At 51.1% G+C, this 101,586-nt stretch overlaps 2 protein-coding genes across 10 annotated transcripts; one reads left to right on the top strand and one right to left on the bottom strand.

The window, feature by feature from the left end:
- Positions 1-13,914: 13,914 nt before the first annotated feature.
- On the bottom strand, positions 13,915-81,218 carry TLN2 (talin 2). Of its 9 annotated transcripts, none has more exons than XM_087877962.1 (57): positions 80,874-81,218; positions 57,823-57,990; positions 57,067-57,164; positions 56,538-56,667; positions 55,297-55,449; positions 54,685-54,827; positions 54,116-54,243; positions 53,134-53,197; positions 50,794-50,898; positions 48,722-48,877; positions 48,529-48,630; positions 47,897-47,973; positions 47,309-47,489; positions 47,083-47,196; positions 46,365-46,473; positions 45,840-46,048; positions 45,555-45,653; positions 45,279-45,446; positions 44,760-45,054; positions 44,322-44,488; positions 44,046-44,174; positions 43,488-43,601; positions 42,884-42,997; positions 42,651-42,785; positions 42,396-42,524; positions 41,693-41,795; positions 39,879-40,087; positions 39,188-39,307; positions 38,628-38,825; positions 37,714-37,853; positions 37,505-37,598; positions 37,106-37,195; positions 36,762-36,884; positions 36,155-36,298; positions 35,499-35,660; positions 33,669-33,809; positions 33,350-33,531; positions 32,994-33,126; positions 32,593-32,694; positions 32,153-32,323; positions 30,528-30,674; positions 29,920-30,021; positions 29,473-29,592; positions 28,691-28,837; positions 28,421-28,587; positions 27,273-27,456; positions 26,605-26,730; positions 25,852-25,968; positions 25,278-25,463; positions 24,008-24,115; positions 23,721-23,826; positions 22,404-22,528; positions 20,942-21,067; positions 15,712-15,774; positions 15,308-15,490; positions 15,025-15,150; positions 13,915-14,691 (listed from the first exon to the last, which is right to left on the bottom strand). In XM_087877962.1, exons 2-57 carry the CDS (start codon positions 57,956-57,958, stop codon positions 14,563-14,565), a joined length of 7,629 nt encoding a protein of 2,542 aa, XP_087734088.1. In that variant the 5' UTR covers positions 57,959-57,990; positions 80,874-81,218; the 3' UTR covers positions 13,915-14,562. The 9 variants fall into 9 exon arrangements, with proteins under 9 accessions (XP_087734088.1, XP_087734091.1, XP_087734087.1 ...); XM_087877965.1 differs by having other exon boundaries at positions 20,942-21,064; positions 80,874-81,016; XM_087877961.1 differs by lacking the exon at positions 80,874-81,218 and adding an exon at positions 80,358-80,482.
- Positions 81,219-87,501: 6,283 nt separating this feature from the next.
- Positions 87,502-89,189, top strand: LOC117661069 (C2 calcium-dependent domain-containing protein 4C-like). Its single transcript, XM_034409578.3, has 2 exons — positions 87,502-87,590; positions 87,781-89,189. The coding sequence occupies exon 2, from the start codon at positions 87,804-87,806 to the stop codon at positions 89,079-89,081; it is 1,278 nt and encodes a 425-aa protein (XP_034265469.2). The 5' UTR covers positions 87,502-87,590; positions 87,781-87,803; the 3' UTR covers positions 89,082-89,189.
- The last annotated feature ends 12,397 nt before the right edge of the window (positions 89,190-101,586 follow it).

Raw genomic sequence — 101,586 nt, 5'->3', positions numbered from 1 at the left:
GTCATCCTTGTCTTTTATTTTGAGAGTCAGTCTGTCCATCTCAGCACAGTATAACATTTTCCCTTCTAAACCTTCCCTTCTGCGGAGCAACTAACCTCCCGAAAGAGGAGATTCAGACTATGCTGGCTGGGGGTCCCAAGGGAGAGAACCAAGGGAGAGGTTTGCAGGGGCTGCTGCCTGGGCGTCCCTGAGCAACGGCTGCAAGAGGGGTGGGGGTGGGGGGAGACTAACATCAGGGAGCCACAGACACCTTTGCAGCTGTCTGACCTTCTTCTGCCTGCACTGCTTTTGACCCATCCTTGTCAAAAAACGAAGCGCATCACCTGCAATTTTTGCTATGCACATCTGGATGAGGAGTGCTTCATTGCTTTGGTATCTGGCAGGTCCGTTTCTAAACTCTGCCAAGATTTCACAGACGGGAAGCAAGTGGAACCCTCTGCTCCCTGACAAACATTCTCCTGTCACTGCTCAGAAGAGAACCTGAAGTGGCTTCTGAGCCTGGAGCATCCCTGTCTTCCTTTCCTAAACCAGGAGACGAGGGACCTGAGCATGAAACCGTGAAGGAGTCGGGTTAATGGAGCCTCCGAGAGGCCTGGAGGACAGCAGGTTGCCTCACCTGGCCTAGTTTCATGAAGGCTGTGCAAAACGATGCCCATCATTGCTCCTGGGGGCCAAGCATGCCATAAACCAGTCCTACCCTGGAACTTTTGGCTTTTGTTTCTCCCAGGTTTCCATCCCAGTAACCTCCTCGCATGGCATTATGAGAACGCAAGAAAGATCCTTCTCTCTTCCTGCTACATGAATGCAGAAACTTCTCCCATTCTGAGCTCGGCAGAGACATTTTGAGAACTTTGCCCTGATAATTGTGGAGTTGACTTTTGGCCACTAATAGAACATTCGTCACCTTGGGAATGTATTCTTCCCAAAGAGTGTTTTACTTGTGATGGAAAGAATGGGGTGTGCATTTCAGGTTTCTAAATCTGACTTTCTGAGTAATGAATGGTCCTCGGAGCTCTTGCCGCCATCTCTCCTCATTGAGGTTCTAACAATGGCCGTCAAAAGAGCAACCGTGTGGCTGGCCAAGCAGGCATGGCATCCGGGAGCTTAATTGTTGCCCGTCCAAATGTTTAACACCAACACCATCTCTCCCACCCCTCACCCTGGGGGACCTGCAAAGGAAAGCTGGCAGTGGGAGGACATCTCTTCAGCGCTGCCAGATAACAGACCTCGGCAGTTGGAAGCTAGACAGCAGGTCCATTTCATCACCATCTATTTTAGCCTCCATTGACCCTCTAGGACAATGAGCAGAGTAAACAATGGCTCTTCCACAATAGCTTTGGTCTGGCATGACTCAGAGCCTGGTGGTTTCACAAGGGTGACGCCAGCTTCAGTTAACTTTCCTTCATGTCAGGCTGCAGGTCGCTGAAGAAGCAGGAATCCAGAAGGAAGAGGATGGGTAACTCGGATTTCATTTTTTTCTGGAGGCCCAGACAAAATCAGTTGCCTGCTGGGACTTGAACTGTGTGAGCGGATCAAGGTGTCATGAAGAATCAAGTTACATTCTTGGGTGTGTCAGTCTGTAAGCGCAACGACCGGTTATGATGAGGAGAGGTCAGGCAGAGTCCAGCCGTTGCTCAAGCAAAGATTCAAGTCTGGTCTGGAAGGGCATGAAAAAGACGGGGGTCGCACCTCCTTCCCTGAATCCTGAACAAGAAGCACAGAATGAAACAGATCTAAGAGGTGCCAGTTAGAATCAGGCTATTTTCTCTCTTCTGAGGAATGAGTTCCCTGTGTCCTGAGGGATATCCTTGAAAATGGATTTCTCCCAAAATGGAAGAGCTGGAAGAACCCTTGGAAGAAAATGGAAAGAGCCCTTGAGGGCAACATGGTTGAAGTTTTGGCTGAAACACGGGTTTCAGTCCACTGAGCTACCTGGCTTTAATCCAGGACCACAATGGAGCCCTGAGTGGGAGGACAGGTTGTAATTAAAATAATCCTTTCATTAATAAAGTTTCCTGTCCACAAGGCCAGAATATTTGTGCTGGTTTCAGAAATGATGTCTTCCTTTTAGGGCAAAGCTGTGTGCAAGAGAAGGTGGCCACTTCTACCTCAATCGGTGTGTTTGGGAGTCATCCGTCGAGGCCATCATGCTCGCCTTCAAGCGAGAGAGTTGGCATCTCACTATCTTGAGGATGTGTTGAGTCACACAAATGCGTACAAGCAGCCTTGACACTCTTGCATTCTGCCACCTGCACAGCGGGCATCCAAGAAGGAGCATCTACTCAACTGAAACCAGAACTGCAGGGACAAAATAAAGCAGCAAATGGAGAGGATCAACTTTGGAGAACCACCCAAGTTGATGGAAGACACTTCTGCTTCAAGAAGCAGCTTGAAGGTTGACAGACAAGTTTTCATTCAAAAACAGGCTGTCCCCAGCATTTCTGCCCCAGAGGAGAAGCAGGGAGGATGGAAGGCTGGTGAGGCATTCAACGCCAAGTGTCTTCTGCCTCCTTTGCTCAAACAGCCCAAAGAACCTGGAACTGAAAGAGGGAGTCTGGGCAGGTTCTTCTATCCATATCCAGGGCAATAGTTGCTTGCCAGTTGGGAGTTAAAAATCTAACCCACCATCTATATTTGAGCTACCTCCTTGTTGCCTTTAAAGAAGAGACGTAGCCAAAGATGAAGAATTGGCCCAAGCGATGAAATTAAAGTGAGGAGAGCCAGTAAGTGGCCTTTTCTTCCCCTCCTGATAAAAAATATGCATTAAGGACCAGTCACTCTTTTTAAAAGAAGCTGAGGGTCAAATGGTGGTGTGAGAGATGCAGACGAACCGTGTCTGTTGCCAAGGAATCCTTTGCTAAGGAATATACAACATTTCACGTCAGCGGTCCAGCTGTTGGCTTCTTGTGTTATTTTCATAATTCTGTTATTCCTAGCAGACAGAGAGCATTTTTGAGCGATAAAAAACCAGCTGCTTGGGAACAACCAAGGACAATGTCAAGGACACCCGTGAAAAACGCCCATGAAGAAAATGATGAGTACAAAGAAAAAGGGACGGTGGCTGGCAGGAGAAAAATGTTAAATATGACTGGCTGTGACCAAAATGTTCAAAATATCCTGAATGCATAATTAACCTTGGAATTCTTTCAACGAAGTCGTGGCGATGCCTTTAAAAGGAGATCGGGCGCATTCAGGAAGGTGGGGGCTCTTGAGGCGTGTTGGACCCCATCCAGCCTCTGAGTTGGGGGCAGCTCCCTCCATCCTCGGAGGCAGAAGGGGGTCACCTGGCCCTGAGGTCTCCCAGGCTCATCTTCACGAGGAGGGTTGGGGTTGCCAGAAAGGAACCCCCGGAAGGTTTGGGGATCACCAGGGCTCTTGGTCAAGATACGCCTTGCCTGACCCAACAGGGCTACGCTTGCGTTCCTCACTTCAAACAGACAAATAAGACACCCACACAAAACACCAGAGCACCACAACCGGCAGGCTCTGTGATTGGCGGCCACATCCGCTCCAAGGCCTTGAAGGCTTTTCAGGTCTTCTGCTCTTCAAACCCCGGTTGCCAAATCCGCCACCATCCAATGCAGCCTTTCCCCCATCTGTGACGGGGGTTCGGCCCTTCAGGGTGAGCAGCCGGGTTGACTCACCGGAAAGCAGGGCAAAAAGGGCGGCCTAATCACTTCCTCCCATGAACTTTCGGGCCTCTGCTGACTTGCAGTCGGTCCTGCCATGCTGGAGATGGCTGGAAATCACCTTTTTCGCAAAGCTTGGCTTCATTGCCTAAGATATCCAGCAGATCAGGAACCCTTCAGGGGTGGCCTGGAGATCTTCAGAGCATTTCTCAACCTCAGCTCCCAGAATTCCCCAGCGAGCCATGCTGGGCAAAATTGCTGTGGTTGAAAAACACTGGAGGTCTGCACTTCAGCCGATGGTTTAAGCAGTGGATGAAGACTTCCTCTCCCTCTAAGAGCATCACAATCATAAACAGCAGGCGGAGGAATTACTTCCTCTACAGATCCAGGTGCTCAGCCTCCCTTGTACACAGAGGCTCCATTGGGCTGTCATTCCTCGAAGAAGCGGCCATCCCTTCCCACAAATTCCAACCAGGCTTAGAAGGGAATTTCCCCTGGAACAGCCAACCTGCCCGGCTCCTTTTCTGGCCTCCTTAACAGAACCAGGCTAAGCAAGCCCTGTTCCCCACAATAAGAGACACGTGGAGCAGTCAGGATCTACTCTCTGGGGTCCTCAGATTTTGTCTGGAGCACGCAGGGCATCGAGTTGTCCTCCTGGGGCCAGGACTCTCTTGGGAAGGCCAAGTGGCATCAGCCGAGCACAGAGAGGCAGCAAACCCTCCTCTCAAGCTGGCTGGTGGGCATTCTCCCCAAGGGCTAACCCGATCCTTTAATCCTCTCCTCTCCTCACCTGCCCCGGGAACACAGCACCCAGTGCAGTGCTTGTAAGGCCTCCCCTCATCTACCAGCCTCAGCAGTCAGTGGCACTGCCCGGTCAGTTTCCCTGAGTGCCCTCCAGAAGTGGGTCTCCTCCTGAGCACCGGTCTCTGACCATCAGTGCCACAAAGCAGGGAGTCGTCTGCAGGAAAGGGATTGTGGTTTCTAGGAATCCCCCCTTGAGGGATCCAGCTCCCCCAAGTGACAGCAAAATAGTCCCACGGCTAATGGAGCAGGCTCCCCACAGGTCCTGGGGCTGCATCTGGTGCAGAGAGACCCAACTGGGGTCCTTGGGATGTGCCGGACAGCCCCAGCCGTAACATGATTCAGGTGACATCACCTGAGAGCACAGTGAGAAGGGAGGGGCACTGATTGGTGGGCTCTGCTGCTGCTCTCGTCCTAGTCCTGTTTCCAGGGACCCTCCCTCTCGTCAACAAAGAGCCAATATAAATAGGTGGCCGGGTCAACAGCTGTTTCTGGACTGAGGCCAAAACGTCCTTTGGGAGATTAATTTATGGCAGCAGGCCGGGGGGGGCTCTGGGGGGGGTGGCAGCCAAAAAGAAGGGCAGGAGAATGACTTGGGAAGCTTTTCAGCCACGGAATGAGCGCTTGAGGAAGGACACCAAGTTGAAGAATGTGAGGAGGCGCCAATAGCCACTTTTATGGCTCATAAAATGTACTGAAAAGCAAAAGATCCTCTGAGCTGCAGGTCCCGTCATGGGTTGCCAAAATGCTTCCCCCCACCCCACCAAGGAACCCCCCTGCACCTCTTGAAGCCTTCTAGCAAAACTTGTGACTTTTCTGGAGTTTGTGCTGCTGTAGAGTAAGGAGTCTCCTCCTCCAACATCCACACGTGGATGTGGACTGCTGCAGTTTGGACGTCCATCCCACAGTCAGTTGGTCTCCAGCCAAAATGGGCAGAGCCGCCCACCTTTCCCCAGCATGCTTGGGATGCCAGCGTCTTGGCACATGCCGCCAGCAGCGGCAACATCAGTGGGCTGGCTGAGAAACTGGGAACTTGCGAAGGCAGCTTTAGCTTCAGGGCTGAGAAGGAATTAAGGGGCTCTGCTGGCTGGGCGGGGCACCTGGGGGAGTTGGAGGTGCATCAGGGGCTTGGTGGTCGCCATGGCAGGAGTGGTGAAGCACGGGAGGGTGGATCGAAAGAAGGCAGGTGCTCCCATGGAGATCTGGTGGGCAATGAACCCTTTCTCATCCTCGGGGCACTTGGGATCCTCCAGTCAGGGCCAAGATCCAGTCCTCCGATTATAAAACATTTGTGTTTTTCTTTATCAAACCGTCCTGGTTCCTTGGTCCAGCCCAACAAAGCAGGGATGCAGCTTCTCCTTGGAGCCTCTTGCAGCTGCCACCTCCAGGCCCTTCCTCTCTTCTGCTGCTGCTTCTCCTGTCTGGAGCATCTTCCTGCTGCCTATCAAAGGCCAAGTTGCTTCCAAGGCTCCTCGCAGGAGTGAGAAGGACCTGTAGCATCTCAGCCCCCGTGGCAGCAGCTACCGTTTACGGAAGTCTCCTTCAACCTCAGCAACTGTCAGATGTGTGGACTTCAATTCCCAAAATTCCCCAACCCATCACGCAGCTCTTGGTGCAGAATATTTTCAGTTGCATTTGGAATCTGTTATATGGCTCCCAGAAAGTTTCCTGAGAATGAGACTTTCCAAAACCATCAGGTATGCTTGAAAGAGTTCCCAAAACAAAGGTGGGATCAAAGGCAGCAGGTTTTATCTTGGGTGAGCAGAACGGGGCACACGCAGACAAGAGGGGAGCCCGCCTGATTGGTCCGTCAGTGCTTGCGTCCCAGCCCCCCCAGCTGCGCTAAGACAGCCTGGCCCCCGCCAGATCTGCTGGGCTGTCACCCTTGGTTCACACAGCTCACTAAGCCATCACGTTGCTCTCTTGCTTCCGTTCGGACTACGCACGCTAGCCATTTGCCAATGCTAGAATATGGCACGTGTGAACCTAGTCAGTTATGGCCGACTCAATAAACCCAGGCTTAAGGTGATTTGTAGGAGTATCATGCCCTACCCTCTGCGTGGATGGGAGTTGTAATCTATCCCCTTGGTGGTGCCAGTTGGGGAAGCCTCCATTGAGCTTGATCCTCTCGTCCACTCAAGACGGAGCAGGAGGTGAGGGATAGCCCTCTACCCAGGCTGAAAGGATGGGCTGGGGATCAAGTATCCCCAGTGGTATCCTCCCTGTGGAGGGAGGTGGGGAGAGCAAGACCTCCAAGAGCCCAGCTGAGCTGCACTGGGAACCAGAGGAGATGCAGAAGACAGAGATGCTCTTCAACAGAACGGAGCCCTTTTTGGCTCCACGGGCTTTTGGTCAAAGCCTGGCCATCCCTGCATTTCCCAAAAGGTGAAAGTCATCCAAGGAGCCACCTTGTCTTCTCCAGGGCTAGACAGAACTTTGTAAGCACACCTCAAGGTTTCCTCCTTGGATGGAAACTGAATTGCACTTAGGCATCTACTCTGGGGTTGAGGGCGCCCTCTGCTGGAGCAAAAGGATAGTGCCCAAGGTCCCCAAACCCTCAGCTTGGGGTGCCAACACACCTGTTTGGGCAAACACCCAGAAGGCAGGCTGTTCTGGCAACTTCCTGTGCTCAGGCCTCACTGGGCTCACAAAGGGACCCTCCCCACGTGTTCCAGCCACCCTGAGGTCAATAGGAGCCACACACTCTTGCACTCGGCATGCTCCCTAGCCACGCCAGGGTCCCCGTGTGCCTTTGCACCCTCGGTCCTTAGTGCACAACCATGGTTATGAGGCAGCCATTTCAAGGCAGGCCTGCTTTGCTAGACAAGGTTTAACCACGTACGTTTGACCAAACACCAAGCACTCAAAACTGGGATATGGGATGGTGAGGCTGGGACCCAACAGGTAAGATCCGAGATAAGCTGGCCGTGGACACGCCTCGTTGCTTCTCTTCCCCACCTGGGACTCACCGTTAGGAGGAGGAACTTCCTAATTCACTTCCTGACAGTGAGGACAATTGACTAGTGGAACAACTTGCCTCTAGAAGTTGTGGGTGCTTCATCCCTGGAGGTTTTTAAAGAAGAGACTGGACAGTCACTTGTGTGAAATGGTCTAGGGTCTCCTGCTTGAGCAGGGGGTTGGACTAGAAGACCTCCAAGGTCCCTTCCAGCTCGTTTCTGATTGACTTCAGGGCTCTCCGCCCAGGGCTCTGGGGGGGCTATGGGTGAGCAGACTCTCACCTCCTCTTCACCCCCTGGGCACATTCTACACTTTCCACAACTCCTAAACAAATATTCCCGTTTGCCTTTTATAGCTAAGGCTGCCCCACCAGGCTGTTCCCGTCCTCAGGCTGCTTGCGGAGGCCGGATTCAGCAGCAGCTCTGCAGAGGGAAGCAGGAGCCGAAAGCCAACCTACAGCCACAATTTAGCCTGGGGTGCTGCACAAACCCACTTGTGCAACCAAGTTAAGGCTCCACTTGCAATGCCAACCCAGAACATGGGTTGTTTTGGGTAAGTCCTTGTTGCATTAACTGTGGGAGGCAGGTCACTGAATGCAGCCGTGGGAAGTTGGACAGGTTCTATCCAATTCACACATCACGCTAAGCCAGGATTTGTTTTCTGAAGGGGAGGTTGAAGAAGCCTCCTCACACACCACGTGAAGCAATTATCCTTGGTTGATAAGCCTTCATGCCAGAAGCCACACCAAGGGCTAACGTAAAATGAAATCAAATCATTGACCTTCCTTTTTCCATCCACGGAAAGAACCTCATGGAGGACAAGGGAGCGGCTTCAACCACGTGGCCATCTACCAAGTCTTACGACAAGGGCTCAGAGGACCCCCTGGCCCATGTGGCAGGAAGAGCTCGGGGGTGCTTAGGCTTCCCCAGACCTCTCTCTGGGACTGCAGGAACGGGTTGGGTGGGGGGCCGCCTCCTGCTTCCTCCCTTCTCCCTCTGGCCTTTGATGCCCACCTGAGAACCAAAGATCCCAACAGATGTTCTCCAGCTGGTCAAAGCGGATCAAGCCAAGCCCGGATTCCTTTCCCCATCATCACCTTGCCCTGCCTTTCCGTTGATCAAAACGTGCAAAAATACAACCCCAAGGCGAAACCACGGAATCGCGTTCATTAAGCCAAGTTGCCTTATGTAACAGCTGCCCATGAGATCATCTGTGACTCCCTCCCCACCCCCTTCCCAGGAGAAAAACCCTGCAATTAACTGGATGACATCACCCTACCTGCAGCCACCTCCTTAGATGGACATCGCTGGGCACTGAGGCCTCAGCAGCAGGCAGGGGGCGGGGGGGGAGGTGGGAGAAGGGCAAAAGCAGGAAGTGGGGCTTTTTCAGCTAACAGAGGCTTCCTTAAGCTTCTGTCCTTTCCTTGACTGGCCTCTATTTTGGGGGCAATTATTGTCCCCCAAGCTTGGAATAAACCTGCAGATTGTTCCAGGCTTCAGGCAGTTCCATGCAGGAGGAAACAAAGGACAGAAGGGGCTTTAATTCCCTCCCGGTGCCCCATGGTTCAAGTTTAAGCCTTTCCCTTTCTTTTAGACCGAAGGTTGCCAGAGGAAGGAAGGATTCGGCAGGCAGCAAAAGAGGGTCCCTCTTTGTAATGGGGGGAGCACTGAGAAAGGAAAGGTCTCCCCTGCAGCTGGAAACCTAAATACTCTAAGAGTTTCTCTTCCAGCTATGCTCCCGAGTGTTGCAATGAGCCCTGGGGGTGGGGGTGAGGAGGGGGCTGTATTGGTATTGGAGTTTCTCACGCGAACGGCTGTGGGTGACTCTGGTGCTGGGTGTCTGCGAAGGAGGCAGGCGGACACAGTTCCGAATTTTGGGGTTTGGGAAGAAAGGCTGGCACCCCCCTTTGCTGGGAGCGAGGAGATCAGATCCTCCCGCTCTGGGGACTTCCATGTTTTGACAAGGGCGATGGTGAATCACGTCATCCCTGGAAAATGTGCTCAGGCCTGCCGCCTTCTGCATTTCCCAGGGCTTCCGTCAGCCGTTTGCTCCCTCGCTGGTGGGGTTCCTGGGATGGAGGGGCTCCACGGTCTCCCCACTGCCCCTTTACCGTAGGGAAGGGCTGGGTTTAATTCTGCACCGTCTTTGCACCAGAGGGGTCTGCATCTGGCACTCCCCCCCTCGGATCCCCCTTTGGGGCTGTGAGTGATGAAGCAGGACCCTGAGGCTGAGCCCCGTTGTACCAGGGGATCTCCTTCTCCTCCCTCCCTCCTGGATCTTCTCTGGGGAGGCAGGGAAGAGGCGAGGGAAGCTCTAGGGGTCATAGTGGGCCCCACAGCTATCTGAATCTTTCCCCAGGGCAGCAGTCCAGCTCCTCCAGCCTCCTCCGGTGACTGACGCACACCAGGCTCGACCACCAGTTTTGAGGCAATTCATCACCAGAAGAGGCCATAAACCCTGTGCAGGATGAAGTAGCTGCTAAAGCTACAAACTGGGCCGGAAGGAAGGAAGGAAGGAAGGAAGGAAGGAAGGAAGGAAGGAAGGAAGGAAGGAAGGGACTTCATGTAGCTGCCTGGCCTTCCTCCCTCCCTCCCCATGTTAAGAAACAGCCCTGCCCCAGCTTTTCTGAAACCCCCACCTTCCCTTCCATCTTCGAACGGGAGAGCTGCCCCTTTAAACAGCAGCTCTCTTGAGAAGATTGAAAACAGGACATCTGCCGTGTGCCCCTCTGGAATGTGGGCCTGAGGCAAAGAGCTCCCCATCCAAAGAGATGCACACGCGGGAGCAAAATACCCTAATATGGAGCTGATCACGCTGCCCCCCTCCCCCCTCTCTACCCCCTGGCAGTCTCTGCTCTGTGTCTTGGCGACTGGGGGGGCATTTTGTACCCCTGGCCAAGCTGCCTTTACATTCAGTAAACACAACCCCCTCCCAAGAGAGGCACCCAGGCGGAGGGGGGCAGTTCCTGGGAGTGGCAGTCAGAAAGGGCAAACTCGGCATCGCAAACTCCATGGCCACAGATGCCCGAGCCCAGGAGAGCTTGAGGAGGGGGCTCCGAGGCATTCCCCTTCCCATCTTTTAAGAGAGAAGCCTTATTTGGAAACTGAACTGTGAGATCCTGGCCCCCCAACCACCATCCTGGCTCAGGCTGCTTTTCAAGGGGCTTATCCAAGCTTTTAGGAAGGAAGCAGATCCTGCCCCCTTTCTGCTCCTGGGGGGAGCCGAGCCCTGGAGAGGGATGCGCCCCACACCCTGGCCGTGAGGGGGGCTTCCGAGCTGGCCTGTGAGATGCTGGAGCAGAAGGACCCTGGCTGGCTCCAGAAAGCCATAATTCACTTTTATCACAAGGGACGATAGATTTCCATTTTAAAAAGGAACCCAGGGGAAACCAAGCCTTTTCTGGCCCTCTTGTGCGCTCTCTGAGGGAAGGCCGTGATTTATGCGCCTGACGTGAGAGCATTTCGTACTCTCCATTCCAGAGGACAAAGTGGAGCACTTTGAGGGCAGGGAAGGGGGGCAGTCAGAACCTTTCCCTCCCCTGAAGATGCGAGTGGGGTCAAGCCCCTTGCCTGGGGCAGCCCTCCCAAGCTTGCCCTTTCTCCCCACCTGGTTAGAGTACATCTCCCATCATCCCCACCCAGCATTTGCTTCAGGAAGGCGTTGGTTGCACTAACTAACCCCTAATGCTAAACCTGGTGCCATGTGGAAGGGATGAGTCTGTTTGCAGCTCTAAGCCAGGGTTTCTCAACCTGGGTAATTTAAGAGGTGGACTCCAATTCCCAGAATTCCCCAGCCAGCTATGTTGGCTGGTGAATTCTGGGAGTTGGAGTCCACCTGTCTGAAAGTGGCCTGGGTGGAGAAACACTGTTCTAAGCTGTAATGGCTGGTTCACCAACAGGTAAGCCAAACCCAAAGCAGCCAGGCCCTGCGCACTCCATCCAGGGCTCTTTGCCTTGGGGAGAACCAGCTGCTGACCAACAGTTCCCCCACCACCACCATACCCGCAGTGCCCCACCCTTCAGCCTGGCTGCATGAGCAGACGCCTTCTTGATCTGGCTCTTGCGAGGCTTCCAGGATGAAGACCAAGCAGCACGATGGACAGCTGCCTTCTGCCAGCACAAAAACAGTGCGATCCTGCCAATGGTCAGCCCTAAGACCCAAAAGACTTTGGCACCAAAACTGGGAAGCGAGGCAGGAAAAACTCTTGTGAATGCACCAGTGGGGAGATAAAACGGCGAGTGCCAAAGACCGCCCCCCCTTTTCAAACCAGCCCAACCTGGAGCACCACAGATGGTGACAACTCAGCTCAGGAATGTCCCTCGGCCAGCCACAAAAACGCCGAGCATTTCTGAATTCCTGAGCTTGGAAGACTGGCCGGCAACCGAGGCTGCTTACTAAGTTTTCCTGCGCTGGGCAGTTGCCTCGCCAAATATGCTGGGAATGCGCAGTCTCACTTTCAGCGTGTTCCTTTTTCCTCCTCAGAAGGGGCTTGAAAGAACAGATCAGATGGGCAACGCAGAATTTGGACCGTTCCCCAACAAGTTCCCATTGTCCCTCCTCGAGAGCTTCTGCACCGGAGACCAATTCCTTGTGTGTCCAGTCACACTTGGCCAATAAAAATATATTCTATTCTACTCTACTTACCCCACTTGGTTTTCTTTCCTCTTCCTCTGAGGAGTTTTAGACTGGAAGCTCTTCGGGGCAAAGATTTGGCCTCTTGGGTGCATCAATGCCTCTGTGCATAAAGAAACACAGGGCTCATTGGTGACTCCACACCGCCTGCCGCAGCTCTCACACTGCATGCTGGATTTACGTTCCTCCTAATAAAAGATCTGGGAATTGGCTTAGAAACATCCTAACCTCCTAGCTCTTCAAGGGCAGCCCAAATTGGGACACGCTGTAGTAGCCAAAAGGGGGAACCGCTTGGACACAAAAGAGCCTCTGACCAGGATCAGGGATGACTGGTTCCCTCAGCACCATTACACAAATGAAGACAAATGCAACAGGTTTCAAGGTTCTCCACAAGGTGGACCCTGTTCTTCTCCTGTGTAAGGCGAGTGTCTTGACCCAAGGATGCTCAACTGAAGTGGCTGCACAACGTTTTAGAAAACAATCCCAAAGCAGATGCAACAGACGGAATTGTTGGTGGGTTCATGAGGAAGGAGCGACTTGGTTCAAAATTTTATTTAGGGTAAATACAAAACAGCTTTGTGGGCCTGATAAAGAGCGTACATACAGTGTAACATCAAGAGAGTGCGTCATTTTGGGCAGTGGCCATCTTCCTTTGGGTGGGCATGGCTTTTTCTGGGGGGGAGCCCCTCTCCCAGAAGCCTGGGGCCACGAAAGGAGCCTCAGCTGCATTCAGATGTTCCAGGGCCACACAGCGACGCAATCTGTAATAGCTCCCAGGGTTGGTTGACGGGAAGGATCATGGGCAAGTCCTCCGTCCCTCTTGCTTCCAATGGGGACATTTTCACACTCCAACATGGCTGACCAGGTGTCTTCAGAAAGCCGACAGCCGAGCACCAAGGGTGGGATTTTAGTGGACCAGAGCAGAGGGGCTTGGCCTGAAGAAGAACTTTGCTACTTTGGGCTGGCTGGTGACACATTTCATGGAGATCGGACCTTCTAGCCACACTGACCATAAAAAGGCTGGAGGACACAGTCCACAAGCAGATTTTGCCCCAACTTCTACGGCTTGGCATGAAGATGCCACCCACCTGAAACATCCCAGGCTGAGAGTCTCCAGCACCCAGCCTGAGCATTTTGCCCAGCCCTTCGGCCAGATTAAGGCTGGAAAGATATGGCCTACATCCCACGGAGTGCTTTCCCAAGGACTGGAGCTGAGCGGCTGGTTTCCGGGTGAGCAACGATGCTTAAGAAAGCTTCAAGGTATTCAGGAAGGTTTGAGAAAGTTGCCCCCCCTCCCACCCCCAGCAGACAAATTGCAACCCCCGTTCTGGAAATTTCTGCCACCCAACAGTTTGGTTGAATTGAGACAGCTCAGCCAGAACGTATGAAGGGATTTCCCTGGTTTCAGTCCTGCTGCGGTTTGGAATAAGAAACACAAAGGATAATTTTACCTTAGCTAAGATTTTATGTCACATTAAAGGAAAACTAATGGCAGCATCTTTGAAACTGCGGCTTCTCTCTCACATGGAGTTTTTTTGTCTAAAAGGCTTCCGTTTAGAGGGTGGTCCACTGATCGTCTGTTGGAAAAATACAGTCTGGCTTTATTGTTCAGATGTGAAATATGTAGACATGGTCTTTGCAATTCCCAATACCAGCGTCTGTCTCCCTTAGCAAAACTTGGGGGGAAAAAATAAAAAGAAAATAAAAAGACCAGTATGCATGTTACTAGTCCTCAGGGGTTCATCCAGTTTGAATTCACAACCCAAGAGCAGCTTTAACGGACACAATGTGGTGCCATCCCAGGTCTAAATCCGCCTCTTGGGCCTGTCCTTGTTCGCAGCAGTGAAATATGGACCAGGTCAGACATTCCACAAAACAGAGTCTCCACAAAAGCAAGAGAGAAAAACGGTTGTGTTTAATGCTGGAAAGTTGTTTGGTGCCCTCTGCTCCAGAGGAAAACGGGTGAACGGGCATCGCTCCGAAAGCAGGATTATTCTAATTCTGGGTGGGGGTACAGGAGGGGCTGCTGCTGCCCACAATGTGCTGAATCGAGTACTTTTAGTGCAAAAGGTCCTCCGTTTGTGAAACCGTCTCGTAACACTGGCAGAGACCCCCCCCGTCCCCAACTCCAAGGGGGCGGCTTTTCTCCGGGTCAAAGGCTTCCCCAGCCTGCTTTCCCACATGAGACCAAAGTCCTTAACGCAGGCCAGAGAGGATAATAAATAGATCGAAACTTCAGGATATGTTATAATACTGACTTGATCTGCCCGGTGGCGAGAGGCAAGAACTTTTTCTCCTGAGATACAAGAAATAAAGGCCGGGAATGGGGGTGGGGGCACAGGGGTACCCTAACACTGTACCACGGGGTGGGCTTGCCAAGAGGCTGCGGCTGAAGCGTTGGCTCTTCTCACACAGCCCAGATGTTGGCCAGGGCTTGGCAGAGTCTCTCTGCAGCATGGCCCCTCCACCCCCACCCCCCACCCCCCCACCCGCCCATCCCATGCTCGGCTCACTTTCTTCCCAGCGAGACCCCTGCGGGCGTTTAGCCTTCCTCTTCCCGCAGTTCACTCGGGAGGAACTTATACTGCTGCTGGCGGATCTGGGCCAGTTTTTTCCGAGCTTCCTCCAATTCCCGTTCCTTCTTCAACATCTCCTCCTGGGCTGCGATGATCTGGGGAAGCAAGGCAAGGATGGGGCTACTGAAGTCCGAAATATGAAAAAACCTCCCCACACAAGAAGGAGCTGGGCCTGGGAAGAGTTCAGGTCACGCAGCACCTGAAACCCCCAAGGGAACCTCTGAAGCTGCCCAGCCCTCTCCCTCTCCTTTCTCCCTCGTCCCAAGCGGAGAAGGGGCGACTTCCGTCTTCCTGAAGTAGAAGGAGCTGCTCTCTCCCAGGTCCAGCCAGTCCATCCTTCCTCCTACGGACTCCACCCATCCTCAACCCCAGAAGAAATGGGGGGGGGGCACGGCAGAGAAGCGACTGCATGGAGGGAGCAGGCTCACCTGTGCAATGCCCCCCACAAACTTGGTCTTCACCACCACGTCGTCGTCATCTGCCTTGCCAAAGGCCGCCTTCTGGGCCGCCCTGACCAGGTTGTCCGATGCCCGTTTTACGGCATTGCCCGCCACCTGTGGACGGAGAGCAGAGACAGCATGGAATTGCCTTCTACTCAGACCAGGCAGTGATCAGAAGATGTGCTGTGTGCACAGCCTGTGAGGAAAGAGCCTGATTCAAGTCTCCCCCCCATCCGCTCGGGGCGCCCTCCCTGCCCATAGGCCTGCTCACCTGCAGCCTCCTCATGGCCTCGGAGTCCTGGTCAGCCTTCACTTTGCAAGCCACCAGCAGCTGAGCCGTGGAAGCGGCCACTTGCTTGGCCGAGGAGATGAGCTTCTCCTCGCTGGCGTGGCCTTGGACCGAGGCATTGGCCGCCTCGCAGAGGTTGCTAGTTGCAGCTGCCACCATCCGGGCCTGTCGAGGACACCCGAAGAGGGCCAGGCCCCACCTGAGTATGGAACTGGGCCGGGTATCCTCCAGATCCAGTCAAAGGAGGACAGGTGCTCTCTCTCTCCTGAGGCTTCGTTCAACTCTTCGTGGAGGTTTTTCCCTCCAGATTTCTTTCGGGGGGGGGACCACCCCCAGCCCCCAAGAGGACCCTCCAAGCTTCAAAAATGAATGAAGAAGAGGCTCACCGCGGAAATCAGCCCCTGAGACCACTGACCATCATCGGCGGCGTTGGCAGGAATGGCCCCCACCTGGAAGCCCAAATTGAAAAAGCCCCTCAGAACATTTCAAAGTGTGCTTGTTTGGGGAATAAAATGGGAAATTTTTTTGTTTTGCTTTCTAAAGCAGCATTTCTCAAGCTTGGCTACTTGAAGATGGGTGGAAGTCAACTATACCAGCGTTCCCCATTCTGGGAACTGGAGTCCTCCTGTCTTCCAGTTGCCACGCTTGAGCAGCTGTTCTAAAGAATCCTTTGTCTTCCAGAGGGTATCAAACACTACCCCCCCGCAAGGAGATGGCACCCTCAAAGCCACCCCGTGCTCGGTTTTTTCTCCCTGCTTCTCTGGATTTGCTCTGGGTTTCGGTTCACCGATTAGATGAAGCTGCAAATGCAGGTCTGCCTTTGGGTCAGCCTCATGCCAGCCTGGCCACCCCGGTGATTTTAGACTTAGAGCTGGGAAACATTACGATGTAGAAATATACGTGGCCAGCAGTGGTGACCGGTTTACTACTGGTTTGCTAGCTGCGCATGTGCACTGCGTGCCAAACGTGCACTGCATGCATGCATACGCAGGGCGCACCATGCACCAAATGCAAGGTGCATGTGTGTGCGCGCAGTGCACACCAAAAGGAGGCCTGGGGTAAGTAGAACAGCGTACGCTGTGGTCAGCTATGGCGCGCGATCTTTTTTTTACTTTTAAAAGCATTCTTTTACAACCTGTTCGGGTGATAGGTTGTAAAAATTGCTTTTAAAAGTAAAAAAAAAGAGATGCGTCTAATGTCTGTGAATATCAATGGATTGAATAGTCCAAATAAAAGGAAAAAGGTTTTTACTAAATTAATGAAAGCACGTTCGAATATAGTATGCCTCCAAGAGGTACATATAAAAAGAGATCACCTCTACCTATTGAATTATAGCAAATTGGGTCAACTATATACATCCCTAGCAGAAACAAAAAAAAGAGGAGTAGCTATTTATGTACAAAAACACATAAAGTCAAGGCTGATTTTTGCAGACGAAGATGGGAGACTGCTGATGGTTGAGGTAGAAATATGTGATAAAAAATGTTTATTGGTTTGTATATACGCACCTAATGGAAATCAGAAAGTTTTTTTTCAGATCTTACACTCTAAACTTGTTGAATATGATTACCCACATATCTGTGTAGTGGGAGACTTTAATGCTATAGAGGATAAAAGCAAAGATTATATATCTGGAAAGAGGAAGCAGGAAGGAGAAAAGAATACGGTAAAGAAAAGGCTGCCTTTTATCTGGCAGCAAATACAAGAAGAATTTGGACTTAGAGACATCTGGAGGGAAAAGCACCCAGATGATAAACAATATACATACTTCTCCGCCAGGCACTCATCTTGGTCGCGGATAGATGCGGCGTGGCTGTCAGGGGAATTGAGTCAGGGGATACAGAAAGCAGAAATAGGCGTCAATGAGTGGGCAGATCACAACCCTCTTTGGATAACATGGGGAAGCCGGAAAATAAGGCCTAAGTGGAGATTGGACATAGGAGTTTTTAAAGATGAGCCATTCTTAAAACACCTAAAGAAAGAGATGGGGTTCTTTTTTCAGGAAAATAACAGGGAGGATGCATGCCCTTTCAACGTATGGGACACAGCGAAGGCTGTGTTTCGTGGTTTGGTGATTAACTATATGGCAGGGAAACGAAAGAAGGAAAGGGCTGAGCGTAATAAATTATTGGATGACCTGGTAAGAAGTGAGGCTATGTTACAGCGGGACCCAAGCAATATAGGATTTAAAATGAATTTGAAAGTAGCACGACACCAAATTAATTTATTAGATCAACAGGATTTGGAGAAAAAAATAAGATGGATGAAGCAAAGATACTTCGAAAGGGCAAATAAACAAGGGAGGTGGCTCACTTACCGTCTAAATAAAGAAAAGGAAAAGAACAGAATTCATAATTTGAGAGATGGGAAAGGCAATTGGATTACAGGGGAAGAAGGGAAGAAAGTAATTGCACAGGAATTTTATACTAATTTATATTGTAAGGAAGATAAGTCTGAGCAGGAAATAAAGAAATACTTAGAGGAATCAGACATACCCAAAATACCAGACTTATCTAGGGAAGTATTGGATGAAGAAATTACGGAGGGGGAAATTGAAAGGGTCATGGGAAAACAAAAGACAGGGAAAACTCCCGGTACAGATGGCCTACCGATTGAATATTACAAAGCACTTTGGGAAACATTAGGTACGCATATGACTGACCTATTTAATGGGGTAATTCGGGAGGGACAGACCCCGAAATCATGGACAGAAGCACTAATAACTCTTTTGCCAAAGGACAATAGTGACCTATCTCAGATTCAGAATTATAGGCCCATTTCACTTCTTAACGCGGATTATAAATTATTTGCAGCGGTTTTAGCAGAGAGACTCAAAGGGTTTCTTAACCAATTTATACATGAAGACCAAAATGGTTTCTTACCAGGCAGACAGATTAGAGATAACGTAAGAATAGTCATGAATGTTTTGGAATATTACGAAACCCATACTGATAAACAATTGGCCCTGGTATTCATGGATGCACATAAGGCCTTTGATCGTGTGAATTGGAGTTTTTTAATAGGTTTACTGCAACATATGCAATTTGGAGAAAGATTTATTCGGGCAATCCGTGCAATTTATTCAAAGCAGACTGCTAAAATTTCAATTAATGGTGATGTATCCAATCAAATTGATATTGAGAAAGGAACTAGACAAGGGTGTCCGCTTTCCCCGTTGCTATTTATTCTGTCATTAGAACCCTTATTGAGGGAAATTAGACGTAATATGGGGATAAAAGGTCTTTATATCCAAAATCAACAATATAAGGTGCAGGCTTACGCTGATGATTTAGTATTTATATTAGAAGATCCGTTGATATCGGGACCGTGTCTGACCCAGGAAATAGAAAAATATGGTAAGGTGGCGGGATTAAAAGTCAATAGGGAAAAAACTAAAATTATTGCCAAAAATTTAACAGTAAAGCAAGGGAAAGAATTAGAAGTGAATTTGGGGTTCCAAATTGTAAACAAACTAAAATACCTAGGCATTATTATATCAGCCAAATGCTCCACGATCAAAGAGGACAACTATTTGAACCTTCTCAAGAGAACAGGTCAGGATCTAGAGAAATGGAAGAGTATGCAGATATCCCTACTAGGTAGAATAGCAATTATAAAAACTTATATACTTCCGAAATGGATATACCTATTCTACACAGCACCAGTTAGACTGGATAACAATTTTTTTAAAAAATTAAATTCTTATGTCCTTAAATTCATTTGGCAAAATAAAAAACCCAGAATTAAACTTAAAATGCTTCAAGAACTTAAAGAAAGAGGAGGATTTGGTGTTCCAAAATGGGAATACTACTATCAGGCCGCAAATTTAGTCTGGATTAGGGATTGGATATTGCTGAGAAGAAGGAGGTTGTTGATTTTGGAAGGTGAGGGGTTACATCAAGGATGGCATTATTTTCTTTGGCAAAATAAAATCCCAAAGCACAGGTGTCTTGCAGGACATTATGTGAGGAATATTCTAATTGAGTCGTGGAGGAAAATTAAGGGTAAATTTTACTCTTCAGTCCCCTCCTGGCTGGTCCCACTCGAAGCTATAACGTATAGGCCTCTATATAACAAAGAAAATCACCTCTCTTACCGGGAACTTTTGGACCCCCATGGCAGTCTGAAAACAAGAAATGAGTTGGAGTTGCAGGGAAGACAACTGGATTGGTGGGCTTATGCCCAAATTTGCTCGAAATTTAAAAAAGATAGGGAACAAGTTGGTATTAATTTGAATCAGCATGATCTGGACAATATCATTCTAGGAAAAGAGGATAAAATGTTATCAAGGATATATAAACTTCTAATAGACTATTGGATAGGGGATGAAATAGTTAAAGACTCTATGATTGCCTGGGGGAGAAATATTGGTTATCCAATTGATTTGACCAAATGGGAAGAAATCTGGCTCAAACATATGAAACTCCTGTGGGCAACATCATATAAAGAAAATGTGTACAAGATGCTGTATAGATGGCACCTTCCACCTGCCCGTCTTTCTAAAATGTATTCAAATCTCTCACCAAACTGTTGGAAGTGCGGGGAGATCGGCACCTATTTCCACATGTGGTGGACCTGTCCCAGGACGAGGGAATTCTGGAAAACCATACAGGCATGGATTATGGAAATCACAGGTTATAACTTAATTCTGAAACCAGAGTACTATCTACTGAACATTAGGCCAGATAATATAGGCACAAATATATGGTGTCTGTGTGTATTTATCACCACCTCAGCAAGAATATGTTTCGCCCAACATTGGAAGGGGAAAGACCTGCCGGCTGAGGATTTGATTCTGGAGAAAATTTTGGATTATGCGGAAGCCGACAGACTGACTAAAGCATTGCGAGATCAAAAGGACTCCGTATATTTCCAATGTTGGGACAAATGGTATGTTTGGTTGAACAACAGACACCCAAAAAGTCAAGTATAACCAGGACTATGTTTAATATTTGTTAAATTTGACTGAAGCCTACATACCGTAGAAAGCGTAAATATCATGTAAAGTTTCTGTCGCGATCATTTGTTTGACTATTTTTTGTTTGTTTGATGTACTGTTTTAAATAAATAAATTAAAAAAAAAAAAAACAAAAAAAAAAAAAAAAAACAAAAGGAGGCCTGGGGTAAGTAGAACAGCGTACGCTGTGGTCAGCTATGGCGCGCGATCTTTTTTTTACTTTTAAAAGCATTCTTTTACAACCTGTTCGGGTGATAGGTTGTAAAAATTGCTTTTAAAAGTAAAAAAAAAAAGTCTGACAATCGCACAGCTCAGCTGTGATCGTCAGACCCTTTTTTTTAACTTTTAAAAGCAAAAAAGCAAAACCTTCTGCACATGAGCAGAGGGTACAAAACACATTACTTCCTGGTTAAAACCAGGAAGTAATGACAACTGGGCGGGTGGGCGGAGCCTCGTGTCACGATCACTATTGGTTCTCCGAACGATCGCTACCGGATCGGGCGAACCGGGAGTACTTCACCCCTGGTGGCTAGGATTCATTGGGCAGAAAGGATTCGATAGAAAATAGGAAATGCTCAAAACGCGGGGCAGACGGACAGAGAAGCCGAACAGGCTCAGGGAGCTTCCCAGTGTCGGCAGTGGGGGTCTCGGCCACCCACCTTGCCTTGGGCGACCAGTTCTCGCTGGGCAGCAGAGGCCGACTTGACCAGGGCGCTGGTGGCGGCGGCGATGGACTTGGCCGCTTCGAGAATCTGTTCTTCAAAGTCGAGGGTCTCGTCCGCCTGCTGCAATCAGAGAAGAAGCCCATCAGGCTGGCCGCGCCTGGCCCTTTCCACAACTGACCGCCTGGCCTCGCCCGGCTACTGTATTTTAAAATCTTCCCTTCAACAAAACCCACCAGATTAGATTTTGTGGCCATGCAGGTCAGCCCCCCATAGGGAGGTCCAGCCTCTTGGAACAGAGCAGCAGAGAAATCAAAGCCAATAGATAAACATTAAATCAAGCGCCTGGCTGCATCTCCCTCCCTCCTTCTCTCTCTCTCTCTCTCTCTCTCTCTCTCTCTCTCTCTCTCTCTCTCTCTCTCTCTCTCTCTCCCCCCCCCCCCCCCCCCGGTGCAACCTTTATACCAGTCTGGGAGAGAGGAAACAAAACATCAGAAGAATCTGCAAAAATTCCTCTAAAACCTCTGGGTGGAATTTGTTATTGCCTCCTGCCGTGTCCTATGGAAAACAACGCCCCCGGAGACAAAGCGAGACACCGTAGGAATGTTTGATATATAGTTGGGCTAAATTACAACTTAATATATCAAACATATCACACAGAGTCTCGCAGGACAAAAAAGGCACTCAGGGAGGGGTCAAGCGGAGGAGGAGAGGCATGCTCAATGGGGGAGGTTCCTGCTGCCCACCCTCCAGCGGCTGGAGCCCACGGGCCCAGGTCCAGGGAGCCTCAGGGAGGAAGGCCTCCGTTGCAAGAGAGGTCTCCTGCTGCCCCCAACAGCTTCTCGGCTGAAAGCACACAGAAGATTTTCTATCCCATGTTAGGAGCTACAGGCAAGGAGATGATGATTGCTTCCCTCCAAGGTTCTCCCTCTCAACATATTGGGAAGCCTCCGTTTCAACCTATCCCAGAAAAGTTCAACTGAAAGAGCTTCACAGTGTGACCAATAATCTCTGGGCAACTTCCGCGTGGGAGAAAAAGGAAGCGGGTGGTGTGCCACGAGCCACTTATGTGTGGCCTCTTCTGATCTGGCTGGTCTTGGAAAAGCAGCGGCCTTGGCCAGGTGGTGTTGTTCCCACGTGGCTAGGAGAGGCCTGAGATGGCAACCACAATGTCCTGCTGAAGTTTCCTCACCATAGACCTCTCTTGAGGTGGCAAGGTCTCCCCGCCTCAGCCAAGCCTCTTCTTCTGCCCTTGCAGACAAGTTGGCACAGACCCCTACTCTTGTTTTTCCGAATCAACTCTTTGGGGGTCCAAGAGACCATGATTTCTCAACCCCATTCAGCTAAGACCACTCTAAGAGCACCCCATGCACCTCCCCAGTCCTTCATCCCTGCCTGCCTGTGGGTCTTCCCCAGAAGGGGGTCTCCAGATTGCAGCCCCCCCACCCCCCCTGCTCACCTTGGGCTTGGCTCTGGGTTTCAGCTGCTCCAGCTTTTTGGCAGCTGCTTCAATAGAAGCAGCAGCTCCGAGTAATTCCGTCTCGGCAATCACGGTGGGGTCTTCAGGGTTGACCCATTCGGTACCTGGAGAATGTAGACAACAATACAGGTTATTATAGTCTGTTATACAAGTAAACTAACAACCATTTGATTTCCTCAGCTGGGAGACAGATGCAGCTTGTGTAGTCCTCACATCTTCTCATATATGGTCTTGTTTATTTCATCCGTTGTTACTGGTACCTCTGGACTTCTGTTTGCTGTAATGTCTGCTCATTGACCATTTATAAGCCAAACATTTCACCTTGAAGAGATGCCGCACCAGGTCACAACAAGGTACCAGAGAAGGTTGTTGTACAAAAGCAATGGAAGGAGACACCCTCAACTCAAACTCAACACCTGCATGCCACCAACTCAATGGGGCTTCTTGGGCTTCCTAACCTAGGTGCAACGTATGTGGGAGTGACCAGGGCAACGAGGCCAGCCAAGGAAATGGCCAGATAAAAGGCAGCTTAGCCCGCAGCAGGAATGTGGGTGGGAAAAAAGCCCAGAAGAGACCCTTCCTGGTTTTCTGGGCTGTAAAGGAGAAGGGGGAAGAACTGTCCTGCCGGAGTTGAAAGATTCTGTTAATGGAACCTTACACCGAAGTAGCATTAGCTCATCTGGTTGGGTTTCCTGTCTAGTCTACTTATTAAGGCTGACACAAACCTGAACCCGCAGCCCTGGGATTTTCTGCTGGTCTCCTTCCCAAGGTCGAAGAGGGTTTATGCTGTTCAGCTTCTAAATCTAGATAAATTTAGGCAGTTTCTAGGCCTACATAAGGAGGAGGAGATGATTCTTTTTCTCAATTTAGCTCGGCCAGGACAGATCCAACACGGCTGACTTCTATACAAGGCCCTTGTTTGGGTTTTTCCCCACGTGGGTCCCCTGCTAAGAGAGGGATGAAGGCCAGGAGCCTTTTGGTAGCAGCCCCTGCCCAGACAAGGACCTCCCTCCCCTCCCCTTCCTTTCATCTCCACAGGAGGCCAACGTGGCTCCAACCCTACTGAATTTTGAACTGTATCAACTGATTTGATTATACTGTGGATAACTCAACATGTGTTTAATTCTGGCCTCTACTTTCATGCCGTTTTTAAAAACTGAAGATTGAGTTGGGCGCCCCAGTGGGACAGTCCTGGAACTCCTGAAGCAGAGCCCCTTCCTCAACTACGCAGCAATTTCTTGCATTGCTCTCCATCTCCCCGACTCCAGTGCAGTTTCCGCAGGAGAGAAAGCCTACCTTTCATGGCTTCGGCAGATTGTATGAGCTCCGTCACAGCCCCTGCGACCCCTTTGGACAAGGCAGTCAGCAGGTGCTTCAACTCGGCACTGGGCTTCTGGAGGATCTGTGCGCATTGAACGGGAGGGAGGAGGAGGTTTCACAAAAGGGGGTTTCCGTAGCATCTCCCCCTTTTTTTCCTCTAAAACCTCCCGGCCTGGCCAAAACCAGGCAACACGTAGCTGGCACGAAACACCCCCTGATGCCAACACAGAGCAGTGTTCTTGTCAGGAAGGGAGACTCTTTACCATCAGGACATGTTCCAAGAGCTGCAGGTAAGCCAAGGTGCACTCCGTCCCATAATGCAGTGCCCTCATCCGCACGTCTTCGCTGACATCGGGGTGGTAGGAGGCTTGCTGTGGGGCAGAACACGGAGCCCTTCAGAGGGAGCCAAAGCTCCTGGAAGAGGTGGGGAAGCCACTAAAAAGGGTGCCCGCCCAGGTTGGGTCTTTGCACGGCCTCTGGTGTAGAAAAGGCTCAGACGCCACCTTCCTCCGCAGTCAATGCCTCGCCCCTCCTGCTCAACTGACTGGGGATGGGGGGGCTTTCCCAATCCTGCATGCCCCTCGAGAAATGAGCATTCCCCTTTCAGCCTCGCTGAGGCATTTCCACTCCCAGCTGCCAAAGAGCTGCACTTGAGAACCGAATCTGAAATGCGTTGGGCTTCTGAGACACCAAAGGGGCTGAGAAGATTCACCACGTGCTCAGGTTGCCGATCAAGATCCCTTCCGCCCAGGGGGAGATCTCAGCCCCTCAGGCGACAGAGATGCTCTGTGCATGTGGGCTGCAGGAGGAGACACCCCCTCCCCTGATTCCCCTCTCCCCACCCCTGGGAGGACAAAGTTTGACCAGAAGCAGCTTGTGAGTTTTGACCTGGGATCTGAGCTCGCTCTCCGTCTCTTGGCCAGGATGGGATACAGCAGTTCCCAGGGCTGGGGCTGCTTCCAAAGGGGGGGGGGTCTTTTACTCCCCATTCCCTTCCTCAAACAAAATTCCGAACCACGCTCTGCACTCCAAACAAGAGATTCCATCTCTATTCATCTCACACTTACACTCAAGCACAAACACACAGATACACACTTACTTACTTACATACCCACACAGCCTCTGAATCACTGTGCAGCCCTCTTGGCTCCCCAAAATAACCTTTATTTAGTTCTCAAATAAACGTCCCTCCCCCCCCCCCCCGTTTCTTTGCTGCCTTTGCTTAAACTCAAGAAGATCAAGAGTCCAGTGAGGTATGGAGCAGCCCCCACTTCTGCCTTGTGCCCTGAACTGGGGGTTGGAGGGAGGCTGGACTCCTCTCCCCACCCACAGCCCCAAAGAGGCTGTCTCTGGGAACTGATCCAGCCCCTTTGGAAAACTGCCCATGTTCCTTTCCAAACAAAATCTCTTGGGGAAGAAGACAAACCGATCTTCAACGCAACACACAGACCCACGAACACTTTTCAAATGCAAATCTGCCCTTTCAGGAAATAATTTCTGAGCCCGGGAGCCCTGAGGGGACCGGGAGTTTACCTTGCAGGCAGCCAGCATGTCGGCCACGGCTTTGCGGCTGAGGTTGGCCGTGGCGATCACATCCTCTTGCCGGCAGGAGTTCCCGGCTGCCACGGCTTTGGCCGTTGCCATGGTGATGCCTTTCGTCATCCGGATGGATTCTTCTGGAGAGCAGGTCTTCTCGGGAACGTCCTTGGACTGGAACACCTGGAGACGTGAAGGAGGGGGGAAGAAAGGTCAGGGGCGTTGCTGGGGAAACATCAGGAAGCAGTGGGGGAGGGGGGGAGGCTCAATGCAAACGGGGCCAAGAGAAGTCCCGGTGTGAGGCCAGGACTACAGTGTCCATCTCCGTTGAAGAAAAGCCAGCCCAAAGCTGCCAGGGGAGAACTGAGACCCTTCCTCTAAAAGGGCAGCAACTCTGGGGCTCCCCCAAAGCTCTGAGCAAGAAACCACGGGAATGGCAGGATTGTGGCCTGTCCCCAGCCTTGAAGGGAAGGTCAGAAACCGATGTTCAGCTGAAAAGCAGAGCCCTCCCCACCCCCATAAATCTCAGTTTTGCCAGGTTGCGTGGGACTGGGCTTGGCGGCGGGACTACCGTGAGCTCCTGCTTGATGTACTCTATGGTGGCCTCCAGCGCCCTGGTTCCACGCGTGGCCTCGTCCTCCACCGCCTTCACCGTCTTCAGGAGGGAGGTGACGTTGGTCACCATCACCTGCAAGGAAGGAAGAAGGAAAGGAGGCGTCGCAGCAGGTCTCCCTGGAGGGCCAAGGCGGGGCCGGTCCTTCCCGGGTGCAGAGTTTCAACAGCAGCACTTGGGCAACCGTGTGGGGAATCCGGCCCCACTGCGGAGGAAGGGTGGATGGATGGATGGCCGATGGAGAAAAGGGGCAAATGGGAAATCTCACTTGGAGCCTCAACAGCAGGCATTGCTTGAGCAAACATCTCTCTTGGGGGGCTGCAAGAGGAGACCCCGGCTGGTCGAGGGTGGGAAAAATACATCACCCATTATATTAAAAGGCATCAGTTTCACGAAAGCCTTTGGGTAAAACTTATCACATGCCTTGCGTCCTCACGAGCTGAAGAGCGAACAAACGAACCCTGAACAGAACTAGGCACTTCCCTCAGACGGAGCGTAATCGGCAAACCTCAAAGTTGTTCGCAAAGCCCAACTCTGCCCCAGGAGGAAAGGCAGCTCTAGTGCTGAGAGGGGCCACCGCATGCGCCTTAAACAGTTGGGGGCCATTATTGGCCAGTTCTGGGAATGTGGGTAAAAGCAGGAGCAGGAGGCAGCAGTGGAGGCAGGAAGCCCAGGCTCCTGTGGGCAAGGAAAGCCAATCCTCTCCCATACCTTGGCAGCCCCCTTGAGCTGGTACATGGACGGGTCATCTGCTGGCTTGCTGGCGGCTCCTTTGGTGGCACCGATGAGGTCAGACAGGGCCTTCGCCACATCCTTGATGGCATTGATTAGCACAACCTGTCAAAAGCAGGGCCTGTTAGTGGCTCTACAGGTTCTCCAGTAGCCAAGTCTCCTGGCCTTTAGGGAGAAGGTATTTCAGCTTGTAAAGTCAACTAGCGTTGGAGAGCAGGTAGAGATCAGGGCAACAGCCAGAGACGGGCAGCTCTATGGATTTGATCACTGTTTGTTTGCTTGTTTTGTTTATCGAATTTCTATCTCCGCCTATTCGCACATGGCAACTCAGGGCAGCTTACAGAATATAAAAACCTCATTTAAAACAAACGAATAAAAAAGAATCAAATAAATTAATATAATAAAATATAATATATAAAATATATAAACAGTAGAACAAACACCACTGACCCACAGCTAGTTACAGGCTCCCAGACCTCTTGGCCCAGTCTCTGGACTCTGCTCCGGCACAGAGGACTTCTCTCTGTCCACTCAGCTTGGCTTCAGAAGCCCAATCGAAGGCAAGAGGCTCTGGGCGATGTGGGGGTGACCCAGCCCCCCCCTCCAATCCAAGCCCAGCCTATCGCATGACGCCCCTCCATACACACCTGCGTTTCAGGGTCATCTGAGCCCAGGCTGGCTGCTCCCAGCTTCACCACCTCTGCCAGCTGCGTGATGGTGCTGGCTGAAGACTGGGCTGCTTGGGCCAACTTCTCCTGGCTAGAGGCGGCTCCGGAGACCAGCAGCTTGGTGTCTTCCACCAAAGTCTTTGCAGTCTTTAGAATATTCTCCCTGGGCAAAGGAACAGGGAGGAAGGAAGCGGGTGAAGTAGGAGCAGGCACAAATCAGGCAGCTCCTTCCCTTCCTTGGCATAAACAGGTGCAAAGAAATGAGAGCTGCTTATGCCGTTTTAATTAGTGCATTTCTGACTGATTGCCTCTCGCATTTGAATCCTGCTTTTGCATTCTACCTCCTTTTAGCTTTAATCACATTGGGTAGCTGATATGAACTTTAAAAATAAACCAATTATTCTGATTTATGCTCAGCTACAATTATGATGGCAGTATTTCCAAAAACTGTCACCGTAATTAACTTTGAAATTAGTTCTAAAGAGTGGACGCAGGTCCACATCTTATTTCTTAGCTCTGGGAGTTGATCTGAACAGGGTGTTGGGTTTGGGGATAGTTTGTCTTTCTTAAGATTTATCTTTACAGCAAAGAATTTATCTTTACCAAGTTGACCGGCTCAAAGTTAACTCATCCTTCCATCCTTCCAAAGTAGGTAAAATGAGAACCCAGATTGTTGGGGGCAATATGCCGACTCTGTAAACAGCTTAGAGAGGGCTGGAAAGCACTGTGAAGCGGTATATAAGTGCTATTGCTACCTTCCTTCTTTCCTTCTTTCCTTCCTCCCTCCCTCCCTCCCAGTGGTTAGAATGCAGCATTACAGGCTAACTCTGCCCGCAGTCCAGAGTTTGATCCTGACTGGCTCAAGATTGACTCAGCCTTCCATCCTTCCGAGGTCATTAAAATGAGGACCCAAATTGTTGGGGGCAAATATGTAAACTGCTTAGAGAGGGCTGTAAAGCACTGTAAAATGGTACACGTCTAAGTGCTATTGCTATTACTATCAAACCAACAACTGGGTGCACTTTCTTCATGAATCTCTACATTGTCACTTCTTTCCAAACCCCCAAACAATTTCAGAGTAAACTTACTCCCAACCACCCCCTCCCTCACTATGTACCCAGCTTCACCTGTGATCGGCGAAGGATTCGTTGTTCTCAGCATTCAGTGTCCCGGCCGCAGCAAACAAGATGGTGGTGTCCAGGTCAGCGATGATGCCGGAGACGGCGCTGGCAGCGGTGATGCACGCCTGGGTGCCCTTGTTCCCTGCCTGGAGAGCTGACAACACCAGGGACACCTGTCCAAGAGAAGGGACCAAGGCGGATGCAGGGATAGCCCATCGAAGGAAGGATGGCAAGGGAGGGGGAGGGGGAGGGGGTCCCACCGTGGCAAGCACCCACCTTTTCGCTGACCGTCCGGGTGCATTCGATCAACTCCCGCTTAGTGTAGGCATCGGTTGGACATATCTGCAGGGCGCCGGCTTTTTGGACCAGGAAGATGCAGCTGTGTCCAAGTTCTTGAACCCGGGTTCTGATCTGGAACCCTATCTGTGGAGCCGAAAGATGGCAGAAGAAAGAACAGCCAATGAAAAAGCTCCTCTGTGGGTGTCCTCCCAAGCAGAGAGGAGGAAAGGCGGCCAAAGGGCTGCAGGAAAAGCTAATCAGGGCTTAGGATGGGCTTCCAGCTGGTGAACAGGAAGAGGCGTCTTCAGACAAGCTTAAGAAATCCTAAAAAACACCCCTCTCCTCTCTTTTAATATAGAACCAACGTTATATTACTGTCTGTTATGTTGTCTGCGGCTGTTGTAGAATAAAAAGCAAATTAAAGCCAGGACTAACAGCCTCCCTGAACAACGGAGAGGAAATAGATCAGAAGAAGGAAAAGCCTCATTAAAGGAAAATCTTCTGCAATGGATGAAAGGGAAAATTCTAAAGGCTTCTGATCTTGGGGTTTGCTTGCTCAGTTTTCTCTTCCCCCCAAATTAGAAGGAAGGTTGGCTTTTACTCTGAAAGGGGGATTTTATTCTCTGCGTTCTGAAGGGCTTCCCAATCTAGGGGGGGATGCAGGACTTTGAACCTCTGTAGCCGCCCCCATATCTACGGTGGGCATCTTGTTTCCCACAACCCCACGGGGCGGGGGGGAAGGGGGTTCAAGTACTTAAGGGGTGACAAGGATGGCAGACCTCCTCCGGTTCCGCAGTCCCCGCTGCCATCCGGCCCTGGGAAGCCAGGTGTCCATAGTCAGTGGTCATTTGCGAGGCGAGTCCTCCCAGTTCCTCTGGATTAGTGACCGCCTTGGTCATCTGAAAGGATGGAAACAAGGATGAGCATTTTAGTTTGCCACGTTGCCTTGCAACACCGACTGGAAGACCTGATGGGGGCTTTTGAAGACCCTGCCCCCAATTTCGCTGTCTCCCCTATCTTTCTCCTAGTCTCCTCCAGTATTTTGACCTATTTTATGGAGGGATTCTCTTGCAGTTTGAAGGTTCGGTTCTGGCTTGTTCCGAACTGTCCCTCCAGCTTTCTATTTTGTCCCTTGCAAAAGGCCCCGTTTCTGGGCATTTGCCCAACGGCTCGATCTGCCTTAAATTAAAAGCGAAGCCATGAAGCAGTGCACATGCTTCTCTTACCATCTCCTGGGCTGTGACTGCGATGGCCCTGCAGTATTTGACAACAGTGGTCTGGTAGTCGACAAAGGACCCTTTGGGATCGGACGGTGTCCCTTCGTCTAGCTGCGTGGCGGAGAGTGTGGAAAAGAGAGGGAAGATTCTCAGCAAGGGAGAGTAGAAGACCTCAACCTGGGACCCTCCAGAGCTGCTGGACTACACACCCCATAATTCATAATCAGCCCAGCCACCAGCTTCAGGCTATGGGAGCTGAAGTCCAACACCGCTGCACATCACCTAGAATATCTGACTGAGAATGACCAAGATGCAAGAAAAGGTTGAAGCAACCCCATTTTTTTGGGTAGAACCCCAGTTGGAAGGCCAGTAGACTAATTTCCACTTACCTGGGAGAAGAGCAGCAGGGCCTGGCGAGGAAGCATTTCCCCCAAATCCCCTTCCCCTATTTCAGCCACTACCATAATAACAGGAAAATTGCTGAGAACACTTAAGAAATGAGTGAAGTAGTTGGATAGTTAGTTGTCAGCCTAGTCTGAGCCTCCTTGGATGCCCTGAGAAAGCTGCGTGGGCCCCTCAGGAGAAGGAGCAATGGCTCCAGAAGGTTCTTCACCCACCTTACTCATAGCTTCAGCGATGGAATCCACCATGTTCCCCACCATGCCTACTTCACTGGCAGCCTCATTCAAGGTCACCATGATGTCGTCCACGGCTTCCTTCATGAGCTGTGCTGCTTCCAGGATGGCATCATGCGTGTGGGACGCCTGGGAGAAAGATCAGAGACCCATCAGCCTTTCCTTCCTTTGCAATGCAGCCACGTCCTCTGGTGGGACAGATGTGGGACACCAACGGATCTCCAGGTTCCTCTAGAAACAGAGCATGGAAGCTGCAAGGAAGAAGAGGACTCCTTCTGGAGCAAGAGGTTTCTAAGAAGGGCTGCAGAACGGATCCGACGGAAAGGACGTCTCTCCAAAAGGCTTTTTCCCAGGTTACTGCAACTGCCACTCTGAAGGAGGGCAGGTACATGTTGAATTAAAAGCTTTCTGGTGTATCAAAGAGGAAATACAGCAGCAGCTGTCAAGAATAGCCCCGGTATTTAGTCACAGGATCTTAGCATCAGAAGGGACCACTGAGATCATCCAACCTAAACCTCTGCACAATGCAGGGATCCGAATTCGGGGGATCCTAGCAGCAAAGGGAGGCCATCCCCTCTCTGGGTCATTGCTTCCACAGTCAAACTCTTTGTAATGTTTGGAATCCCCCCCCCTGAACATTCAAGTCAAAAGCAGTTCTTGAAAATGTTTTCAATCCCCCACTTCCCAATATCCGACTTCTCAAAAGTTTATTCCGAGCATTCTTTTTTTAAAAAAAAAGGCAATTAGATTTTCTGCCTGAGCGCCTTGTGGAAGACCCTAATCAGACGGAGTTGATTACCGAAGGCTGTGTTTTTAATTAAAGGCCCTTGCTGGAGAGGCAGCAAAGGAATTCTCCAGAGCGCTCATCACGGACCGGCGTCTGAAACGTGATTGCTCCCAAGGAGCGTATTTTTAGACTTGTAACATGCAAATCATGTTTTCTTGCTGAAATTTCCCTTCTGACAAACGAGACATGTTTCAGGAAATAAGCTGGCTCTGGCTGACTGCCCTCCACAGATGCCAAATTAAACCTCCCGTTATCCTGAGTTAGCCCAGCCTGGCTGGGAATTTGGGGAGTGGGAGACCCTGCAAGGCTGAAAAACATGGCATGAGACGATGATGGGCTTTCCGTTGCACATATCCAAGTGCAAGTGAAGAGTCAGTTCAGGATACTGTGCAAAGGAAGAACACAGATAGTTCCCAACTTACGACCATTACAAGCATGATGGGCAGGTTCCATTACAGTCATAACTTGAGGACTACTTGTAAAAAAACCCACCTGAAGCTGAAGTGTTTCTTTCTGTTTTAAAAACTTCCTACAAATACAACAGCTGCTCAGAACTGATCTCCTTAATCTATCCATTTATTTTTAAAATGTCTGCAGTTCTTCCTCTTCCTCTTCCTCTTCCTCTTCTTCTTCTTCTTTTTCTCCACGTTCCAAAGCCCAGCTCCCCCTCTGGGAATCTCTTCCACCAAGCAGGATTCCCGTTTCATTAGGAATCTGCCCCAGCCGAAGAGGCCACCTCAGGTCACTTCACTCTTCCCTGAGGGATCTGCCCCCCTCAGGTATCCGCCCCATCTCCCATCTGCCCCACTGACAGATCTACCTTTGGATTCCCGCCTCCTTCCTTGGCCGCGTAGAGCATCTGGAGGGCCGATTCCGCCAAGGTCTTGGTCTGATCCAGCAGGTTCATTTGCTGCTGGTGATTCATCAACTTGGAGACGACACCAACGGCCGCCAGAACCAAGGGTTCAAAGTAGCTGGAGAGCTGCGTCACCTGAGGAGGTCAGGAAACCAAGGAGTCAGACACGCTAGGGTGCCCTTTCTAAGACGGGGGCAAGGGTTCCACCCCACCCACCACCCACCCCCTCCCACAAACCAGCTGTGCTGTGTGCTCTTCAACCTTGATGACTTGAAACACGCTGGCTGGGGAATCTTGGGAGCTGAAGTCCACACATCTCAAACTTGCCAAGATTGAGAAACTCTGCCATTTCTACAGTTCAGAAGACCCCGAGAACAGACCCCGGCCACCCCTTGAGCCCCTACCTTGTGTCCAAGCTGAGCAGCCTCCCCTCGGGCTGCCGTTGCAATGGGGTCGATGAGATGGCCAATTTCCTGGACAACGGAGGTCAGCTGCTCTTGCAAGGCCTGAGAGAGAGAGAACAATGGCTATCCTCTTCCCATCATAAACAATTAGAAAGCAGCAAAACTGTGCATGCACAGGATCCTCTTTTCCCCGCTTCCCAATCCATGGAAAAATTGTCTTCCATGAAACCGGCCCCTGGTACTGAAAAGTTTGGGGACCACCGGTTTATACCACAGCACTGCCTCCTCCGTTCAGTCGGTGGCTCTTCCAATTTGCATTTGAAGGGGAAATACACCCACATCTGGTGGATAATTGGTTTTCGTTCATTTTCGTTTCGTTTGGTAAGGGAGGTGTCCTTTACCTCCACAGAAATGTCATCCCTGGTGGCCAAGTTCTGACTAATGGCGGCGAGGGAGGCTTGTTCGAGATCTCTGATGCACTTGTTGATGCCATCAATGGCGTGGTCACACTCCCGCTGGCCTGGAGCTTTGTCCCTGCAGAAAACAACGGACTCACTGAACTGGGCCTTCAGGGAAGATGTCCGGCATGGGGACTGTTGTCTTCAGGATTTCGCACTCTTGATTCCTCTCCTACCACCTTGCTTGGCTTTCTGCTTTGCCCGCCCACTGGGCCCCCAGGTCCCTTCGGATGCTTAGAGCATCAGGGGCCGACACAGAATCAATCATGCAGGAGAGGAAGGGCGGGAGGGAGCTCCACCTGATGGAAGTGATAAGGCTCTTGATGGACTCGGAGACAGTGTGCGAATGTCCAGCCAGGATAGACCAGGTGCTGGGGTCCTTGGGGTTGATGGCCAGGGAGCGAGCGGTTTTGATCAAGAAAGACGAGCTCTCCAGCATGGTCCGAGCTGAAGCCAGGATGGGCTCCTGTGCGCGAGAACCCTGGAAAGAGGCGATCTGATGAGCCAGCTACTTCCAGGGGGTTTAGGCCTCCTCCTCCTCCTCCTCCATCAACATTGCATTAATGGGTGCTAGAACACAGCCGGCTTTGGGTGCCCCCATGTCGGTGGGGCTCTTACCTCAGCACTGATCTGAGCAGGAATGCTGGCAAACTCGGGATTGGAGGCAAAGGCGGTCAGGTTTTCCACGGCTTCAATGAGCGGAGCAGCGGCGGTCCGGCACTTGCCACGATTGTCTTCTGAAAAGTCTCCGTCCAAAGCCTGATGAGGAGAAGCCAATGCGGTTTAGAGCTCAATTTAAAGAAGAAAGAGCAAAAAAGCAGGGGACGTTTGCTCAACTGTGAACACAAAACATTCAAGGGGGTCGCTAAGCCCCCTCCTTCAATGGGTCAGAGGTATTTTGGGGAAGGTATTGGATAAAAGTTGGGTTCAAATTCTCTCCTTAGTTTTGAAGTCCACCAGACTCATTCTCCGATCTTTTTCTGCTGGGACATTATCTTTTCCAGGCTCCTTCAAAGAAGCCCAGAGCTCCCATTGCACAGGCAGCTTCACACCCCACAGGGACCCTGAGCCATGATTGGGTGAGTATCTCAGATATGACTGGGTTCTCTCAGTCCACAGGCAAAAACAAATAAAGCCCACTGCTCAAGGCAGACCCCCCCCCACCACCCCAGCTTCCTCCTTTAAATACATCATGGTGACCCCAGACTTAAACTTTTGGATGGTGACCAGCTCATGATCCAGATCCCTGTAGCAGTGCTTCTCAAACTTGGCCATTTGAAGATGGGTGGACTCCAACTCCCGGAATTCCCCAGCCAGCATGGTTGAGAAACGCTGCCCTATAGGATTCAGAAGCCAATATCTCTATTCCTACTTTCCTAGACCAACACTCCGAAAATGAGACCTGAGTTCTGAGCAAGCCCAGAAGAGGGAAAAGTAAGTCACCAGCTTTTGCTTGAAAAGGAAGTGGAAAAACCAGCCATTGGGACCGTTCCTTCCCACATCCTCATTAAGGAGATCAAACTTCCCCAGGCAGAAAAATAGAAACCTATTAGAATTAAAGTCATTAAGTGAAATCAATGGCCCACCTTAAAAATTACAGACTCGTTAATCTAATTGCCAGCATAATTTTGGCAGATTAGAAAGAAAATTCATCTGCATCTAGCATTTAAATTTTAAAGGAAAGGAAGTTTCCTCACAAGCATTTACAGAGATTTCTCAGTGGGCAGATCTGACTCCCTTAAGTTTCTTTTTCCTTGAAAACCACACTTCTTTCTGGTTTCCATCTTTTTGGTCAAGTAGAAGCAGCGAAGGGATACGCTCCATATGTTCCTTTTCAGAAGGCTGCAAAACCTTATTTGCTTTCTCTAGTTTTTGAAACTAGAATGAATGAAACATTCATGATGAAACATTATCTGCATTTTCTTTCCTGTTTGCTAAATGTTTAGATTTGGCTTCTTTGAGATTTCTGTTTTTATCACAACTGGCTTATTTTAAATCGTTGTTGAAGACCATTTTGGGATTTTAGGATGTTTCAATCTTACTCCAAACCTCATTCATAAAGTGGTTGGCACTAAATAATAACAAATCGACTGCAGAATAATGGAATAAGGCACCAATAAGGTGTCTGAAAGAAATCTTAGGATAAAGGAAGAAAATTAAAAAATCCCCCAACGGGAGCAGTTTCCCCTCTGCCTCTTTCCACACCGCCCACTTTTCACTCCTGGTTCCTGCCTTTCCAGCTTCTCTTTCCTGTAACAGGAGAACCGGAAGCTTCTGGAGACGATGGCCAGGAAATATCCACTTCACGGCCCTGGGCTTCCTGAGGGACTCGGAGAGACTGCTCCCTGCCGGCCCTCCGCTGCCCCCCCCTTGCAGATTTCTCTGGCTTCTTTCAAAGCCCCCACTTCGTCTCTGTTGGAGGGCTCAAAGATGTCGCGGCTCTCCCACCTTGATAGTCTTCACCAGGTTGGCTGTGCTGTTGGCCACCTCCTTGGCTGATTGGACGAAGTGCCTCTTGGCCACAGGGTTGGCTGTTTTGGATGAAGCGATGCGGCAGGCGTTGCACAGGGCAGATGTGTGCTTGGCCACGATGGTGGCCGCCGACAAGACCTGAAACAGGCAGAGAGGGGGGGGGGACTCAGGCTTTGCACACCTGGAATCCAGGGAGTGGATCCTTCTTCAAGGATCTGGGGGCAGGAATGGTCTATCTGAGCCCAGGCAGGGCAGCTGTCGGTCAGAGGAAACAGAAGCAGAGATGGAGGCCATCGCCCGGGGAAAGATCAAATCTGTCCTCCCCCAGGCACTCCATGGTCACGCGGCATACCCTCTGCTGGTCACAAGGAGCAAGCAGGTGGAAAGCGATGCCAAAGGGCAGAGGTGACCCAGGAGAGACCCATGTCTTGGCCAAGGTCCCAGGTTCAGTAGAAGCTTCCTCTGATCGAAAAGGCCTTTCCCAGAGGCAACCTTCTGCTGGACAAGGGCCTTCTTTTCTTTTTTAAACCATCTTGGGAGTATTAACAGTCTTCTCTCTCTCTCTCTCTCTCTCTCTGTGTGTGTGTGTTGCTGACCAACTGCTGTTCTACCTGTCCCAAAGGGGGCATTACCTGGGACGGACTGCTGGCTGGATCCACCAGGTTCTGGCATGCCATCTGGATGGCCTGGTTGGCACGGGCAAACTGGATGGGATCCACGAGGCCCTGTTGACCAGCCTGGCTGTTGGGGTCTGAGATGCCCACCAGGTAGGCGGCCTAGGCGACAAACAACAGGGGGGGGGGGGGGGCTTCAGCAAATGGAAGCGAAGAGGAGACTCCCTGGCATTTCAACACATTTCAGAGGCAAAGCAGAAGTCCAGGGGCCCCCAAAGGCCGGGGAAATGCGAAGCGTGACTTTGGCCAGCCCATTTGCAGAGCTGCCCTCGGGCCGGATCCCACATATTTCATGACTGTTTGGGAGGGGGCTTTCAAGGTCCCCGCCTCAACCATCTTCAAGCAAGGTTGGCATTTGCTGCCCAACTGTGAACCTGGCAACTTGAACTGACCGTAGTTGCTTGGGAAGGCACAGAGTGACCAGGCTAGAATAAAATCCGCAGGTTCCCCAAATGCCACCCCTGCCCCAATAACCCATTGGACCCAAATCCCTGCAAAGTGCCCACAAAAGGCCGGAAGGAAATCAGGAGGTCCCAGCGTGGATTCAACACCAACCCAAACCCACCTGAGCCGCTGCTTCGGTGAGACCGCAGAGAGCCTTGGAAGCCACCCCCACACACTCCCCGAAGACAGGCAGGTCCCCGGTCTTGGCGTTCTGGGAGATGCCGGCCATCGCTTCCCCGAGCACCTTCGGAAAGAGCCCGTGTGAGAAGGCCATCCTTGGGACTCTGTCTGGAGATGACCTCCCGGCCCTTCCTTGGAGAAGAGGTACCATCTCCGGAAGAGCCGTCCAGCCTTTCCCCGTTTCTGGGGCCTCCCTCCAGTTTCCCTCCTCTCCCCCACCCCACCCCTCAGTTGCACTATGTCCACCCGGATGGATTTCCCAGGGAGAGAGTTGGGAAGGGCTACCTTGGAGTTCTCCATGACGCCTTCAATGCAGTCGAAGTAAGACTGGTCGCTTACGGGCTCGCTGGGATTTTCCAGCATCTCCTTCACGGTCTGAAAGGAGAGCAGCCCAACCCAAGTAAATGCAAGGACTTCCAGCTGACCCCGGTCAGTCTTCCTGGATGATGGCCGGGCCCATAGACCCCTCCCCCCAATTCTGCCACCCCGGCTGCTGAGGCTGGATGGACAGGAACCCACCAGTCATCCAATCGCTCAGAGGGGCTTCACTGCAAACTAGAAGGAAGCAACCTTCGCAAGACAACGCTCTTTCTGGGGGAAGCCCAGGAGCCACAGCCACGCAGTTCATGCTCTCCAACCCCACAAAATTGCCTGGAAAGGTAACGTGGTGAGCCAAGGACAGACCTCCAGTTCCCGGAGAGCGTTGTCGCACTCCTTCTGGCCAGGCGCTTGCTGGGTACACAAGGTGATCAGCTGGTTGATGCTCTCCGTGACCGCCCTGGGGACAAAGCGGGAGGAGAAGCTGAAGACCCCCGAGAGCAGCCCTCCAGCTCACCCACTCATCCTCTGCCCTGCTGCTCCAGCACCCAACCCAGGCCCACCGCAGCCCTCACCTGGCAGCCGCTGCTAAGAGGTTCTTGGCGTTGGGAGCGCCGGGGTCCACCGACAGAGACTTGGCTGCCAGAAGCAGCTTGCTGGAAGCCATGGAGATGTTCTTGAGGTTCCCGATGACCTGAATCTGGTCCTCTTTGGTCTGTGAAGCAGAGAAGGCACCGCAGGGGCTGACTGCTTGGGCGGAGAGCCGAGTCCCCCAACTCTATTCCTGGCGCCAGCAGCATCGGAGGGAGTCCCACTTGGGTAGGGCGGTGCAGACAGAGACCCAGATCACCACTGCCTGCAAGGACCCCCAGCTGAGCAGACAATGCTTTGACAATCGGGCCTTGACTGGGAAATCCAGCCCGGAGGGCAGAGCCTCCCAGCCTCTGTGCAGCCCCGTCTCTGCCTGGCACAGAGAATCACCAGGCACAGCTGGTCCAGCGGCTGCCCTGCCCAGCAAATCCATTGGGCACAAAGGACGGGCCAATTAGGCTGCAGGCTGCAGGGACGATCCTTGGCAGGAGGCTGAGAGAGCAAACCCAGACGGTGGGCTTCCAGCGGTTGTGCTGAAGGGGGCAAGGGCGGAGTGGGGAGATGCAGGGACCCCCCTAGAGCCCTGGGATCTGGCATGTCGCCCTGGGCCCTAAGCAGGAGTTTAGTGGTTAAACATGACTAGACAGCTAAGCAGCATCTAGGAAATCCTGCAATGGTAGATTAGACCCAGAGAAACGTCCCAGAGAAAGGATAAACCATAATATGCCTTAGAAAGTTGCATGGATGCATAGAGCTTGGCTGGAAGGACAATTCTATTCTTCTCAGGTTCCCAGAATGCACCTTTCCAGCATCAGCTTTAGCAGGACAAGCCAAGAGAAGCAACTCGGCTGCCCTTGGCCATTATGCCCGGGAGGGGGAGGGGAGGAAAGGCACCTACCTGAGCTTGGCCAGCCATTTCAATCCCCGCGTCGAGAAACTCATCAAAGTCCTCGCTGAACTTCCCTGAGGCGGCCGCCAACTCCCCGCTCTGGCCCCGCGTGGAGTGCACCACTTCCCCAGCCGCCTGGTTCAGGTCGGCCGCTGCCTGGTTGAGCTCGCTCTGCGCTTCCTGGAATGACTTGGAGCTGGGGGGCAGCTGCAAGGGGAGGGTGGGATTAGGAAGCCGTGGCTGTGCCTTGGCACGTCACCAAGCACCCGGGTCTTGCCCTGCGTGCTCGCCCTCGACAAGGCCACAGACGGACACAGGCACTGCTGAACAGGGGAAAACTCTGTGGGTTCTGCTTCAGTTTGCACAGACCCCGGCCTCGTTCCGGGCAATGCAAGGACCAGAAGCCCATCACCATGCTTTATGCCGCCCTTCTTTTGAAAGGCCCGACACACCCACGCAAAGCCCTTCAGGGGACACCACCACTTGCCCCGATACCCTGGCAAAGGGACCTGGCAAAGAAAGGGGCAGACTCGCAAGAGGCCTCCTTGGCCACGGGGGAAGTGGCTCACCGATTCCACCAGCAGCTTCTTGCTGGATTCGCCGATGCTCTTCAGGGCCACGTCCACGTCCTTCTGGCCAGGGAGGCAGTTGACGCAGTTGTTCAGCGAATGGGACACGGCTTTCGCCACCTAAATGAGACACACCGCCAGGCGAGGGGAATCAGAGGACGGCAAGTAGCCCCAAGACCCCCAACCTTTTTTCCTGAGGCTCTGACAGTTGAACCCCCTTTGCTGGATCAGACCCCGAGGCCGCTGGAGGGAGCCAGGCTCTCTGAAGCCCAGGACAACCAGGGAGCAGACTCGCAAGCAAGGAGGCCGAGTAAACTGCGTTACAGGGTAAACAACGTGGTTTCAGATGGAAGGAGAATTCAAGGGATTCAAGCGGGGGGGGGGGTCTTGCATGGGGGGGATTACAAATCTCAAGATGGCACCCAAACACACAGAAATATAAGAGGAAGAGTTTCAATTGCTCCATTCTGGCCTGATCATTTAGAGCACAATCTGCAGACACTCCTGGACTCGGGGAGAATTTTGGGTCAGGGAGGCAGGTGAGGGGGACAGTTCTGAACAGCAGCCGGACAGTCCGAGTGGCCGCAGCCACATGACCCCTTTTGCCAGGAGCGGTTCTGATGTGGGTGGCAGCTGAGTTGGGGCAAGGCGAGCGGCAGTCCACTCCTCTCTCTAGCTGCTCTGCACCCACCTGGGCCAATCTCTGCTGACTCTCGGCATCCCCCGGAGACACCAGGGCCTGCTTGGCCTCCTGGATGAGCAGAGCGGAGCCTTCCATCACGTCCCACGCAGAGTCCAGCATCGCGCGGGCCCCAACTGGGTCGCCTGTGGATGCGGCCACGCCCCGCGCCGCTTGTGCCAAGGTCTTCAGTGCCTGGGCCGTTTCCCGGGCAGCCACCCCTGGAGGAAGAAAGTGGGGAAGTCCGGTCAGCAGCCTGCAGGCTGTCCCTGCCTGTCCCAAGGAGAAGACAAGAGAGGCCAACGGGCATCTTGGGGGCTGCCAGCAGGACATGCAGCCATTCTCTTCTGTAGAGAGATTCGAGGGGAGGCTGTCCTGGACCTCAAATCATGAGGTAGGAGGCGAGAAGGCAGAGCTTCTCTGGAGCTGCCCCCCCTCCGTGGGAACCTCTTCCCCACCCCAAGATTTGATGGCGCTGTTCAGAAAGCCTTTGACAAGTTTTGCAGGCCGCTTACAAGCCAGGAGGCACATGGCTGTCTTTATTGTCTGCTCCTTTCTGTATTTTATTGAATGGCATGGTGCTGCTTTTATTTATGTAAATTGCCAAGAGTTGGCTAAAATAGGGTGGCACATAAAATAAGCAGATCATGAATAAATAGAGCCGGAGAAGAGAGGCAATGTCATATCAGCCACCCTTAACTAATCTCCTGCCCTCAATCAATCTGTCAATGAATCTAAATCTAAATTATTAACTAAAAATCTTACAAAGAAACAAGAGAAGGAATTAGAAGACAGCACAAAAATTCAAATAACCAAGAAAATAAAATACTTAGGGATTTGGCTTACTGTAAGATGCTCCTCAATTAAAGAAGAAAACTATGACAAGTTACTACTGCAAATTAAAGAAGGTTTAGATAATTGGAAAAATTTACAAATTTCATTTATGGGAAGGATCGCTATGATCAAAATGAATATTTTGCCCAAAATACTATTTCTCTTCCAAGTTATACTAGAGAAGGCTAGTATAAAATTAGAGAAGGCTTTTTTTGAAACATTAAATAGAACAATTACCAAATTTATATGGCAAGGAAAAAGACAGAGAATTAGATTAAAAACATTGCAAGACACAAAAGGGAAGCCCTTCTAATTAGCCTGATCAGCTGGACCTCGGAATCTCCCGTGGACAAGCCGGCCAAGATGCAACGTGATCGACACAAAAGCATTTTCATCGATACGTAAATCTTTTGGCCAACCGGCCAGGAGCCCTCAAGGGCCGTTGCAGAAAATGATCTGCTCTTGCAAATCCTTGATTTCTGGGTAAAATAAACAGCTGATTCAGCATCGGGGAGTCGCTTTATTAAAATGTGTGGCCCAGAAGAAATTGGGTCACGGCACCCCACCATTCCTGGGTCTCCAGAGCTGCTTTATGCGCATTGATTCAAAGTCTGGTTCCAACTGTGTGTGAGAAATGTTTGCTGTCCTTTTATTGCAAGAGATCCTGGGGAGATCCAAGCCTCTCTGAGCCTAGCATTGATCCATCAGCCTCTGCCCACCACAGGGGGCCAGCAAAATATTGTTTTCCTGAGAAAGCTGCCCTGCCCCCCATCCCCCTCTCTTACCAAGCCCATGGAGTGCCTCTGGATTCATCTTTAGGAATAGTTTGCAAACTTCTATGAATTGTTCTCAACAACAATACTGTCTTTGCAAGTCTTTGGTTGTGTGCATGGGCCAAACGCCTGAGGTGAGATGACTGGGTAAGGCCGTGATTCCTGCTCCCCCAGCCTCACCTGGGGCAGCACGGCTGAAAGGGCAAAAAGCTTTTGTACCTGTGTAGTCTTCGTTGCCTTGGGCGGCACAGGTCAACAGCTGCGCCATGGAGGAACCGACAGCTTTGGAGGTGCTTCCCAAATCCTGGGCACATTTTTCAAGCTGAGGAACAGAAACGACCTTGTAATGAACCTTCCCAAGGTTCTTCCCAGATGTGGCAAAGGTGGCACCCTCTGAGACTGGCACAGATTTCCTTCCCGTAAGAGTGGCACCCCCAATATTTCAACTCTGCCCCAGAAAAGGGCACCTTCTCCATGCATCTCTCTCATCAGTCACGGCTTTTATTAACTGCCAGCAGGACTTCGCCACTGAAGGGCAACCTCTTGTTCAACACTCAAATGGAATGAATGCTAATTCTGGGCATCTTTCCTCGGAGTTAAATTCTGCTGTTGGAATGCAGCTGGTTTTTCCAGAAGTTATTCCATCCTGGTTGACCCTCTTAAAACAAAACTTGTAAACCTCTTGGTTAAAAGGGCCATAAAATTATTTGAACTATTGGGAAAAGCTTATACTTCCTAGTCTGCCCAGGCCATCTGATCTCAGGACAACACTTTGGGCCTGTATTAGCCAGAAGGAGCCACCTTTATGAACTATCCAAAGGGAAGGAACTGAACATATATTTAAATGCAATCCCTCAAATTTTAGTTTGGTTAGTATATACATTGTTTTTTAAAAAAGCCTCATGTGATATTCTCCATGTACCGTTTCCCCCGGAAGAGGCTTCAACTGTCCATCGAGGGCCGCCATCTTTGCATCCTGCAATTCATTTTTCAGGGTCTGGACGGTGTTCAAGGCCGAGTCGATCTCCATGGGACCACAGGCTTCGTGTGCCTAAGCGCAAGAGGGATGAACAAACACATCCTCACCGCTCTCTCACCACAAGCACAAAGCTCCTCCAAAGGAGGGGGGAAACTGATGGGGAAGGAATCTGGGAGGGCTCCCGCGGCTTCTGCCCACCTTCTGAGAGGCCGTCCTCAGCTCTGCCAGGCTGGTGGCCAGATTCTTGGCACACTGGCTCAACTGCATGGCCGCCGCCTGGTCGGTCACGGTTGGCACTGCTGCTTTGGCCGAAGCCACCATTTTGCTCCCTGGCTGGGGAAAGAAAGACCAACCACGGTTGGCCTTGGTGGCCCCTCGTCTTGCAGAGCAAGGCCCCTCCCCACCCCACGTCCTCCCTCCAACTCGCCTACCTGGAGGAAATTTTGGCTGGAGTTGATCAAGGCGAGTTGGGCGCCCAAGTCCTCCGCCTGCGCTTGGCTCCCTCGCACGCCTTGCACCAGCTGCGGGATGTGGTCAGCCACGTTCTGCCCAGAGGAGAAAGAAGGAAGGCACGCTTGGCTCTCCAACAGGACAGCTCAAGGCAGAGCCCAACCACTTCTATCACAGAGTGGACAATGGCGCAGAGTTGGCACAACATGGGAGCAGTCGCTTGATGGGCCAGAAACTGAGGCTAGGCCAGGTCTAGCCAGGTCAGGGTTGAGTGGCTGGTCATTTAATTCCAGTGTGGAGGTTTCAGAAGAGGCTTTGCCTCCACCCCCTCGGAGACCCAGTCAAACAGGTTGTGTGAAGAAGGCCTCAGAGTGCTGAAGGAAAGCAGTTCACCCAGAATGGATTTCCGGGACTGGAGCAGCTTCCAACCCATGAAGATCTGCCTGTCCAGGTGGCCTCTTGGGATTATTCAGAGAGTGTTTTCACGGGATTCCTCAAGTCAAGCCTTGCTATGGACACGTTAAGAGATATGAGGAGGCCCCTCTTCCCTCTTTTAACTTCTTCCCAGTCCGAGCGGCCTAGTACCTTGCAGCTCTGGACTAACTGCTGGTGGGCTGCCGTGTTCTTGTTTGAAATGGCGGCGTTCTGCGAGGCTGCGATGGTTTGAGTGGCGGCTGCGGCTGCCTGTTTTGCTGCCACCTGCAAGAAGGAGGGTCTGGAAAGTCTTGGAGAGGCAAGAGAGAAGAAAGGGGGGTGGGGGTGGGGCCAGCAGACGAGAATTGGTGGGGAGGGGACAGACCACCAGGTTGGAAGACTGGAAGATCTACTAAGAAGGCAAGGCTGGCAGAATTTACTCAGTTCTGAAACCCTGAAAGGAAACCTTCCTTTCTCTTTACAAACCCAGACTCGTTCTGGGCATTGGCTCCCACGAAGCCACCTCATCCGCTTGCCTTTCACAGGATGGTTAGGCCGAGATGCAGCCTCCTCGCAAGCTGGTCCAAACGTCCAGGCTGACGGGCATTCTCTCCCCCAGCTGTGTATTGCCACCGATCCGGTGGACGGGGCAGAAAGCAGCTGCCTGAAACGTTTGGTCTAAGCTCAGGGCCAACAACTCAGCCAAGGAGAAAGAGGAGGAAACCTCACCTCCAGTCGGTTCACAATCTTCTTCTTAATGGCATTCTGGGCGGCTGCGTTGGTGGCCACCCGGAGCCCTTCGGCCGCTTCCCGCAGCCTCTGCTGCTGGTCTTCATTATCGGGGTTGGCAGCAGCTCCCTGGGGGACACCAATCGCAAAGACAAAAGTCGGGAGGGATCAGGCCCATCTCAGCATTCGTGTTAAGGGGGAGTCACCCCCCCCCAAATTAAGCACTGGCTGGGAACCCCTGGCAGCCACACTGGTGCGCTTGGGCTTCTGTTGTACCTTTGCAGCTTCTACCATCCGGGCTGTGGAATCGGCAAGAAGTTTGGCAGCTGCCAGGAGCTTCTTCGAGTTCTCCATGTCAATTTCTGCCTCAGCGTCTGAGCGCATGGCGTTCACCAGATCTGAAGTTGCTTGCGCTAACACCCTGGCCTGCCGCACCATTTCCCCTGCAATGGGATTCAGAGTTTGCTTTTGTATCTCCCCCATGCTCTAAAACTGACGATTTCCTCTCAAGCACTCCCAGGGATGGGCGTGGAGAGAAATACCCCTGCGGAACATACTTAGGTCTTCAAAATGCCACAGAAACAAGTGCCCCCATGTCTGGGGCACAGGGACTCCTCTGGTAGCCAACCCAGCTGGGTGACCAAGAGGCCGAGTGGGCAGGTTCGCTTCTTCCAGACAGGGGCCGAGGGTGTCAAAAAATGTCAAGATGCTTACCGGCATCCCCCATGGAACTGAAGATGCTCTCGGTGACATACATGATGGTGTCGGTGGCCTGATCGTAGCGCCCGATGGGCTCCCCCCGGCTGGCAAACTGGCGGACGTGCTGCAGGAGGTCATTCAGGGCCTGGCTGACCACACTGGCTGCCGCGCTGACTTGCTTGAGCAGTTCGGTGTCGTCTGTGGCAGCCTGGCACGCCCGCACACAGTTCTCCACGGAGCGATCCACCAGCTTCCCGGCTTCGATCAGCTGCTCCTGACACACCGGGGAGCTGATGGTGGGACTCACCACCTGCAGCAAAGCACATGCAGCCAGGAGAGGTGAGCAGCAGGGCGCAGGGCATCTGGTCTGTGAAGGCTTGTCTGGCCGCCGCAGCAGGGCGGGGGCTCTTTCGACCTCACCAACAACTGACCAAGAGACCACTGATGTCCATCCAGCTCTCCACAGCCGGGCAGTATCAAAGAAGCTAGAACTATCTTGTCCACCCTGCCTTGCCCACCCCTCTCTGGACGCACCTTTGCACAAGCCACCAGCTGCGAGGTGGAGAGGGCGCACTGCGTGGCAGCTGCGATCACTCTGTTCTGCAGAACGGTGTCCTCGGCCACCTGAGCCACGTTCTTGGCTTTCAGTACCAACATGGCGGCGGCATTGGCCACAGCTTTGGCCAGGCTCATCAAGACATCCTGGGGAAGAGGAAGGAGGGAAAGAGGGCCGAACCATGAGAAGAGGCTCAGATCATCCGCAGGGCATCCTGGTACAGAAATCTTCAAGGGGGCCCAGGGGAGCTTTACCTGGAAACGTTCGTCTGTCTCGTTCTCCCCGATCTGCCTGAGCAGCTCCCCGCTGGCTTGGCCGATGCTGCCGGCCGCAGTCAGAACAGTCTGCCGGGGCTGGAAGGGCAGAAAGTAGGAAAGATGAGAGTTTTACCCGAGGAAGAGAAATTCTCCAAGCTGCTGCAATTCCACCATAGCAAAGTCCTTTCTGTGGACAATCCAGAAGGGTACAACAATGACCAGGATATCTTTCCTGCAGGGGGCAACCAGAGCAACCACTGCCCTTCTGCCCCATGGTCTCACCTCTCCTGATGTCGGTTCCACTGCTTTGAGCAGGTTTGAGACGGCCCCTGCCAGGGTCCGAGCGGCCTTCAGCAGGTCTTCCCCACTTCCAACCTCATCGTCCATGAGGGCCGCCAACAACTTGACCCCCTTGGACATCTCCGTGAGGTTGGAGGAAATGGTGGTGATGGCACAGCCCACGGCTGTGTAGTCTGTGTCGACCGGGTCCCCTGCCAAGCAAAGCAGACCAGGAGATGCCCAACGTCTAAAGGCATTACAGAGGCCCAACCTTCAGAGACTTGGACTTTGTGGGTCTGGTTGTTGGATTTTTGTTGCTGTTTACTGTTCCAGAGCATCTTCTGCTTTGGCCCAGAGCAGCCTTGGGGTTTATTGCAAGCCCCACTGAGAGGTTATTCCTGAATGCCCCACTGAGATGGGAATGGTGACCAAAGTCAACTCAACAGATGCTTCCTTCAGAACTTTGGAAAGATACACGTTACACTCACCAACCTCATAGGACCATTACAGAGCATGTGGCCTCCTTACCTGCTGTAAGGTTCACCACGGAAGCTGTCCCTGCAGTGATTGCATCAACCTGAGAGTGTATTTCATGTTTTGACTCGTCCACTTTGTTCTGGACCCAAACTCTGGAAGCCTGGAGAGAAAGGCAGACCACCGATGCCAGCTTAGAAGACCATGGGACATCTTCTAACTTCTAGGTTTGCTAATCCTTGGACCACATTCTCCAACTTGGTGGCCTTCGGACAGATGGGCACCTGCTAGGATCCTTAGCAATTACCAAGTGAGTGAAGGATTCTGGGGATTGAGTTCCACATATCTGGAGAGCACCAGCTCTGGAAAGACTTCACTAGACGGGAACTGTGATTAGAGGTCTACCCTGGTGCTAAGAAACTTCCTGGGAATCCTCAATATTCAGGGCTCCCCAGAAGGATGGCTCTGACCCCTCAAACAAGGGCAATCTTTTCACACCATTTCCCTGGGTCAGGCCTGTTCTTCCTGGGGGGAAGAAGTGTTTTCACACCTGGAGGGGCCAATTCACACATGGACAACCAAGGACTTTCCTACAGGAGACTCAGAAAATGGCCAAGGGGGGACCGTTATGCTCATAGGCACGAAAGCATTCTGAAACCCAGAGGGGCTGCTGAGAGAGCCTGAATGTGGAGAAAGAACAGAAGTCCCAGGCCAGTGTTGATTTTGGAGAGAGGGTCTTCCCCTTGCCCCGCCCCCCCCAAAGCCAACTGACCATGTCATTTCCTAAAGGCGGAAGGTCGTCGATCTGAGTGAGGTCTGCCTGCGTCTGCTGGACGGCCTGCATGCTGGTGTTGATGGTGCCCATCAGGGCCTGCTGGGCTGAGGTCTGAGAAAAGCCAGCCGGGTTCAGCAGATCTCCTCCTGCAGAGGGGCTTCCCAGCAGGGCTCTGCCACCAGGGACCCTCCCCCTTGCTCAGAGCGGGAGGGGAGGGGCTCACCAGAGGGGGCATGTGGGCCCGGTGCATCTGCCCGACCGTCACCTGCTGCTGTGGGGAAGGCATGCTGCCCATGTTGAAGGTCTCTGGGCCGGTGGAGCCTGAGCGCATGACGGCCGGAAGCGCCACAGAGCCATGCTCCACCTTTCCGGTGCGGTTGAACTGCTGCTGCAAAATCGTCGACCTGCCGAAGGAAGGGCAGAACCCAGCTGGGAAGGGAGCTCTTTGCCCTCTGTGATCCTTCCCACGGGGAGCAATTGAGGCACAACCCGATGCTGCCTCTCCAGCACTTCCTCCATGTCTGGGAACAGGGCTGTGCACCACCTCCAATTCCACAAAAAGCCACCCACCCAGCCACCCCGATGCCTGATGAGCTGCTCCAGGGCCCCCAAAAGCTTGCATCCCCTTAGGGACTTCATATCGGACACGCTCCAGTAAGGAGGCCCGTATTGGAGAGACGCAAAGAGGAAGGAAGACCTTGGAGATGGGAAGAAGAGCAGCTTTCATGAAAAGGAGGCAAGACTGGAATAAAGGCGCATGACAGCTCAGGGGCTCTCAAGGCCTGCCGGAGGGAAGCCCTCTTCCACATACTTTTTGGGAGAGACGGATTCTTCCAGCATAGTTGATTCCTCATCTCCTTCCAGCCCAAAGCGGTCCTTGCTTTGCTTCTGCAGAAAAGGCCAAGAGAGGTTTTTGGTCCCTTCCTGTGTCTTGTGAATCCATCCCACTTTTTGCAAAGGGGTCTGAACACCCACCAGCCCACTCTGGAGGGATCTCCAGGCTCCACCCGGCCGGGGCTCTAATCACAGGCACTTTGGCTCACCAGAGAGGCTTCTGGCCAGTTGCCCCAAGGCTTAGCTCACGGTCGGGGCAATTTCCCACCACCAGCACCTAAGGACATGCCCTGTCCCCCAAACCATGGCCGGACAGAGGCTGGAGGAAAGACCCTGCAAAGTGTCTTGGGAACGAAAATGGATAGGTTCTCACCTCCTCCCTTTACCTTCATACAGGTATGGAATGGAAGCCACAAGGGAAGAGAGTCACCAAAGGCCCCCTCTCACCCCCCAACCCAATGCCCCCCATTCCCCACTGCTTGGCAGTTTGGGGACAGGTGGCTGGGACGGCTGCCTGGATGCAGAGTTCAAGGCTGTCCCTCCTCCTCCACATTCAAGGTAACAGGGGGAGCAGGTGGGGCCCCCCCAACAGAAGCCGAAGGGTTGTACCTTCTTGAGAATGATGTCAATGTAACCTGCGATCAGCTGAGAGATCTGCTCCCCTTCAGTGGTCTGTACCGAATAGTAGCTCTCTTGGTACTCCCCAAAATCCTAAGGGAAGACACAGCGATATTTGCCTCAAGATTGGGACTCCCAATTTGGGAGACTTTTCTTTGGCTTCACTCTCACCACCACGAATTACCAGGGTGAAGCTTTTGGGTGAAGCCGCCCAGCGCTTCACAGTGGTCAGAGGCCACTCCTGCAAGACTTCCTTGGTCTTTTCATCCACACGCATCACAGACTCCTTGGTAATTCCTAGCAAACGTGGGACCAGTTTGTTCTTTCCTTTCATTTTCTCCTGTGAAGGGAAAACAAAACAAAACAAAACAAAAAAATTGGAAGAATGTAAGAAGACTCCAGAGGATGGATCCAGCTGAAGGCCTATCTGGTGCAGCTTTGGTGTCCTTCAGAAGCCAAGCAGGTGGACCCAGGAAGCTCATCAAGAGGCGGTCGCACAATTCCACCCAACAGAAAGCAGGAAACAGTCATGAAGTGCAGCACCAAGTCCGACCCTGGTTGCCTGTGGACTGGCTGAACCTCCTTTTATTGCTCTCAAAAATTAAATCTATGATGCATCTGAGAACAGCAAATTCTATAGATTAATACTGTATGTGTCGAGAAACCCTTCCTTCTCTCGCTACTGAATCTCCCTGCCTTGAGTGCCAGTCAAGACTGCCATATCCCACCCCACTTTCCTACGTCACCCATGATCTCCTAGACCCCCGTCCTCTTTCCCCTTCTAGGCCTTCCCTCTAAGCCCCCAAATCCCAGCCTTTCCTCCATGACCCACAGCTCGAGTCCCGAGTTCATTGGTGTGCTCTTTGGTGCATTATATGCATACTTCACTTTGGCTCACGGCTCCAGAAAAGGGTAATTCTAGCTCATGTTTTAATAAGTTAAAAATAAGTTAATTGGGATATGGACTCTAATCTTGACTGCTCTCCTTAGAACGTGAATGGTTCAGCAACTAAATTTTGAGGAAATGCAAGCGGTTGACCTTCAGTAAAACAAGTGTAAAAAGAGAAAGCCACGTCTGCTATTATAATTCATTTCAGTTCCCCAAATTACAATAATTCATTCAAAGCAGAGTGGATTAAACATTCAGAGCATTCGTTAAACAGCTCAGGTTTTTAAATTCTCTGCTTTCCTCCCCTCATAAATCGATCACAGCCAGACATTTCACACCGCTCTTCCTGAAATGACTTCATTGCCATTTGCTTCAGTCAGCCCTAAAAAGAAGGAAAGCGTTCAAAGAATGGAATGTGTGTTTTTAATTGAAAGAACCCCAGCATATCACTGCCGTCAAATAATTATCCGAATTGTTGTCTTCCTCTGGTGCCCCGTGGTACCAGTTGGAAGTCACCTGTTAGGAGAACATCGAAGGACTCCGATTGTGAGAAAAAACACAACTTGTGTGGCAGCATTCTGGGAAAAACCACAGGCGTACAAATTGCTCCTTTGCAAGGTGGTTAATTCACCCGAAAGGAACATGGAAAGGAAATGGCTAACCACAAAGTGCCACTCCACCAGAAAAGGCCATGTTCTCAATCAGGAGAGGGAAGGTCTCCTGGAAACACAAAGCAGGGATGGTTCAGCCAACGCAGAACTTCGTTACTAATTTTTCAGTGGGGTCTAAGAACACAAATTATCAGCCAAGTTCACACTGCAAATTCAAATTTGGCCCAGTTTAATGTCAGGGAAAAGAGGGATGTGTTTACTTCGCCCTCATCTGGCTTTATGACCAGATGCCAAAATGTCAATCAGACTTGTCAATGTTGTGATTACTCTAAGTCAGAGGTGGGTGACTTTAGGACCTGTGGACTTCAACTCCCAGAATTCCTGAGCCAGCATAAGGGATTCTGGGAGCTGAAGTCCACAGGTCCTAAAGTTGCCATGGTTGCTCTATGTCTACTCAGTGTTTGGACTAGGAACCTCAGATTGGCTTTATGATAATGGCACTTGGCCTCTGGCATCTGGTTACATGAGGACAAACCCAGTCCAATCATTCAGATGTACCGATCCAGATCAGGAATGGATTTTGGCCAAGACCAAGTGAGGAAAGGAAAGTCTTTCAGTTCTTCCCTTAACTCTAAATTTTGTGAGTTAAAAAAGGTGTCAACTCTTTATCCAGGTTTTATAAAACATATTCTTCACTGTTGCAAGCACCAACCATTGAATCTCATTGAGTAAATTTAATTCAAGTCCAAATCGTACCTTCACCAGGAAAAAGGAGACTCCATAGGTCCTCAGAGACCGGGCCAACTTCACGTACTTCACTTTTGCCTCTATTTCTGTCATCTCTCCGCAATTCTTGTGTTCCTGTGGTAAAGAGGACTATTTTTGTCAAGCTGAAACCTCCTAGAAGGCCTAACTCGCTGTGGAACAGGCAGACTTTCAAGGTGCTGCTAGAGAGAGTCACCTCTGAACTTTTTAATTTATTCGCTTATCAAGATCCATAACCTGACAAGTCTCAACAGACCAGCCCCAGCTGGGCAAGGGTCTGAGGTGAAATGGGCCATCTTGGCCAAATGGGCAACGACCGGTAAGATCCCACAGAGTTGGTCTCCTCCGGGTCCCGTCAGCTAAACAATGCCAGCTGGCGGGCCCGCGGGGGAGGGCCTTCTCTGTGGCTGCCCCGGCTCTCTGGAACCAGTTACCTCCTGAGGTCCGGACCATCCCCACCCTATTGGCCTTCCGGAAAGCGGTGAAGACCTGGCTCTTCCGGCAGGCCTGGGGCCATTGATCTCACTCTTGCGATCCGGCGAGATCCAGCCATGAATGGTGTGAATGGGTTTTAATGTTTTTAATTTTTAAATGTTTTTTATAATGATTTTAAATGCATTGTGAGCCGCCCTGATTCTTCGGAGAGGGGCGGCATACAAATTGAATAAATAAATAAATAAATCTTCTCACTGTCTGACCTCCCTTTCTCAGCCATGCTCTCTTCTCCATCGTCCTTGCCCATGGTCTACATCCCTTCCTTTTTCAACCTAGCATCTGAGAGAGTCAGCCGAGGGTATTTTGTTTTCTGCAGCTCACGTCAGCTTTCATTAACCTCTGAGGTACCAGTGATATTTCAAAGATGTGAAATTCACGCATGGAAAGATATTTCCTCAGCCTTTGGAAGACAGGTCTCATCATGCCTCCATAGGCCTCTTGAAAGAGTTTCGCATCACATTTTTGACGCTTGGCATATTCCAGGATATGCCTGATGTAGGCGGCCAAAGTTTGTGCTATCAAGAGCAGAAAATGGGGATTTTTCAAGCTGTCCTGGATGTTCGTAGCACCTCTTTATACTTTCCCCTCCAGGCCAATTATAAATGTTGGCTTCAGCACAAGGGGATGCTCACTCACCTTGCGTTTAGAGCGAACCAGATTAGGCAACTGATTGCAACTTGGAGGAGAGGCTGGTCCCTATGCCAACTAATTAGCAAACCAGATGTCAAAAGTTTGCTTGCCTCCTGGAACCTTCCCTCCCTAAATAGTGAATCTCGTAACACATTTAGTAACAAATAGTGAAGCCCGGAGTAAAAGTTAGTTGTCTATTTTCAACAGATCTGAGACTGGTATCTTAGTCACTCCTGCTCAGTTTCGTTTGAAAGGAATTGTTAAAGTGATCTTAAGTAGCATTTTATTTTTTGAGAACCAAGACACAGATTAGGAAGGACCCGAAACACACGCAGGCCATGGCTCGGAAAAACAGCTCTCAGTTTGCTACAATAGGAATATTTCTAATTCCCAAACTCGAAAGAGTTTCAATCAGCGTCAGCCTTTGCCTTTGTCTTGTGCCCTCCAGATGCTGCCTGGGTGTGGTGGGAATTGAGACTGAAAACATCTGGAACACATCACCCTGGGGAAGGCGGCAGATCCTGACCGAGCAGATGAAGCCCCATGCTTTTCGTCAGCTGTTTCCCAACCAAATGTGTCAGTCCGTAACTTCCAGGGTCCCCACTGTTCACGCTGACTGAGAATGGTGGGAATTCTAGCTCCAAACATCTGGAGGGCATTTGATGAGAAAAGCTGCATTGGATGCAGCTAGTCATACAAGGGTTTCTAGCCCCCTTAGGGCCTTTCACATCCTCCCTCCCCATGCACTGAACTGAGCAGAACCCCAAACCCCTAAAACCTGTCATCCATTCCACCCTCAGAAGGCTCCTTTTTCCTTCTTAGGAAGGATGGCCCTTCTTTGCTTTCTACACTGCAGTCAGAAGCTATTAAACACCCTCCTTTCTTGAAGAGAACGCACTGAAAAGCGAACCAGTCTTCCAACCAGACACAAAACTATAATTTCGGGTAGGAAGTTTGCCAAAGAGAGCAAAAGAGAGGAAGAACACCTGTTTCCTTTACACTTGACAGAATGCCACAAAGCCAACGTGGGGCTGCACAAACCACACAGAGAGAGAGAGAGAGAGAGAGAGAGGGAGAGGGAGAGGGAGAGGGAGAGGGAGAGAGAGAGAGAGAGAGAGAGAGAGAGAGAGAGAGAGAGAGAGGAAAGGAACAGTGGGATGCACGCTGTATCCCGGCTGGGGGTAGAAGACTCCCTTTTTTAATTACCTGGAATATTCTCTTTTCAGCTCCTCTTTGCTTGATGTATTCTTTGGGGAGAAATTCTTTCAGACTGTAGGAACAAGAAGTCACCATTAATGAAAGGCCTTCTTCTCTTGAGTGGGAAACACTCAGCTGCAGAAGTTGGAAAGAAGATCCATGGAGTCAGGCTGGCTGGGGCATTCTGGGAATGGAAGTCCAGCAGCTGGCCAGTTGTAATTACTCCGTGATGAACATGCCTGGATGAGCCCCTCAACTGTCCATCTGCAAGGATTCTCCCTCATTAAAGAAAGCACCCTAAGGGGCAAACAGTGGGAACGAGGCCCTGGGGGTCTCACCCCCAATCAAGCCTTCTGGAGCTGAACTCTGAGCAGGGTGCAGCTCCGCTGTTCCCGAGGCAGATGCAAACCTCCAGATATGATTCAGCCACATTATTTAAATTCCGTGGAGCTGCTTTAGCAAAATCCGATGAATATCACCCACATCATTCAACATCAGCAGCATCAGGAACCCTTCAAGGGAGCTTCCAAAGGTGGACTCAGCCTTCCATCCTTCCAAGGTGGGTAAAATGAGGACCCAAAATTGTTGGGGGCAATATGCCGACTCTGTAAACCGCTCAGAGAGGGCTGGAAAGCCCTGTGAAGCGGGATAGAAGTCTAAGGGCTATTGCTATTTCCCTGAGGCTGGCATGGCGCTGCCTTGCCCGCTGAGGTGGCCCTGCATTTCCAAGGGGATGAGCATTGGCAAAGAGGGCCCACTCTGCCCTTCTGTGCTTTGAGGAAAGAGGCTGGGCGCAAGAACCAGACTGCAAGAGGCCTGGGGACGGCAGATGTCGCCCTAGTCTTCTCAGCAAGAAATGCTGGAAGTATCTTGGGGGGGGGGGGAGAGTGAGGGGGCGGGTAATCCCCAAAGACCAGCAAAGAATTGCTGAAGCAATTGTGCAGGCAGCTGCCCAGCTCCGGTGATCCCCCAAGGGAAGAGTCTCACTTACTCCAAGAATCCAGGTTTGTGCTTGTGCTCCACGTGAGGCCCGAACTGGATCTGTGCCTGAAAAGCGCCAAATTCACAGGCCTTCTCGAAGGATACTGGGTGGGAACCGTTCAGAATGTCATCACGGGCCTAGACGGCAAGCGGGGAAAGAGTCCATATCAGGCCCAAAGATCCCGACTCCTCCTTTGCCAACCCCCAAATTTTCCAAGAAACTCAGTACTTCCCTTCCTTACAAAGGAAATGAGAAGGAGCACCTTCCTGGCATCAAGTGGTCATTCAAAGCAGCATCAGTGGGAATAAAACGCCTCACCTTAATGGATTTACTAATAAATGGGGCTAAAGTACCCAATTCCAGCTTCCAAGATTCTGCAAACTAGTCCCCTTTCCTTTCAATAAATCTAGTTAGTCTAACTCTGCAAGAATCTAGTTTTTTGGGGTTGGGACCCACTGTTCAGGGCTTCACACCCACAGGTCGTGGTTTAACATGATGTGCAGATGGGCGGCTTGCTAAATCAACGAGGGTCAAACTGCCTTTGGCCAGACCAGCTGGTGCCTTAGCAAGAGGGTCACCTGGACATAGAGCAGGTTGAGCTGGACGGGGTCTCTGGAATCCACGTTCTGATCAGAGTAGAAGAACTTCCGTCTCAGAAGCAGCGTCTCGTTCTCATCCACCCCTTGTTCCCGAAACGTTCGGCTGTGATCCAACCAGTTCACTGGGGGGAAAAGAGAAGAAGGAGGCAGATCATTTCACAGCTGTTCTTCAGCTTAGCCTCCTTCAGATCACTGGACTGCAGCTCCCATGATTCCCTACGGGCTTGGCTACGAGTCACTATGGGAACTGGACAGCAGCAAGTTAGGAAGGAGAACATGCAGAGCAAGATTTTTTTTAAAAGACTCCCGAGAGCTGGTTAAGGAACCTCCTTACTTAGGACTGTATTTTAAACAATTAGAACGAGCCATGGTTCACTTTGGAGATCTCCAACTCCTTTTTTTAAATATATATTTTAACCCTAGATTTAGAGTGGGGGCATTTCAAGATATCTGCATCCCCCTCAGATTACGTGCAAATCTAAGATGTCCCTACTTAACTAGGGCTACCACGAAATCACTCCCATTTTCAAGGCGATCACATTCGAGTTCTTCGTCCCTGGAAAAGACTCAATATCCGAGGGAACCACTCACAGTCATCATCGGTATGCAGCTTGGCTTTTAATTTCTCCATCTTTTTTTCATCCCGTAGCAACGTCCGGTCCTTCTTCAGGGTCCCTGTGCCCTCTTCCTTCTTCTCCTCACTGCCTTCTTGGATTAAGGAATACTCTTCATAGTTGGTTATGCCTAAAAATGCAAAAAAGTCATTTTTCTGAGCTGCAAGAACTGGCATGGCTTGGGGAGAAGTCTGTGGGTCAGAACCACCCGATGAAGCCTCAAGAAAGAGCAACTCTTTGGAACTGTTCCCTGCCATTGACTCCCATGAATGAATGTTGCCCTTTCCAGAACTCTAAGTGCACCTGTCTTCTTCATCCCATCCAGCAAACAACAGAGTTGAGCAATAGAGGACAGGCACAAGGACTTCAGCCCATCCAGCAGCAAAAAAAGAGAGACTTTCTTCTGGCAGAAGAGAATTTGAAGCATCACATCTAATTAAGAGGACGGCATCCTGGCTGGGAGCTCCAGGGAAATAGGCTGCACAAGGTCAGCCTTCAGCCCTTGCAGCCCACTTTCAAATCAAGGAAGGCCTAAGAGAGGCAGACCCTTCTCCTTCGGTCCGCACCAAGGGCTACCCACCTTCTAGATGATAGCCAATTCACTGCACTACAGACCCAATTAATGGACAGCTGCCAACAGAGAGACAGAGCAAGAGATTCCCAGCACGGGTTCTCAATCCATGAAAAGGCTCTTTTGGACTAACTAACTACAGCCTGGCTCAAAAAACCACATTTCCTGGAATGTCACTTTTGGAAGCCACTCCTGATGGTTGATTACCACGGCCTGCCACAGAGTCTGCTCCACAGACTTTGTGCCCTCTTTCATGTGGGGTTTGGCCCCTTCAGATCATTTTGTCTGGAGAGGAGATTTGATTGCTCTTGTGTGGGAAATGGGGACGATCTGCTTGAAGGACTATCCTCTATAATAATAATACTAATACTAATAACAACAACAATAAGAACTTTATTTTCATTGTACGTGTATACACAGTATACCCATACAATGAAATTCACTTAACACCCAAAGACCAGGTCCAACACACATAACAATCCCCAAACACACTCCCACCCACCACAATTCCCCACCCCTAAACCACCCAAACAACAGACCAAGTAATGCTGTCCAACAGCTCACTGATGGTGGCCTTTTAGTTCATTGTTGAGTGCAATTATAGCTCTGGGATAAAAACTATATCATATATAAAAACTCTATCATACCTATCCGGCTGCAGATGGTCACCAGCAGTTCTCCAACGGTTTTAGAGTCATCCACCATCACCGTCTTCACAGAGCCGTCCAACATCCTGATTTTCTGGGGTCTCTGCTTCTTTTTGTATTCCAAAACATCCTAGGAAGTAAACCACCAGAATATTTCACAGGAGAGACAAAGTTGGTGGGTTTCTTTGATCTTGACCTCACCCAGGCAAGAAAGAGTCAAGGATACCCTAATTAGGACTTGCACCTCCAGGGATTCCCAGGGTTGTGGGCGAGAGGGAAATTGAAAGGAACCACTCCTGAACTCTTGTCAGGGAAGCTTTGTCCATGAGGTCACCAAGAGTCAAAGTGGATTCAAGGAGAGTTTACCTTTATGGTGCAGAAGGCAGTTAGGAAGCAAGAATATTGGCTTATCTGAACCACAGTTCCATTAATAGGCCTAACTGGTCCTGCTTGCCCCCTGCAGCCCCAAGAAGTGGAAGGGCTCACTTGTCCTTCTCATTCCTTGCCTGGAAGGGCCCAAGAGCCTTACCCCGTTCCGCAGCATGTAGTAATCCAGGGTCCTGCCGGCCTCCAGCCAAATGCCTTTCCGTGGATCTTCATCGGACAGAAACAACCCGTAGTCAGAGGCTGTGAGAGAAGACGGAAGAGTTGCTGAAGAAGCTGCCCGCTCTTTTAGATGTCCACCTTCCAGTCAAGCAGAGAACTTTGTCGGGGCCTTCAGATTCATTCTTTAGCCCTGGTCTTCTGCTGGCCCTTGCCCTTCACCCTCACCCCTATCTCCTTTTCTCTTCCTTTGACTATAATTGGCTCCCTTCATTCTGTAGGGTTTAAAGTTTATGATGCACGGATCAATGGATTGATTGTTCAGAGAGGGAGGAAGGAAGGAAGGCTCAATGTTGCTTCTATAAAGGGAATGAAGGTTTGTTGCTTTTCTGCAGTTAGGGATCTTCTAGGATCTGTGGCACAAGGTCCTCTGAACATCCCCACCTGCCTTCTCCTTGCCTCATTAAGCTGCTATGGAGGCAATGTTCTCAGATCTCTCTCTTGGCCATGTGAGGTTGTCCGTGGTTTGTTTGTTTATTCATCTAGCTGCCCACCTTAACAACTCACCCACAACCAGTGTCTCTCCAGACTCACTTGCCTGTTTAGGAGCCACAGGTTGGCATCCCGTCTAATCCTACAGATCGATAGGGTGATTCTCAAGCATCCCTTCTTGTTACAGCATTGATATGCAAGCGATGGTTTAAGGGAGCCAGCGTGGGACCCAGATTTGCCCGAGACTGACCTTGCCCTGTCTGAGCCTCTGGGACCCTCTCGCGGATAACCCGGCACGCATCATAGACTGCAGTGGAAGGTTCAAACTGCATCGTCTTCACCACATTGCATTGGCGGACACAGATTTTCAGCGACAAGGCAACCATGGTGCTGGATCCCTCGGGAGCTTTTATCTCACCTTCAAGAGAAGCAAAGGAAAACACTGGATGAGCATTGAGAAAAGAATCACAACTGCAAGACCTTCCTCTGAAACTGTCCCCCTCTGCTATCGCCACCATTCCACACTCTGGGACGCTGACTTAGAAGATGTCAAAATTATTTGCCCATCGACCCAGTGATGCCTACTCTGGCTAGCAGCAGCCGAGTGGAAAGCTTCCAGATCAATTTTTTTCCTCATCTGCTACTCAGCGTATTTTGATCTCAAAACCCAGCATGTAATTTGGGATCTTCTGCAGGGGAAGCCAACGTTCTGCCACTGAACTCCACTTCTACCATAATCGCTCTTGATATTATGGTGTGGAATTATCCATTCTCTCTGTCTAAAATGTCAAATCCCATGCCAAGCGGTAGCAGAGCGGGTCCAGATTACAATTAGTTGGAATCCTATGGGGACGCATCGGTTTGCTTTCAGTCTTACTTTAGGATTTATGTGAAGCTCCAACCAGTCAGTGAAAGCTCTCTAAGCAGGCTTGGGGTTTCCTCCATTTGCTTCATGCAAACTCCTCTTCTACCTCAACTGTGGTGGAGAGGAAGGGGGAAGGTCTAGGAGAAGCATCTTATACTCTAACTCATCCCAAAACAAGTCTTGGGCCAACAGCACCAGGGCCAGAAGCCTTCTACAGCCCCAACAGGACCCAACCAGTTGGAAGTTGAGTCCAAAAAGGAGCCCAACCTTCTCATAAAGTTAGAGAGAGCCAAAAGCACCTCTCCCCCTTTAGGACATGACTCAGTCAGCCTATTACTTAAGTGGCTCTCTAAAAGCTGGAGTTGATTACTGTCAAGGCTGCCCTTTGCTGGCTCTCCGAGAGATCTGCTTCCTTCTTTCCAGCAGCTGATCCCAGGATGGGCAGCCACCACAACCTGGTCCTAGAGACAGCCCACCAAGAGAGGGAAGGCATGAGCAACTCCTGGGCTTAGCAAAACCTTCCTCCCACCCAGAGAGAGGGGGTGTTAGATGGCCTCCCTGCAGAGGCAGGCACTTCCCGCAGAGAAAGGGACAACACCCACAACACTCAGCAGGGGTCTGGAAAATTTTAGGCAGTTACATCAGGCTGTTCTCCAAGAGGCTGCAGCTGATGGACGAGGGAGATGGGTGGGGAGGGGTGGGGGGTGCAGGAATGCCCCACATGTTCAGGAAGGACGATGGCTGCCTGGTGGCTTCTCCCCATGCGCTGGCAAAGGTGCACCACCTTCCCAAGGGCTAAACGGGGGACACAGTTGCGCAACAGGCTGTCAGGGTTCCAAATGATACCAAATCCAAATTCCACCAAATGAAAACTCTCCAGTCTCCAGAAGCTTTTCATTAGTGAAAACTAAGAAGGCTTATTCCACCATGTCATGCCCCCTTTACCACTTATTCTGCATCTTACAGCTTCTCTCAAATATTTCCACACACTACATGTGGCTTTTTTTTTTTTTTTGAAATGTCAAAGACTCCACTGGGCAAAGAGAGATGAAAAGTTACAGCTCTCATTTCTGAGCTCTTGAAACACGCCCTGCAAAAAATGGCAAAGAATATTGTACCGAACTCTCAATCCCAACTCTTTGGGGCAAGGAAGGGCTTTGCCGTTGGATGAAAAGGGGAGGATGGCAGTTCCAGACTGGAGGGTTATTCTCACTAGATCCGGGGCCTCCAAACTTGGCAACTTTAAGACTTGTGGACCAACTCCCAGAATTGCACTGGCTGGGGAATTCTGGGAGTTGAAGCCCACAAGTCTTAAAACTGCCAACTTTGGAGACCCCTCCGCTAGCAAACTGGAATCTTGAACTAGAAATCTGCCAGTCACACCTGGAGGACATCCGGTCCTTTCTCTGCAGCAGCTCAGGAGCTCACTGCTGGTTGGAGCCCAGCCAAGCAAAGGGATGTCAATGAACATTTTGCCAGGCCTCCCTTCCTTTCCCCCAAATTGGACAGGACAAGTGCAGTCGAAGCCCTCCAAAAGGGAAAGCTGTGAAATCTCTCCTTCTCCAACCGCTGAAACCAACCCAAATCAAAGCCATCACATCCCATTAAACTGAAGTTCTGCTAAAGATGAAGTTCATCCAAAAGTGACATCTAAACATCTGGAATTCTGGCATGATCCAGCTTCGTAATCAAAAAAAGCCACTTCTCAATCCCAGGCCTGCCCCACTGAGCCTGCGGATTTTGTTGTGCTTGGATAGAGAGTTCGTCAGGAAGCTGGGAGGACCTTCTTTTCCTCTGATGAGTCAGCAGTTTGCACCAAGAAGCTCACAGACCACACCAAGGGGGCAGAGTTCAAAGCCTGTTGTGGCCTTTTATGGATTTCCAGAAACCACCCAAATAAGCACTATCTTCCATCCCAGATCTCTTCCCTCTGACCACGAACGTGGGGGGTTGGATGAGGGCAAACAGGACTAGACTAGACTTAAGTGAGTTGATCACAAAACGTAGCCTGGCAAAGTTTAGGGCAGGTAAACATCAGAACACAAAGCGAGAAGTCTGGAGAATTGGAAGGAAGAGGTGGGCTGGTTAGCTTGAAGCCAGGCTGGCAAGCACAAGCCATCTCTCTGAGCCAATGGACTCCTGAAATTATGAGCACCTCCCTCGGGTGCTCCTGCAAATTGGATTCTCTGGTTAGTCACAAAACACCACACTCTGCAAGAGTCTGCAACCACCATGCTATTCTATCCATGTCAAGTCAATGCGGAGTCTATTTAATTGCCGTTGGACAGAAAGCACAATGACCTCTGTGTGGGCGCTGCTGGCATCCCAGGGAAGGTGGTTTCAAGGGTTCCTGAGCAGGAGAGCACCTGAGGATACATCATCATACAGGTCCTGCTTCGGTTGCCAAAAAACTGCGACTCTTTCAGCCAGTCAATTTATGACTGAATGAAGAGTCAATTTACATTCCGTTAAGACTTAAGCAGATGTTGCCCCCACAGGAGAACTTAAAAATGCAAATCTATTCCCCTTGTCAAACCTTCATCTGCAACAGGGCAGTGATGTCAGCTTATCTCAGAAAGTTCTTGTCAGGAAACAGGCATCTTTGTCAAGGATTTGAGCTCCTTGAGATCAGCTGTTGTAAGGCATCTTAATGCAGAGAAAGCTGAATTAATAAGACTCTATTGATCTCTGAAAGGCCAGAAGCCAAGGAGCCCAGCTGCTTTATGGATAAAAAGGGAAACAATCAATCAATGCCCCAGACTTTATGTCCATTTGCAAGGATGTTCTTTTTCCAAACATAGCAAACTACGTTCAGAGCATCTGAAGAAGATGACTCTATGAAAATCAATGACATCCCTGGACAAATTAGGGCAGTGGTATCTTTCTGAAAGAGGCCCAAAGGCTGCTGTTCCAACAGTGGAGATGCGGAGATGTTCACAAATCCACACTCCTCACAACTCTGGATTCTCAACCGAGTATACTTAATGTTTCTAGCCTGCCAGCTGCTTTCTTGAGCCAGACCTTTGCTTACCTACCGGAGGATCACCACTCAGAACAGGACAGGCATGGGAAAGAGCCAATCACAGAATTATGGGGTTGGAAGGGACCTTGAAGGTCTTCTGGTCCAACCCCCAGCCCATTGCAGGACTCCTCATACCATTCTGGACAAATGGCCATTGGCCCCTTTTTTTGGAAAACCTCCAGTGATGCAGCACCCACAACTTCAGGAGGCAAGCTGTTCCACGGCTTAGAAGCTCAATCAATCAATCAATCAATCAATCAATCAAGGGTTTCAGAACTGGCTTACTAATCAAGAGCTTCTACCACTGTCTGCAATTCAATTTTGGCACCCAGACGAGCTGGATAGTTGCTGGGGTGCCCAAGGGAAAAGAATTTCTCCTTCTTCCTTTATTTATGAGCTACTTCTCAAAAATAAGCCGGCAGCAAATCCCTTCCACTGCACACAACCGAGATGGAACTTCACCTTCCAAAGAGCATCACCTGGAGCAGCCTTTTATCCTGGCACTGTGGCTTCCATCTCGTGGCGAGGCGGTTCAATTTTGTGTCCCACAAAGCAGCCAAGAATTTAGCAGACGTGAGAAGCAGTAAATCCATCCCAGCCTCTGTCAGGACGAGAGCTGCTCCAGTTGGACAAACCCGCCCTGATGCTCTTTCTTGGCAGGTGCCCGGCCGGGACTGGCATCCTGCTGAGGCTGCAGCTCAGCCTTCCCCTGACGAGAGTGTCTCGGGAGGGGCCGCGGCTGGGCTGAGTGGGCTAGGGGGAAAGAAATCTGAACCTCTCTGCCCCTGAGCCCCTGCCTTCCTTCAGGGTGCAAGAAGGGGGGTTGCGAGCAGAGGAGTTAAAAAAAGCTTACAAGACATCCTCATGACCAGGAAAAGCGCCTTTCCTTAGAAAAGAAAAAAGAAATGTCTATTCTCATGGAAAGAAATAATAGACAGTTTAGCACTGGAAGAAAGATAATCTATCTGGGGAATTCTGGGAGTTGAAGTCCACTAGTCTTAAAGTTGCCAAGGTTGGACCCCCCCTGGTGTAAATCTAGCAAACAAGAATGCACCTTCTCTCTGCAGAGAGCAAAATGACTTTTGGGGAGAAAGGAAAACTTTCACTTTTGAATTTCTTGGATTTTATCCAAAGCGAAAGTGCTTTCTCGCCAAAAGCAGAAGTAACTCAGATTTGGCCCAAACTCTGGCTCATAAACATGCAAAAAGTTTAATTCTGCCTATGGTGCAGAAGGGTCTCATCTGACTTTGTTAGTGGATGTACAAGTACAACACGCCCACCTACACACATCCCTTATTGGTAGAGATCCCAGGAGGGCAAATTTTGGAGTTGGGACTCCCTTTGCACAAATCCCATTCTGTCTTCCACATCCTTTCATTTGAAAAAAAAGCCTGTTAGAATGAGTAATAGTCTCTCTTCAAGATGTTCTCCTTCTCTGAAGGAAATAACATATTGCCCACCTGGGACCAAATTCTACATTTTGTACCATGAGCTCAGACTTGGTGATCTTCCCTGATTTTCACAACAACAGATTTATCTAAAGTTTGCTCTGAAATATTAACAACTCGGTACTTACATGTTACAGCTGAGCATCAACGCTAACAGAGTTTGTATCCCACATGAGGAAACATTTGAGGCACTGGGAACGATTTGAACCCGAGTCAAGCCCGCTTGCTTCCAATCCAGGAAGCAAAGAATTATGCTCAATTTTTCACCAAAGGGAAGGAGGGAATTCCATCGGAAGATGCTCAGCATAGCTGGGAGGGGAGTGGTGGCTCAAAGGATCACCCCAGCCTGAGTTGTAAGAAAATGAACTCAAAGGCACAGCATCTCCCAGGAATTTTGGATCAGGGCTAATCCAATTTCTTGAGTCTGTTCTCCATGAGCTGAGGCACCGCCTTGTTCCATAGAATTTGAAGGTCACAGGACACCTCAGAACACCCTTTCTCCAACTTGGCCAGATGGGTGGACTTCAACTCCTAGAATTCTCCAGCCGGCCATGCTTGAGGAGAAGGTCACTTCCCCAATTGCTTCCCCACCCATCTTAACAAGAGAGGGCTCACTGGAAGCAAATCAACCCCAAGAGCGTCCAGGTTGAATGAGGCGAGAGACCTGCCTGGTCCACCCTCAGCCCCATTTCCTCACAGTGGGCAAGCAGCTGCCCGAGGAAGGTCATGAGAAGGTCCACCAAGGCAAGAGGAGGCCTTCTCTTTCTGTGTCAGCTCAAGCCGTTATTTCCACCTTGCCTCAGCATTCTGCAAGCTCAAGAATAAAAAAAGGGAAGACATTCTTTCAACCAGAAAATTAAGCAGCTGCCTTGAAAATCAAGATTAAAATCACTGCCGCTTTCCTTACCCTGAAAAGAGAAGAATCAGTAAATATTTCGTGCCACTTCCCTATGAGTTGCAGGAGGTGGCAAAGCCCTTTTACAAGACACAATTCACCCTGACACGGACTCCCCACTTGAGAAAGGGAAGGAAAAGCATTCACAGTTCTCTTTCTCGTCAGGCCACGTTCCCCCCAAAGGTTACATCCATACCCACAGGCTAAATGAACCCCAAACAACATGGTGGTAGATTGAGTTTTTAAATTATGGCCTTAGAGATGTGGCCGTCTAGAAAGCAGCTCAGTAATTGGAAGATTTGAAGGAGCCTTTTTTAACCAGGTCTGACAGCTAAAGCTCACACAGGCTGCTACGGAAGATTTCCGGATGCCGAGGCTTGCAAAACAGGCCGTGAGAGCATTGTGTAGATAGTGCAAGGGAAGGCACAAAATATTACCTTGAAGCATTGTGGGGCTCTGCCTGATCAGAGTAATGTTTCTCAACCTCAGCCACTTGAAGATGGGTGGATTTCAACTCCCAGCTTCGCTGGCTAGGGAATTCTGGGAGTTGAAATCCACCCATCTTCAAGTGGCTGAGGTTGAGAAACACTGTATTAAACCACTGATAACCTACCATATCCCAGTTACCAACTTCCTAACCACGCAACGTATCCTACTTTTGCATTCCTTTTCCTTATATTTCCTTGCAAATATAATATAAATAGAAATGCAAATATAAAAGCCCCCAGCCTAGATTTTCTTTTGCTTTTGGTCAGTTGAAACAGAGAAAGCAAAATAGAAAAAAAAAACCCCCAAAAAATGGAACGTATAACATATCACAGTCATTATGGTTACTGCACGCAAACAAATCAATTACGTTTCGGGTGTGTTTTCTGGAGTGGGAATATTTCAACTAATAAACAGAAACAGCTTGGGTTTTGCATGCACACCAAAAAAAAAAAAAAAAAAATCTGTTAGGGTTTCAAAACTTATATTTGTGTAGGCTCCGGTAGGGTGGGGAGCACACAACACAACAACCAAAATAGTGATTTATTTTACAAAACCTTACTGGGCGTTTTGATCCGCTTCCTTGGATCTTTTGTGAAAAAACGACATGCATGCTTGTTTTAAGGAAGTACAGAAGAAACTGTTACAGACGTATAATAAATATTTATTCTTTGCCCAAAATCAGGATTGGGAGACACTAAACAGAGCTGGTCCTTTTCCAGCTGGAGGCTTCATGTAAACCAAAACTGGAGAATGAGACCCAGCAGAACTTGGAAAGCACCCAGAAAGTCTCCTGCTGGGCTCAACTGGGGTACGGTGAGCAACCTAAGATGCTGCCTTGCTTTTAACTCACGCTATAATTGGGGAAGTCAGCTAAGCAAAGGCATGAAACTAGCTTCAAGCCAAGGATTTCACATTTCACTCAGACGGTGAATTTCAGCAGGTAGTTAGACCAGGGGTGAAATCCAGCAGGTTTTGACAGGTTCTGGAGAACTGGTAGTGGAAATTTTGAGCAGTTAACCGGCAAATACCACTGCTGGCTGGCCCGAGTGGGGTGGGAATGGGGATTTTGCAGTATCCTTCCCCTGCCACATCCACCACGCCATGCCCACAGAACCGGTAGTAAAAAAAATTGAATTTCACCACTGTTTTAGACCCATTTGGGCACCTGGTGACATGATGGCAAGTGAAAAGCTAATCTCCGTGGGAATGAAAGAACGCAAGAGGGCAGCTGGTGGGACCTGTTCCCCCAGCCCCCAAGCCCAGGTGGGCAGGAAGCAGCTATTTTGCCCTGTAATTCTGCTTCCTGGTTAGAGAAAATTATTACGTTTCTCTCACGGTTTTATATTTTACACTCAAACTCACACCATAGTCTTTTTCTCAAGAAGAAAACTCGTGCAAGCAAAGGAAAGAGCACACCACCTCTATTTGGGGCACCATCCACTCTGCCTCACCTAAATTTAGCTCTGATCTAAATAAGCTTCCACCCTTTCAGGACCCCCAAGGAACCACAGCCCTCCCTCCTCTCTCTGGAATCACCCGGACATGCTGGAATCTCTCTCGCACACACACAGTCTAATTCTGCCTATTTCCCCCATAATTCAGAGGATTTAGGAGAGAAACCAGGTCCTTTTCTCTGAACAGAAAGCTATACTCTCTCTACCCTATCTCCAGCCTCCATCCAAGCCCCAGAGCTGGCCCTCTTACTGCTGAAAAGCTGGCTTCATTCGTCCAGTTTAGAAGGCAAAAAGCTGCTTGCACGTCTGGGAAGGGCCATTGTCTGTCCGAGACAGCGAAGAGCTGGTGATGCCAACCAGGAACTGGCAAGCCCTCTCCTCCAACAGCTGGCACACTCCAGGCCAGACAAGGGGAAACCGGCCAGCAGGAGGCACGGAACGACTAACACTTGGGGGCATCCCATGAGAAGCAACTTCCATTAAGCAAGCGGATTGCTCAGAGAGCTTATAATTGATCAAGATAAGTTCATTTAGAACCCTTGTCTGTTAAACAACAAAAAATCCCACCTTGCTTCAAAGAGGTTTTTTGCAGGCTCTGCCGTAACCCCAACCATCAGAGGGGGCTGCCCCCCACCCAGCAGCGGCATTTGATGCCGAGGAGGAGGGGATCCACAGGAGGGAAAAAAAGAGAGACTGAGAGTGGAGATAGGCAATTCGTCTGCTCTTCTCTATCACAACCAACGAACCTACATCCCCAAAGATGCTCCAGCTCAGGTCTCCTTTGATCACTGTCCCCCTCCAACCTGGGATGCAAGCATGCATGGACAGCAGTGGCTGCAACTGAAGACCACTTTGTGCCACACCTGAAATTGACCATTGCATGTGCAATCCTACAAAGATCTCAGGGAATTTTTTTGTTGTTAGTTGCGAAGTCATGTCTGACCCATCGCGACCCCATGGACAACATTCCTCCAGGCCTTCCTGTCCTCTACCATCCTCTGGAGTCCATTGAAGCTCACGCCGACTGCTTCAGGGACTCCATCCAGCCACCTCGTTCTCTGCAGGGAATTTTAGCGGGAGGTAATCAAGCAATGGCTTTTCAAACCGTCTGGTGAAATACCATATTTACCGGGAGAAAAGATTCAACTTGAGTACCTCCCACTGAAAAGAGTTTCTGCTCAACGGAACTGAACTGGATACCCCAAAGTCCCAACTCTGACCCAAATGGACGATCCGCAAGATACCACCAGGTTTAACTTTGCACCTCGTTTATCATTCCAGGTAAAGTCCCACAGAAGACGTGTCGAAGTTAGGAGAGCAAGAGAGGCATTTATGATTTGGAGAAGAATCTGGCAAGAGGCCTCCACGCAAACTGTGAGGAGGACACCCCCGCCACAAGGAAAACTTGGACGGGTGCCAAAACCTTGGAACCCAGCTCCAAAAACGCAATAAGAAATACAAAGCGTCTTCCCAGGAGGCCCAGAAGACAAATACATTTTCCAAAACATGCTGCAGCCGAGGACAAGTTACAGCCATCGACTCTTGAAACGTGATAATTACTCCTGCTAAACCGAAGCCAGAGAGCAGAACGTTAACTCCAAATCTGTCTCTTGGGAATCATGAGTTTGCAGTGGGAAACATTGGCTGGGAATGGAGCAGAGGCAATGGCGGTGAGGCAACTCAGGGCTGCCTTCCACCAACCAGAGCCACCCTTGGATGGGCAGGGTTGGGGGTTGAGCCAAGCCAAGAGCCTCAAAGAGCGACACCAGAGAATGGCTTGTGGATACAGATGATGGATTATGCAGATTGGTCTAAGAGGAGAGGTTCTTGGGTGGATGGACAAGAGGGTGAAAGGGGGAGGGGGCAGAAAATAAACACCACGTAAACAGCCATGTCCATCTGAACTTCCTCATCCTGGATTTAGGAGGCCAAAAGAAAGACCAACTTCCAGTAAGGAGAGGGACTTTCTTTAGGCTTCTTTCCCATAATTTAATTCTTTCTGGCCCCAGGAAAGGACCCCTTGCAGCAAGAGAAGGAGGGATGCCCAGGACCCTCACTTGGCAGTTGGGCAGAGAGGCAGAGGGGAGGCCAGGGGGATCTCTTTGGCCCACTCTCTCTCTCTCTCTCTTTCTCTCTGCTGTTTCTTCTGTTTCCCAGTAAGGATCAATTCCCCTTGGCAACAATGGCCAGCACTGGGGGTGGACCAGGCAGTTGGTGTGAAGGCCTCTGCTCTGCATAGGTGGCCCAGGTGAGTCATGCTGGCGGATGAGAGTCTGCTCCCAAGAGGCCTCTTTGCTGCCTGCCAGAACTATAATTTAGCCCCTGAAGGCCATGTTCATGGTCTCAGGCAACCAAAAGACTCAGTTGCCTTGGAAGGGGTGGAGGGATTCGCCTTCTGGGACACCGCATTCCATCCCATGCTGAGCACAGCAGAACCTTCCCTCCCCAGGACTGGGGTGATTTCCTGCCTGAAGCTTCAGAGGAGCCTGTGCCAAAGTTCTGGGGATCAACATCTCTCAGCCACGATGGCAGTGGGGCTGTTGGGAGATTCGTAGCCTTCCTTGGGCAGCTGGTTGGTTAGACTAGATGGGCCAGGCGTCCCATCCAGCAGGCACAGCTTATGTTCTTAAGAGGTGGTGCTGGGACACCCACTGGCTGGCGTTGAAGGTTCTTGTTAGCCTCCACCTTTAATTATCAGGCCCAAACAGCTTGAAATAACTACGAAGGGCTTCCCAATGCGGCTCGGAATGCACAGAGCAGGCCGAGGCATTTTTTTAGCACCGAACAGGAGACAATCTAAGTACTTCTACAAGAGGCCCCTGGCTACCTCCTGTTCCTCTCATGGGGACTTCAGCAGAAGAACCTCTTCCTGGAATCATGTCCCTCCAAGATCCAAGTTGCCGGAAACCATCTCTTGAGTCTTGATGCTGCGACCTCCCCACAATTTTTCCTCTGTGGCTGATGGACACCAATCTTCAGCTTATCTACTGAACAGATCAGTGACCTCCAGACTTTCAAAGGGAAAAATTCAAAGCTTGAAAAGAAAGCAGAAGGGGAGAAGGAAGACCCACAAGACACTGGAGGAACCAGGAATGGAGAGGTGGGGTTTTTAAAAAAAATATTTTGGCACTTTTGTGTTGCTTTAACCTTAATTAGTATTAAAAAAAACCCCACAGAACAGATTGCCTTCCTCTTTACAGACTTGCAGACATTCCAGCTCAAGGTCTTTGCCGACTCCATGAAATGCAAATTAAATTAGAAAGGAGATTTTGCAGTTTGCTCTATAGGCCATCCAGGTCTTGTGGGGTATTTCTGGCACACACCCAAAACACCTTCTCTCTAAGGCCTTAACTGCTTGTTTAGCAGGCTGGCATTTTCAGTGGCCATGGCATTTTCCCTCCTCAATCTACCAGCACCTACCTCTGGAGCCCTGGAATTCCCTCCAAAAGGAGCACAGTAACTCAGCACCATCTCCGAGGTGGGTGCATCCCTTCCGAAGATCACCAAGCCATTGGTCGGGTCAGTTCCTGCCGCAATCTTTGCCAGCAGCCTCCCGGCTACACCAACCAAGAGTTCGGGTCTGCAGGACGCATAGCCATCTCTTTTCCGGAGTTCCTATCGTCGCTCAAAGCATCTTCCCTCCGATTGCTCTGGGGCTGCAAAAGGAGCCTCTTTTTTAGTATCGGGGGATTTCAGACCTGCTGCTGCAAAAGTAGATTTCGCTGCGACAATACAGGGCAAGGCGGGGAGGTTTCAGGTTGCAGGGCTATTAATGTCTGCTCAGCAATGCAGGAACTCGGAACAGCTCTTATGTATAACACGCAATTGCGAGGGGGGGAAGGATATCTACTCCCCAAGACCTCTTTGCCCACAAATGTGGTTTCATGGACACAGCCTGAACCACAAGCTGTTTCATTTTGAACTTTTGGTAGCCCTGATCATTGATTCAAAGTTCCTGCAAAACTGGCATGGAGGATCACTCGTTTCTTCTCCAAAGGACCTGCAACTTCCAACCAAGTTCTTTTGTTAAGAAGTGCCCTTAGTACACTTTGCTGGCTTCCAGGGCCAGGCACTTGCTCGGCATCATCTCCTCTTCTCCAGATCCTCCCCGTGATCTTCCATCCTCGGCTCCTTCACTGCTGGAGCTCCCTTTGGGCAAATAATGGCAATAAGGCAAAGAGGCTCCGTGCTTGATCACCCAGAATTCAATTCCAGAGTAACTCAAGGCCCATTTCAAACAACGAGGCATCAGAAGAACTTGACTGCAGCTGGAAATAAACTTGGGTGGAGACGGCCAAGAATAAATCGGTTTCTGCTCAGCATCCGAAGGCACCAGGGATCTGCATTCTGCATGGCACTGCTTCTGCCAACAGATTCTCGCCATTGCAGCTGCCCAAATTGGAAAAGAGACCACTCAAGTAGGAATAGATGCAAGCCACCCACTGATTCTACTGCATCAGCGCTGGCATGTGGGAACACACTGGCATAGGTCCCCACTGGAGCATTTAGGCCCATAACTCCGCAGGCTGGGTACAACACTACTTGGAGGAAACTCCCTTTGGGGGAGGCTGCTGTAGACAGAGATTTCGTTATTTTGGTTGAATAATTGAATAACATCCTTCCATGAACTTGCCTCAAGAATCCCTGCAGTTGTGTGTTATAGGAGTTCAAAAATAGAAAGCCAATTTTGAGAAGGCCATGTAAAAGGCTGCTTCGTGCCTGGGCTGGAGGACAGATTTGCTCAGGTGCTGAGCCCAGGCAGAGAAGTCCTCTGCTTTTGATCTCCAATGTGACCACTGCTCTCTCCCCACCAGCCATGTTTCTCCAGCAATCCGTGGCCCCTCTCCACCGATACGGGAATCTGGAGTGGAAATGGGCCCGAGAGGGTTGTATCAGAAGCAGGAAGGTCTGTGAGGTCTTTTGGCAAGGAAAATGGAGAAGAAAGAAGCCAACAAGCTAAAGATCAATGAACCCAGGAAGCTGGAGAGAGGACTGGAGGTCCGACAAGCCCAAGAAAGGCAGGTTGGCAATTCAACCAAAAGGAGCAGGCAATTCACACATTAACAGGAAGGTGAAAAAAACTCTCTTGAAGTCCCCCTCCTTCAATTAACAAGAAATTTGAGCCAAGTTGCTCTAACTTCCTGCTCTTGAGCAGATTCTCCTCCACCGGCTTTGATCTGCTAATTCTGAATTTTTTAAAAAAGAATACTTTGGCCCGGCTTATTGAACATTATATTGCTTAAGACGCAGAGCCTATCCGTCTGGCAACTTCACAAATTCAACAGTCCTGCAAAAGGAACAGGCAAGGAGGCAAATGCCACGGGTGACTCTGATGAAGAACCAACGGACAGCTTTTTAATTGTCGACTGGAGAGGATTCCGCACCAGCCATGATGAACAAAAGTGGAATAAAACTGCTAAGTGCAAGAAAACATCACCCCCGAGTAGAGAAGCGCTCTACAGTCAGCACAGAGGAGCCAGGGTCTGTTGTCACCTTGTTGAACAAGGTCTAAACGGGAGTCCAACACCCCCCCCCCAAAAAAACCTCTGCCATCACAGAGGCCCCTCAAATCTCTGCCCCACCACTCCTGATGCTGCATTTCCTTGGTCCTGGGAAATATTCCTCATGGCGCTCAATTTCTCCTGGCAGCGCAAACGGGCCCCCTCTGCCCCGATCCAAGTCTGCTGGCGTCCAGATGAACGTGGAATGGAATGTCCCCATGGAGAATCGGTCTCATCCCGGCCAGCTGCTGGGACCAGAGGGGACCCAACGCTGCACAAGCAGGCCATTGTTGACTTAAGGACTACGCCGAGGATGCGTATTGCGATGCCTTGAGCCAGCCATGTGTGGCTTTCCGGAATGCCAACAATGTTATCTTTCTTTCCATTTCCATAACGCTCCCATCCAAGTGTCAAAGAGATGGCTTTGTGCATTGTGCGCCTTTAGAAAGCAGTTTAAGAAGGGAGCCAGAGGCACGTTTCTCTCGGAGAAAGTAACAAAGGCAACTGCAAAGGCACAAACTGCAAACTTTAAGGGCCTGGTGGCTCAGCAGACTGTTAGCATTGTGATTAACACCAGCTGTCTGCAATTACTGTAAGTTCGAATCTCGCCAGGCTCAAGGTTGACTCAGCCTTCCATGCTTTCTAAGGTAGGTAAATTGAGGACCCAGTTTGTGGGGGCAATAAGCTGACTTGTATAAATATACAAAAGGATGAAGGCTATTGCTGAGCACATTGTAAGCCGCCCTGAGTCTCCGGAGAAGGGCGGCATATAAATCAAATTAAAAAAACAAAACAAAACTTAATCTAAGCCTTCCTCAGATGGGACCCTCAAGGCTGGTGGGGTCTGCATGCCCAGTCATCCCAGCCAAGGCAGCACACAGCAGATTCAGTTATAACATCAAATCAAATTATCAAATTTATCAACATAAAGAAATATTAGTAGAATAATTTGGTGTTCCATTAAATAATTCACTACGGGAACAGTAAGACTTTGGTTTTACCTCCCTTTAGGTTCAGTACAAATCTGAACTTGAAGTGGAGAACTGTGCCATGAGTATGCCTACCAAATTCTACGCTGGCATATCGCAGTCGGAGAGGCCATTCTGCAACTAAAGAAACAGGGTGCAAAATAAGATAAACCCTGGAGTCTTTGGTGCTTTCTGGATTTGGTTATTTGCTTGCTGATGTTTCACTACCAAACTCGGTAACATCTTGAGTGCATCAGTCCTAGCAAACAAACCGCCAAGCTCAGAGAGCACCAACTATTTCACAGTTCGACCTTCAGCTGCAGAGGTTCTCTTCTGCTGAAAATAAGACGAAATTAAATAAAAGCCCTCCTTAGTATCAGCAAGCATGGATCAATATGGATCTTGCCCCACGTTCAACAGGAAACCCATACTGTTCACTTATAAGGTAGCAATCCAACAGTGAGCAGCATTTCAGCGAAGCAATCAAGTGGACAGAAAAATATGAATAGCTCTTTTCTTTGATGGAAGATGAACCGAACATTTCAGTTCCAAAAATGCCGATGGAGCTCGGCTTTGTTCCCCCTCGCACTCTCTTTGAACATGCTCCCAGCTCTGCAACAAAAGTTTCCTCCATAAAAGGCAATCTTGCTTAAGCGGCCTTGTCTTTGCTTTAAGTTTAATAAGCTTCTGTGGGCCCATTGTATACGTTAGCCAGTGACCCCAAACGCAGCCTCCGTCAGAGAGCTAAGAGAGAAGATCGGAACAGAACGAAGCTGGGAAGAGGCTCCTGCAGCTTGGCGAGGCAATAAAATAGCCCCCCATTGTCACATAACGAATCCCTGCTCCTTGAGACAAGATTCCTCCAGCTAATTGAAAAGAAGATGCTAAAAATGGCAACTGCCCCAGAAGGGACACATCCGATGCTCAACCTGCATTCAATGTCCAACTGGACAGAAGAGGTCTGGAGTTGGCCAATCTGGACAGAAAGCCTCCATAAACTCATTTTAAGCTCCAGGAAAGAAAGACAGGCCATTCAAACAGAAAACCAGGTCCCAAATTCTCCTAAATTTACAAGGAGACAAACATGGATGAATCTGGATCTTGTCTTATTAAAAATTGGATGATATATTACACTGAAGTCAAACCTCAACTGTTTAGTTTCAGTGGAGCATTCTGCATGAATTCGGCAGTTAGAATCTGTCAATCGTGGTTTATGCTTTAATAAGTTGTACCACCTGAGGATGCGCTACAAAGCCATCAGAGAAGATGACAAGAAAAGCCTCGTGAGGGGAAGGCAGAAGTGGAGATCTTCCACTTACACCCAAGGAGGCCTCCTTGACGATGGGCCTTTCCCCTGGCCGACCATCTCCCCGATTCCTCGGGGGGGCTGAGACTTCCTTGACACAACCAGACAGGTCTCCCGGTCAGAGGGAATCCCTCAACCACAAGGGAACCACAAGCGCTCAAGACTGCGGCCAACTTCTGCCTGGTGTTCTTGGATAAACGGGGGGTGGCAAATAAGAATGGGAGTGGGGATGGGGTGTCCCCCCCCACCATCTTAAGCTGCTCCGAGGAAGCGCAGCTGCCTCCCAAATGTCAGGCGCATGTAATCCATCCTCAACGGCCATCAGCTTCCCGAGTCCCCAGAGCACTAAAAGGCCCGTGAAGTTCAGCATCTGTTGAAGCTCAGTTAAAGTGAATTTCCCAAGGCTCGTGGCCTCTCCCAGCCTCTGTTTGGCTCACTAGCCAAAGAGCGGGCAGAGAAGAATGGGCCAAGGTCTCCCTGTAGGGTCGATTTGGGATGGTCTTTCCCAGATGTGTTGCATCTGGAACTCCCTCAACCTGCGTGGTGGAGGAACTGCCACCTCAACCCTTCACATTAAAGCTGGGCTCACTCGCCATGATTTGGGTTAGTATAATGGGGCCACAAAGCTTTTGACTCACACCAGAGCTGAGAAGTAGCTTCTGCTGCTATAAATGTTGCCTGTGGATTTGCACACAGCGGACCTAATGCCTGTGAACCCTCCCGCTCGTGTCCCACATGGGCGAGTGTGAGAGAGGGATAAACTCTGGGTCCAGGCTGCCTGGGGGCCTCTTGTCATAACCTCTGATCTTAATGGTTTTAGATTGGCCGGGAGGCAGCCAGAGAGGAGAGCCAGTCAGATGGCAAAGTGGATTAGAACGTCTTCCTCCTCATCTGCACTGAGAGAAATCTCATGGCTCCCCCCCCCCCCCCCCCCGCATTTCTCTTTGCAGGCTCCATTGTGCAAGAAAGGAGGAAAAGGTGGGGGGGAAGGAAAGGCAGCTCTGCTTTCAGACTGAAGGAGCCTCTCCAGCTGCAAATCAGAGGAACTTTAGACAAGGCTGAGCAGGTGGGCTTCTTGAGGCTTCTCCAAGCTGGGCTGCTGGCTTGCAGATGTTTCATTACCCAGTTAAGCAACGACTTCAGTGCCAGTTTGTGTGGAGTTTGCACTGAACAACGTAGGAATTTAACCATCCGATGGTTTACAGTGTGTCTCCCCAGGTTGTATGTCCTGTACCTCTCCAATGACGGCTGGTTCACCACACTCTGGTTAAGAAAAGCCTCAATTTAGATAATTGCTGAACTGAGTCACAGCCTCTGCTGGTATAGGCTGTTCAACGGCTACGCTTGTTCCTGGGTCTTCTTTCCTATTCAACTGCCAAACCTGCACCCCCTTCCAATATGGCAGCTGCTTTCCAAGGGGAATGCCTGTGGGTGGGAAACAGGGGGATTAAAATCTGATTAAAGGAATCCCACACCAGAGCTTGTTTCAGTTGCTTGGAAGGATCCTGATGAAGAGTCTTTTAAAAACCCCACCCTTAAACTAAACCAGGGAGAGGCCTTCTCCTTCTGCAGAGATGGAGAGGAGAAACAAGAGCAAACCCTGCCTGGGAGAGCGTGAGGCCTCTAAATAAGATAAGTAAATCAGATTCAAGGCATATATATGTGACTGTTTGGAGGGTTTTTCGCTCTCTGCATTCAAACAATTTAAAACAGATCCTGGAGCTGGTCCAGCTGCTTTCATGCAATCACCTCCAGATGTCCTGGATGGCACAGCATGGGCCAGGCAGGCTGGGGACGTTGGGAACTGTAGTCTCAAATACTTGGAGGGGAGGAGGTAAAGAATGGCTATGTAACATTAGTATAGAAAGGGTTAAAGTTGGGCTGACCGAGAAGAGCTAGCAAAGACTCTAGGAATCTGGACTCCGAAATCTGCTACCTCATAATCCACAAGGCAGCATTTAGAGCCCACCTTGATTCAAATCAGCCTTCTGGGGCCACGGAGCCTTTCTGGATCTGTCAGAATAGAGTTGTGGAATTGCTCCTAACAGCTTGTGGTTCAAAGTCCTTTCAAGAGGAGCCAGCGCTTAAGGGTTTAAGAGGCAGGCCAACTCAACCAGCAACTGTGTCTCATGGGTGGATTTTCACATTCTGAGAAACTGGGTTTTCCACGGGAAATGATGGCTTACAAATCCGGGCAGGCAGGCAAAATAACCAGGTGGCCCCACCTGCAGAATTGGGTAAGGGAGTGTTGTGGCTCCGTTACCTGAGCCTGTGTCATCGGCAGGAGAGGACTCCGAGAGTGAAGGAGTATGTGTGAGACGGGGACAGAACAAGCAGATCACTAAAGAGGTCCTAGGCCAGTCTGGCCCAGCCTGGTGCCCGCGTGCCCATGTGGCTGAAGGATACAAGAGTGGAGTGAGTCCTTCCCCCGAGGAGACAGTCCATGCCACCTGCACTTCTGAACCACAAGTGGCCCCAGTTTCTTGCACAGGTTCTGCCCTCGTGCCCAGCGGAACCAACCCAGGCTGATGTGCCAAGCAGACCCAAAAGGAGAAAACGTTTGCCCACTCAGATGAGTGGAGGTGCGTTATCTTCTAATTACAACCCACCAGACTATTGGGGAGCTAATTATTCTTACAAAAACACGACAACATGTGTATGAAAAGCGCAATTACACAGGGACAAATCCTGCCACTCTATGGGTTCCCAAGAGGCAAAGCCAAACCCCAGGGAGAATCCAACCTCCGCAAACTCCCTCTCCATAATTAAGAGGCCACAATTTCCACAGCACCGACCAAATTACAAGCGGGAGGCTGGGGCTTGATTGCAGATTGCAACCTGGGGGTTCTCCAGCAGGCCATGGGGGGAGGAGCAGAGTGTGGGGGGCAGGAGAGCGGGGTGGAGTTGGTAAGGATTAAGACTCCCCCTTGGAAAAACAAAAGCTGTTTGCTTTTCAAGCAGTTTAAAGGGGAAATATTTATCAACACACGTGGAGGCCTTCCCAGGCAGCAGCTCAAGGTCAATGCGGTGACCGAGGAGAGGGCAGCTTCTCCAGAAACCCCCCCCCACAAAGTAATTCTCAAAGCTAAAGGGCATTTCGGTCACCCCAATTCAGGGATCAGCCAAGGGGGGCGGAGGAGAACAAGAGGATTTCACTGGCAATTCCTCCACCCCTCAAAGATTTGCCAATTCCACAAACTAATCTAGATAGAAAAATCAGTTGGTTTTGCTCAAGGATGCCACTCAGACTTTCCCAATATATTTTCTCCCCAAGATTTGGTCAAAAAAGTCAAGATGGCAGCTGTGGTGGTGGGACCAAAGCCGACGTCTTGATCCATCACATCACACCCTGCAGATATCCTTCTCCTGCTGGGATGTAGAGAATGGACAAAAACAAATGGACCCATTTTCAAAGGGATCTATTTGTCCTAATGTGAACCAAGGGTTAGCCTCCATCTTCCTCACGTTCCAACCCGCGACCAAAATAATTTCTACGCCAAAAAAAGGCAGACTGGAGGACTCCCCCACCCACCCCCCGACCGACACACAAGGAGGGGAAGCCAAAGCATCACAAATGGATTGCCTAAAAGGAACCAGATGCAACCAGATACGGAGGAAAGGCTGCGACTTAATGACCCAAGAAATGAACCATTTGCCCAATCTAACCTCCCTGCAGATGTGCTGGACTACAAACCCCAGCATCCTTAACCCGCAACCCAGATGATGGGCATGGAGTTCAAGAAATCCGAAGTCCGAACGAGCCTAATAAGGGGATCGGGGCCCTCAGTCATTTATAACTGGTGTGAAAATAGCTGTGATATGTAGGCTGACAACTGGCAGCGAAGAATGAGATAAAAATACATCTGCAAGGCCCCCTTTGAACTGCCAAATGCTGGTCAGGAGAGGCGGCTTCATTTAGAAGCCCCAGGTTGCAATGCAGCTCCGTGCCCACAGCCAAGCTGCACCCAGCTCGGGGGCCCAATCCCGGTGCCAGGGCAGAAGGCTGGTCCAGCCCTCCCCGAAATGCCAGCACACCGTTAGGAGAGGAGGGATGGGCAAAGCCCCCCAATGGCCTGGTTTACACCCTGTGTTTGACTCCCAACTGGCAGAAACGAACCACAGAATGACTTAGCACGGTGGGCCAAAGAGGCCACGCTGGGTGCCATGCCTGAGCATCTGCGGAAGTGTCCAACTATATTTCAGCTCAAAGCCATAAATATCCCTGCAGGAACACCAGCCCTGTACTCCCCCCCACCCTCCCCAAGAAGGAGGCCCGTGCTTGATTCACCATGCCAACCAGCCAGCCTTTCCTGCACTCACCCAGTTGCCTATTCATGCATTGGCTCAAAGCCTCCACTTAATTATCAGGCATTATTTGATTAGGAGGGAAACTGTCTTCTTGCGCAAGATAAATGGAAGGCAGCCTCCCTGCTTCAGGTATTAGCTCAGCTACTTTGGGCTGCAAGGCAGTGGGCAATGCGCGCCCAACGCATGAAAAGTCCTTACCGAAAGCATCTACAGGCATGGGCAATGCTACTCAAAAGAGAAATATGTGCACGCATCGGATTCAGCAGCCCATCAGTCACACTTCACAGCAGAAAAGCGCTGAGCTTGAGCTGCGTTTGAAAATAGCATGGAAAATATTTGGGACATCATGTGAACCAGCCCAAGTGTGTCTCCCAAAGAAAAATGGGCTGAGAATTTTGGAACCTCTTCCACATATTAATTTCTCTTTCTTTGGGGACAGAAAGTCCAGATCCAGCCAGGAAGAGCAGGCGTTCCACAGTCAGAGACTTTGGGGGGCCGCTATCAGAGGCAAAGCCTGCCCACTAAACCATCACGTGGTTTGGGGCATGATGCCCTGGGCAAATCCAAGTCTAAGCAAGGCATCATCATGGCTTATCAGGCTGTGAGGACCAAGCCAATTAAGTCAAGACACCTTTAACAAGATGTGAACCGATATTCCCCAGGGATGATTAAATGAAAATCCAGGATACAGAAAGTGACTGGCAGCTACCAAGCCTTGCAGAGCTGCCTCCCCAACCCCCACCCCAAAAGCCAGGTCTTCACAGACACCATCAAGAGCCCAAGCAAGGTAGGCAAGGACAACCCACCGGGGCACCCTTGGATGCCTCTATAGAAGCCAGACCGACCTTCTGGAACGCAGGGGGGCAGATGGGGAGGCTAAGCTACCAAGAACCATCTCCTGCAGGATTTGACCCCTTGGGGGGACTCAGTTGGACCAGTGGTCCTGCCTGCCTTTTAAGGGTGAGGGAGGAGCCACCTCCTCCATCCTCAACAGATATTCAACTTGGATTAACCACCCAATTAAAATCCTTACATCAACTCAAAACAACCCCTTTAATCTAGCAATATCCCTCTTTTGAACCCCCTTAATGAACCTGAAGAATTCAAAATATGCAGAGGAACATCCATGTACGAGAAAGAACAGACATTCAGCTGGTTTGGCTGATCCTCCTGGTGCCAAGACCGTTCGCTCGCTTTGTCCGGAATAATGAAGCCAGGCACGCGGCCGAGCGCATGAAGAGCTAATCGAGGCAAACAAAACGGCTTCCTCAACCCAAGGCTAACCCAGATCGGAGCACCCACACGGGCCCGCCGGGTGCAGAACAGCTGCTACCTGCCAACCACCCAGCCGGCATCGGGCACACCACCAGGTTATCACCAGAAGAATGGCAGAAGATGTGGCCAGCACTTTGCCACTCAAGGGCTCTTCCCAATACGAATTCAACACTGTGAACTTTTAAATAAGGCGTCCGTCAAAGGTCCACAATTGCACCAAGAGAATTGCCAAGCCACACAAGCACAGTGCAGGGGAGGGTCTATCCAGCCCCCTCCCCTAAAGATGGGCAGCTCTTCCTTGTACAGCCTCTCTCACCGGGGCACCCGCCGGTCCTCCCAGCCTCTCCACACACAGCAAGCCATTTGGGGGTTTTGCATGATTTGCCATCTGGCACACGGGAATCAGAAGCTGCCGCCCTCCGCGGTATTGCAACCCCTCACAATTCCGCATTCGGTGCTGTAAAGCAGCGCTTGGCAACTTCAAGCCGCGTGGACGTCCATTATTCCCAGAATTCCCCAGTCCGCTTAGGGCCCTCTGGGAGTTGAAGTCCACCCATCTGAGGCTGCGGGAGGGGCAGGCGCCAACAGCCACGGCTCCCAGAAGCCCCGCGGGGCCCCCCACCCCACCCCCACCCCCACCCCCACCCCCGGCACAGCCCTCCCTCGCAAGGCTGGTTTCAAGCGCTTCACCCGCCCGCAATTCCCCCGCTCCCTCCCCCCTCCCTCCCTCCCGGGCACCAGGGCTCCGGCAGGCTCCCCACGCGGGGGGCATGGGGGGGCCCCAGTCCTGGTCCCCCGAGGGGGGGAGGGGGGCCCAGCCGGAACGTACCACTTCGGGGCGGGGGAGGGGCGGCTGAATCCTCCGCGCCCCCCGGCAGCGTCCCGGGCTGCAAGCGGCGCTGGCTCAGCCCAGCAGGGAGGGCGGAGAGGGGCGCGGCTGCCCCCGCAGGAGCCCCCCGCCCGCGGCCCCGCCCAGGAGGAGAGGCCCAGCGGGAGCGCGCGCCGCCCGGCAGCCCCGCGGAGATGGCCGGCTGGCCCGCCTGCCCCCCCCACCCCCCCCACCCGGCCCTCGGGCGGCTCCAGCCAGGCGCCCCTCGCCCGCCGCCCACGCGCCGCCTCCCTCGCCTGCGCTCGCCGCCCAGCCCGGACCGCCCGGCCGGCCGCGGGGATGCCGGCGGTGCTCGAGGCAGGTGTCGCCCGGCGCGCTGGAGCCCCAGCAGCCCCGCCACCCGCCTCGCCGCAGCGCAGCCTTACCGGAGCCTTTCCGCGCCGCCGCCGCCGCCGCCGCCGCCGCCTCCTCCGCGGCCGGCTCGCGCGACACTGGCAGCCGGCACGCGACGGTGGGAGGAGGGCGGCGGGCGGGCTCTGGCCAGGAGGCGGCGGCGACCCCCGGCCCAGGGGGGGCAGGAAGCGCGTCATCAGCCCGGGACCAACCTGCCGGCCAGCTGGGCTTCCCCGGCCGACCCCCCCCGACCCCCCCCCCACACCGGCACACCTGCCTCCCTGCCCCGCCGCGGCTCTCGGCCTCCGCGGCTCCTGGCTGCGCCCCCCGCAGGGAAGCCCGGCGCGCCCCGAGAGCTCAGCCCCTCCGGCCAGGACAAGACCCTCCGCCCAGGGGCTCCTGCCGGGGCTGCTCCGGAGCCCTCTGGGGAGGCGGCCCTGCAAACGGAGGGAGGACGAAGCCTCGTTGTGCCCGGCGGCAGCGATGCCGGAACCCGGGCGGGGGGGATGGGGGCCCTCCGGCCAGCAGCCCTCGGCCCTTCTCCTTACCGGGCGGCGGCGGGCAGGGCTTCCCGGCATCGGCGGCTCCCTGCGTAGCCTTCCCCGCGTCCGGCAGCGAGGCGGGGGCTGAGGCGAGGCGGGGCGGCTGCCCAGGGAATCCGCGCGCAGAACCGGCGGTGCGCGGCAGGCTCAGCTGGAAGCAATTTGAGGGCCTGGGGGGGGTTGCCTTCCCGAGTGTCAAGGCGCTAGTCCGCTCTCACCGGGGGGGGGGGGAGGCTGAGGCCAGGCCTGCGAGGGGGGGAGGTAGTAGGAGGCGCAGAGCAGGGCGCGAGCCCAGGAGCTCCCTTACACGGCGTTGCGGCCGTAGGAGCGCAGTCCCGTGTAGCCGCGGACGTGGGAATGAAAGTTAAAAGCTCCCGCTTTAAGAGGCGCAAAAAGTAAGCCAGGCGGGCAAAAGTCTCCGACCTACTACGCAGTCCTGGAGTAAATCGGTGTTTGGGCAAGGCAGGTAATCCATGAAGCGGAGGCTATTCCTACGCCTGGAACCACAGACGCTCCGCTCTGTCCCGGGTGCTGGGTGCGAAAGCTGCCATGCCCTTCACCGGAGGGAGCCTCTTTTCCAGGGAGAGGGTTGAAAAATAAGACGAGGCTGCCCCCTGCTGGCAGGTAAAGGAAGAGGCGCTGGGGTCCTGGGCAGGGAAGAAGTGACCCCCATTTGCCCTTCCACTGGACCAGGGCTCAGCAACCTTAAACACTCAAAGAGCCACAGAGGTCCTAACCGGAAGCCCACCTTCAATTCTGGAGCTGACCGGAAGTCCAGTTCCCCCACCAGAGTGTCCTAGCGTGGCCTCCTTTTTCCTCTACCTGTCCTAACCAAAAGCCCTATCAATTGTGGAGCTGATCAGCAACAGGGAGCCACAGCAGAGGGATGAAAGAGCCACATGCAGCTCCAGAGCCGCAGGTTGCTGACCAGGAGTGGGTTCTACTTATCTTTACTACCGGTTCGCCATGGGGCTGCACGTGTGCGCATGCTTCGCTCTTGTGCGTGCACGCTCTTCTGCGCATTTGCAGAAGCTTTGCATGCGCAGAAGCATTTTGATGACGTCAGGGTCAGTGGGTGGAGCCTCCCGTCAGTTTTACTACCGGTTCTATAGAACAGTGGGGGCAACCCACCACAGTTGCCGACCCCTGCACTAGACCTCCAGGTTTCCCCCTCTCTGCTCAGCCCACCTGAAGGACTCTGGAAGGCTGGAACAGAGAGAGCCAGGGGGCTGGAACAATGGCTGAAGCACCTGCTCTCATCAAGACCAGCAGCTTTCCTCATGGAGGCATGGCCACTTGGTTCAAGCAGGACAAGCTAGGTTTTATTCACACATCAACTTCATTGACTTCAATTCCCAGAATTTTTGCCCCGTTTGGTAAACACTGGTTTATGGTAAAAAATCAGCACTTACTGGTAGCCTCTTTTCCTAAGTGGCAGTTTAGAAAAATGGATGTCTTTTAATACAATTAATTAGTTGGAAGACTGGCCTCTTTCATCTGGGGTCCTCAAGAGATCCAGCATTTCAGCTACGGAGCCTGTCTGGCCATCCTGCAATGACCAATGACCTCCACAGCCCTTTCGGTCACGGGCTCTGGACTCCCCTAAGAGCCCATGTGTTAAATACATTACAAAAGGTCTTATGTGGCTCTCGTGATTTTATAGACGTCATACTGTTTTCTTTCTTTTTAAAAATCTTTATTTTTTAAAAAAAACATTTATACATACACAGGAAAACGATCCTTGCAAAGAAGGAAAGTTGCAATGGAATTGCCGGCCAGCATCGCACAAACCTTCCAAGCAGGAAGCATAGAGAGAATCAGCTGGGCTTTTGAGGGGCCTACAGTGGTCAGAAAAGATCTTTGTTATTTTTACTTCTTTTAAGGCAATGCTTGGTGAGATGGTGGGCACTGCTGCTGCCTGGAAACCTTTGCAAATCAGACAAATTTGCAGCAGAATAATGGGAGGAGAGGGTGGGGCTTGGAAGAGACAAAATTTTTACTCACAAAGCATTTAGACCCTTAAAAGGCATTTGCTTGTCTGGTCATAAACCTCCCCAACACTTCTATGGAGTCAGAAAGGGCCCAGCTGCAGTTCTTGGCGCTGGAAAACTTACGTCCAATGTAATTGGGTAATCTATCCACCGATGACACTAGATCAACTGCAGAAAATCCAAGCAAACTTTCCCGGTGTTGCACAGGATCCAAAATAGATATTTGGATCCAAACAATCTAGACTATGAATGTCCAACCTTGGCCACTTTAAGACCTGTGGACTTCAACTCCCAGAATCCCACAGCCAGCCATGCAGATCTTGGCAGGGGTGGGCAACTACGGCCCTTTGAGACTCAAGGACTTCTACTCTGACTTCCCGAGCCAGCATGGAGTTGAAACCCAGAGTCGCAGAGGGGCCATAGTTGCCCACCCTGATCCCATGGCATTTGAATGGGGAGCCTTTGAACTGATTTCAGAGAAAACACTGCAGATCAGTGCCAACATGGGAATACCTGTTTGTAATGCCAACATCTGTAGAGTGGCCTTTTGTCCTGCAGTTTGATTTGAATTCTCCTCTGCAGCTCCTGCTTGAGATTCACACCAGTGTGTGCCTTTGAAGTTTTGGCAAGACAAATGGTGGCCGTGGCTGCCCTGGGCTGGACACACACACACACACACACACACACACACACACACACACACACACACTGAATGCCGAGATCCTGCGGAGGAGCTGTGAAGGAGAGGCTCGCAGTCCCCAAAGTGCATTTCCTGTCTGGGAGAGCTGCCAAAAACTAATTGGTTTCCCCAGCAAAACCCATTATGATTAGTCTTGTACTGCTAACTTTAATAAACTTGGAACATCTGCTTCCAAGATGGCCGAGGAGGCCCCAGCGTTGCACACTCTTTGCACAAACCTTGCACATTCCGGTTGATCCCGTAGTTATGTGCAGGAGGGGAAAAGATTCCGTTTACACAGTCTGACATACTTTATTTATTATTCAGGGAAAACAAATTATCTTTCTAAAGCCCAGAAAGGATGGTATTCTCGGAACCGTTCTTATTGCAATACCAACTTTATTTACAGGGGGGGCAAAAGGGCTTGTGGTTTGGAGAAGGGCTGAACCTCAGGCATGGAGCCTCGGGGGTATCTTCAGAAGACCCCACCCTCGGCTTTAGCTCCTCCAAGGCGATGGGGAAATATTCCTGATAGCCCAGCAGTGCAAGCTGATGTGTTTCATGCTTTCTCCCCACTCACTACAAACTCCTTTTTGGTTTCCTCCCTTTCTTCTCTGATAGTTCTCTATATTCCATGCAGAATGCTTTTAGCAGGCATCTGACATGCTTGCAAATTTGAAAATCTGAAAGAGTCTGAGACAGCTTCTTCTGACACTTTGGTTAGAAATGCCAGCACTTGCACAACTGGCGTCCTCTCTCCAAAGAGATGCTTGGAGGCTGTCATGCTAAAAAGAAGTCACTTCCCGTCTCTGCCCAGCTCCACAGCATGGACCGAGTCAGGCTGTGCTCCACAAGGTTCCCGCTGCCTCAATTGGTGTGCAATTCACAGCTGTCAACTCCAACTTCAGCCCCTTGGCTTTGAATTCTATGGGACTTATTTCTGCCTCTCGGTATCTACCAGCCACAGGACCAAAGGAAGGAAGAGAATATCTCATTCAGAAATAATGCAGTGGGCAACAAGGTTCAGCAGGAGACCTCTTGGTGGCTTCCTTACTGGTCATGCCTGGGATTGAGTCCCACCACTCGCTGTTGGTCATCCTCTTTTTTGGGCTTTCCTTCCGTTTCCCCAGCATTATAGACTTCTCAAAGAAGCCAGAACTCTACATTGACCGATCCCATGTCATCAGGTTGAGGGTGGCTCTTAGTGACCACAGAGGTAGATGTTCTCCAGGAGGGTCTGTCCCCAACATGGTCTTCAGGTTTCCCAACAGGGCACCCTCATCACTTGTTGCTGTTCAGCCTCTTCTTCTCTTTCTTTCCGCTTTCAAACAATGTGTTGAGATAATTTGAGCCTAGTCCTCTGTGCCTTGAGAGAGAATTTGGGGCTGATTTGCTCAATGATCAGTTTATTGGTTTGCTTGGCTGTCATCACATTCATTCCCAGGAGTCTCCTCCAACACCAAAGCTCTCCTTGTCCTCCCTGAACTTCTTTGTATCACACGGAGACGGTTCCTCCTTTTGTGCTCTCACCACTTCCTCCAAGACTCGGACTCAGCCCTGCCACGAGATTAAGAGATGTCCCTCTCCCCGTGGCTGTTGAAGTCATTAAAACCACGAGGCTCCTGGGACGGGATTCCAGAGTGGAAATTCACCCAGATCTATAACTGAAAGGGATGATGAATCAATTTTATATGCCTGCAATTTTCAGTCCAATGCTGTGAATGAATACAGCTGGAATCTGGCCATCCCAATTACAAAATACACGAGGCATGAAGACGGGGGTTGCCGATTCCAATTTGGTGCCTTTCCAAGCTCCGTTTGGATGGGATTCCTGTGGGCCAAGGCTCCTAGAACCAGCCCTGGCCTCTCAAGCAGGAAATGGTCTTCCTGGAAACATCCACCAGTTTTTCTTCCAGTTTCCCTCCCCAAATTCCCAGGGAGGTATCCTCAGACCCCCAAATCTCCAGGCTCCTGAGACTGAAAATAAGCTCGGCTGAGGAGAGACCAAAAACGTGAAAGAGGGGAAGAATTGAACAAAGGCAGCCGATGCCCCTCTGCTCCTGCGACCCCTATGGGGAGCTCTGGTGCTCCTCTACCTTGGCAGCTTTAAGATGGGTGATCCCTAGAGGTAGTGCTGCTGCCCGCTTAGAGCACTGCCTTCTTGATGTGGGGCAGGCAGTGAGCTCCAATGGCCTTTTCCTGACACGGTTTGGACACCCAGCCTAGTGGGCGTGTGGCTTCAAGATGTCCCCCACTTGTTGATTTCTCAGCTAGGGGGCAAAACTGCACCTGGAATTTCTGTAAGCGGAGTTCTGCATTTGTGACAATGCGCAGGAGTTTCGTTCCTAGAAGTACTCTTCCAAAGGCCAGGTAATTCATGATGTTGCGCTTGCGCTTGCTTGACAGGATGCTCAACGTAGGTACAATGCACTCAATTAGTTTGATTTTCTCTGCACACTGTTACGCCAAGATGCGTTGTGGCTCCTCCGAGTCTCAGTGCTTGCAGACTTTGGATGTATTAAATGGCCTTTTTCTTCAGCTGCCAGCAGGTGGAGCTGTTGACCCAGGCAAAGATCTGGCACATCCTTGCCAGCTTGCTGCCTTTGCCACAAAAGAGGAAAAGAAGAGGAGCAATTTCCTGCTCTTTAGGCTTTTCCAAGGAATCTCCTCTGTTGCTAAGATGCCTCTCTCTCCTTGCCAAACAGCTCAGCCCTCTGCCGGAGGAGCTCAGGAGCTGGAAATAAAAGCAGCCAATCTGACAGACCTGAAAGAGAGGAAGGGGGTCCTGAGCCCACCTGGGTCTGTTGCCAGCCACCCCTCTTGGAAGTGGCTGAGGCTTCTCCGGCTTCTGGGAAGCGCAGAGAGCATCTTGTGGCTGTCCCGGGTAGCTGCAGGGCAGTCATATAGATTTGGGTGGGTGGATGGGAGAAAGTCACGAAGAAGCTGCAGTGACTGGCAGGAGAGTCTGTCCTCTCAGCTCCTTCAGGGCGGTAGGGAGGTCTGTGCGCTGGTGTCCCTGCCTTTGATCTTTCTGGCTCAGAAGGAAACACCCAAGGAAAGGCTCAGGCTCTCCCCCACATCTCAGCTGAAGCCCAGGGGACAGAGCGGAAAGGTCAGAGGGACTTGGGAGATCATTTAGTCCAACCCTCTGGCAGAATCCCTGACTCATGCTCAGCCTCTGCTTAAACATCCCCACTGAAAAAGCCCTTCCTCTCCCAAGGCAGCCTGTTCCAGAGGCCCAGAAAAAACCTTCTTGCCATACATAGCCTGGCTAGGTGGCTCAGTGGCTAAGACACTGAGCTTGTTGATCAGAAAGGTTGCTGGTTCGAATCCCTAGTTCAGGTCTCCTGCCTGAGCAGGGGGTTGGACTAGATGACCTCCAAGGTCCCTTTCAACTCTGTTACTGTTAAAAAAAATAACCCTTTTATGCCCACTGTTGTCCTTTGGGAGCATCTCTGCATGTCCCCTTTTCTGCACAAGGAGGCCTTTCTGGGGCCCCTTCTGGTGTAATCCCCCCCCCCCGCCCCCGCAAAGGCCTTCCTTCCCCCATGGAGTGAGGCTCTCTGGCCAGGCACCAGCCAGAACCGGGCGCCCACCCAGAGGCCGTTGGCCACTCTCCAATCCCAAGCTCTGGTTTCCACAGTCCCTGCTAGGAGTCCCCACGGGGGTCCCGTCCAGGGATGAACCGAAGGCGGTTTCCCAGCCATTCGCCACGCAAGGCGAGAACGGGCCAAGGGGGCGAGCGGCCAAAAGAGGATTTCTCGCATCGGGGCAGGATCCGGGAGCGCCCCGCCTGCACCCTCCGCCCGGACGCGCTCCAGCTCCGGCCTCCCCCGCGCCGCCCCAAGGCTGCGCGCCCCCGAGCCGCTGGGAGACGCCCCCGTCCCGTCCCGGCCCCGTGATTGGGCGGCCGGTGGCGGGCCGGGCATAAAAGGGCGAGCTCGGGGACGGGGCGGCCACTGCAGAGCCGCCGGCAGCCCCGAGGAAGCCGCTGCAGCGCGTGGGAAGCGGCGTTTCGGAGCCTGAGCAAGGGAGCGAGCGGAGCTGCGCCAGGTAGGCGCCCCTGGTCTCCCCTGCGGTGGCCGGCTCTTCCTTCTCCGCCCCAGCCAGCCGGGCAAGGCGCGGTGAGAGGGGCGTCCCAGGGAGGGAGCCGCGGCGGGGGGCTTTGGCTCGGGAGTGCGGGGCATCCGTCAGGCGGGCTCTCCGGCCAGGGGTCCTAACCTTCGCCTCCTCCTCCCCGCAGGCAGCAGCGTTTCCCGCCCCCCGATGTGGTTCTTGGAGAAGATGCGGGCGTCCCCCGGAGAAGCCGGCCTGCTGGGCCCCTTGTTCCTCGCCCTGCCCTCCGAGAAGGGCCAGGCGGCTGCCACCCTCGCCTTCCCCAACATCTTGACCCCAGACCGTATCCCGGAGTTCTGCATCCCTCCGCGGCTGAGCAGCCCTCCTCCGCCGGCCAAGAGCCCCAGCCCTGCCTTCCAGCCCCGCCACAGCCTGACTGAGCCGGGCTTGCAGGAGGCGGCCTCCCTCGGCCCCTGCCTCTTTCCTCCCCACCTCATCCAGGTGGAGAGCGTGGAGGAGCTCCAGGAGCCGGAGCAGGAGCAGGACGGCACCAACTCGGACCCCCAGTCGCAGGCTGCCCTCTCTCTGCCCCACGTGCCCAGGACCCAGACCTCCTACGGCTTCTGCATGCTGCTGGAGAGCCCCCACACCCGGAGGAAAGAGTCCATCTTTCACAGCGAGGTCTCGGGCAGCTCCCTGGTCTTGCCCCGGTCCCGGTCCCATAGCTACGGTGGCAGGGAGCCTGCCTCCAGCCCGGTGGCCATCCGCCGGCACTTCTTCAGCAGGCAAGGCGCCTGGGACAGTGACACGGCCTCCTCCAGCGAGTCCTCGCCCTTCGGCTCACCCCTCCTGGGCAGGTCTCCCACCCGGCCCGGCTGCCTCCTCAAAGCCCGGAGCCAGGAGCGGCTGTTGGCCAAACCCTGGAGGGCCCGGAGGCTGTCCAGTACCACCCGGGCCGGCTCCCTGTCTTTGGACGAGGGCAGTTCCACGGACAGCAGCCCCAGGTCTCCGCGACGCTCTTCGGAGAGCCCCTTGCCCCCGCCGGCCTCCAACCTCCTCCCCCTGCCTGCCTTCCCGCTGGACTATCCCTGTGGCCGAGAGCGGCTGGGCAGGGAAGCCACCGTGGTGATGGACAAGGGGGGGCTGCTGCGCCTCTCCTCCGAGCACTGCCCCACCAACCAGCGCCTCCGCATCCGGCTGATCAGTGTGGAAGGTCTCTACCGGGAGGCCCCCCTGGAGCCCAAGAGCATCAACTGCTGCATCAGCTTCTCACTCCTGCCGGGGAAGGTCCAGAAGCAGCGCAGCACCGTCATCAAGCGGAGCCGCAACCCCATCTTCAACGAGGACTTCTTCTTCCTCGGCGTCTCCGAGGACCACCTGTGCCGGCTCTCCCTCCGGATGAAGGCTTTGAACAAAGGGGGGAACATGAAAAGGGACCTGGTTTTGGGGGAGAGCGAAGTGCCTTTGATGCAGATTTTAGCCACCTGAGAAACTCGGGGACACCACCACCACCAACCCCCGCCCCAAGATCTATTTATTTATTTATTTATTCTCTGTATTTTTTTTTAATAAAGTAGAATTTTATTTAAATATGCACACCTGTCTTTGGTCCCTGAATCACAGAGGATCATGCTTTTGGATTGCAACTTGAATCAGCCCCTCTCACCAGGTCACTTGGGCTGATTCCAGAGTTGCACACTCAGGACTGGAGCTAAGACTCCCCCAAATGAGAACGTAAAAATGTTTACCTAGTTCTAAAGTGGGAGGCTTTGGTGTATCTGTGTAAGGTGGTGAAGGGAGCTCTTGGCTGACTGTTGATGGAGCAGAAGCTGGGCTGGTTCACCAGGCCTCGTTCCATCTTAAATGGGTCTCTGATGGCCTCGACCTGCGAGCATAAGGAGGCCTCGTTTCCTTCATTCGTGGCCTCAAGGAGCAAGTGAAACTGAGCAGAGGAAGTAATCCAGCCTCCGAGGCAGAGGCATAAATCTGTCTTCTGAATAGACTCATTTTCTGTGGCTCCCTGGGGGACCCAGCCATGCTGCCGCTCTTCTCAGCAAAGGAAACCGTTCTTCCTGACCCGCTTGGCCAAAGCGCTCGGAAAGGGTGGAGGGGGATTTTCCCAGCCACTAGAGCAGCTTTCCACCTATCACTCTTCCCTTGACAAGGCAGCTGGTATTTCCAGGGAGAATCCGCGGACACCCGTGTAGCGTTTGGACACGGCTCATCCTGGGCACTTTTTTCTGGAAAGCCCCCAGAGCACCCCCAAAACAAAGAAGCCTGAGGCCTTCCAGAGCCCCCCTGCCCCCCCCCCCCAAGAAGCTCTCCTTAGAGACAAAAGTTTGAAAGAGAAGCACGGAAGCTGTGGCAATTCCTCCTGCTGCCTGTCTGACTCCCAGAGAAGGTACCCTGGGCTGGGTGAAGATGGGTAAAGGGATGGAGTTCACCTGGTGGAGAATCCCCCTCCCCCCACCTTGGAGAAAGGAACAGGCGCTCAACGACTTGAGCTGAGCATCTGCTTTGTGGGCAGCAACAGAGGTCCCCGGCACTCTGAAAGCGTCGCAGAAAGAGCGGTCGAAGTGCTGAGATCCATAGGTGGAGATCAGTTGAAAGCCCCAGCTCCATCTCTTTTGCCACACGCAGGCTGGCGTGAGAAGGAAGTCGCTCGAGAGGGCTCCTTCCCAGGTCCCTGGCCGGCTCCTTCCTTGGGCCAGCTTGCTTTCGGCATCGTGCAAGTGGCCCTGGGCAGGTCTTGGGGCTTTCTGAGAACATTAGTCCTGCAGTGTTGTTTCCAGCTCTTCATAGCTCTGGGGGTGCATCCAGGGGGAGCTATATGGGGTAAGGTAGCACTGACCGAATAACTTGGTGGGGGGGCTTCTGCTGATAAACAGCACCCAGGTGTGCAAATGAGAGGATCCAAAGTTGAGGTTGGAAAGGTGAGGGTCTGGCAGGTCCCAGAGGGCATGAATGGCAGGGGCCAGCCCTGAGATGTCAATCAGGAACCAGCTGTGGGGAAGGGGCCAATGGCCAAGTCCTGCTCAGGGGGTCCCAGCTGCTGCGGAATGGGAAAGGCTTTGGTCTGATCCAGCTGTTCGACTCCACAGAGCTCTGAACTGCCCGGCATGAACCTCAGATGATCTTGAAGGAAACGGTGCTCAGGTCCTTTCAACTCCCGAGGAAACACTGTGTGGCCGATTTACACACTCACCCCCACCCTGCCTTTATTTATCTGGGTTCTTGCAACCTTTCCTAGAAAAAACTCTCGAAAAGGGCAGCTTGACAAACAAAGACTCCAGTGTAAGAAAGCTCATGCAGGCAGTTGCCAGGCTACTAATTACAACCTAGCAGAGGAAAAGATTGTGTGTGTGTGTGTGTGTGAGAGAGAGATGAATCCTGCCTGGGAAGAAGAAGGAGAAGGATACACCAGAGCCTCAGCCCCATGCAGTGCAGAGGTGCTTCCCCCGACACATGCAAGGAGCATCTCCTTTCTCGGGGAGGAAGGCCAAGGGGACCGAGTCCCACTGAGCCCAGGAGCCTCCCAGGAAGAGCCTTTCCAGACGAGCTTCCTTGCAGATGTTTGGCGACCTTGATTTCCAGGATCCCAGCTTTATAGGCCCAGCTGACAAGCACAGACCTGGTGGGCAAAGGTGGTCCCTGGAGGCCAGGACCCCTCTCCTCCTTCATCCCCTCTAAGATTCAGGCCCACTTCAGCCTCCAGCCCCTTCTTTCTAAAGCTGCTGCCTTTTTGTAAGGCTTCTCTGCTTCCTTTCTAATGTCAGGGTTTTCTTGGCAGCTGCTTCAAAAGGAAGTCATTCTTTCCAAGGAAAATCCTCACACAATTCCCACTAGCAACATTAATCGAGAGGAAGCGGATGGGGCTCCAGGAATTTCAGCAACCAAATTATTTTCTATTTCGAAAGAGTTTACATTGGGCTGCAGACTTTCTTGGCTTTCAGCGACCTTCCTGGAACCTGGCAAAGATTTGGTCCTTTCGCTGATAACAGGAAAGCCTGCAGCAGGTGGCTGGCACAAATCTTGCCTCAACTTTCATCGGACCGAGAATGATTATGATATTCATCCCGTTTTTCCTTAATGGCACGACAATGGCTACAAAACAGGCTTGCCCAAGTCTTAGATGTAAAAGAGCTTCTGATTGATCCCCAGAAATGGCGAGTTTGGTAGGCTCTAGAAACGAGCCCTTTCTCTGCTGGCTGGCAGCACATATTATCTCCAGGGGAAGTAAGATGGCCGGCTGCTCCATCCATACTGGTGTTTTAAAGAAAGCCTTAAAAGCCAATTTCCCTCGAGAGCCCTTTAACTGAGATATTGTACTGTTCTGAAGGTTGGAGGTGGTGGTTTCTGTGGAGCGATTTTGCTTCCAAGGGGTCCTGAGGTTTGCCTACTTTTGCTCCTGCAGGATTCGTTCTTATAGCTAGCTGCATCGGGAGATGCCAAGCAGTTTCAAATGAGGCTACGTATTCAGGATTGGAGTGACCAGAGCCAGTAAAAAAGCAGCCTGCAAAACTAGATTTGTTCATTCTTGGTTCAAAAGCCCGTCAACACCAGCAGCTACTGAAGCAAGGAGAAGAGTAGAAAGAGGATGGGGTGGCAGCGATAACAGGGGACTCCATGAATGATCCACCCCCTGCATGCTGTGGTGCCAGGCAGGAAGTGCCAGTGGAGCAAACAGCCGGCATAAGGAAGGGGCATGCTTGCCACTGGACTTTTTCCTATTCATGTATGGGATCCACCCAATAGTGGGTTTCAATTTCGGCTGCTACCGGTTTGCTCGTGGGCACACGCGCACTTGCACCCGATGCTTCTGCACATGCACAGAGATGTCCGGGCGGGTGGGTGGAGCCTCCCGCCACCACTGCTACCGGTTTGCCTGATCCAGGGCGAACTGGTAGCAACCCACCACTAGATCCCTCTGGAAAAAACGGCAGGAATATGTTTGCCCATTGCATGTGCACACAGCAGGGTGCCTGAGTCAGCCTCCCCCATCCCCCCCCCCGCTCAGTTGAACACTTAAGGGAGATCTGACCCGCCTTCCCCAACCAGGGGGGTGGGCTGCAGTGCCTGGGCACAAGGAAGAGAAAATAATGGCTTTTTTGAGGTGAACTCAGAAATCTAACTGGGGTTGGACCAAGGATGGAGGACCAGCAACTCAGGGCAGATGCCAGCTGTGGACGACGACGATGACGACAATCAGTCTGTCAATCAACCACTCCTGAGAAAAAGCAAAAGTATTCTTGCCAACTAGCAGGTAAGTCAGTTGTGATCCTGAATTGCCCTCCCCTCAGAGAATACCCCTCCCACTGGCACACTGACTTGGCCCCAGCCCTAAGTGCCTCAGGGGCATCCACACCTCATAGCAAGAGTCAGAGATTCTGAAAGTGGACGTTACAGGTGTGAAGCATTCCCTGGCAGGCTGGATTTTTGCTCAGTGTGCTGTAGAAAAGCTACTTTAACTTTTAGACCCACTTTACACATGCTGCTTTTAGTAGCCCTTGAATCCATTTTTCCAGAAAGAGCATGGATGGTTTTGCAAGAATACACAAAAAACAGATGATACAGATGTTGTCCCTCGGCTGCCCAGCAATTCTGCATGCCAGGTCTACGGTGGACAAAATGTTCCAGCTCCTTCCTTGGCTGAGAAGGTGCAGTGCCGTTTCCTGTAGCTTGTCCTTCGCTCTCCTGTATGAATGGAGATGCGGCTGAAGGGTATGAAAAGGGAAACTGATGCTGAAGTAGGAATGTGGCAAGAGAAGCTGCAAACTTTGAGCAGGCGGCCCAGCTGCATCAGCGAGACAAACAGACTAATGATTAACTTTCATCAGGGCTTCTTCCGGCCCATCCTGAAAATATTATTCAGGAAAATGCCACGTAACATCCATCTATTCCTTCTGCATTGGATTAAGAGCTTCTCCTGCCCCAGAATGATGGTTACAAAAGGGGGAAAGTATCCCCAAATGATGACAGGGAATGTCCTTTCCCATCTTCCCTGCCCTCCCTTCCCCCCCCGCCTCTTTGTTGGCTTGATAGGAAGTGGGACAAGGCAGTCTTCCAGGGCCAACAGCTTCTTTTGGAACCAAGACTCGGATTTGCCTGGGAGTCACCCTGGAGTCTGGCCTTCCCAGTCCCTCGGAAGAAGAGAGTGGTTTGCACATCCTTCCATTCCCTGGAAACATGCAGCTCCCTCTCTCCCTTTCTCCCCTGCTCATCCAAGGGTCGTTTCCAAAAGAGTAAGGAAAGCTGGGCTCCATCATCTCAGGGCACTTAGTAAATCTGGTTGGAGAAACGTCCTTGAGACTCGTGGCTGGGATGGGCTCAGCTGTTGTCCAGAGTTTGACGTAACGGGCCACCCTCTATGAAGAACTGGATTTAGTTGTAATGGAATTAAACAGGACTGCTCTCAAGGCATTTCAGAGGTGTTCCCTTTCTGGCACATGGAACAGGATTCTCCCCTAGCAAATCTGGAAAGAGCCCCGGGCCCATGGCCAGAAGGCAGTCTGCAGTTCAGAACCTCTCGTGTACCAGCTTGGATTCCCTGACAAGAGGTCCCTCATGGGCGGTTGGGGAATAGCCCCCCCCCCCAACTTTTACATCCATCCTTTCATTGAGCATTGAGCAAGAAAGGAGAAGTCAGAAGGGCTGTTTTTGTGGGTGGCAGCCTCTTGTCCTTTGCAATCTGTTGCTCCGTGTGTGTTGTTCCCGGCAAAGGGAAGACTCAAAGGGGAGGGGGAGACATGCTTTAGAGACTCAAATGAGGCCCCTTCTTTTTCCAAGCAATGTTGGTCCAGCCCCCTTTTTCTTGCCTCGACCCTCTCCGTCGGAAGAGCTTCCTGGAAACCATCGTCCCTATTGGCCAACATTTCCCGGGAAAGTCCCCGTGACTCTTTCCACCCTCTGATCCTTATTAAATTTCAGTAAGGCGGGGGAGGAAGGAAAACAAGACGGTCTTTCCAGAAGTGGACATTTGCATTTCTCAATAATGAACTCATAACACAGATATATTAAATAAATGGAAAGCTTGACTGATAAGATCCAGGTGGAAAAAACACACCTCCTCCTAGGTTGCCCAAGAGATCTGCATGTAAACTATTCAAGTGATGCCTAATCTAGCTTGATTCTTTGTGTTTCCACTTAATATAATTATGCCAGGCGCTGCTGGCTGCTGTAGCCCAGAGCCTGGCAGGCGGAACACCGAGATAAGACGGGGGCTGCGCTCATGTGCATAGTCAAAATGGCTGCACTGGCTTATGCTAATCCCGCACGTATCCCTTGCAGAAATCTAATTACTCCAGCCTCTGGGACCTGCTGACTACTTAACTGAGTTTGGCAGGGAGACGTTACAACCCCGAGTTCATGGGTTCATCTGAAGCAGATGAAGTCAGAAACGTTGGGTTGGCATGCTCCATTTCCACTTCCTACAACACCCTCAGCAGCTGCTGCCCTCCAGACCCGTCAGATCCTACAGAGCCCAGCCAGCAGCGTCTCTCAGGGGCATCCGTTGGACAAACGTGCCCAGTTAGGAATCAGACAGGCTCACCGGTCGTTCCTCCCGGTTGGCCCTGATTTGAGGTACATGAGCACCATAACTGCCCTCATGGAACAGCCATAAAAGGAGGACTTCAGAAGGCTGAGACTCTCGTGATTTGCAGGCATCTCAAGTAACTGCGAAGGTGCCTGTAGAGGCCTGTATCAGAAGGAATGTGGTGAGGACCCTTGTCTAGGGAGCACTGGAGGGCTTCTCAGGCAATGGCCTCATTCTTGAGCTTGATATGCTTCTTAAGCTAAAGTCCAGACTGGGGCTTTACCCTTCAACCTTGACCAAAGGCCGGCCTTGGAGCTCTCGGTTCACCTTTCCCTGCTGCCTATGGAGCTCCGACAGTCATTCAAGGCTCCCTTTCGGTAATTTCACCAACTGTAACCACCTGCAGGAGGGAACTCTGCTTGGGGGCATCCACTGCCGTGGTTGATAAGGGACCAACCTAATAATGGAACGCTGAACACACCAAGACTCCAACTAACTCTCCTTATTTATATTTCCACTAAATGTTCTTGCTGTAAACAAACATCACCTTTGCACAGGTCTCTCAGCACATGGTTGAGGTTTTTGTTTAAGTACTTGACTCTTGATTAAAGGGTTTTTTGAATGGCACAGTTATCAGCTACCCTCCTTAGATGCCAGTTCATGTAGAAATATTAAGATCCTTTGAAAATACTGGTTAATATTTGCATTATAGTACTTTATCTTGTAAGTCTTTTAAGTCAAATCATTGCTTGCTGTCCAACAATGGGAAGGATCCAAATGGCCAGGCCTTCCTCACGTGTTGCAGCCCATGTTTCTAGGAACTGAAGTGCCACCAGGGCCCATGAGTCACAAAAAGATTGTTCTTGTTGGCCAGTCAAGTTGGCGCTTGAACTCCTGAATGGAAAATATTCTCAGTATTAAACACTGGAAGGTAAACACCGGAGTTGATCCCTGATGGGGACCAGTGCCCAGGCACCACCTTTCTCCTCTTCAAGGTTCAAAGAAGAAGGTCAACTCGCCCACTGAAGACTGGAGCCCTGGAGCACATTATCTTTCCTAAGACAGGCAAATCTGTTCAGTATTTGTGTGTTCCCACAAACAAGACCACCCCACCAAGTTTCCTTAGCCAGATGAATACTTTAAAAATAAGCTCCCCCCCTCCAACCTTCCAAAAGAGCAGATTTCCTGGAAAAGCCCTGTGGCTTTTGTCCAATTGACCCACTTGTGCCTGCAATAAACCAGACCTGAGCCTGCTCTTCCCTTGGGGGGGGGGAAACTGCTTTGCTTCATCTGATAAGTTCCGATTGTGAGACAATTCCAGTCTCTCTCTAGCTGCTCCCATGGTCCTGTGCCAGGGGAGGGGGCTAGAAAGCAGCAGCCCCAACCTCAGCAGCAGCTGTGGGGTGATGCTTTCCAAGATCGAAGTGCTCAGCCGTCCATCAGGGCGAGGGTGGGGTCTCCGATGCCGCCTTGTGCTGCTGAATGCTCTCGTCTTCCCTCTCTTCTCCATAGGTTGTCTGGGTTCCAGGGTGGTTTGGTTTTAACCCATTCTCTTCTTTACATACAAATTCAGCAATCTGGATCTGTAGGCAATGAACTATAATTTACTGCACCCTGGGAGCCTGGCCACCGTTATCCACAATTTGTGATTTAACATGTTGGGCAAATCTCACGGGCTGTTTTTAAAGACAACCTGGCTAAGCGAAAATCAAGGCTCAGCACGAGGTGGAATCAGACACATCTTGGTACAACTTTTGGCTCAGCACCAGCTATGGACCCAGGGAGCTCACGGCCGGGAGGCCAGAAAACAAATTCAGGTGCCACGTTCTGAGAAATAAGCAACAGTTTAATGATGGTGAGAATTGGTGCTCATAACCACCAGGCTGGACATTTAACTCTGGTCAAAGCATAGAGGTCGACTAGGAGAAGGGAAGTTGCTGAGGACTGGAGGATCTGATAGGAATGGCTAAGTACACGGCTCTCGTTATCGTGACTTATAGACAAATTTGATTGTAGGTGTACCAAGGGGTACATTATTGTAACTATTTATATTCTTGATATCTGACCTAATGTTTACAATTCCTCTGTAGACTGTGTGTCTACAAGCCTATTAATTTATCAATGCCAACCCAGCAAGCCAGCAAAGGTGAATACCATTGATCTTGGGAAACAGGGCTCCGTGATGACCCCAATCAATAGGGTTTGTAAACAAACACTGGGCTGGGCTGGGCTGGCACCCTCCTTGCACTTTCCAAAACAGGCTGGCTCATTCCAGATACTTCAATAGCTATAAAAATACACAAAGGTTAATGAAGCGGTGTGCATTTGCATCCCATTCTCTTCTTTTAGTGTCTCTTTTTTAATCTTGCTCTGCACCTCCACCTCCACCTCCCGCTACCCGTTGATCTCCTGGCTGAGATTATGAGTCTCCAACAGATTTGAAGGGCACCCAGCTAGAGAGGTTTGATCCATAATTAAAAGCTGTTGCTAGTTGCTCGTTTGCCTCTGGTCTGTTTGCCTTTAAGGACCAAGTTTAGCACAATTTCATTTATGCTTTCTCCAATCTTTTGTAAATATCCTCGATTACTTTCTGCAAACCACCTCCTGAATATGAGAGTATGGTATTTTGTTTCAGGCTTAAATGACATTTTATTATGCTGTTAATCCCATCCATCAGTTTGAATATTTACCTGAATTGCTTGAAATCTACTTGGTGATCTGGAATCCTTCAAGCCAACCTGCACTCTCATTTTGCACTGGTTTAATCCCAGTGTGGCCATACACCATATAATAGCAGAGTTCAGGCTTTGTGCTAGGCCAGATCCGCACCAGCCCCTTTAGGGGTTAATGCCATATGTTCAGGGAGTCAGAAGTCTATTATGGGATAGGAAGGGAGAGGCTTCCCAAAGATGCTCAGAGGCAGCCTCTGCTCCTTTAAGAGGCTTCCATGCAGAAGGGGACACCGAGTGGCAGGAGCTGTCCATGGTCCTGGGTCTTCTTGCTAGCCTGGCTCCCTCGGCTGTTGATCCTGCAGATTTGGTAGTCGAACCGTAGACGCAACAGTGATGGACACGTGGCAGAGAAGTGAGGAATCATGGGGAAGGTTATCCAGGAACAAACTCTGCCTTCAGAAACTCTGCCTTTCAAAAATGCCTTCAGGGAAGAACATGGGGTCACCGTATGAAATGAAGGAATGAGGAACAGGTGACACCCCCCCCCCCGATATTACATTAAGCAAGGAAAGTAGAAAGGGTTAAATATCCCAGCCAGATTCTGCTTCCATAAATCAGCTCTTCTGCAGAGAAGGGACTTGAACGCTGAACATGGCCTGGTCCAACACTATGCTAAGCGATGGTTTGGCTGCCTAAATTTGGCTTTATTTCCCAGGAAATGTAAGAGGATAGAGGAAGCTTTAGGGTAATTTCATTGCATTTTGGTTCCAACAGTCCCAAGTGAAGGGAAGGGACCCGGGTCAGGTGCAGGAAGGAGACAAGGGGAAGGCTGCGCTGCTCTCAGCAGCCCTTGGCACCCGCAGCGCTTCTGAATGACAGAGAGAGCCAGAAATATTTCCTGCTTAATCCAGGCTCCCATTGTCAAATATTGATTCAATGCAGCCCCTTAGCAACCCTTGCTGTCTAAATAGAAAGGCAGGATCAGTGTCAATGCTCAATCGGATATGAAAAATGGTGACGTGGGCATAAGAGGAAATAACGTGATTTTTGCAAGGAGACAAACTCAGCGGTACGGCCACTATTTTTCATATCCCAAAACAAATCGTATCTGAACTGAACTCCGTGTTCCAACTCTTATTTAGAATTTGCACAGTCCTCGCCCCATGAAAAAACACAATCAAGAAAATGCTTTTCTAGGAAATATTGGCAAAGAAAAGAATATCGCTTTTTCTACTGGCTGTCGAGTGAAGCTCAAAGGAGTAATTGGGAAATTCAAATTCAGGGCTTCCACCCTTATAAATCTCTTTTTGTTGTGGTTCAAAAAACTAATTATGGAACTTGAGTTTAGGGAATCTATGATCTGGAGCTATCATGAGATTTATATGTACAATGTCAAGGTTCATTTCATTTCAGAAAAAAAAAACACCTTACGACTAGTAACCTAACCTACTACTAGATAAAGTAGAAAAATGTGGGTTAGACAGCATTACCACCAGATGGATTTGTAACTGGCTGACCAACCGCACTCAATGTGTAGTCCTCAATGGAACTGCATCTACATGGAGGGAAGTATGCAGTGGGGTACCCCAGGGCTCTGTTTTAGGCCTAGTGCTCTTCAACATCTTCATCAATGACTTGGACGAGGGGATAGATGGGGAACTCATGAAATTTGCAGATGACACCAAGCTGGCAGGAATAGCCAACACTCCAGAAGATAGGCTTAAGAGAAGGATCTTGACAGACTTGAACATTGGGCGCTATCTAACAAAATGAAATTCAACAGTGAAAAAAGCAAGGTTCTACATTTAGGGAAGAAAAACAAAAGGCACAGGTACCGTGCTCAATAGTAGTAACTGTGAGAGGGACCTTGGAGTCCTAATGGACAACCATTTAGATATGAGTCAGCCGTGTGCAGCAGCTGCCAAAAAAGCCAACACAGTTCTGGGCTGCATAAACAGAAGGATAGAATCAAGATCCCGTGAAGTGTTAATACCACTTTATAAGGCCTTGGTAAGGCCACACTTGGAATATTGCATTCAGTTTTGGTCGCCACGATGTAAAAAAGATGTTGAGACTCTAGAAAAGAGTGCAGAGAAGAGCAACAAAGATGACTAAAGGACTGAGGGCTAAAACATAAGAAGAATGGTTGCATGAACTGGGTATGTCTAGTTTGATGAAGAGAAGGACTAGGGGAGACATGATAGCAGTCTTCCAAAATCTCAGGGGTTGCCACACAGAAGAAAGCACCTGAGGGTAGAACAAGAAGCAATGGGTAGAAACTAATCAAGGAGAGAAGCAATTTAGAACTAAGGAGAAATTTCCTGACAGTTAGAACAATTAATCAGTGGAACAACTTGCCTGCAGAAGTTGTGAATGCCCCAACACTGGAAGTTTTTAAGAAGAGGTTGGATAACCATTTGTCTGAAGTGGTGTAGGGTTTCCTGCCTGGGCAGGGGGTTGGACTAGAAGACCTCCAAGGTCCCTTCCAATTCTGTTATTCTATTCTATTCCAGTACATTATGGGAACCAGGCTTAATCTATCTAGTTCAACATTGACACTGAATGATAATCATTTAGTGACACTTAACCCTGCTTTAATTAGCCATTTAATTGAAAGATTTGTTGACAAGCTTGTGTTTCTGGCAGGGAAGCTCATTTCTTACGCTGCCCTGTTTTCGAACTCACAATTTATTTGTCTTGGTGTTATAAAGATAGCTGCATTAGCCTCAGATAAAAAGCCCCTTAGCCATTTTACAGGTGGGAAGAGGCAATCAGAGGCAATTTTTCCTGGGTTTAATCAGCTTCGAAGGAACCATCGAGGTGTTTGGCTGTGCAGCTCTCATCTGTGATTGGGGGGGGGGGTGGGGGGAGCTGGCGCGCTTCTTCTCACACCCAGCCCTGGCCTGTGAGTGTTTTTCCCGAGCGATGTTTACCGTACAGGGCAGCCCCTTCAAAACATGCATGTTTAAACAGATGTTTCCCATCTCTGAAAGCCAAAGCAATTCCTGCCACCGAACCGTGAACAGATGGAGCTGCCAAGAGTGACCTTTTGCATCTCCAGCCGCAGAACTGGGGCCGGATGGGATCCTCCGGCCCCGCAAAAGGCTGCTGCGGATGAGCAGAGGTGGAAGGCGGAGATTGGACAAACGAGCCGTCATTTCACGAGGTGGCTCTCTCTGAGCCTGCAAGTGGGCAAGCAGGAGAGCGGAAGCAGGAGAGTGGCCACTGGATAGGAAAGGGAGGGAGGGAGGGAGGGAGGGGATTTAAAAGATTCTGCTCCTTTGGAGGCAGCACTGCTCTTATGGTTTGGGTAGCACTAAGCACTTGCAACTGTTTCCCCCAGGAAGCTGAGTGTGGAGAAGTCTCCCTTACTTGCTGCGAGAAGTTGCAGCCAGGAGCATGGATGGCCACCCTCTGGGACCATTCTGGACAAGGAATAGGATCCAGACCCCAAACGGTCCCTCCACCTTAGTGATGTGGAGATCCATGAGGGGGTGCATTTGCTTTTACATTGAAGGGGGGAAAAAGATCAAAACTAGACTTAGTAGCAAGAAAGATGAATCGAAAACAAAAGAGAAAAAAAAGTAAACACACACAGAACCTTTCCGTTTTCACACTCGAGATTTCTATCCAGAACATTTGTACAAAGACAACTGATTAGGAGAAACATGATGAATGTAACTAATAAATGATCCGGTTTGAATTATTTTATTCTTCGTGCAAATAAACCACTGTGTGATCAAGCATGAATCATGGTTTACAACCCACAGTGGCTGTGTTTGCACAT

This window comes from Pantherophis guttatus, chromosome 13 (genome assembly GCF_059756535.1).
Source record: "Pantherophis guttatus breed Tessera chromosome 13, ASM5975653v1, whole genome shotgun sequence".
Lineage (NCBI taxonomy): Eukaryota > Metazoa > Chordata > Lepidosauria > Squamata > Colubridae > Pantherophis > Pantherophis guttatus.
Note: the sequence above shows the minus strand (reverse complement) of the source record. Positions and strands in the feature narration are given on the sequence as shown.

Bases quoted from the DNA above. Each gene is read 5' to 3' on its own strand.
- TLN2 (XM_087877958.1), bottom strand. From the start codon at position 57,958: ATGGTTGCCTTGTCGCTGAAAATCTGTGTCCGCCAATGCAATGTGGTG. The intron at 50,899-53,133 runs GTAATTAAAAAA...TCTTTACCACAG, and splicing joins CTGAAAAGAGAATATTCCAG to GAACACAAGAATTGCGGAGA. The intron at 32,695-32,993 runs GTAAAGGACACC...TCTCTCTCTCAG, and splicing joins GGGATGACATTTCTGTGGAG to GCCTTGCAAGAGCAGCTGAC.
- LOC117661069 (XM_034409578.3), top strand. From the start codon at position 87,804: ATGTGGTTCTTGGAGAAGATGCGGGCGTCCCCCGGAGAAGCCGGCCTG.